At 45.7% G+C, this 144,179-nt stretch overlaps 2 protein-coding genes across 2 annotated transcripts in view; one reads left to right on the top strand and one right to left on the bottom strand.

Moving 5' to 3' along the window:
- Window positions 1-4,093, top strand: part of ANXA2 (annexin A2) — a 20,583-nt gene extending 16,490 nt beyond the window's left edge. Inside the window, exons 7-13 of the mRNA XM_044279863.1 lie at window positions 912-991; window positions 1,309-1,368; window positions 1,675-1,768; window positions 2,122-2,217; window positions 2,493-2,551; window positions 3,345-3,467; window positions 3,880-4,093. Of these exons, the coding sequence (XP_044135798.1) occupies window positions 912-991; window positions 1,309-1,368; window positions 1,675-1,768; window positions 2,122-2,217; window positions 2,493-2,551; window positions 3,345-3,467; window positions 3,880-3,939 (572 nt within the window). The 3' untranslated portion in view covers window positions 3,940-4,093. The remainder of the gene's footprint in view (window positions 1-911; window positions 992-1,308; window positions 1,369-1,674; window positions 1,769-2,121; window positions 2,218-2,492; window positions 2,552-3,344; window positions 3,468-3,879) is intronic.
- A 27,689-nt stretch (window positions 4,094-31,782) lies between these two features.
- SIN3A (SIN3 transcription regulator family member A) lies at window positions 31,783-117,379 on the bottom strand. The gene is given in 22 exon segments (XM_044279859.1): window positions 31,783-32,515; window positions 32,518-32,611; window positions 38,512-38,710; window positions 38,996-39,090; window positions 65,227-65,319; window positions 66,979-67,152; window positions 70,221-70,390; window positions 70,736-71,318; window positions 71,979-72,162; window positions 72,303-72,541; window positions 86,891-87,007; window positions 89,647-89,857; window positions 90,328-90,446; window positions 90,621-90,710; window positions 90,913-91,071; window positions 91,279-91,431; window positions 94,270-94,536; window positions 96,505-96,784; window positions 98,398-98,504; window positions 98,624-98,800; window positions 100,273-100,484; window positions 117,323-117,379. Coding segments are annotated over 21 exon segments (3,825 nt in total). The 5' UTR covers window positions 100,453-100,484; window positions 117,323-117,379; the 3' UTR covers window positions 31,783-32,381.
- Between the last annotated feature and the right edge of the window lie 26,800 nt (window positions 117,380-144,179).

Below are 144,179 nucleotides of genomic sequence, written 5' to 3'. Positions count from 1 at the left end.
CTTCTCTGCCCAAGCTTCCAATCTATTCAGATCCATCTGTAGCAGTATACTGTCCTCTTCTGTGTTAATTACTTTGCACAAATTGGTATGGCTTGCAAAAAATATTTTACTTTGCAAGCCTTCTACAAGATAATTTAATGAATATCTCACTGAGCCTGTTACTTACCCACATACACACATTTCCCTAGTCCAAGCATTCTCATTTTATGTACCAACCTGTGGCCCAGTATTAAATGCTTTGGAAAAATCAAGACATGTCATCTAATGACTCGGTCCAGTCTAGAAATTACCTCCTCATAGAAACTGATTAGATTACTTTAAACAGGACCGATCCCTCATAAACCAATGCTGATACAGCATTATATACTTATTTTCATTGAGATATGCCATTTTCACACAAAAGATATTAAACTTCCAGGCTTATACAGGGCTCCAGATGGCGACCAAAACTTTTTAGTCTTGTCGCCATTTGCGACTGTACCGCCGCGATCCTGTGCAGCCTATGTTCTCGTAGCACAGTCAGTGGAGAAGGAAGGAGTCCCTCCCTCTCCACTGTGACGCGGCCGCCACTACCACCAATGGGCAGATAGCAGGGAGGAGGAGGGGAGGAGCTGTCGCCACTGCGCTACCAATGAATGTAAACACAGCTTTTTAGCAGAAAAAAAGTCCTGCATGCAGGACTTTTTTTTTTTGCCCACTCTTTTTAGTGGGATCTGAACAGATGTGGACATGCCTTAAAAGTAAAGTATTCAATCTTCCAGCCACTTTCCATCTACTTTTTATGCCCGGATTTAGATATGTGTTGCCTGTACTTCATACATGAGAATGGTGATGGATGTAGAGAGTACACGTTGGATAGTTTGTGTCCATTGTATCTTACAGTTCTCTTACTCAGTATATTTCTTCTTCAGTATACAAGACAGAATTAGAAAAAGACATTGTGTCAGACACATCAGGAGACTTCAGAAAGTTATTAGTCGCTCTTGCTAAGGTAAGTAAATGGGACAAATTATTATTTTAGAAGAAAACAAATGTAAGTCAGCAATGCATTATGTAACCACAACATTAGTTGAACTTGATTTTTGAGCTGTTGATGTATTAGTGATAACTTCAGCACTGCTACATCTGTTCAGGATTTCCTTCTAAAAGCAGATGTTATATTCAGAAAAGAACATATTGTAAGCTGGTTTCATGAGGTTAATAGTTCAGTATTGATTATTTCCTTCTGTATTAGACTTTGTATGCTCTTCCTGTAAGAGCTGCTGCTTTACTGTTCCTCCACTTCACCTTTACTGTTTATGCCTGCAGGGAAAAAGACCGGAGGAGTCTTCTGTAGTAGATTATGAAAAGATTGACCAGGACGCTAGAGTAAGTACATATGCCCTTTACATACAACAATCACCCTAGATTTGTTACTGTGTTACAAATTCTGCCTACAATCACAACTGTATTACATCACAACCTGAGGGTTTATGAAGTACTTATATCCTATACACATAAAGCAAGTGTTTGAGAGTTGCCATCTGTTTTCTCAGCAACTTCTTCTCCTGCCTTTAGGGAGCTTTCACCTAGTTCATTTCCCTTCCACGTTTTATGTAAAAATGGCCAAAATAAGATTGAAAGCGTTTTTATGTAAGTATAATGGATGCTAATACCACACTTCATGTACCATAGGAGCTGTATGAGGCTGGAGTAAAGAGGAAAGGAACAGATGTTGGCAAGTGGATTACAATCATGACTGAGAGGAGCATTCCACATCTACAGAAAGGTATGAGGGTTTAATGTAAAGCTGCATTTACATCTCCGGTGAATGTTTCTGGCAAACTGTTCCAGCAAAGAACAGTCTGCTGGATTCAACAGATCCTTATTGACTAGAACGGGATCCGGCTGCTTTCTAGCATAAATGCCAGGTGAAGTCCGGATAAATACCGCGGCATGCAGTGTTTTTTGTCCGGCCAACAGCCTGCATTTATTCCGGATCATCTTTAACAGAAATGTGAACGCAGCCTAACTGGTTAAGTTACAACCCCGGACTTGGAAACATGAACATTTGATTTGTAAAACTGCCTATAGCAGAGAATATTACAAGTCCTGAAAAATGTCTTGTATTCTGTGTTTCAGTCTTTGAAAGGTACAAGAGCTACAGCCCATATGACATGCAGGAGAGCATCAAGAAGGAAGTGAAGGGAGACTTGGAGAATGCCTTCCTGCATCTGGGTGAGTAATATGTAATGGATTACACTATATGCTGTTGCTTAGGAGGCCTTATGCACCCCATAGAAACCATGTATGACATCTGCTATATATGTTCATTGCATGCAACTCTTTATATTGTGCAGTTAATCTGGTTTCATTTCTAGAATAAATCTACCTTCTTTGTTGATTGCTTATCTTTACCCTTTCCTGACATATCATTGTGTAGCATTATATAAAAGCATTGCTTTGATCAGCACAACAATGTAATTATATTATTTGGTATGTTCCTATTTCAGTGCAGTGTATTCAGAACAAGCCACTGTATTTTGCTGACAGGCTGTACGAATCCATGAAGGTAAAATTTTTAATTTTTTTCTAATGACAGATCAAAGACTTTGAACATCTTAACATATGTGAAAGTTTCAATTAATTTCAGTAAAGTGTACGCTGAATGCTGTATTGCAGAGCATATTTCATTACAGTGCACTAGGAGTACATCTAATATAAGTCAGTCATACTTTATGATCGCTCAGCCCCATAGTACATGATGTTGCACTTTTTGTGAGTGTAAGGGTGACTCACATCACGTTTTTCCCATCCGTGTAACATATGCAAAAAAAACGTATACGTTAACGGATGTCATACATTGGCATCCATTCACCTTAGAGTACCGTTGTAAAAAAAAAAGTATACGATAATGTATACTTTTTTTTAATTTATTTTTATCAGACTCTGCAGGGTGTGCTATGCTTTTTGTATTTTTTTTTTATTATGATTATATGATTTTATTATTATTTTTTTTACAATGTATATATCAAATGGATGGCAAAAAATGTGTGGTGACCCCATCCCAACAAACAATAAGTGTTGTAGATTGCTGAGGAAGGTGAAATAACCCAAAACTGTGTCAACATGAATTTAAACTAATGCTTCCTGGTGTCATGAGTGTTCTGTGTAATTTTGTTATTATTGAGTTACACACTACTCTGGGGGGTGTTTTTTATTTTATTTTTACCTATAAATGTTTTTTCCCAATGGCGGCGATTAGGGGATGAAGGGTGTCAAACTTGATGCCAGTGATGCATTTGGGGGGTTTCTAATATTTACCAATAATATATATATATTTTTTTTTTTACATTTCATCTCAGGGCAAAGGAACAAAGGATAAAATATTGATCCGGAATATGGTTTCCCGCAGCGAAGTGGACATGCTGAAAATCAGAGCAGAGTTCAAGAAGAAATATGGCAAATCTCTGTCTTATTTCATTAGTGTAAGTATGATGATACATCTTTGGTTTACTGTAAATAATTGGTAGACCTGTCTCATTCAGGTTGGAGGGCCAGAAATATCCATTACCTTTCATTTTAAGTGTATACATTTCATTCAGTCATGGGAACATCAAAAGAAACATTTATTCTTATGGATAGTAATCAGATCATGGCTGCAAGACCTGTCTCTAACACTACTATAGAAGGAGAAGGACTTGGGGCAGGAAGAGGGAGACTTTTGGGCTCCTCTTAAGGCGCCCACATCTTCAGTAGCTGACGGCTATCTCTCTGGACTCCCCCCTTTTAGACTTAAGAACTACAATACGTAGAGGGATTTATACTAATTAATGTATATGCATGTAATTAATCTATTCCATGTAATACCAGATATTTTTTTTAATTCTTATGTTACAGCAAGACACCAAAGGAGACTATCAGCGTGCCTTGCTAAACCTATGTGGTGGTGATGACTGAGCTCTCAGAAGTCCTCCCTCCTGCCTTACTGCTTGTCCCGACTCAAAAGTCTGCACAGAGCTTCAAATGATCTGTAATCGCTAAGTTCGCCGCCTGTTCCTTTCCAGTGCAATGACCAATACAACTCGTCTAAATATATATATTTTTTTCTGTACTTTGTCTCAAGTGGATTTTATTTTCTTAATCCTGCTGCCTACAGGTGTATTGTATAAGCCATGTGATATTTTAGAAAGAAGCCAATTTTGTGTTTGCCAAGCTGTGTACTTTAAACTTGATGCTGAGCTACATGCCCATAAGAGCTTGGGTAAATAGGAAATTATTCTAATCTGTTCAAATGGATTTAATATGCTACGAGCCAATGCATGACGAGGTTTACTGCATCCGGTTATTTGGTCAGCATAGAAACTAGATCTGTCAAACACTTCATAAACATTAAAGGGTACTTATCGTGTGTTTCAGTATCCGGTACAGAAGAGAACTGCCAGCGAACCTCTTTCCTGTACTGTGTTAAGATACTTAAAGGGAACCTGTCATGTGGATATTTGATTATAATCTAACTAATTATATACAATCATTAACTACTAAAAGTGCCTTAGATGTATTCACTTACTGGTGTGACAGATGGTTACCTCATAATATACACACAAAGATGCCTCATGCTAATGAGCTGATTGGAGTCCAGTGTGATGTCATTGAGTCCAGCGTATATTTAATTCAGAGCTATAGCCACTCCCCTGCCAACCTGCTGCTGATTCCTATGGAAACAAACTGTCACTCAGCAGCAGGTGGGCGGGGAGAGTCAGGAGCTCATGAATATTCAGGACTCATCATTATCAGCTGGAGCTTTTCAATACAAGATGTTGGCAGATTGACTGGGTCAATTAAAGAAAGTGACCCAGCATTTTGCTAAGAGAATCAGTCACTTATTTATGTTGCCCTTAGTTAGGACACCATAACACTGGTGACAGGTTCCCTTTAAGTGCAGGGTGCAGAGCGAGACTTTAGAAGCCAGGACAGGTGTGTTCAGGTTTACACTAATCAATGTCAAAGTGCGGCAGTTGTAGAGCAAGATGAGCCTCTAGGTGTAATGGCAACGCCCCTGTTGCTCCTAGAACCTCATTTGCATATATTAAAACATCCTTTTATCTCAGCAATATGGGCACATATACGAACATGGGACCAACACGGATGTCTTCAGCTGCCAAGTGCACATGCAACAGGTCAGCCAGTTTCATAACTACAAATCTGCTGATGACACCCTTTAAAGAGGTTGTCTGGTACTTAATTTTGATGACCTATCCTCTGGATAGGTCATCCATATCAGAATGGCAAGGAGCCCTGCCAATCAGCTGTTAGAGGAGGCTGGCGCTCCATGCGCACTGCAACCTTCTCTTAGGCCATGTGATGTCACCGTACATCTGTCACATGGCCTAGTTGCAGCTTATCCCCATTGAAGTGAATGGGGCTGAGCTGCAATACCAATCACGTAATTACATCTTCCTCTCTGTTCACTTGAACGGGACAAGCAGTTGTGATTACACTGCCCCACCCCTGCGAGCAAGACTATGCCCAGTGTAATCTTGAAGAGGAAGCAGCACAAGCACCACCTGTTCAAGTAGCTAATTTGTCAGAGGTGGCAGGAGACGGACTACGGATAAGTCATCAACAGGTACCCACTCCACAACCCCTTTTAAGTTAAATCATGTATTTACGGTAAATATATTTTTAAATAATTTTTAGTGGTTATTTTTAATTTTAAGGTAAAAAAAAAATTAAATAAATAACTCCTGCAGTTTTCACACCAGTCACTAAGACTAATAGTAGGCACCATTTCTTGATCTGTACAAATCAGCTTGATTCTAATGTCTGTTAAGTGATGCAGAATATAGCAGCACTATATATATAAGTGCATAATATAAGGCTGTCCCTCATAATCATGTTCAAGAAATTGAATTAAAAAAAGAATCTACAATCAGAAAATAATTGTTCTAATTTGATTTTGTGTGTCACTATCTAGTGACAGCTCCTATTCAAGTGAAGTTGTCCAGCTCTCAAACTCAGAATAGGTTATCAGTATTAGATCAGGGAGGGTTTGACTCTGGACACCCTTGTTGATCAGCTGTTTTAGGCTAGATTCACACGACTGTATGAATGAGTCTGCATCCGTTCCGCAATTTTGCAGAACAGGTGCGGACCCATTCATTTCTATGGGGCTGCAAAAGATGCGGACAGCACAACGTGTGCTGTCCGCATCCATTTCTCCGTATCGCGGCTCCGCAAAAAAAATAACATGCTATTCTTGCCCGCAATTGCGAAACGCACACGGGCCGGGGTCTGTGTTTTGCGGATCTGCAAAACACCAGGTTCGTGTAGCCTTAAATGGGCAAAGTTGCAGAAAAGCTAACGCAGCACTATGACTGTAGCCCGTTCCAACAACTGATCGAGGGGGCTCTTCGATCAGATATTGATGACCTACCTATCCTGAGAATAAAGCTATCTCTTCATACTATACATAGCATCCCATATCAGACCTAGAGGCTACTTTCTATCTTCCACACCATAGCCACTGAATGGTTATAGCAGACACCCAGCATAATATACAGGTGAAACTCGAAAAATTAGAACATCGTGCAAAGTTCATTTATTTTAGTAATGCAACTTAAAAGGTGAAACTAATATATGAGATGGACTCATTACATGCAAAGTGAGATATTTCACACCTTTATTTGGTATAATTTGGATGATTATGGCTTACAGCTTATGAAACCCCAAAGTCACAATCTCAGGTGCCCTTTACTCAGGGGATATGGATTAATTAGCTGACTAGAGTGTGACACTTTGAGCCTAGAATAGTGAACCTTTTCACAAAATTCTAATTTTAAGCTGCATTAATGCAATACCTTTTAATTTGCATTACTGAAATAAATAGACTTTTGCCCGATATTCTAATTTTTCGAGTTTCACCTGTATAAGATGTCTTGATACTATATATAGGGCTACATGTTAGAGCTAGAGGGTACTTTCTATCTTGCACATCATGAGTTGGTTATAGTATGCCTTGTCTTTCTTATTTTTTTGGGAGCTGCCTTGTGAATTTATGGAACACTCACATAAATCACTTTCTCATTGAATGCTTCGGGAGACACATTACCATGGTTATAGGTTCTGACACTAGGAATAAAAAAAAAGTGTTGGCTCTACCCAGGTGGGTTATACTGTCTCCACAGACACTAGGCTAATAATTTGGTACCGATAACAGTAGGAGAGAGGCAATAAAATCCAACATGACCTGAATTCAGAAGAGAACCAAGAACAAAAGCCCAGGAACACAAGAAAAACAGAGGGTAGGATCGGTGTCCCCTAATTAATTCAATGAGAAAGGGAAATCATGGTAAGTGCAAAAATTCTATTTACTTGTTAATATCAATATGGGACACAGCAACAAGAGACATCTGAGAGCAGTTCAAGAAGTTAGGATAAGAGTAGCCATGTGATCTGCCTAGCTGGTACACAAACTTACACCCAAACTGGCATCAGCAAAGACCATAGAATAGACCTGGTAGATATGAAAATGGGAAAAAGGACTGTATGGATCAAAGATCAGGTAGTGGGTCCAAAGAATTTTAGATGATCACAAGCTGACGGAGCAGCGATTAGGGAAGGAAAGCGCTTCAGAATTTCAGGTCAAGGATGGGAGAATCTATCAAAATCCTTATTGCAGAAGTGCACATATAATACATGGCGACCGGTGGAAGCTGCATGTAAGATCCATATTGCAGCAGCACATGTAGTAACATGGTTTGTAAGGGTGAAAAAAGACATATGTCCATCCAGTTCAGCCGGTTATCCTGCAAGTTGATCCAGAGGAAGGCAACTCCTCTCCCCCATGAAGTAGAAGACAATTTTCCTCATTTAAGGGGAAAATTCCTTCCCGACTCCAATCAGGCTATCAGAATAACTGCCTGGATCAAAAGGGAGTTAATAAAAACACATGGTAAATGTTGGACAAGTAGAGGTTGGTTACATGTGGTGATGAATCTGGCAATGGGGGTGGAGGAAAAAAAGAATGAGCAGTCCAGAGGCTTAGCCTACCAGGTTCCTGGCTGTATCCCATGAATGCTGCCAAGGCTGCTCTTTGTGGGAGTAGGAGAGAACCAGGAGCAAACTGCAGCTGGAGAGACCACAGAGGACTATTTGTAGCAGGAGATGCCACAACAGGCAGAGGCATAATGGAATATGGAGGGCGGGGGAGGAACCCTACTCATAAGTGAAAACCCACACTAAAAAGAGATTGACCAGTAAGAGGAGTGAGCACTTCAGGAAAAGCCTGGTAGGCAGGGCATGCTGCCACCTAGGTCTGGCAATAGTTGCAGCCTAAAGTAGTGACTGAGGTTAGAGATGAAATAACTAGTGCGGAGCAGGAGAAAAGGAGCTGCCGTGGGGCAAAAGGAGAATGGAGAGGAGCCCCAACAAGGAGCTGGTGGAGGAAAGAAAACTCTGGAACTGCTGCAGAGACAGGCAAAGAACAGTGAGAAGGTGGCATTACCACGACAGGAGGGACCCCAAGGAAATCCTACAAGCAGGAAAGAAGAATACTCATCTGGTATCTGTGAGCTCTGCGTGGTCATCTATTTGGGTACCTCACAAAGTGTGGGGTTAATGACAATCCGTCTGTGGGTACAGCAAATTGAGACTGGCTGACCAGAGAAGTATTTCTCCCGAAAGAGAACAGGACCATGTTGGCAGTCCATGATGAAGGTCCCCTGCATGTCATGTTTAGATGAAAACTAAAAACTCAAAATCACATCATAAATGGGTTGTGTCTGCCTCCTATGAACACTAGGCAGTGATTAGCCTAGTGTCAGCAGGGAGGGTATAGCCTACCTGGCCAGAACCAACACTTTCTTTATTCTTAGTGTCAGCCTCCTAGTGGTAGATCCTATGCCCAGTATTAACGAGAAAAGCATATTAAGGCACTGTACAACCTCCAAGTTGAAGGAATCCATAGTGACTCTTTGGAGCAATACGCACCTCCGATTTCAGAAACCTTTAGTCCTTTTCCCCGAGAATCACCGAAAACCCATTTAGTGTATTACAATAAACAGAAGACATGGTGGGGGGATTGTTTAAGAGCACACAGGACAGATCTTACATCAGACCAGCAGGCATAGAGAGCGGAAATCAGCAAAAGGAAGAGAAAGGCCAAAAATATTCAGGCCAGACAGCCTTTCTGGCTATAGCTGTAGCCGAATAAATGCGATTGTATTTTTTTAATGATTTTTTTTACTTTTTTGAAATAATGGCAGCAGACCGTTAAGTTTAATAGCGTTTTTTTTTTTTATTATGTGAGCCTGAACATGTACATGCATGGTGCCATGCTATCTTTCCATATTATTTCATTTTTAGTCATAATCCAGTGTAACAGATGTCTCCTGCTGTGTCCCGGCTGCACTGGTCTGTGTGACCAATTCTTCTATTTTCTGGGCACATTTAGCAGGAACAATGAAACAGCCCTCTGTAAAAAGGTGATCTAAGGCATTTAATTTTTATCTGCAAATTTGCTGAGATTTGATGTCTGTGATGGTTCATAGACATGCAATCATCAGATTACAATTTGCAGGGATGCTTAATCTGTGGCCCTCCAGCTGTTGTAAAACTACAACTCCCACCGTGCCTTGCTGTAGGCTGTCTGGGCATGCTGGGAGTTGTAGTTTTGCAATAGGTGGAGGGCCCCAGGTTGTGCATCCCTGGTATAGAGTAATAGAATTTTCTCCATTCTCCTATACAGAAATAGCTATATTAAAATTCAGTGCTGCTGTCTGCTGGCCTGAATTGTAATATACAAGTAATGAGCCTGGATCATTACTTACATAGAACACCTTCCCTGATCTCCCCCATTACTCCTGCCCGCGAGATGCCATGGTCACATTTGAAAATGGCAGCTGAGGGGTTAAATGTATGCAATCAGCATTACTGCCAAGCGCTGATATTAGCCGTGGTTGTCTGCTTATGAAACCCCAGGCACCCGGTAAGGCCTTGTTCACACATCAGTTATTTCCATCAGTGATTCAGTGAGCCAAAACCAGCTGTGTATCAAAAACACAGAACAGGAGCAGATCTTTCCCTTATACCTCATCTCTGTGTAGTCTCCACTCCTTGGCTCACAAAAACTGATGGAAATAATTGATCAAATAACGTGAACATGTGTGAACAAGGCCTATCTATGTCGCTTGCTCAGCTCCAGAGCAGGCGACATCTTTAACCGCCTCCGGACCGCCTAATGCAGATGTGCGGTCCGGAGGCGGCAGCTCTGCGCAGAGTGACGCATATACGCGTCATCTCGCGAGAGCCGTGACTTCCTGTGAACGCGTGCACACAGGCGCGCGCGTTCACAGGAACGGAAGGTAAGAGACAGGATCTCCAGCCTGCCAGCGGCAATCGTTTGCTGGCAGGCTGGAGATGCGATTTTTTTTAACCCCTAACAGGTATATTAGACGCTGTTTTGATAACAGCGTCTAATATACCTGCTACCTGGTCCTCTGGTGGTCCCTTTTTTTTTGGATCGACCACCAGAGGACACAGGTAGCTCTGTAAAGTAGCACCAAACACCACTACACTACACTACACCCCCCCCTGTCACTTATTAACCCCCTATGAACCCCTGATCACCCCCCTGTCATTGATCACCCCCCTGTCAGGCTCCATTCAGACGTCCGTATGATTTTTACGGATCCACGGATACGTGGATCGGATCCGCAAAACATATACGGACGTCTGAATGGAGCCTTACAGGGGGGTGATCAATGACAGGGGGGTGATCACCTCATATACACTCCCTGATCACCCCCTGTCATTGATCACCCCCCTGTCAGGCTCCGTTCAGACGTCCGTATGATTTTTACGGATCAATACATGGATCGGATCCGCAAAACACATACGGACGTCTGAATGGAGCCTTACAGGGGGGTGATCAATGACAGGGGGGTGATCACCTCATATACACTCCCTGATCACCCCCTGTCATTGATCACCCCCATGTAATGCTCCATTCAGACGTCCGTATGATTTTTACAAATACATGGATCGGATCCGCCAAACACATACGGACGTCTGAATGGAGCCTTACAGGGGGGTGATCAATGACAGGGGGGTGATCACCCCATACAGACTCCCTGATCACCTCCCTGTCATTGATCACCCCCCTGTAAGGCTCCATTTAGACTTTTTTTTGGGCACAAGTTAGCGGAAATAGATATTTTATTTTAATTTTATTTTTCTTACAAAGTCTCATATTCCACTAACTTGTGTCAAAAAATAAATCTTACATGAACTCACCATACCCCTCACGGAATCCAAATGCATAACATTTTTTAGACATTTATATTCCAGACTTCTTCTCACGCTTTCGGGCCCCTAAAATGCCAGGGCAGTATAAATACCCCACATGTGACCCCATTTCGGAACGAAGACACCCCAAGGTATTCCGTGAGGGGCATATTGAGTCCACGAAAGATTGAAATTTTTGTCCCAAGTTAGCGGAAAGGGAGACTTTGTGAGAAAAAAAAAAATAAAAAAATCAATTTCCGCTAACTTGTGCCTAAATTTTTTTTTTATATGAACTCGCCAGGCCCATCATTGAATACCTTGGGGTGTCTTCTTTCCAAAGTGGGGTCACATGTGGGGTATTTATACTGCCCTGGCTTTTTAGGGGCCCGAAAGCGTGAGAAGAAGTCTGGGATCCAAATGTCTAAAAATGCCCTCCTAAAAAGAATTTGGGCCGCTTTGCGCATCTAGGCTGCAAAAAAGTGTCACACATGTGGTATCGCTGTACTCAGGAGAAGTTGGGCAATGTGTTTTGGGGTGTCATTTTACATATACCCATGCTGGGTGAGATAAATATCTTGGTCAAATGCCAACTTTGTATAAAAAAAATGGGAAAAGTTGTGTTATGTAAAATGACACCCCAAAACACATTCCCCAACTTCTCCTCAGTACGGCGATACCAGATGTGTGACACTTTTTTGCCGCCTAGGTGGGCAAAGGGGCACACATTCCAAAGAGCACCTTTCGTATTTCACCGATCATTTTTTACAGATTTTGATTGCAAACTACTTCTCACGTATATGGGCCCCTAAAATGCCAGGGCAGTACAACTACCCCACAAGTGACCCCATTTTGGAAAGAAGACACCTCAGGGTATTCCGTGAGGGGCATGGCGAGTTCCTAGAATTTTTCATTTTTTGTCACAAGTTAGTGGAATATGAGACTTTGTAAGAAAAAAATAAAATAAAAAATAAATCATTTTCCGCTAACTTGTGACAAAAAATAAAAAGTTCTATGAACTCACTATGCCCATCAGTGAATACCTTAGGGTGTCTACTTTCCGAAATGGGGTCATTTGTGGGGTGTTTGTACTGTCTGGGCATTGTAGAACCTCAGGAAACATGACAGGTGCTCAGAAAGTCAGAGCTGTTTCAAAAAGCGGAAATTCACATTTTTGTACCATAGTTTGTAAACGCTTTAACTTTTACCCAAACATTTTTTTTATCAAAGACATGTAGAACAATAAATTTAGCAAAAAATTTATATATGGATGTCGTTTTTTTGCAAAATTTTACAACTGAAAGTGAAAAATTTCATTTTTTTTACAAAAAATCTTTAAATTTCGATTAATAACAAAAAAAGTAAAAATGTCAGCAGCAATGAAATACCACCAAATGAAAGCTCTATTAGTGAGAAGAAAAGGAGGTAAAATTAATTTGGGTGGTAAGTTGCATGACCGAGCAATAAACGGTAGTAGTGTAGTGCAGAAGTGTAAAAAGTGGCCTGGTCATTAAGGGTGTTTTAGCTAGCGGGGTTGAAGTGGTTAAAGAACCCAATATCCGCCGTACATATATGGCGGATGTTAGGAAGGGGTTAATTCTGCTAGAAATGCCTCCTGCAAGTGCCCAGGAGGTAAAGCTTCACTGTGAAGTACTCTTTGCTTTTTTTGAGCTGATTCACTGCTCCTCTCCTCTGAGTGACAGCTGTAGTGGTCTCCTGGTTGGATGCTAGAGCCGTCACTCGGAGCTGAGGGAAAGGCTCTGAAGCAGCTCAATGCAGAGAGCACTTCACAATGAAGCCCTGTGCACTTGTAAGAGCAGAATAAAAGGCTACTTTCATCAGGCAGGGCTCAGAAAAAACGCTTCCGTTACTGATAATACAACCGTCTGCATCTGTTATGAACGGATCCAGTTGTATTATATTTAATATTGCCAAGACGGATCAGTCATGAACTCTATTGAAAGTCAATGGGGGGTGGATCAGTTTTCTATTGTGTCAGAGTAAACGGATCCGTCCCCATTGACTTGCATTGTGGGTCATGCCAGATAAGTCTTGCTCCACATCCCAGGACGAAGAGAAAACCGCAGCATGCTCCGGTCTGGGAACGCAACCAAACAGAATGAAATGCATTTTGGAGCACTCCGTTCTGTTCAGTTCAGTTTTGTCCCCATTGGCAATGAATGGGAACAAAACGTAAGCGTTTTTTCCGGTATTGAGCCCCTATGAGGAATCTCAAACCGGAAAATTTAAACACTAGTGTGAAAGTAGCCTAAAAGTTCATATTCACACTACTCCGAATGAGAAAAGCCCACAAAGAATATATTTATTGCTGTCCCCCAGCCCCTACCTACGTCTGTTAATCGTTTACTGTGGACAACTCTCTCTGCCTTCCTTATATGAGTGTATACAGACTGCCCACTGGACTCCCAAGCATAGAAAGAATTGGGTGCAATTGACTCATTTCATTAAACCGGGGTGTTCAAATTAATAGCAATGTGGAGCTTAACTAGTGAGGTCATTGATTCTGTGAAGAAACAGGTGTCAATTATGGCCCTTATTTAAAGAAGAGCAGCTAAAATGATCTCCAATGCTTTAAAATGGCAAACAAAACCCAAAACACATCATCATAGAAAAAGAAATACTACCATCCGTGTAGATCATAGAGTAACAAGAATGGCAAAGAATAATCCAATGATCAGCTCCAGGGAAGATCCTCAGTTACCTGTGAGTACTGCAACAAACAGAAGCCAAACTATTTGTAAGAAACCCTCGTAAAGTACCATTGCTAAGAAAAACACGTGTTGAAAAGGTTACGGTTTGCCAGGGCCGGAACGAGGTATTTCGGCGCCCCTAGGCAGAGCAGGCAAATTGTACCACCCCGTTTCCTGAAGCAATTTAAAGTGACACTCCTTCCTAATAAAGAGATTAAAACACATTTAAAAAAAGCAGTCAGGGGCAGATCCAGTTACTTACAGCTGACGTCTCCACGGATTTCAGTTCTTCACTTTACTTTTCCTCTCCATTTGGTCCAGAGTATCTCCGTGCAGATGACTTCAGCCCCCTCTGCCACATAAGAAGACACCAGCATATCAATATGGTAGATGGGGGACTGTTAGAGTCTGAAAACCAGCCCCCAAATGTATACAGACCACTGTCATTCTGCTGCTACTCCCAATACTGTGTCCGCTGTGCTCTCTCATGCCCACAAACACTATGCAGATATAACAGTGCAATATAGATAGCCGCCCCCCGCCCCCTCCATAGTAATAGTGCCCCCAATAGTGATAATACTCCCCAGGAGTGCCCCATTAATAGCAATGCCCTCCATAATATGCCACTAATAATAATAATGCCCCTATAGTACACCTAGTAGTATTAATATAACCATAATGCCCCTCCTGCAATACCCCATTTAGCTCTAATACCCCCTTGTAGTTATAACTTCCCTGTAGCACCAAGAGCTATATATATATATATATATATATATATATATATATATATATACATATACATACATACATATACACACACACACACAGTACAGACCAAAAGTTTGGACACACCTTCTCATTCAAAGAGTTTTCTTTATTTTCATGACTATGAAAATTGTAGATTCACACTGAAGGCATCAAAACTATGAATTAACACGTGTGGAATTATATACATAACAAAAAAGTGTGAAACAACTGAAAATATGTCATCTTCTAGGTTCTTCAAAGTAGCCACCTTTTGCTTTGATTACTGCTTTGCACACTCTTGGCATTCTCTTGATGAGTTTCAAGAGGTAGTCACCTGAAATGGTTTTCACTTCACAGGTGTGCCCTGTCAGGTTTAATAAGTGGGATTTCTTGCCTTATAAATGGGGTTGGGACCATCAGTTGCGTTGTGGAGAAGTCAGGTGGATTCCCAGCTGATAGTCCTATTGAATAAACGGTTAGAATTTGTATTATGGCAAGAAAAAAGCAGCTAAGTAAAGAAAAACGAGTGGCCATCATTACTGTAAGAAATGAAGGTCAGTCAGTCCGAAAAATTTGGAAAACTTTGAAAGTGTCCCCAAGTGCAGTCACAAAAACCATCAAGCGCTACAAAGAAACTGGCTCACATGCGGACCGCCCCAGGAAAGGAAGACCAAGAGTCACCTCTGCGGAGGATAAGTTCATCCGAGTCACCAGCCTCAGAAATCGCAGGTTAACAGCAGCTCAGATTAGAGACCAGGTCAATGCCACACAGAGTTCTAGCAGCAGACATCTCTAGAACAACTGTTAAGAGGAGACTGTGTGAATCAGGCCTTCATGGTAGAATATCTGCTAGGAAACCACTGCTAAGGACAGGTAACAAGCAGAAGAGACTTGTTTGGGCTAAAGAACACAAGGAATGAACATTAGACCAGTGGAAATCTGTGCTTTGGTCTGAGTCCAAATTTGAGATCTTTGGTTCCAACCACTGTGTCTTTGTGCGACGCAGAAAAGGTGAACAGATGGACTCTACATGCCTGGTTCCCACCGTGAAGCATGGAGGAGGTGTGATGGTGTGGGGGTGCTTTGCTGGTGACACTGTTGGGGATTTATTCAAAATTGAAGGCATACTGAACCAGCATCGCTACCACAGCATCTTGCAGCGGCATGCTATTCCATCCGGTTTGCGTTTAGTTGGACCATCATTTATTTTTCAACAGGACAATGACCCCAAACACACCTCCAGGCTGTGTAAGGGCTATTTGACCATGAAGGAGAGTGAAAGGGTGCTGCGCCAGATGACCTGGCCTCCACAGTCACCGGACCTGAACCCAATCGAGATGGTTTGGGGTGAGCTGGACCGCAGAGTGAAGGCAAAAGGGCCTACAAGTGCTAAGCATCTCTAGGAACTCCTTCAAGACTGTTGGAAGACCATTTCAGGTGACTACCTCTTGAAGCTCATCAAGAGAATGCCAAGAGTGTGCAAAGCAGTTATCAAACCAAAAGGTAGCTACTTTGAAGAACCTAGAATATGACATTTTCAGTTGTTTCACACTTTTTTGTTATGTATATAATTCCACATGTGTTAATTCATAGTTTTGATGCCTTCAGTGTGAATCTACAATTTTCATAGTCATGAAAATAAAGAAAACTCTTTGAATCAGAAGATGTGTCCAAACCTTTGTCTGTACTGTATTTATGCCCCCTGTAGTGCCAGTATAAAATACTCAGCCATGGTGCCAGTATATAATGCTCTCCCCCCCTAGTGCCAGTATGTAATACTCCCCCATAGTGCCAATATATAATGCTGACAAAAAGTGCCGGTATATAATGCTCTCTCCCTTAGTGCCAGTATATCATTACCCCCCCCCCCCCTTTAGTGCCAGTATACAATGGCCCCCCCTTAGTGCCAATATATAATGCTGCTCCCCCCTTAGTGCCAGTATATAATGCTCCTCCGCCCCCTATTGTATCAGTACATAATGCTGCCCCCCTAGTGCCAGTATAAAATACTCCTCCCATGTGCCAATAGATAATGCTGACAAAAAGTGCCGGTATATAATGCTCTCTCCCTTAGTGCCAGTATATCATTCCCCCCCCCCCCCCCTTTAGTGCCAGTATACAATGCCCCCCCCACCTTAGTGCCAATATATAATGTTGCTCCCCCAGTGCCGGTATATGATGCTCCCCCCTTAGTGCCAGTATATAATGCTGCCCCCCCCCTCCCCCGAGTACCAGTCTCCCCCCAGTGGCAGTACATAATGCCCCCTTTACACCGTGTTCTAATTTATTATGCAAATTATACTTTTCTCAGATTTTTCTAAATGGTGGATGCAAATGACAGCATCATTTTCAAGTCATCAACAGGGTAAAAATCTAATTTTATTGAACACACCTCCCAATTATAAAACAGTATTTTTTTCACAAATTAAAAAACTCGAAGTGCACTTTTCCAAATTATTATGCACAACAGTTTCAAAACATTTTATAGGTGGGAAAGAACTGAAAATGATAATTTGTTAAATTTGCAGCATTAAGGGGTCACATTACCTGAAATCAAAAACATCTTAACAGGCCAAGTTACATGTTAATATAGGACCCCTTCTTTGATCTCACCTTCACAATTCTTGCATCCATTGAACCTGTGAGTTTTTGTAAAGTTTTTGCTTGAATTTCTTTGCAGGATCTCGGAACTGTCTCCCACCCTCATCTTTTACTTGAGGATACTCCAATGATTCTCCATAGGGTTGAGGTCAGGGGAGGTGGTGGCCACACTATGAGTTTCTCTCCAGTTATGACCATAGAGGACCATAGCAGCCAATGACTCAGAGTTCTTCTTTGCAGCATGAGATGCTGCATTGTCATGCATAAAGATTAATTTGTTACAGAAGGCACAGTTATTATTTTTCTACCATGGAAGAAAGTGGTCAGTCAGAAACTCTATATACTTTGCCAAGGTCATTTTCACACCTTCAGGGATCCCCCATGATTGTGGCCAAAAACATGACTCCACCACTCCTTGCTGACGTTGCAGCCTTGTTGGGACATGGTGGCCATCCACCAACCATCCACTACTCCATCCATCTGGACCATCCAGGGTTGCACGGCACTCATCAGTAAACAAGACAGAGAATTAGGGCCCGTTCACACGACCGTATGGCTTTTTCAGTGTTTTGCAGGCCGTTTTTTTAACCGTATGGCATATACAGTAATTACATAGAAAAAATTGGGCTGGGTATAACATTTTTAATAGATGGCTCCGCAAAAACGGAACGGATATGGAAGACATATGGAGTACATTCCGTATGCGTTTCTTTTTTTTTTTTGCGGACCCATTAACTTGAACGGAGCCACGGAACGTGATTTGCGGCAATAATAGGACATGTTCCATCTTTGAACGGAACGGAAATACGGAAACGGAATGCATACGGAGTACATTCCGTTTGTTTTTAGGAACCATTGAAATGAATGGTTTTGTATACGGAACTCAAAAAACGTTTGTGTGAACGAGCCCTTAGTCTTCATGTATGTTTGGTTAGTGGTGGCCAAATAGTAGGCTTATGCACAACTGCAAGCCTCTGGAGGATCCTACACCTTGAGGTCTGCGGGACTCCAGAGGCACCGGCAGCTTCAAATACCTGTTTGCTGCTTGCTGTAATGGCATTTTAGCAGCTTCTCTCTTAGGCTACATGCACACAACCATATTTTGTTTCCATGTCCGTTCCGTTTTTTCTTTTGCGGATAGGAAGCAGACCCATTAATTTCAATGGGCCCGCAAAAAATGCAGACAGCACACGGTGTCAGTATGTCCGTTCCGGAGCCCCGCAAATAAAATAGAACATGTCCTATTCTTGTCCATTTTAGGCATTGTTACAATGGATCCACAAATAAAAACTGCATGTGTTTTGCGGACCGCAAAACACATGCGGTCGTGTGCATGGACACGTACGTAAGGGCTCCGTGCTGCGGATTGCAAATTACGGTCCGCAATGCATGGGTACATACCTTGGGGCAGCCACAGCAGTCATGGACGGATCCGTTTGTATTATCTGTAACATTGCCAAGACGGATCCGTCTTGAACACTATTGAAAGTCAATGGAGGACGGATCCGTTTTCTATTGTGCCAGATTGTGTCATAGAAAACGGATCAGTCCTCACTGACTTACATTGTGTGCCATGACGGATCCGTTTGGCTCAGTTTCGTCAGAGGGACACCAAAACACTGCAAGCAGCATTTTGGTGTCCGCCGCCAAAGCGGAATGGAGACGGAACGGAGGCAAACTGATGCATTCTGAGAGGATCATTCAGAATGCATTAGGGCAAAACTGATCTGTTTTGGACCGCTTGTGAGAGCCCTGAACGGATCTCACAAACGGAAAGCCAAAACGCCAGTGTGAAAGTAGCCTTAAAATCATCATTACCGTACAGCACTGGCTTGTCAGCACTGTACAGTGTGCAGATTTCTGCTGCTGTGGAGAACTCAGGAGGAGAGCACAGATCGCTGTCTTGCCTGCGCTCCCCCCAAGCTAATTCTGGCAAAGCACATCAGTACCCTGTGCCCTGTACGGATATGCTCTGCCGGGATTTAGCTGATCGGAACAAGCTCCTGCTTGTGCCCGCACTGCTCTCAGCTCAAGGCTCTCGTACCGATGTGGTATAGAGAGCCTTGAGCAGTGAGGAGTGCGGGCACAGGCAGGTTATTTTTTTTATTTGTTGGTACTACTGAGGGCACAATGGGGGCATTATTTCTATGGGGTCACTGTGTGGGGGCTAATATATATACTGAGGGCCAATATATAATGGTGGCATAACCATGTGCCAACATACTGTATATACTGGGAGCACTACAAAGGGGCATTATATATATACTGAGGGCACTGCTGTAAAGAAGGCAATAAAATACATCAATTTTTAATGCCATTTTTCACCTTAAGGACCAGACCGTTATTTGCAAATCTGACATGTGTCACTTTATGTTGTGATAACTTAAAGAGGACCTTTCACTTGTATAAACTATGTGAACTGAGTATGCTGCCATATAGAGCGGCGCCCGGGGATCTCACTGCACTTACTATTATCCCCGGGCGCCGCTCCGTTCTCCCGTTATAGGCTCCGGTACCTTTGCTCCTTAAGTTATAGTAGGCGGGTCTTCCCTTGTCCTGTGGGCGTCTCCTTCTCCTAGGCTGCAGCGCTGGCCAATCGCAGCGCACAGCTCACAGCCTGGGAGATTTCCAAAACCCAATTTTTGAGGACCAGTTCAGGTCTGAAGTCTCTTTGTGAGGCTTACATAATAGAAACCACCCATAAATGGCTCCATTTTAGAAACTACACCCCTCAAGGTATTCAATCAAAACTGATTTTCTATTTTAATCCATTTTTTTCCAGTAACAAAGCAAGGGTTAACAGCCAAACAAAACTCAACATTTATTAACCTAATTCTGTAGTTTACAGAAACACCCCCTATGTGGTCGTAAACTGCTGTACGGGCACACGGCAGGGCGCAGATGGAAAGGAACGCCATATGGTTTTTGGAGGGCAGATTTAACTGGGATAATTTTAAGTTGCCATGTCGCATTTAAAGACCCCCCTGATGCACCCCTAGAGTAGAAACTCCAAAAAAGTTACCCCATTTTGAAACCTATGTGATAAGGTGGCAGTTTTGTTGGTACTATTTTAGGGTACGTATGATTTTTGGTTGCTCTATATTACAATTTGTGTGAGGTAAGGTAACAAAAGTAGCTGTTTTGGCCGTTTTTATTTTTTACAATGTTCATCTGACAGGTTAGATCATGTGGTATTTTTATAGAGCAGGTTGTTGCAGACACGACAATACCAAATATGACTCCTTTTTTTTGGTTGTTTGTTTCAGTTTTACATAATAAAGCATTTTTGAAAAAATTATTTATTAGTGTCTCCATATTCTGAAAGACAGTTTTATTATTTTATTTTTTTGGCAACGGTCTTATGTAGGGGCTCATTTTTTTGGGGTATCAGATGACGGTTTGATTGGTACTATTTTAGGGTGCATATGATTTTTTGACCGCTTGGTATTACACTTTGTGATATAAAGGTGACAAATTTTTTCTTTTTTACACAGTTTAATTTTTTTTTACGGTGTTCACCTGAGGGGTTAGGTCATGTGATTTTTTTTTTTATACAGCCCGTTGTTACAGATGCAGAAATACCCAATATGTCAACTTTATTTACTTAAGTTTTACACAATAAATGCATTTTTGAATGGTACTTCACTTTTTGTGATGTAAGGTGACAAAAAAATAGCTTTTTTGACACTTTTTATTTTATTTTTTTATGGTGTTCACCTTAGGGGTTAGGTCATGTGATATTTTAATAGACGTTGTTACAGACACGGCAATACCTAATATGTCTACTTTTATTTTTTTTACTTTTAACACAATATTAAAAAAAAAAAAAACACGTTTTAGTGTCTCCATATTCTGAGAGCCATAGTTTTTAAATATTTTTGGGGGCAATTGTCTTAGGTAGGGGCTAAGTGGGATGAGGTGAAGGTTTGATTGGTACTATTTTGGGGGGCATACGCCTTTTTGATCACTTAGTGTTGCACTTTTTGTAATGTAAGGTGACAAAAAAATAGTTTTAGCACAGTTTTTATTTTATTTTTTTCTACGGCGTTCAGGTGAGGGGGTTGATCATGTGATATTTTTATAGAGCTGGTCATTATGGACGCGGCATTACCCAATATGTCTTTCTTTTTTCACAATTTTATGTGTTTTAATTTTGGGGATATTTTTTATTTTAAACTTTTTTTTTTATTATGAAAAACCCTTTTTTTGACTTTTTATTTTTGTCCCACTATGGGACTTCAACTTCTGTGGTCTGATCCCCTCTGCAATGCATTACAATACAACCTGTATTGTAATGCATTGACTGTCAGCTTTTATGCTGACGGGCTGGATCTCACAGGCTTCAGTAGGAGGCAAGCCCCAATGCCTATGGAAGGCATCAGGCTTGCCTTCTCTGCCATCGGGTCCCCACCACTGCAGTGTGGTCAGCTTTGACTGCGGCATACAAGGGGTTAATACCCCGGCATCGGTATCTTCACCCGGCAGTGACTGCCGGGTCTGTGCTGCTGATCGGGCGGGCGCAGCTCCTGCAACAGCCTGCCATACATGTATGTCGCTGGTCCTTAAGTCAAGTCCAGCTGTAACGTACATGTGCGTAAAGGGTCCTTAAGGGGTTAAAATACAAAATGGATGCACACACTGATGCAAAATGGCTATGAAAACTGAGTTTATCAGTTTTTAATGAATTTTCTTTTATACGAATGTACCCTAAAATCCAACCAATCAACATGGTCATTTGTCTGGTAATGAGCCTTATCAGCTTTCTAGTAGCTCCTCTTTACAGTACAGTGTCATACTACATGTCCACACCAAAATTACTCCGTAAAGCCCGCTGTGTGAACGTCCCCTTAGAGTTAACCTGCTATGGCCAGGTTCTAGAACAGCACAGTGATAAATTGCACAAGTGCACTCCGATCACAGTGCAATATCAGATAGGTATACACTTGATATTTTTGATAACTAAATCACCGGCATTTTTTGCCCCCATGTTAAAATTGCTATATAATTTTGACGACATTCTCAAAGAAGGCTTTACCCCTATATTGCAGAAAATCAGAAGTATGTGATGTGTGTAGCTCCACTACATACTTTTCTTATGAAAAATCTCATTGCATCACAACATGGGATACATGTAAGACGCCCTTACATTGAGAAGCGTTTTCACAAATACAGTGTAGTTAGTAGGGTCAGTGTGTAACGGCGGCTATACGCCTCCAATAGCTAATGGCCCAATGTTCATTAGGCCGACATCTATTTCTTCCAAACCCCCCTTCATACAAATACAAGATTGGCATCTGTTGGGTGAAAAGTATCCGCATTTTTGCTGATAGCACACGGACCCATACGTTTCTATGGTGCCATGCACACATCCATATTGTTTATCAATCCATGTGGCCATTCAGCAGATTAAAGAACATGTCCTATTCTGGTCTGCATTACGTCATTGGACGATACAGTAGACCATGGATATATCTGCTGCCACTAGGAGGCGACACAAAGTGAAAAAAAAGAAGAAAAGGCTCCTCCCACCAGCTACACCCCTCTTGCAGATAGTGAGCTAATCAGTTTTAGCTTAGTGTCTGTAGGAGGAAGACATGCCTGTTTACAGGTTTACTGTTATTTTAATTTTTTTTAACCTTATTTTTTTTTTGTGGGAATACAGGAGGCAGAAACCCCATTACCTCAGGGGTGAGGAGGAAGACCAGCAGGTCCCCAAACCACCAGAAAGCAAGAAGGTACGGCAGACCACAAAATGTGCCCTAACCCACCAGCGCATGAGTCACTCTTCCCGATTCCTTTTCTCAACAAGGAGCAGCATGCTAAACAGGGTGACCCACCTAAAGGTATACATTCCACCTGCTCCTCTCCTACCCCAGCCTATTTAACTAATTAAGGCCTTCAACTGTTTTCTTTCCTGGAATGAGTTTGCTGTCCAGGATAGGGGACTGCTTTTACTCCCTTGCTCCTCCTTTTGCATTTATTTTGCTCCAGACTGCTCCACACCAACCCCTGCCCAGCCTAGTGCACTAACTCATGCCACAGTTTTTGTAGCCTAGCAAGCTGCAGTTCAGCAGCCCCTTCCACCGCTGTTTTCTTTCTGGACTGAGTTTCTGAGGGCTCCTCCAGCTAACTTAGGCCACATGTTCAGTGGCCCCTCTGTGGCGTCCAGTCAGGTGCTGGAGCTAGACAAAGCCCAGATCTCAATCCAATAGAAATCTGTGGTCAGACTTAAAGATTGCTGTTCACAAGCGCAAACCATCCAACTTGAAGGAGCTGGAGCAGTTTTGCAAGGAGGAATGGGCAAAAATCCCAGTGGTAAGATGTGGCAAGCTCATAGAGACTTATCCAAAGCGACTTGGAGCTGTGATTGCTGCAAAAGGTGGCTCTACAAAGTATTGACTTTAGGGGGGTGAATAGTTATGCACATTGGCCTTTTCTGCTATTTTGTCCTATTTGTTGTTTGCTTCACAATAAAACAAAAAACATTCAAAGTTGTGGGCATGTTCTGTAACTTAAATTATGCAAATCCTCAAACAATCCATGTTAATTCCAGGTTGCGAGGCACCAAGATACGAAAAAAGTCAAGGGGGGGTAAATACTTTTGCAAGGCACTGTATACCAGACATCCACGTTACCCCCCTCTATGGGTGGAGTAATTACCTTATCACTAGGTGCCATACCTGACCAGCCTATCCAGTACTAAGCATCAGCATGCCGTTGCTAAATTCTGACCGTGTCTTGGCTACGTAGTTTTGAGGTGCACCAGACATCCTTTCCCATAACAAGTGGAGTAATTGCATAATCTCTCAATGCCATATCTGACCAGCCTATCCACTACTACCATGCATCAGGAAAGTAATGGTGCTGTCGCTAAATGCTGTATGCAACAGGCATACATAGTTCTGAGGTGCACCAGACATCTGCATTACCCCCCTCAAGGGTTGGGGTAACTTCTCTCTAGGTGTCATATATGACCAGCCTATGCAGTACTACTGTTCCTCAGGATTACCCTCTTCAATGTCGAAGTAATGATGCGGTCACTAAAGGTTGTATGCAACAGGCCTACGTAGTTCTGAGGTGCACCAGTAATTACGCTATCACTAGATGCCATGTTTGCACTTTCACTGGGTATTGTATGTGACAAGCCTATTCAGTACAACAGTGGGCACGAGCCTTACCTCCTTCAAAACCAGAGCCGCCAAGCATAGCTTGCATTTGACAAATCTACATAGTTCTCAAGTGCATTAGCCAACTCCATTGCCCCTTTCATTGAGCGGAGTAATTGCAATATCATTAGATACCGTGGTAGACAAGCCTACTTCATACAGGCAATGACTTACTAATGGAGATGTCACTAGATGTTGTATGGGACAGGTCTACGCCTTTGCGTCAATCAACCGCATAGGCACCAGACAGCTTCGTCACCCCCTTCAATAGGTGGAGTAATTGCGCTTTCAACCATACTCCACGAAAATCTGCGGTTCCGATATAAACTAGGCAGATTCATATCTCCTGTCAAGAGATGGAGTGCTATAGCTGGTTGTGGAATTGGACATCCTACGAAGTTCTGATGAGTTCCAGGGGGCTGCATTACTACTTTTACAGCATGGAATAATTGTCCTATGGCTGGTTGCTGTATTTATCAAGCCTGTGTTCTGATGTGCACCAGAGGCTTTATTTCCTTCAAAGACAGTGTGAAGTACTCGCATGAGCATCCGATTCTTTGTCAGGCCTGAGCAATACTGGTTTTTACCAGGCAGCCACATTGCCCCCCTTTGATAGTAGATTAATTGCACTATTGCTAGATGCTGTATCCAACAGAGCCATGTAGTTCTGTCATGCACCAGGCATCCATATTTATCCCCTCAATATGTGGAGTATTTGCACTACCTCTGACAACACAATTCTGTTGTTTTCCAGGAGGATGCACTTCTCTTCAGTTGGCAGTGATTGCACTATTGCTAGATAATCTCTGTCAAACCTGCATCACTCCGATATTTCCCAGACAGTTGTATTTCTGTCCTTATTAGGCGGAATTCTTACACTACCACTAGACGCTGTGTCTGGCAGTTTTACACAGTCCTTGCAGCAGACAACTATATTATCCGCTTAACTGAAGGAGCAATGTGACCAGTTTATGAGGATTTGGCATGCGCTTGACCAGGTCTGTTGAGTATACGCTCTCTTGTTCACATCTAATGGCGGCATTATCCCGTTTCATAAGCACGGTCTTGGTGAGGTCACTAGATGCTGCAGCCAATATACTCTGTCTCCGATGTGCACTAGACAGTTGTGTGACCTCGACATTAGACATAACGATTGGCTTGTTGCCTCTTTCTATATGATTAGTTCTCCAGTCCTCTGATCGCAGTACAGTAATTAGATCATGACTGGATGATTTGTGCCATGGCAGTGCACATAGGCCGGGTGCTAGGACTAGCAATAACCGCTGTGTCTGTCATTGCTTCACAGCTGTTACATACTCCAGGCTGGACAATATCTTTGGCATGACTACACTCATTGCTTGCACCTGTCACCCCTCCTTTCCCTCTTCCTTATGCAAGGTAATGGTGTGGACACTCATGTATTGCATATCATCAGTATTCAATATTATTGCTTCATATGGTGCTGTAATTATCCTGTTGCAGTGTATTTTCAGTTCCTAGGCAATATACTTGATCATTACCACCTAGACCCAAAATGCCATTCAGGCACCCCCCTGATCCCGTTTGCCTCTTTGGAATCAGTCTGAATACAATTGGTTTTGCCTGCAGAGTCAACCTTTTGGGAATGGGTGTTTTCCCTCTCTTCTGGCTGATGGCGCACGGTGGTGTCCTGCACCTGGTCGCAGATGTATGTATCCCATCCTACTAATTTATGGTCTGTTCTCGCCTCATAGGTAATTAAAGAGGCACATTAAAAGAAAAAAAAAACCTGCTAAATGTATTTCCCGTTTCAAAAAGTTGCCAGATGGGTATCCTAAAAAGATCTGCAAGGACTGTATTTCTAACGTTGTCCGGGAGGAACGGGTTTCTCTAAGGGAAGAGTTCCGTTCCATGATTCAGGAGTAAATTAAGGCTTCTGTGTCCCAAATGTGTGGGGCTGATCCGGGTCCATTACCCCCTAAACGGCAAAGAATTATACCAGAGATTTCGGAAGGAAGTTAAAAAAGTTTTATTTAGCGGCAGATGAAATGCCTGACCTATTAAAAGCAGTGAGAGCCACCATGGGGGGTAGAAGAGGTTCAAAAAGCGCATTCCATTCAGGAGGAGATGTTTGGGGGCTTAAGAGTTAAAAGAGCCAGTGTTTCCCATTAACGAAAATATCTGTGATATGATCCTTGAAGAATGGTCAGACCCAGAAGAGGCTAGGAGTCTCTAGAGATTTCAGGATGCTCGAGTTACCCTAAAGGGGGTAGGGGTAAAGGGTTTCTCCTTAATCCCCAGAACAAGCCTGGAGATAAAACTAGGAGTAGTTGTTCAGGTTCCAGTTCCAGACCAGGGCCAGGGATTTTATTCCAGTCTCTTCCTAGTCAAAAAGAAAGGTTCCTTCTGTAGGATTATAAATCTAAAAATTCCTCAACAAGTACATAACTTACAGGAAGTTCAGGATTGAATCCCTGGGGTCCTTAATCCCCCTGATATAAAAGAATGCTCTAATGTGCACAGTGGACTTAAAAGATACATACTATCAAAATCCCGATCCACAATCCTCAAAAATTCCTAAGATTCGCCATAAAAGATCAACTAGGAAACATTCACCATTTTCAGATTACAGCATTTCCATTTGGGATTTCCTCGTCTCCCAGAGTATTCACCAAGCTAGTGGTCGAGATGGTAGCGTATTTGAGACAAAAAGAGCTAGTTGTTGTCCCATACCTAGACGATTTCTTACTGGTGGGAGATACGATAGATCGTTTGTTACCCGATCTAAACATTTTATCCATTCTAAAAAGGAGCTATGCTGGATTATCGATCAAGATAAATCCTTTCTACAACAATCAACCAATGTACGTTTTCTGGGAGTCATCCTGGACCCTTGAGCTCAGACCACCTTTCTACCTCTAGACAAAATCCAGTCCTCAAAAGGAGAAGGTCAAATTCTTCCAGAGAAGGAAGACCTGTTCTATAAGAGAAGCTTTGAGTTTGTTGGGGACGTTAACGGCATGCATTCCCTCAGTAACCTGGAGTCAATTTTATTTCCGTGCCATTCAATCCTGGATTTTGGAGATCTGGGACAAGCAGCAAAAAAATCCCTAAATCGGAAGGTTCCCATTCCAGGTTCTGTGAAGACTTTTCTGTGCTGGTGGAAGATAGACAGGAACCTCTCACAAAGGGTAGCCTAGAGAAGGTCACCTTATATCCATAACAACAGTTTAAAAACTGTCTAACCACACAACTTGGAAACTCTAAGGTCTCTAGCTCACCAGGGAGTCCTTCCTCTGACTGATCTAGTTCCCACAGCATCTATTCCTCTGACCTTTTCCTGGCGCTCCACCACCCTCCTTTTTCTTTTTTTTTTCAACGAATTCCATAACAAGATGGACACAAGCCTGTGGGGCTGGGGAGCGAAAATTGGGGACTTTTATTACCAAGGCTCCTGGCCCCTATCGGTGAGCAGCCAGTCCTCAAACTTAAGGGAACTGAGTGCGGTGTGGCAGTCCTTAAATATGGCGAGATTAATTTTTCGGCAGGATCACCACCTAAGAATCCTTTCAGACAACACAACAAGAGTGGCTTACTTCTCACATCAAGGAGGAATTAAATCAAATAAGGTTCTAGGCCTATCAAGCAAACATTTTCTACTGGGCAGAAAAAAAAAAAAAAGAAAAATCTATCTCGGCGACCAATCTCAAAGGATCGCTAAATCAGGAAGCGGACTATCTAAGCAGACGCACAATAGACCAAACAGAACGGTGTCTAAATCTGGAGGTCTTCAATATGATAGCATTGGGGACTCCAGACATAGACTTGTTTGCTTCAAAATACAACTGGAAGGTGAACAGATTCTGTTCCTGGATCCCAGGTGCAATCCTTGGGCAATAGACGCATTTGCCCCAACATGGGACTGGAGTCTGTGTTATGCGTTTACTCCAATACCAATAATTACGAGGGCGATTCAGAAAATCCAACAAGAGCGCTCGACAGTCATCCTGATAACCCCCTTGTGGCCGAAGAGGAGTTGGTTCTCCTCCCTCAAAAGACTTTCAACCTCCAGCCCTTGGACCCTTTCACTCAGGAGACCTTCTACATCAAGACCCCATTCTACACCCTCACCCAGAATTCTTAAGACTAACAGCTTGGATCCTGAGGTCGACATTCTGAGGCACCAAGACCTTTCAGAAAAGGTTATATCTAATCTCAAGTCCAGTAGGAAAAAAGTGACGTCCACCATCTACTTGAAAATTTGGAAGAGGTTCTGCTCTTGGTTGGGGGAACCGTCTCTGAACCTCGAGAAGCCAAAAATACTAAAGATTTTAGAATTTCTGCAACAAGGGCTTGATCTAGGCCTCAGAGCCTCTACACTGAAGATACAAGTATCGGCACTCAGCTGTTTTTTTTATTCTGACTTAGCCAATCGTAAATGGATCAGGAGGTTCATAAGAGCAGCATCTAGACTGAGGCCCACGTTGAAAACACGAGACCCTTCCTGGAACCTTAACACCATATTAAATGGCCTAACAATGAGCTAGTTTGAACCCTTGGAAGACTGCCCGCTCAAATTTCTATCTTTTAACACAGCCTTTCTAATTGCGATCACGTCCGTAAGAAGGCTGGGTGAAATCCAGGCCATTTCGATTAGAGAACCCTATCTTAGAAGATAGGATAGTGCTTAGACTGGAACCAGGGTACCTTCCCAAGGTGGTGTCAAATTTTCACAGAGACCAAGAGATTATTCTCCCATCCCTTCTGTAATAACCCAAAAAATAGTGGGGAATCAACCTTTTATTCTCTAGATGTCAGACGTATGGTTTTAAAATACCTACAGGTTACTAAGAGTTTGAGGAAGTCCGATAGTCTTCTTATACAGTTCTCGGCGAAAAACAAAGGTGAAAAAGTATCTAGGTACTCCATTGCTAGATGGATAAAGAATACCATTATCTATTGTTATAGTATTCAGTTTTTTTTTTTTTTGTTCCGCTAACCTAAAAGCTCACTCAACTAAAGCTATGTCCTATTCACAAGTGGGTGCCTCGTTAGAAGATATTTGTAGAGCAGCTACCTGATCCAGTATGCATACTTTCATAAAGCACTACCTTTTAGATTTCTCCAATGCTTCTGAATTGTCTTTTGGATGAAAGTTGCAACCCCCCCCCCCCCCCCCCGATTTCCATGAGATCACCAGGACGGCCCATTAATCCCTCCCAATTTTTTTTAATTTTACTTAGATTCTAGGATGGTTTGAATTAATACCTTCCGGTTCTATACTATTATGTTACTATAATTTAATCTCCACAATCTCTCTCTTTAGTAATTTTGGAAGCACTGGTATATGGTGGTTAGGGGTCAATCTCCTTGTGTGGCCATCATGGTGATCTCATGGAAACAGAATTACCAGTAAATCTAATTCAGATTTTCCTATCTGCTCCAATTTCAGCACCCCCTTTGCTACAGGAATTTCCCTGACTATGCATCTCTATTCTGTGTCTGGGCTTGATAAAGCTCTTACCAGAATATCTCACGAAGTACAGGTCCAGGCTTGCAGGACATAGTGTTATTTCATTTGTCTTTCCTGTCCTTCTGTGGCGCTTTGCCACAGATATGGCAATTCTCTGTTCTCCCTGGACCATTCTTTTTCTTATTCTAATCTCCTGTTTTTAATGTGCCCATAGCTATTCAATCCGAGTCATCCAGCAACCCACCAGCGTGCCCTCCTTTCAGCAATCCTATGGAACCATTTTTGGAGACACTATCTACAGCATTCCCTTCCGTGGTGGTCAACTGGGTGACTGTCAAGGAGGGACTCTGGTTCCATGTAGAATCCATTCTGCCTGTGATCCCTAGTAGATACTCCTTTCCGTCGTGTCAGTTCAGCCTCATGTTTATCATGCTAGAGCATGGCGATCTCTCACTCCTGTTCCAGGTTTATAGAATTTCTCCAGTGGGGGCTAGACCTTGGGTTTTTGCAGAGAGCTTTACCCCAGGCAAGTGGATACTTCCCTTCAGGCCAAACCAGCTGTGGTCACCCCACTACTTTTTGGTGCTTCTTGTGGTGGCATGTTTATTTGGTCTCTTAAATTCGACAGTCACCTGTGGAGCAGTCTGTTTTACTCTCATTCTCGTTCTCTGCCCAGACCTCTCGGTCTCTCAGCTGGTCTGACTCTACTTTGCCCCTGCCACGTTCACAGCTGCCATACTGATATGTCAGACCATTGTATGTCCATTTTTATGTTTTATTCTCCCTCTTGGCATCTGTAGATGCATTTCTGTTGCAGAGTTCTGCAAACCACTTTACCGGTTGCACTATACTTTTTTGTCCCCCACCCCACCTGGAACTGCTTTGAAACTTCCCATGGTCTTCTGTGTCTTGCTTTTTTATCACCTTGTATCACAATAAGTGTATGCAAGAAAATAGGATTTTTGTCACTCGCCTGTAAAATCCTTATGTCCGTGGTTCTGACCCATGAAACGTTCTCTCTGGTGTAATGTTTAATCTGCTGTTGTCTTCTCCTGAATCTACTACTACTTGCATACAAACTGATTAGCTCACTACTGCAGGAGGGGTGTCACCTCCTAATGGCAGTAACTATACCCATGATCCTTTGTGTCAAAATTATACCCATGATCCTTTGTGTCAAAAATCCCATTTTCTATCAGTGGGATTAAGAAAAATGCAGAATGCATAGGGAAGGTCTGCAGCCCGAAATATGTACGGTGTCTTGTGGATGAAGCCTTTAGGCTAATACACAGCTAATGTCTATGGCCAACCTAAAGGGGTTGTGCAAGAAAAGGGGGTAGCGGTAGAGAGCCGCCACGCACCACACCACTTTACCAGATCTGTAAGGGGACGATTCCTTAACTGCTCCCTGCTCCTTCTCTTCCCGAACTGTGATGCTCCACTGGGCTCCCTCAAGGTAAACATCCGGTTTGACATCACCACAGCAATCACTGGCATTGCACCATGTGACCATCTGTCATGACGTAAGGGGAGCCAGTCACCTTCTTGACCAGTGATCGGCTGCCGTTATGTAAAAACAGATGTTTACAGCAAGGGAGCCCAGCAGAGAAGGAACGGGGAGACAGTATCGGGAAACAGGTAAGTGGGGGGAGGGGTTGCCAAACCACCTCCCCCCCATTCTGTTTCTTATTGCAATCCTTACCACTATTGTGCAGCAATATAAAAATAATTTCTTATGTTTAATGTTCCTAAAGTAACAGCAGGTCCAGTATATGTTAGTCACCTGTCTTGTAAGTAGAAAGCACCTGAATTATTATTGCATCTTCTTCCATCAGAAACATAGTCATACCAAACCTTTTCTTTATTTACACAGTGTTTAAAAAAAAGGGGGCAGAAGAAAGGACAGAAGAGTAAAAGATAAAATATAACACTCACACTGACGAGATACAGCAGAGAGGGGCTCGGGGTAGTTTTCTGACAGGTATACTTTAGTTCTATATATAAACCACACTCTCGAGACTCCCTTTGGTAGAAACAGTAATAAAGGAGGCTGTGGTTTCCAGATGTTCCACCCAATCGCTATGTTACAAAGATGGGTAACAGAAGGTTAAACTAAGACGGTGCTCGCTATAAAATAATGGAGGGGACAGGAGATGAAGGGGAGAATTTTCTTAATGGTATTTACACACTTGTATTTACATACCACGGGTGAGAGTAGGTCTGCTAAGACTAACTGGTAGGGAGATTGGCAGGAGATTCTCAGTAACACTAAACCCCATTTTCTACCAGAGGGGTTTGCGGCAACTCTTCTGGCAACAAGAAAGCTTCTTAAGCCCTCCACGTGAGGGCCACAGCTTCTGTAAAATTATCCTGCTGGTTTAGACAAAAGATCTTAGGCGTCAAACAAGTCACTCTAAAAAGGAATGGCTGCGTCTCATCTTTTTAAGGGGTTTTAAAGGCTGGTCCATATTTTACTCGGTACTTGTTTATATCCACAAAATGTAGGGTCTCCGAGTCCCGGGTAGTGACACAGGGCACCATGCCATCCACCCCCTCTCCCATCAGCCATTTCTGTTATCAGCTGCCATCTCCCGGCTCACATGTTCCATATTCCATTTGCTCAGCAATGTTTGGAAGCGCTGGTGCAGTCGTTTGCTGACTCGCTCATGGGACTAGAGGAAACAAGATGACACAGATTCAATGTTAAATCTTAACATGTCTAAATAAACACCAAATATATAAAATACACAAAAAATAGTCCTATTCAAACCAATTTCTTTTCCACACTAAAGGTGGTCAAACAACTATTCAGACGACAGATATTCCTTCAACCCTTAATACATATGTGCACTTGGCCAAGTATGCATGTGTTTTCAATAGAGGGGGAGGGTATTAAAGGGAACCCGTCATCAACTTTATGCTGCCCATACGGCAGGAAAAAGTAGAGACAGGCGAGTTGATTTCAGTGGTCTGCAATTTAAAAGTTAAAAGTAAGTGGTTGCCGAGAACCAACATCACAATCATTGCAGACTGGGCCTGGAAAAGAGTCACGGCCACCTGAGAAGAGTCCTGGTTATCCATGAATTCCTGCTCTCCTGCCCACCTGCTGATGGACTGACAGTCTTCTACCTAGTTTTCTCCCTTTCTCTCTAGGAGAGAACTGCCAATCATCAGCAGATGGACGGGGAGAGAGCAGGAGAATAGGAATAACCAGGACTCTTCTCAGGTAGATCTGACTCTTCAAGGCCTGGGCTGCAATGATTATGATGCTGGTTCTCAGCAACCACTTACTTTTAGCTCATGAGTGACACACCGCTGACATCAGCATTTCATGTCACTATTTTATGCTGCCCTCAGTGAGGTCTGCATAAAGCTGATGACAGGTTCTCTTCAAGCTACTGCCAGACCCAAAGAAAATGGCTCAGCTCCCGTGAGGACAAAGGATTGTAGCAAGCTGAAATCCAACATGTCCACTGACATATGCCACTGGGAAAAAGTCGCGACACCCCCGTAGACAGTACATGGTCAGTTGGACATGTGCATTCAAAAATTTAGAGGTCACAATAAGTTCACATGTAAAGGTTAGAGTGCATTTTAGATTGATCCAGAAATTTCACAGACAAGCCAAATATCCTCAACATGTGAGCAGTATATTATAAAAAATACACACATCGTATTTTTCACTTTATAAGACACACTCTTCTGGCAAGCTTGAAAAAGGCTCTTGTATGAGCTGAAACATTGCCATCCACATGGGTGAATAAACACCACTACTTTTAGGCTACTTTCACACTTGCGCTTGATCGGATCCGTTCTGAACTGATCCGATCATATTAATGCAGACGGAGGCTCCGTTCAGTACGGATCCGTCTGCATTAATAACTTCGAAAAATTTCTAAGTGCGAAAGTAGCCTGAGCGGATCCGTTCAGACTTTCAATGTAAAGTCAATGGGGGACGGATCCGCTTGAAGATTGAGCCATATGGTGTCATCTTCAAGCAGATCCGTTCCCATTGACTTACATTGTAAGTCTGGACGGATCCGCACGCCTCCGCACGGCCAGGCAGACAGCTGAACGCTGCAAGCAGCGTTCAGCTGTCCGCCTGGCCGTGCGGAGGCGAGCGGAGCGGAGGCTGAACGCCGCCAGACTGATGCAGTCTGAGCGGATCCGCATCCATTCAGACTGCATCAGGGCTGGACAGAAGCGTTCTGCTCCGCTCGTGAGCCCCTTCAAACGGAGCTCACGAGCGGACAGCAGAACGCTAGTGTGAAAGTAGCCTTACTTGGAGTGCTGTCCGTCTTTCATCATACATACATACATACATACATATACACACACACATATACACACTACACACACACACACACACACACACACACACACAGTACAGACCAAAAGTTTGGACACGCCTTCTCATTCAAAGAGTTTTCTTTATTTTCATGACTATGAAAATTGTAGATTCACACTGAAGGCATCAAAACTATGAATTAACACATGTGAAATTATATACATAACAAAAAAGTGTGAAACAACTGAAAATATATCATATTCTAGGTCAGTGATGGCTAACCTTGGCACTCCAGCTGTGGTAAAACTACAACTCCCAAGATGCCCCGCTTGCTTGGCTGCTCTCAGAACTCTATAGAAATAAATGGAGCATGCTGGGAGTCGTAGTTTCACCACAGCTGGAGTGCCGAGGTTAGCCATCACTGTTCTAGGTTCTTCAAAGTAGCCAACTTTTGCTTTGATTACTGCTTTGCACTCTTGGCATTCTCTTGATGAGCTTCAAGAGGTAGTCACCTGAAATGGTTTTCACTTCACAGGTGTGCCCTGTCAGGTTTAATAAGTGGGATTTCTTGCCTTATAAATGGGGTTGGGACCATCAGTTGCGTTGTGGAGAAGTCAGGTGGATACACAGCTGATAGTCCTACTGAATAGACTGTTAGAATTTGTATTATGGCAAAAAAGCAGCTAAGTAAAGAAAAACGAGTGGCCATCATTACTGTAAGAAATGAAGGTCAGTCAGTCCGAAAAATTGGGAAAACTTTGAAAGTGTCCCCAAGTGCAGTCACAAAAACCAGCAATCGCTAAAAAGAAACTGGCTCACATGCGGACCGCCCCAGGAAAGGAAGACCAAGAGTCACCTCTGCTGCGGAGGATAAGTTCATCCGAGTCACCAGCCTCAGAAATCACAGGTTAACAGCAGCTCAGATTAGAGACAAGTTCAATGCCACACAGAGTTCTAGCAGCAGACACATCTCTAGAACAACTGTTAAGAGGAGACTGTGTGAAACCACTGCTAAGGACAGGCAACAAGCAGAAGAGACTTGTTTGGGTTAAAGAACACAAGGAATGGACATTAGACCAGTGGAAATCTGTGCTTTGGTCTGAGTCCAAATTTGAGATCTTGGGTTCCAACCACCGTGTCTTTGTGCGACGCAGAAAAGGTGAACTCTACATGCCTGGTTCCCACCGTGAAGCATGAAGGAGGAGGTGTGATGGTGTGGGGGTGCTTTGCTGGTGACACTGTTGGGGATTTATTCAAAATTGAAGGCATACTGAACCAGCATGGCTACCACAGCATCTTGCAGCGGCATGCTATTCCAATCCGGTTTGCGTTTAGTTGGACCATCATTTATTTTTCAACAGGACAATGACCCCAAACACACCTCCAGGCTGTGTAAGGGCTATTTGACCATGAAGGAGAGTGATGGGGTGCTGCGCCAGATGACCTGGCCTCCACAGTCACCGGACCTGAACCCAATCGAGATGGTTTGGGGTGAGCTGGACCGCAGAGTGAAGGCAAAAGGGCCAAGTGCTAAGCATCTCTGGGAACTCCTTCAAGACTGTTGGAAGACCATTTCAGGTGACTACCTCTTGAAGCTCATCAAGAGAATGCCAAGAGTGTGCAAAGCAGTAATCAAAGCAAAAGGTAGCTACTTCGAAGAACCTAGAATATGACATATTTTCTGTTGTTTCACACTTTTTTGTTATGTATATAATTCCACATGTGTTAATTCATAGTTTTGATGCCTTCAGTGTGAATCTACAATTTTCATAGTCATGAAAATAAAGAAAACTCTTTGAATGAGAAGGTGTGTCCAAACTTTTGGTCTGTACTGTATATAATAAAAATAATATACATATATATACACACATACACAAATCATCCTCCTTTCCCCAAAAATCTAAATAAATAATGAATTAATTAAATAAATAAAAAAACACATCAGGGCATCACTGCATGCAAAATCACCCGTACTGTTAAAATAAATAAATATATATATATATATATATACACACACACACATATAATATATAAATATATATATTATCCAATACGGTGAGTGGCATAACGGAGAAGAAAAAAAGAATGGCTGATTTGTCATTTTTTTCCCATCACTTTATCTCCCAAAACATTTAATAAAAGTGAACTAAAACTCATACACACCCCTAAATGGTATCAAAAACTACATATTGTCCCACAAATAATTAGCCCCCATACATCTCCGTAGACATAACTATAAAAACAAATTAATTATGGGGATCAGAATATGGCGATGGAAAAAAAATTAATAAAAATCAGACGTTTTTGTTTTCAGTATTAAAACACAAGAAAAACTATACATATGTGGTATCGCCGGATTTGTTCTGAACTGGTGAATGAAGAAAACAAGTCAGTTTTACCGCATAGTGAATGCCACAAAAAAAAAAAAAAAAAAAAAAGTGGCAGAAGTGAATGGGACAGTTTAGGTGTAATTACACTGCTCACTACTGTGATGTAGACGGCAAAAAGATAAGCAATGAAGAGAAGTCAGCGTTGGCACAGCGCGCGTCTTCTCTGCAACCAGCTGGTCGGCATGGGTGCCGGGTGTCAGACACCCGCTGATTTGATACTGATGACAGGTTATCAATAAAAAAACAAACAAAAAAAAAAAAAAAAACTTGGAGAACCCATTTAAAGACGCAAAACACTGAGCTGTGAATGTGGCCTAGGGCTGTGTTCAGCCCTTGCCATTTACGTCCTTATATTTACCTTGATAACAAAACTATCTGGGATTAGACAAAGCCAGATCCTACGGACTGCAGTAGGATTGTAATTTTTTATTTTTTTTTTAAATGCTTCAATCCAAGTGATGACGGTAAGGTGATACACATTCAGTTCAGAGATCACCATGACTGAGAGAATGCTACAATACAGGATTATTACTGCTGTCTGTGAATGGCCTATAGCTAATACTTCTTATGGCTATGGGAAACAAAATGAAAAATAAACTAAATATTTAAAAGGTTGGGGACAGAAGAGTACAGTAACTCATTTTTTCTAAAAACCTTCCTTTAAAATGTTCTAAATAGCCCAAACCTATTTTTGAAATTTACTTTCTTCTTCAAATCAATAATACAGTTCTCCTACTTAAATTAGCACCCAAAGTCCTGGGTGCGAGTCAGTTTTAAAAATCATTATTCTAGTACAGCGTTGACATAGTCCTGTGCACCCCTCAAGCTTGGGTAAATTCTGGCACAGCGCATCAGTACCCTGTGCAGATGTGCTATGCCAGGATTTGGCTAAGCCTGAATCCCCTCTGCTCGGCTCATGGCTCTCTACAGCACTGCAGTACAGGAGTACCAATCTACTATAGAGAGCCTTGAGCTGAGCGGGCATAGACAGGAGCCCGCTGAGGTCAGCTAAACCCTGGCATAGCACATCTGCACAGGGTATCGATGTGCTGTGCCACAGTTGAGCTAAGCTCGAGGGGCGCACAGGAGGGAGCTGCAATCAGGTGTTCTGGCCTGTGCAGTGATCATGGAGGCCCCCAGAAAAATCTGTACACCAGTACAGAGCAGACATGTCAGCATTGTACAAGAATAATCATTTTAAGACGCAACAGCACCCAGGTGTTTTGGCGCCTATTTGAGTAGGAGAACTGTATTATTGATTAATAAAGTCTATTACAAAAACATTTTTTAGGCTATTTAGAACTTTTTAAAAGGAAAGTTTTAAAAAGGTTACTCTTTAAATAATTTCTCCATCTGTCCATATGAGACACATGATATTTCTGCCCTTCACTACTGATAACGCGAGAGACAGAGTGATCAAAGACTTACTAGGTGGCCCCCAACCTGTCCATGCCCCCTGCAGAGCGTTTAGTGAAACATGACATATTGGGATGATCGGCTAAGGCCAGTTTGGACAAGGTTGGCCTACCTTACCAGGGCGGGTGCTCCGTGGTTAGGCTTACAGGGTCAGTTTAATACCCGCCTGTAGGGTTTACTAGAGTCAGATTTGGTTGACCCTATAAAGATCCCGCCAGAGTGATCAGGACATCCCATGTACATAAAGAGTACAGTAGGAACAAACAGTTCTTTATACTTTTTCTGCTCACTGGCTGCCGAGTACCCTGAGCAAATGGCATCAGTTTTTTTGTCTCTTGGGTATCATAATAGAGTCTGACACCATTGAGGCCAATCTCTATATTTTTATACTGCTCCCGAGTACGTATTTTAATTGAGTATCATTAAAGGTTATGTTTTAGCATAGCTTTGACCCCAGTGAGTTTCCACGTATACACACCTGCTGTGCCCTCAATAAGGCAGTGCGACGGTACATGTAGTCCTCAGATTTGATGACGTATACCATCTTGTAAGAGTTCAGCTTGAATTTGCACTGCAGTTTGTCCAGACTCTCTAGATTCTCCAGCGTTCGCTTTCCATTCCCTTCCCTCTCCTGTTGTTCGCGGCCTCGCTGGCACTTCCGGATTCTGCGCAGGTTCCTGCGTAATAATAAGGGACTGGTTAGGCTGACGTCTATACGCGAAGAAACTTGATCTGCGGGGGGAAAAAGCTCTCAAAAGTTAGGTGAAATCAATTCATACAATAGAAAGCTCAAAAGTGGAGTGGTCAGACTAAATGTGAAGATAGGAATACTGGAATAGCTTCCCAACAGAGGTGGTAGAGACTAAACCAAGGAAAAAACCCTACAGGAAAAAAGGCAAATGTGATTACTGACTAAGTCCAGGGATAGTGTCGTCGGCACAGGTATCAGATGATGAGCTCACCTGGGTAAGAAAACAGGTTTCTGTGCGAGATGCTCTCTCAGCTCTGGGGAAGTAGAGTCACAGTTCATGTATCTTTCCACATAGTCCGACCAGCGCTTAAAGAAAGAAGACAATTTGTGCAGAATTAGTCCCGCAGCCCAGAATGCCAAGACCCATAACAGGAAAGCAGACAACAAGAGAAGAACTGCGGAGCTGCAAGAAGTCTACGAAGCTCACAATTAGGGCTCGTGTGCTGCCCGTTGCCGTATTGCGGACCTGCAATACACGGACACCGTTTAGTGTGTATTCCGCATCACAGATGCAGACCCATTCAGTTCAATGGGTCCGCAAATCCGGAGATGCGGAACGGCAGCACGGAACGGAACACTACGGAGTGCTTTCTGGGGTTCCGTTCCGTGCCTCCGCACCGCAAAAAGATAGAACATGCTCTATCTTTTTGCGGAACGGAGGGATCGCGGACCCATTCAAGTGAATGGGTCCACGATCCCCATGCGGCTGGGCCACGGTCGGTGCCTGTGCATTGCGGACCACAATTTGCAGTCCACAGCACGGGCACGGGCTTCACATGGTCGTGTGAACGAGCCCTTAGGCTCAGTTTGGACTGTGTCTTGCTGTGGTTTTAAAGCTGTGTTTTTTGCAGCTTAAAAACTGCAGCGTCCATGTGAATAATGCAAAAAATAAATAAAAAAAATAATAAAAAAAAGTGTCTAACAATAATCATTTATGGCAAAAAGGAAGTATGGCCAGCTTAACACGTGCACAATATAGGCTAATTTTTTGCAAGTCCTGGCCTCGTTGTATGTTTAAAGGGCATCTGTCAGCAGATTTGTACCTATGACACTGGCTGACCTGTGACATGTGCACTTGGCAGCTGAAGGCATCTGTGTTGGTCCCATGTTCATATGTGTCCGCATTGATAAGGAAAATGATGTCTGAATATATGCAAATGAGCCTCTAGGAGCAACGGGGGTGTTACCATTACACCTAGAGGGCTTTAATGGACCGGGCCAAGCAGTGTAAAATGTCATCACGCCTGCCTCGCCATCAGAATGAAGAGGACGCGACAGTTGCAAAGAGTGCAGAGCCTCTAGGTGTAAAGGTAATGCCCTCACTGCTCCTAGAGGCTCATTTGCATATATTAAAACATCAATTTCTCAGCAATGCGGGCACATGTGAACATGGCACTACAGTTTGGTCATTATTGTTGAGCCAAGGCCTGTAGGGCTTAGTGTCATTAGATGAGCTGCGGGCCATGGTAGGAATGCTCCCATACTGCTGCTGTGTGAAACCATCTTAAAGGGATGTCTCACTTCAGCAATTGGCATTTATCATGCAGAGAAAGTTAATACACGGCACTTACTAATGTATTGTGATTGTCCATGTTGCCTCCTTTACTGGCTGGATTTATTTTTCCATCACATTATACACCGCTCGTTACCATGGTTACAACCACCCTGCAGGCCACTGTCCCGGCCACCAGAAGGGTCAGCACTTTTTCCTATACTGTGCAAGCACGGCCAACGCTGATTGCAGGGTGGTCGTAAATATGGAAACAAGCAGCGTATACTGTGATAGAAAAATGAATCCAGCCAACAAAGGAGACAATATGGACAATTACAGTACATTAGTAAGTGCCTTGTATTAACTTTCTCTACAGGATAAATGCCATTTGCTAAAGTGATGAGTGAACTTGCGATTTGTAAGTTCGGTGTTTGGGTTATTTAAGATTCCCGTTATGGATTCCTAATATGACGGAATGCCTCTTATAGGCTTCCGTGGTGCGTGCAGTCATAGAATTCCATTATGGTCCGCGGTAACGGAATCCATTATGGAATTCTGAGATAACCCGAACGTCCATATCACAAGTTCGCTCGACACTAGACACAACCCCTTTAAGGCCGGTTTCATAAGGGATTGACATCCGGCAGAAAAATTCTTGCGGATTTTGCTGCATTTCCGCACTACGAACTGCAACGAGACCGCATGTATGACATGTGGTTTTTACTGTGGAAGAGCCCTCGGCTTTAACCCTCTCCATTCCAGAGGGTGAAATCCAATGTATAAATTGACATGCTGCACCTTTTATGTATGCACTTTGCTGGTACTGTACCACACTGTGGCCTCCGGATGACATTTACACACCCTACAACTTGGAAGACATCTGGGACAATACAATACTCCCTTATACCCTCTTACTCTGACTCCCATCCCATGCAGAGGATGCACTATGTTATCCAATTCCAGTGCTGTTACCGCTGATTTCACAGCAGCCATCACTACGCAGTATGGCGCCATCCAGCTGTCTCTACCACACCACACATGGCCTCTAGAGGAACGGCTTCTCTGGTCTGTGTTTTATACCATTGGCTAAAAGTTTAACCCCTTATGACTGAAGCCTAGTTTGGCACATGAGGCTTGCAAATTTTTTTCATTATTTTGATCTCCACAATTCAAAAATCAGTTTTTTTACATTTTTTCCATTTTGGGGTACATCAGATGAATTCTACAACAATTTGTTCTTCCTGTATTCATTAAGTGGCAATAATGACACTTTACCTTTATTCCACGGGAGAGTTAGGATTATGGTGGTCAAAGGATTTGGCCAGATTAGAATTTTAGCTGCAAATGTGCTGGTAATAATAATTACCGATGTCCGATAGTGTAATAGGAATAATTCACGTTTACACGTATGTCCCCTGACCTGCGTGCCAGCGCTGAGCTCAAAACATGTCAGCCGATGAAGGACCCAGTCCATCCTGCACATGCGCCAGGTGCCCTGTCCGTCTCCAGTATAAGTGAATGCTGATGGACTCATTACACTATTGGACAGCAAGGCTGACAGTTTAAAGATACTTCTTACTCGCTGCATGTGATGTTACATCGGCAGCTAGTAATAGTCAAAAATTATGCCACTGTATTTTGACACTTTACTTTTTTCTTTTTCTTCTTTGCAGTGCAAGTTATGGTTTTTATGGATAGCATTTTGGGATACAATGAACCTGTTCACCATTTTTTTAAATTAATTTTTTTGAACAAAAACCGCTGGAGCAGTATTTACGGTAATCTGGCAGAATGTCAGAAACCCAGCGTGCCCTGTTCTAGTGAATGGAATCTGTCAGGGCCAGCAGTGTGCAGCATGTGCTCAAGCTATATGGTATTTTGACCCTATGCTGGAATGGAACATAATACCAGATTTTGAAACTTTGATGTGAACCTAGCCTTACACTGTCAGCACAATCTTGCAGCTCTTCTCAAAGTGTTTGATAAAAAAAATTCTTATGGATTTTTTTTTGGGTGGCCATAACTCATGTGTGAAGGGGGCCTTACTAAACTAACAGAACAGACCAATGTAGTATGGAAACAAGAACTAGGTACAAGTCTAATGATAGGACATCTAACTTATGCTCAATCTGGATGTTGTCCCTTGGAAGGGGAGGAAGAGCACAAATCTCAGAGTGAACAATGGCACAAAATTACTATTCTATAGTACTGAAGCCCCGTGCGGCCAATCTCTATGAAGAAATTCAGAGTATTAATGCTGCAATTCTTATTTTGTCCACCTGATGGCAGGCCAACATAAGAAATCAGCTAAATGCTATATGCTTATAGGTCAAAATGAAAAATTCAAAAACATAATTTATAAAAAGATCATTTATGGGCCTTAAAATTATGATTTAAAAAAATAAAAATATACAAAAAATAAAAAAGTTTTAAAGGGACACTGACAGGCCCAATAACCATAATTAGCTGTACATATGCATGCACAGGTCTTCTAATGTACATTAAAAACATAAGTATCCCCCCTGTCCACATTATGAATACAGTAAACTCATGTTTTATAACCTGAAGTAATCGCTTTTCTTTCTGCCCAAGGGGCGGAGTTTCAGCTCCACTTGCACCCAGCCAGCCTCAGCCCAACCGCCGCTTTGAAGCGCCGCCCAGTTCATCAATATTCACTTCGTTGGGCGGCTTCTGCTGTCCCCGACCTTCCGAGATCCGACGCATGCCCAATAGAAAGCTATGGGCATCGGACTCACTTTCAGCTTCTGCGCATGCGCCCGGCACCCATAGCTTTCTATTGGGCATGCGCCCAAGCGAAGTGAATATTGATGAGCTGGGCGGCGCTTCAAAACGGCGGCTGGCTGGGCGCAAGTGGAGGGGAAACTCCGCCCCTTAGGCAGAAAGAAAAGCGATTACTTAAGGTTATTAAACATGAGTTAACTGTATTCATAATGTGGACAGGGGGTAGACTTATATATGTTTTTAATGCACATTAGAAGACCTGTGCATGCATATATACAGCTAATTATGGTTATTGGGCCTGTCAGTGTCCCTTTAAATCACCTCCCTTTCCATATTATTAAAATACCTAAATAACAATAAAATATAAACAACCTGGGTATCACCGCAACCAAAAACGCCCATAATATAAAATAAAAAAAAAAAGAAGAAAGAAAATGTGATCCAAAAGTCAATAAAAACTATGAATTGTGCTGCAAAAAATGAGCCCCGAAACAGCTCAGTAGACAAAAAATAAATAAATAAATAAATAAAAAATGTACTAATGGGGTATCGTTGTAATCTTACTGACCCAGACAAAACCCGTAAAACGGTGGTGGGATTGTGGTTTTTTTCCAATTCCACCCCATTTGGAATTTTTTCCCCGCTTCCAACTAGATTTTATGCCATAATTAATGGTGGTATTAGAAAGTACAACTTGTAGATCTGGCTCACGGAAAATAGGGAATAAAAATGAAAACGCAAAAACCTCCGGTATCCTAAGGGTTAATGTACACGGTCTGTAATGTTAAGATCATTAAATCTGTCCCTGTGTGTCTGTCTACATGTGATGGCTGTGGGGACCACACTACGGTTTTTACAATATCCTGCCCATCTCATTCACAGCCAAATCCGCATTTGGGGGAGATTTATTAATCTTTTTAAGACACAATAGCAACATTAAAAAAAAAAGTTGCAGATTATGGTACATGTCATATTTGTGACCTTTTGAGCTTTTTTTTTTTTTTTTAAGTCACAGGAGAGGGTAGGGACTTGGCAAAATGAGACAGTGCCTCCCGTGGCCTACCAAATTTACCATAATCTATGCCAGAAACGGGTGTAAATTATAGCCGACATCTACACTAGCTGATAGCTAGCGAAGATTTCAATTTCTAGAGCATGTAAAAACAGGAGGTGCGCCAAATTTATTAAGAGGCCTGTGCTTCAATACATTTGCCACGTCTTACTCCAGTGGACTTCTTAACGCGACTGGTGTAGTAATCCCCCCAATAGATTCATAGAAAATCATGGCTATTTCATAATTTACAGGCTGGAAACTTAAGTTGGCTTGCAACATACAGTTAGGGTCCATTCACACGTCCGCAAGCGTTTTGCGGACCGCACCTGGCCGACACTATGATACAAATGCCTATTCTTGTCCGTGGCTGCGGAAAAGAACAGGACATTTGCTATCTTTGTTGCGGGTCCGTGGAATGGAACTACGGATGCGGACAGCACACAGTGTGCAGTCCACATCTTTTGTGGCCCCATTGAAATCAGTGGGTCTGCACCCATTCATACGGACGTGTGAATGGGCCTTAAAGGGCTTCTGTCGCCCCACTAAACTCTTTTTTGGGGAGTACTTATAATCCCTATCCTGCGATATATCTATACATTATGTTATTAATCATTTTCGTTCTGTAGCTATGTCAAAAGATGTACTTTTATAATATGCTAATTACCTGTCTACCAGGAAGTAGGGCAGCTACTTGCCGGTAGCAGCCGCAAAAAAACGCCCCCTCCTCCTGTTGATTGACAGGGCCAGCCGCGATCTCCTCCTCCGGCTGGCCCTGTCTGCATTTCAAAAATCGTGCGCCTGTGTTGATTCGGCGCAGGTGCTCTGAGAGAAGGAGGCTCGCTTCCTCAGCACTCCCTCAGTGCGCCTGCGCCGATGACGTCTTCTCTTTCGGTGACGTCATCGGCGCAGGCGCACTGAGGAGGCGAGCCTCCTCCTCTCAGAGCACCTGCGCCGACTCAACACAGGCGCGCGATTTTTGAAATGCAGACAGGGCCAGCCGGAGGAGGAGATCGCGGCTGGCCCTGTCAATCAACAAGAGGAGGGGGGCGTTTTTTTTGCGGCTGCTACCAGCAAGTAGACGCCCTACTTGCTGGTACACAGGTAATTAGCATATTATAAAAGTATGTTTTTTGACATATCTACAGAACGAAAATGATTAATAACATAATGTATAGATATATCGCAGTATAGGGATTATAAGTACCCCAAAAAAAATATATGAGTTTAGTGGGGTGACAGAAGCCCTTTAATGGATGTTCTGCATTGTAAGCATGAATGACGCATTACTAAATCACTACAATTAGGGCGTATGGAAGTCACAGAGGGGGGCCCTTACTGTACACCAACGTGTTCATCAGTAAAAGGGAAACCAGTCACTGCACACAGTAAAATGCCAGAAGAACCATTGTTGGGTAGGTCTGATAAGTGTGTGATGTATACACAAATCATGTATCAGAAAGGACTCCTATTACAGTGAATCAACTTTTCAAAAACCTCATTCGCCCTTTCAGAAAATATAAGAAAAATAAATTTTCTTTTCTACAGGAAAAATACAGAGTAGGCGTGAGGTTGAAAGAGGATGTTCAAGGGGCAATCATACCAATTTCACATCAAAACATTGATACTAATGTGCAAGGTCCCATTCACACGACTATTGTCAATCCACATTTGATCTTCATTTTTTGTGGATCAGATGTGGATCCATTTATTTCAATGGTGCCGCAAAAGTTGCGGATAGCACATCGCGTATTCCGTTCCACGGCTCGACAAAAAATATATGTCACATTAATGGCGACAAGAATAGGCATTTATAACATGGTGCGGAATGCGCGCGGCCGGTAGCCACAATTTGTGGACTGCAAAACTGATATGGTCGTGTGAATGGGTCCTATGTCTCCCATCAAAGACCATTCCTTTCAGCTGATTGCCCTGGCACCAGTGACAGATGGCAGGGGAAACTACAGTCAACCACTAATGCATGGCTGGCCATGTAAATACACCGTTTGCTCGAGTCCACCAGAACTAGAGACACTTCTACAGGGGTCCCCCCCTTTATGATGTCCATATGTTATGACATGGTAAACGAGGACATAAACAGGGGTTGTCTACATGCCTCATTGTAAAAGGGGTTAGAACCTTTACTTTTTATTTTTCTCTTAAAGAGGTCGTCCAAGAGTTTAATACTGACAACCTGCCCTCAGAATAGGTCATCAGTGTTCTAGTGAAGGCCGCAGCCCCGTCGCAGCTTACCAAGAACAGTGCCGTCCATTGGATAGTGGCTGCGCTTGGTATTTCACCCAGCTCCATTCCCTTGAATGATGAATAGAAACATATAGAAACATAGAATGTGTCGGCAGATGAGAACCATTTGGCCCATCTAGTCTGCCCAATAAATACTATGGATAGCCCTTGGCCCCATCTTATATGAAGGATGGCCTTATGCCTATCCCATGCATGCTTAAACTCCTTCACTGTATTTGCAGCTACCACTTCTGCAGGAAGGCTATTCCATGCATCCACTACTCTCTCAGTAAAGTAATACTTCCTGATATTACTTTTACACCTTTGCCCCTCTAATTTAAAACCTCTTGTAGCAGTTTTTCTTCTTTTAAATATTCTCTCCTCTTTTACCTTGTTGATTCCCTTTATGTATTTAAAAGTTTCTATCATAAGTTTTATCCTGCAATCCATGTACCAGTTTAGTAGCTCTTCTCTGAACTCTCTCCAAAGTATCAATATCCTTCTGGAGATATGGTCTCCAGTACTGAGCACAATACTCCAAATGAGGTCTCACTAGTGCTCTGTAGAGCGGCCTGAGCACCTCCCTCTTTCTACTGGTAATGCCTCTCCCTATACACCCAAGCATTCTGCTAGCATTTCCTGCTGCTCTATGACATTGTCTGCCTACCTTTAAGTCTTCTGAAATAATGATCCCTAAATCACTTTCCTCAGATACTGAGGTTAGGACTGTATCACTGATTTTATATTCTGCTCTTGGGTTTTTACGCCCGAGGTGCATTATTTTGCACTTATCCACATAAAATTTTAGGTTAGTTTCACACTTGAGGCAGGACGGATCCGACAGGCTGTTCACCATGTCGGATCCGTCCTGCGGCTATTTCGCCGTGCCCGCGGCTCTGTCCCCATTGACTATAATGGGGACGGGGGCGGAGCTCCGGCGCAGCACAGCGGTGCACAGAGAAAGCCGCCGGACTAAAAAGCCTGACATGCAGTAATTTTAGTCCGGCGGCCTTTCTCCGTGCACCGCCGGAGCTCCGCCCCCGTCCCCATTATAGTCAATGGGGACGAAGCGGTGGTCTGGCGAAATAGCCGCAGGACGGATCCGACATGGTGAACAGCCTGTCGGATCCGTCCTGCCGCAAGTGTGAAAGTACCCTTAGTTGCCAGATTTTTGACCATTCCTCTAGTTTTCCTAAATCCTTTTCCATGTGGTGTATCCCTCCAGGAACATCAACCCTGTTACAAATCTTTGTGTCATCAGCAAAAAGACACACCTTACCATCGAGGCCTTCTGCAATTTCGCTGATAAAGATATTAAACAATATGGGTCCCAGAACAGATCCCTGATGTACCCCACTGGTAACAAGACCTTGGTCTGAATATACTCCATTGACTACAACCCTCTGTCCCTCAGCCACTGCCTAATCCATTCAACAATATGGGAGTCCAAGCCCAAAGACTGCAATTTATTGATAAGCCTTCTGTGTGGGACAGTATCGAAAGCCTTACTGAAGTCTAGATAAGCGATGTCTACTGCACCTCCGCCATCTATTATTTTAGTCACCCAATCAAAAAAATCAATAAGATTAGTTTGACATGATCTCCCTGAAGTAAACCCATGCTGTTTTTCATGTTTCAATACATGGGATTTTAGATGTTCCACAATCCTCTACTTAAGTATGGTTTCCATTAATTTCCCCACTATTGATGTCAGGCTTACTGGCCTATAGTTGCCCGATTCCTCCCTACTACCTTTCTTGTGAATCGGCACAACATTTGCTAATTTCCAATCTTCTGGGATGACTCCTGTTGCCAGTGATTGGTTAAATAAATCTATTAATGGTTTTGCTAGTTCACCGCTGAGCTCTTTTAATAGCTTTGGGTGTATCCCATCAGGCCCCTGTGACTTATTTGTATTGATTTTAGACAGCTGACTTAGAACCTCTTCCTCTGTAAAGACACATGCATCAAAAGATTCATTAGTCTTCTTTCCTAACTGAGGTCCTTTTCCTTCATTTTCCTTCGTAAAGACTGAACAGAAGTATTCATTGAGGCAGTCAGCTAGTTCTTTATCTTCTTCCATATACCTTCCTTCTTTTGTTTTTAATTTTGTAATTCCTTGTTTTAGTTTCCTTTTTTCATTTATGCATCTGAAGAATGCATTATCGCCTTTTTTCCCTGACTGAGCTAATTTCTCTTCTGCCTGTGCTTTAGAAGCTCTTATAACTTGTTTGGCCTCTCTGCCTAATCTTGTAAATTAGCCTGTCATCCTCGTTTTTTTTTTTTTTTTTTTTAATTCTTGAATTGCTATCTTTTTGTTTTTAATGATTTTGGCCACTTCTGCTGAGTACCACAGTGGTCTTTTCCTTTTTTTGCTTTTACTGACAAGCCTAAGGCTGGGTTCACACTTGAGCGTTGCGCAAACGCGCGTTTTACGCGCGTTTTTGACGCGCATTTTTATGCGCGTTTTTGTAATAGTAAACGCGCGTTTGACGCGCGTTTGTGTGATTCACTACAGTGTCCTATGGCCACAAACGCCCCAAAAGTCGCTCATGTACTTTTTGGAGCGTCGGGCGTTTTACAGCGCGATCGTACGCGCTGTAAAACGCCCAAGTGTGAACCATTCCCATAGGGAATCATTGGTTTCTCCTTGTTGAGCGTTTTACAGCGCGTAGGAACGCGCTGTAAAACGCTCAGGTGTGAACCCAGCCTAATGCAATTTTCTGTTGCCTTCAATAGTGCCACTTAAGTAGTCCCATTTCTCCTGGACTCCAATTAAACTGTTCCAATCTGATAGGGACTCGTATACCACTAATCTAATTTTAGAAAAGTCAGTTTTTCTAAAATCTAAAACTTTTGTTTTTGTGTGGTGTGACTCGGTCACTGTACTTATAGTAAACCACACTGACTGGTGATCACTAGATCCCAAGCTTTCCCCTACAGTAATATCATATACCAAATTCCCATTTGTGAATACTAAATCTAAAATGGCCTCCTTCCGGGTTGGCTCCTCAACTACTTGCTGTAGAGATAATCCCAATAGGGAATTTAGAATATCTGTAATCCTGGCAGAACTAGCTATTTTGGTTTTCCAGTTTACATCAGGAAGATTGAAGTCTCCCATAATGATAACTTCCCCCTTCAATGTCATTTTAGCCATTTCCTCAACTAGTAGATCATCTAATTGAGGTCACTGGCCTAGGAAGAGGCTGTGGGGCTCAGAGTGCTGCGGTTTCTTCAAACAGCTGATGGTTGGGGTGCTACGAATTGGACCCCCATCCATCAGATACTGATGACCTCTCTTATTAAATACCGAACAACCCCTCTAAAAATCAGCAACAAGTCGCCTGCTAAATGTTTCCATGTATGTATTAGCATATCTAGTGCTGAGGACTGGAGAAAGTCACACACCGGTCTCTGGACAGAGTTGGGTAAAATAATAGCATCAATTATTTAGGTCCCATAGGACGGGAGGAAAGTCTTTATTTCAAAGTTCCTTTTTATCAAATGACTAGGCAGCCTTTTAGAGCCCAGCTTAAGAAATGTTCACCTCCTTCAGGACCAACACATTTTCATTTTTTTTTTCTCTCCCCAAAAACTTTACTTTTCCGATCACATAGCCATTTGAGGTTCTCTCACCACTTAATTTATCATATCATGTATTGGAAACAATTATTTTTGCTCTAAAATTAGGGGGGGGGGGGGGGGAGAAACAATTATGCCATAGTCTTTTGGGTTTTGTTTACTTTGCGCTAAAAACTACATGACATTCTGCAGATCAGTACGATTATGGTAATACCAATTAAACAGGTTTTATTATGTTTTACTACTTAAAATAAAATGTAATTTTATCTGCATCGCCATATTCTTATTCACATGACCTTTTTTCGATTTCTGTGTGTGGGGTTCTTTCTTGCAGGACAAACTATAATTTTTATCGGTACCATTCTGGGGTAAGGCTACTTTCACACTCGCGTTTGGTGCAGATCCGTTCAGATAATATAACCGTCTGCATCCGTTCAGGACGGATCGTTGTTATTATCTTTAACATAGCCAAAACGGATCCGTCTTGAACACCACTGAAAGTCAATGGAAGACAGATCCGTTTTCTATTGACTTACATTGTGCGTCAGGACTGATCCGTTTGGCTCAGTTTCGTCAGATGGACACCAAAATGCTGCAGGCAGGGTTGTGGTGTCCGCCTCCAAAGCGGAATGGAGACGGAATTGATGCATTCTGGATGGAAAAGGATCCACTCAAAATGCATTAGGGCAAAACTGATCTGTTTTGGACCGCTTGAGAGAGCCCTGAACGGATCTCACAAAACGCCAGTGTGAAAGTAGCCTAAATATGACTTTATGATCACTTTCTACTCCTTTTTGTTTCTAGAATGGAGTGATGGTGCGCATGTGTGACCATTCACTTCTACACCAATCCAGCACTCACAGCAGCTCTGAAGAAGTGAACAGAACAGCGATCACGCATGCTTAACACCACTCTGTTCTCATGGAGTAGAAAAAGGTCATCCCAAGAGAAGCTAGCCCAGTGATGGCGAACCTTTTAGAGACCGAGTGCCCAAACTGCAATCTAAACCCACTTATTTATCACAAAGTGCCAACACGGCAATTTAATCTGAATACCAATATAGTGTATCTTCAATTTACTTTATCATTTAGCTATAATAACTGCCTGTGCCGTTCATAGCATGCCCTTCGCTGATGAATGGCAGGTAAAGTCTAAGGCTTATTGGTACACCATTGACTTTTTCCAGGATGCGGGTGCCCAAAGAGAGGGCTCTGAGTGCCGCCTCTGGCACCCGTGCCATAGGTTCGCCATCACTGAGCTAGCCCTTACATATAGCTGCTGGAAGCGGAAAAAGGAGATTTTTGTGAAACTCACCTGTAAAATCTTTTTCTCGTCTTTTCCATTGGGGGACACAGACCATGGGTATAGCTTAGAGGTATTAGTAGGAGGGACACTATGCAAATGAAAGAGCTCCTCCTCCTCGGGCTATACCCCCAGACTCCACCAGGAGGAACTCAGGCGTTGCACAAGCAGTAGGAGAAGGAGCAAGAAAAAATCATGGAAACCATCGGACCAAGCCATAAGGTCCAACCAGAAACAGAAAAACTGAACTAAAGACCCCTCCTGCAACAGGAATAATGGGTGGGAGCTGTGTCCCCCAATGGAAAAGACGAGAAAAAGATTTTACAGGTGAGTTTCACAAAAATCTCCTTTTCTCGTGCTTTTTTCCATTGGGGGACACAGACCATGGGACGTCCAAAAGCAGTCCATGGGGTGGGAAAAAATATCAGCACTGCCAGGAGGAACGCCCCAACGGTCAAACAGGAACCACAGCCTGCAAAACCCTGCGGCCAAAGCCGCATCAGCCGAAGCCAGTGAATGCAACTGACAAAAATTTGCAAAGGTATGCAAGGACGACCAGGTGGCCGCCGTACACAGCTGAGACGCAGAGGCACGACTGCGTCTTGCCCAGGAAGCCCCCTCCGCCCCAATGGAGTGAGCGGCAATTCTAGCCGGGGGAACTCCACCACAAGCGTGACAAGCCGCGGAAATAGCCAAGCAGATCCAGAGCGCCAAGAACGGCGGACGGAAGCAGTAGCCGCGAGACACACCTTCAGGACCCGTACAACATCCAGGGAATGCAGAGTGCGTTCCCTGGGGTTAGCTGGAGAAGGACAAAAGGAAGGCAGGACAAGATCCTCATCAAGGCGGAAGGGAGAGACCACCCTGGGCAAAAAGAAGGGGACTGGACGGAGCACAACTTAATCCTGGAGGAAAACCATTAAGGCTCCTGACAGGAAAGAGCGGCCAGCTTCGACACCAGTCTGACCTAAAAGCTCGTGATGGGACGTGAACTCACAGCCACTGCATAATAGCCCAGAACTTTAATCACTACGCTATGTAGCTGTATCAGAAGCTATGGTCACAAGGAAGTCCAGATGAGAACAGTCAGAGAGACCCTCCTCAAAGGCTCGAAGGGAGCCGACTGCAGAGCGCGCAGAACCAAATTGAGATCCCAAGGAGACAAAGGGGGAACATACGGGGAACCGAATGCGCCACCCCCGAAGAAAGGTCACCACCGGACCCTTAAGAGCAAGGGACCTCTGACGGCCCGCGCCGAAACCTGACCTTACAGGGAACTAAGCGACAGTCCCTGCACAAGCCCCGACTGAAGAAAAGACAGTACCATCAAGATGGAAAACCGAAGGGGAGGGAACCCCGAACCCTCAAAAAAGGATAGGAAGGCCATCCAGGTACGATAGTAAATCCGGGAGGAAGAAGACTTCCCCGGACTGATCATGGTCCTAACCACTGAATCCGAGAACCCCATCTTTATCAGGATGGCGGTTTCAACAGTCACGCCGGTAAACGAAGAGACCGCAAATTCCGGTGGAAGAACGGGCCCTGAGACAGTAAGTCCTGTCCGTCGGGAAGAGGCCATGGGGCGTCCGCCAGCAACCGAGCCACGTCCGAAAAACCACGCGCGGCGAGGCCACTCTGGGGTGATGAGAACGGTCGGAGTCCCTTCCGCCTCGAACTGGCGTAGACCCTTTGGCAGGAGAGGAAAACAGAGGAGGCTGAAGTCCTGCCACGGAGACACCTGCGCATCCATCCGTACGCCTCCGGATCTCGGGCGCGAGCCAGGACCACTGGGATCTTGTTGTTGAACCCGGACGCCATTAAGTCCACATCCGGACGGTCCCATCTGTGGCAGATTTCTTCGAACCCTTCTGGATGCAGAGACCACTCGCTTGGATCCACCGTGTTGTGGCTTAGAAAGTCCGCTGTCCAGTTGTCCATTCCTGGAATGCAAACTGCTGACAACACCGGAACGTGAGTCTCCGCCCACGTCAGAATTCACTTCACCTCCTGCATCACCATCCGGCTGCGGGTCCCGTCCTGATGGTCGATATAGGCCACGGCCGCGGCATTGCCCGTTTGAACCCGCACTGGGAGGCCCGCAAGGAGAGAGGTCCAATAGGAGAGAGAGAGCGGAAAAAATCGCCCTCAATTCCAGAAAGTTGATTGGAAGGCGAGACTCTGCCGCCGGCCAAATTCCTTGAACCGTGCGAGACTGGAAAACGCCCCCCCAACCCAGGATGCTGGCATCGGTGGCGGCGATCGTCCAGGAGAATGCGAGAAAGGAACTCCCCGACCTCAGGTTCTTTGGGAACAGCCACCAAGGGAGAACTGCCCGAACCCGCTGAAAGGTAAAGGATCTCCTGTTGCGCCAGGCGAGTGTGAAACTGGGCATATGGAAAGGCCTCGAAAGAGGCTACCATAAGACCCAGGACCTGCAAGTATTCCCGAATGGAGAGGCACGGGGAGCGCAGCAGATGCGACACTGCCCCCTGGACCTGGGAGGACCTGAAGGCTGGTAGAATACTTTGGCAGCCGAGGTGTCCAAAATCACCCTCCGGAAGGAGAGCCTCTGGGACGGGAAGAGGCAGGAGTTTGGGAAAGTTACCAGGCAGCCGAACCGTTCCAGGGTCTGAACAGTGATCCGGACGCTGTCCGTGGTCTGCGGTAGAGAGGGGGGCCTCTATCCGGATATCGTCCCGACAGGGCAGCAAAGGAATGCCCCTGGTACGAAGAAGCGCCATGAGCGGTCCAGGACCGTGGCAAGGACCCGCGGGGTGGTCGCCAACCCGAAGGAAGGGCGACAAACTGACAGTGTCGACCCATAATGGCGAAGCGCAGGAATCGATGGTGGGATTCCGCAATCGGGACATGTGATAGGCCTAGGAGCAGCAGGGCGGGCTGACTGGGCCCTCTAGTGCCGGGAAGGCTGGTGCAAAGGAAGGCCTCTTTGCGGGCGACCTGAGACCCCCGGCGGAGGAAGCAGGCGACGGCCTACCAGATGAGAAACGGCAAAAGGCATGCAGAGACGAACTCGTCCAGCTGATCCCCACAAGGCCTGGAAACCCCAAAGGGGAGATTAGCAAGGGAACGCTTGGTGGAGGCGTCAGCGTCCCACACCTTCAATCAGATCTCTTCGCGCTGAGTGACAGAGATGGCCAACCTGCGGGCAAAGAGGGAAACAATGTCCCTAGAAGCTTCGCAAAGAATGTTAGAAGCCTGAGACATCTGGAGAACCAACTCCAGTGTGTTAGTAGCCGCATCTCGTACCGCCAGTTCCTGGTGGTGGTGTTGTAACCACACCGAGAGAGCACTGGCTACCCCTGCTGAGTGAAAGGTAGGTCACAGGGACGCGCTGCCAGCGAAAAAAGGACCTGGAAGAGAGTCTATGCGTCTGTCTACAGCATCCTGGAAAGAGGAACTGACTAAGACAGGAAGGGCCACATAATTGGCTAATCCGGCCACCGGAGGATCCACCTTAGGGGGAGGAGACACCTCTCCTCGCCGTCAGCAGGGAAAGGAAAGTATATTCATGCGCTGGGTGGTCGAGAACCTTATTAAGACCACCCCAGGCCCTGGACATGACCGCGGAAAAATCCCTCATGGACCGGGAACATGGTAGTCTCCGACTGCCTGGACGGAAAAAGGGGGAACTCCTGACCAGTGGAAGGAGGAGAATCCCCTTGGAGAATAAAGGTGTCTCGGACAGTCACCACTAAGTCAGCCACCCTGGTGGAGAGCTTAGGCGAGGGGTCCCGCTCCATGACCTAATCAGAGCCGGAAATTCTCCTTCAGACTTGCGCTCCCTAAGGGAGGGGAGAGTCGCCCGAACGCGCCTCTAGACGAGGGGGGGGGGGGGGGGGGGGGGGGAGAGCCAGAGCCATCCGAGGAGGGATGCTGCTGCTCACGCTCCCTGTTAGTATTCGGCCGTCTTCTGTGGAAAACCACTTAGAGAGGTGGTTGGCGTCACAGGATTTGAAAATGCCCTATAGTCCAAAAAGGACGTGGCTCGTCCGAGCCGGATAATTCTCCTTCGGAGTACTCTCCCTAGGGAGGGGGAAGAGCAGTCCGCAAGCGCCACCGGCGAGGTGAGGGGGGTGGAGAGACAGAGACATCCGAGGTGGGATGCTGCCGCTCACGCTGCCTCTTCGTAGTCAGTCACCCACTGTGGGGACCACTGAGAGAGATGGAGTCGTTAGCGCCACAGGATTAAAGGACATGGTTGCCTTGGTGACTAAGACCAATTTAGCGGCCGCGCTGGACATGGCAGATGCCCAAGCGGGGACCGCAGGCCCTCAGGGACGTGGAGGAGGGGGGTAAGGCAGGGATGCAGGTAATACTTATCTGCTCCTGCAGAACTTCTCCCTCGACTCCAGGACCAGCAGGGATGCACCTCATCAGGCTTCTGACTCCTTGTCCAGGAGTGCAGTGTTCTGGTGGAGGGTGGCAGCGGGAGACCCAGTAGCTGGTGGGATACCGGAGCTGCAGGTCGAGCCCGGATCCACTTGTCTTCTTTGGGGGGCAATGGAGGCAGCCAGGCAGCGTCCAAGGACGGCAGCGGGCATTCCACGGGGGACCAGGAAGGCGCCATGCCGACCTGTGTCCCCATCTAGAATAATATAAACAATTTTTGAAGGCTGAAAGGGGCTTTGAACTCAGAAAGCCTGGACATGGGGCAACAGCAGCAGTACCACTGAGCTACCAGCTTGCCTGGCACAAAACGGAGTAGAGTGATGAGGAGCTGCACGGCCATGAGCAAACAGAGTCTCCGGTGTAAGGAGAGTCAGAGCGGCATGCCGAGGCTCCGCCTCCCCTAACGCGTCATTATGGCGCGAAAAAAAGCGCGCGAAAATAAGCGCGCGCACGAAAAATAAGCGCGCGCGCGAAAATATGCGCGCGCGCGAAAATATGCGCGCGCGCGAAAATATGCGCGAGCGCGAAAATATGCGCGAGCGCGAAAATATGCGCGAGCGCGAAAATATGCGCGAGCGCGAAAATATGCGCGAAAGTAAGCGCACCACGTGGAGGAGCGGCCTGCCGGCGGGCGCTGAGGGAGCGCAGCAGCCAAGGCCCGACGAGAGAAGCGCTGAAGCCCACAGTTTAAGGGGAAGAGATGCCAGTACTCCAGTGCCAAAATGAAGAAAGTGCCCCATCAGGATCCTTCTTCAAGCTCACCCAGGCAGCCACAGACAAATAGACACAGAGGGAGGGGGAGGGATTGGGCAACACTTATCTGCTCAGCATGCTCCCTCGATGTCCAGACCAGCAGGGATGCGCCTCTTCAGACTTCTGACTCCAATCCAGGAGAACAGTGCTCTGGAGGAGGGTAGGCAGCAGGCGTCCCAGCAGCTGGTGGGATGCCGGAGCTAACAGGTCGAGCCCGGATCCACTTATCTTCTTGGGGGGAAATGGAGGCAGCCAGGCAACGTCCCAAAGACGGCGGCGGGCACTCCACGGGAGACCAGGAAGGCGCCATGCCGACCTGTGTCCCCATCTAGAATAAAAATAACAAAAAGGAGTAGAATCAGAGAGTGTCAACCTCCTTCACCAGACACTAAGCAAAGACTGAGTTCCTCCTGGTGGAGTCTGGGGGTATAGCCCGAGGAGGAGGAGCTCTTTCATTTGCATAGTGTCCCTCCTACTAATACCTCTAAGCTATACCCATGGTCTGTGTCCCCCAATGGAAAAAAGCACGAGAAATCACTTGCTAGGATGAGGTCAGGAGTTACTTCAGGGTCCTGTAAAGCACACAGTGTACCAGAAAATTGTCATGATGTCACTGTCACCTGACATCCAAAGGATCAGCTCATCCTGGCACAGGACATGTGGTACCACACTGTACTGTAAAGAGGAGCTACTGGATAGCAGAAACAGGTATTACCAGAGAAATGGCCATGTCACTTGGCTGGATCTGAGTCTGAAGCATTGTATGTCGAGTCTGGTTTCAATTGAAATGCAATGTGTCACCAAAAATATTTAAAACCAGAGAGTGACACAGAGCCCGTTTCCTAATCTGCTTTTATTTTGTGACTGCAGATTTTTTTCATCCTATTTCCTGAACATGATTGTGGGGGAGCTGTTCTGATCAGCGTTTAGAGAGATACTTCACAGCAGCCACCATGGGCCATAGACACAACAGACAGGAAGGGATCTCACAGACTCTTATGGAAGTCTTCTGGGCACGCTCTGTGACCTGTGCAGAGGTCAGGACGGAGAAGATAAGCGGTGATAACACCTATTGTGAATGGTGGAGCCTGTCTTATCTATAGATAGAGATAATATTTGTCTAATCTTGCCTGTGATAATAAGCGGATAACTGCAGTAAAGACCAAGGCGCCTAATAGGCTTAGTGGCCAGTTCAAAAACTTCAGGATTTTAGGTTTTGTTTTTTATATAGATATTGACATAGAAAATTAAAAATAAGAGTGCCATTTTTGTTTCAATATATGTTTTACATAAAAAATATGACTTAAACAAAAAGGTCCTTTTCTGATGAGACATTCCCTTTAAGACCACAGTAAACGGAAAGTATTGTATCCTGAGGTCACTGTATACTGTAATGTTGACATCAATGAAGCTTGTTCTCAGACTGTATATTCCTAGCTTCCCGAGACTTCTCGCTACATTTTCCCTTTAGTTTTGCAGAAATCCAAGCAAATCTGTGACTAAGTGGCAAGAATTGAACAGTCTTCGGTAAAGGTAACACCTATAAACCCATGATTTGGCAGAGATGCGACCGTGAACCTTTGTTTAGTACAGTCATCTTCATAAACTGCACGGCATTCTGGTTCCTTAGGCTACTTTCACACTTGCGTTCAGAGCGGATCCGTCTGAGAAGGATTCGCTCATATAATGCAGACGGTGGATCCGTTCAGAACGGATCCGTCTGCATTATATTGTAAAAAAAAATTCTAAGTGTCAAAGTAGCTTCAGACGGATCCGTCCAGACTTTACATTGAAAGTCAATGGGGGACGGATCAGTTAGAAAATTGAGCCATAGTGTGTCATATTCAAACGGATCCGTCCCCATTGACTTACATTGTAAGTCTGGACGGATCCGCTTGCCTCCGCACGGCCGGCGGACACCCGAACGCTGCAAGTCTGGACGGATCCGCATCCACTCAGAATGCATTAGGGCTGGACGGAAGCGGTCGGGGCCACTTGTGAGAGCCTTTGAACGGAACTCACAAGCGGAGCCCCGAACGCTAGTGTGAAATATAGGATTACACTTACCGGTAATCATTTTTCCTTGAGCCTATGACAGCACCCGCCTAATTCATGGGTGCTGTCATAGGCGAGGGGGGAAAGTAGCCTAACATGGCGACTGATAGAGGTGGCATGTGACCCTACGTGTCCAGCCGTAGCCCCTATTGAAAATCACTGTGCGCGGTACACCACTAGAGCAGTGTTTTTCGATAAGGTCTGCTGTACAAAATGTGCCATTCTAAAAATCGGAGTTCATCCTTTGCACCGCATTTCTTAGGCTGGTTTCACACGGGCGTTGCGGGAAAAGGTGCGGGTGCCAATTTTTCTGTATTCAGAATGCTATTATTTTCCCTTATAACCATGTTATAAGGGAAAATAAAATGATTGGGTCTCTATCCCGATCGTCTCCTAGCAACCGTGCGTGAAAATCGCACCGCATCCGCACTTGCTTGCGGATGCTTGCGTTTTCACGCAGCCCCATTCACTTCTATGGGGCCTGCGTTGCGTGGAAAACGCACAATATAGAACATGCTGCGATTTTCACGCAACGCACAAGTGATGCGTGAAAATCACCACTCGTGTGCACAGACCCATAGAAATTAATGGGTCAGGATTCAGTGCGGGTGCTATGTGTTCACGTCACGCATTGCACTCGCGCGGAAAACTCGCTCGTGTGAAAGGGGCCTAACAGTTTTAGAGACTTTTCTGCAGGTTTTGTGAATCACCCGACAAGGGGTCACGGCTTAGAGAAGTCATGCTGTACATTTCTTGAGGAAAACCAGGCTAAAAAATAGGTGGAGAAAAGTGAGACTAGGCGGTCTATATGTGTGTGCCAGATTTGTCACGCAGCATCAGACACTTTGATAAGGCTACATTCACACGACTAGTGTTTTGCGGATCTGCAAAACACTGATAATGGCCCATGTGCAATCTGCAATTTGCAGAACGCACATGTCTGCCACTATTAGAGAAACTGCCTATTCTTGTCCGAGATTGCAGACAAGAATAGGACGTGCTCTATTTTTGTATAAATGAATGGGTCTACACCCATTCTGCAAAACTGCAGAACGGATGCGGACTCATACAGTCGTGTGAATGAGCTCTAAATCTGCCCAAGTTCAATACGCTCTATAGACAGCATTAGGAAATCTGCCCCACAGTCTACGTAAGACACCCCTATAACAGACCGAGTGCTATAGAAGGATTAACATTTGACACAACGATTGCACACTTGTTCCACTGCGCTGTACTAAACTGCACAAAGACGGAAGACGGCCAATACTGGAATGGGGACTGAGCACTTAATTAGGTTGGGATTCAGTCACCATGTTGAGACTTATGGAATACAGTTGATAAGTTACAAGAGCTTAAGGGACCATTCACAGATCCATAGTGCACAATACACCCGGCCGGTACCCCCATAGAAATGTCTATTCTTGTCCGCAATTACGGACAAGAATAGGACATGTCCTATTTTTATCCGAAGCCGCGGACCGGAAGATCGGCGGTGCGCTGCAGAAATGCGGATGCGGAGAGCACATAGTGTGCTCTCCGCATCCATTCCATCCCCATAGAGAATGAATGGGTCTGCACCCGTTCCGCAATTTGCAGAACGGATGCGGACTCATTATTGCGGAAGTGTGAACGGAGCCTAAGGTTGGAAAAGTTTATGAAAGGAGAGCTACTAAAAACACATGAAAATATAGGAAACCCTCATAATAAAACTAAAACAGTTATGCCTAGCGCAAGTCCTGAAAGATGCCTTCATATGACCCAGGGCATCAAAAAAACAAACAGAAGTTTAGCATCAGGCAACACCTCTCCGGGCATAAGAGTATCAGTTTTGTGCTGAGTGTTCCTCAAACAGGATACTTCAATGCTTTAAGGGGTTGTCCCACTCCAGCAAATGGCAATTATGTAGAGAAAGGTAATACAAGGCACTCACTAATGTTATTACCCATATTGTCTCCTTTGCTGGCTGGATTCATTTTCCATCACATTATACACTGCTCATATCCAGGGGTTACTACCACCCTGCAATCCAGCAGTGGTGGTCATGCTTGCATACTGTAGGAAAAAGTGCCAGCCTCTCTGGTGACCGGGACCATGGTAATGCGCATAGGCCGCCGCCTTTTCCTATAGCAGTGCTGGCGATCCTATGGCACGTGTACCAGAGGAGCACTATTACTAATGAGCTCTTCCACTGTGGTGCGCTCATTAGTACAGCCTTTGCCCCCCTCTTCTGCCAAATAAATCTCACCTCATCCATTTGATTGAGCCGCAAGGAACACTCGCTGCTCCCTGGATGCAGGACCTGTGACACGTCACCTCGCTGGAGCACAAGTCTTGTTTTAGGAGGTGAGTTTTACTTTATTGCACAAGAAGAGTTGGGAAGGGGGCATAAATAATACTGTGGCCTCTAATGTGGGCATTATTAATACTGGGGGCCACTAACTGAGCATTATTAATACTGGGGGTCCACTAATGGCAGCCTTATCAATACTGGATCCCGCTAAAGGGGGCCTTACGACCCACTAATGGGAGCATTATTAATACTGGGGCCCACTAAAGGGGGCATTATTAAAGGGATTCGGTCACCTCTTTTTACCCTATAGAGATGCGGACATGCACGGCTAGATCACCGCTAGCATGTCCGCAATATACCTGTCCCATATCACTGAGTGGTTTTATTGAGTGTAAAAATTATTATATATAATATCTCTATCAGCCTGGTAATAAGGAGCCCAAGGGGCTGCACTAACCGTTCTGGAGCCCAGCACCGCCTGTATCCAGGAATCTCCTCCTTGCTCACGAAGTCAGATCGCCGTAATCTTGCGGTGCGCGAGCTCGCGCAGTTCCTTCCCTGAGGCTGATGGCAGCACAGGGAACGAACACTATGCTGGCACTGCACATCGTGAGATTACGGCAATCTGACTTTGTGAGGAAGGAGATTCGTGGATACAGGCGGTGCTCGGCTCTTTCGCAGGGGGCGTGGCTGGGCTCCAGAACGGTTAGTACAGCCCAGTGGGCTCCTTACCAGGCCGATTTACACTCAATAAAACCACTCAGAGATATGGGACAGGTATATTGCGGACATGCTAACGGCGATCTAGCCGTGCATGTCCGCATCTCTATAGGGTAAAAAGAGGTGACAGAAACCCTTTAATACTGGGGGATACTAATGGGGCATTATTACTACTGGGACCTACTAATGGGGGCATTATTAATACTGGGGGCCACTAATGGGGCATTATTAATACTAGGACCTACTAATGGGGCATTATTATTACTGGGGGCCACTAATGGGATCCTTCTTAATACTGGGAACCACTAATGGGGCATTATTATTACTGGGGGCCACTAATGGTGGCATTATTAATACTGGGACCTACTAATGGGAGCATTATTAACACTAAGGCCTACTAATGGGAGCCTTATTAATACTAGGGCCTGCTAATGGGAGCCTTATTAACACTGGGGGCCACTAATAGGGCATTATTACAGGGGGCCAATAATGGGGGCATTATTATTACAGGGGCCTACTAATGGGAAGCCCCATTAATACTAGGATCTACAAATGGGAGCCTTATTAATACTGGGGGCTACTAATGGGCCATTAATATTACTGGGGTCACTAATGGTGGCATTATTAATACTGACGCCCACTAATGAGGGCCTTATTAATCCTGGGGGGCACTACTGGGGCATTTTTTTAATACTAGGAGGCGCCAATGGGGCATTCATTTTAATGGGGCCTCTGTTAAGCCAAGCCCCCGAAGCTTAACTTAGCCGGTATTTTTCAGTATTCAGGTTAAATTGCCGACTTGGCAATAAATAAGTGGGTTTTGGGTTGCACTTGGGGCACTCGTTCTCTAAAAGGTTTGCCATCACTGTCCTATAGTGTGCAAGCACGGCCACCACTTATGGATTGCAGGGTGGTCAATAACCCCTGGAAGCGAGCAGTGTATAATGTGAAAAATGACTCAATCCAGCAAAGCAGGCAATATGGGTAATAACAATACATTAGTAAGTGCCTTGTAGTAACTTTCTCTACATGATAAATGCCACTTGCTGAAGCGAGACAACCCCTTTAATATTGCAGGCCGACAACTGCAGCTCCTGTGCTCCTTATCCACCCGACAACAGTTCCTGCCTGCACTCTGGCCTTGCCACAAGGACACTGTGAAAGCAGAAAATCGCCCACATCAACTGCAAGTGTGTGATCAATTAGAACATTGGAAAAGAACTCTGGAGGGAATTTATCAAGCCCTGTACGCAGTAAAAAAATAAAATAAAAAGGCACTATTTGTGAAATTTTTTGCTTTGTGTGTTCTGTTACTTACGCCCCTCTGTAATATAAAAAAAATGGATTTTTGTACTTACCGTAAAATCCCTCTCGTTCACTTCATTGGAGGACACAGCACCATGGGTATACAGCCAGCTACCACTAGGAGGCAACACTAGAAATAAAATAAAAAATGTATGGCTCCGCCCAGATGGACATTACCATCTCCTCGACACTAGGCTAATCAGTTTGTACCAATAGCAGTAGGAGAGAGGGGGGGAAAAAAAAAAAAAAAAAAAAAAAAAAAAAAAAAAGAAAAAAAAAAAAAAAACACGTCCTGGACCAGAGAACAGCAGCAAGACCTGCAGCAGAAAAGCAGGTCATGTCTGCCTCCTACGGACAGTAGACTAATACTGATTAGCCTAGTGTCTGGAGAGGGTATAGCCTGGGCGGAGCCAAACTTTTTTTTTTAACATCTAGTGTCACCTCCTAGTGGTAGCTGGGCGTATACCCATGGTGCCGTGTACCCCCAATGTCATTAACAAGAACAAAGTATGGGGGAGGGGTGGTTAGGATAACTGGGGCGTGGCCTTCCATAGCCCAAGTTTTACTAAAATGTATGACAAACTTATAACTGAACAATTACGTGCATATGACTGCTAAAGATAGGCCTCTTAATAAATTTGGCAAACCTTTCTCCAGTTTTTTTTATTAATGCTACTTTCACATCTGAGCTTTCCCTTTCCGCTATTAAGATCTATCATCTCAATAGTGGGGTGAAAACGCTTCTGTTTTGTCCCCATTCATTGTCAATGGGGACAAAACTGAACTAAACGGAATGCACCAAAATGCATTCTGTTCCATTTGGCTGCATCCCCATCGCGGACAGAATAAAACTGCAAGCAGCGTTTTTCTGTCTGCGATGTGGTGCGGAGCAAGACAGATCCGGCATAACTCACAATGTAAAGTCAATGACGACGGATCAGTTATCTCTGACACAATAGAAAATGGATCCGTCCTCCATTGAAAGTCAATGGTGTTAATGACGGATCAGTCATGGCTATTTTAAAGATAATACAACCAGATCCCTACAGAACGGATGCAGGTGGTTGTATTATCATGACGGAAGCGTTTGTTGACACATGACGGATCCAGCAAAAACGTTGGTGTGAAAGTAGCCTAAGGGCTCATGCACACAACCGTATGCCCTCCAAGATATACGGTCCGTGAGCGGGCCATATGTCCTGGAGCAGCATACATCGTGCTCACGGGAGCGCACAGCAACATAGGCTATTGTCCCGCACTCATATGATAATATGACAATAGCCCCGCGGGCGGCCCGTTGTGCACGCAGAATTATTCTAACCGATGATGCTGTGCGCTCCCGTGCGCACGAGTTATGGCCCGCTCACGGACCGTATGTCTCAGGGGGATAACGGCCGTATATATGAGCCCTAAGAATAGCATGATTATCTGTCCTGAGAAATACTATACACGTTCATTGTGGTGGAATTAGAGGTTAAATGTAAATGAGCAGCACAACATGTAAATTTAAGACGAACTACCTCTGCTGGGTACAATATCTCTGGCTCTCACTATAGCTGCTCAGGTGTTCTATATAAATTAATCATCTAAAATTATACAAACCAAATATGTCAATTATTCAGGCATATTAAATATTCATATCTGCTATTCTTGCATACATTAAATTATTTTCTTTCGATACCAGTTAAAATCGACTTAAAGGGTTGAGCAACTTAAAGGAACAAAAAAATAAAATACCATTATTTTCCACCATGTAGTGCAGTGCACATCGCTGCCACAATTTTACTGACGTCCCCAATGACAGCCAGTCGAGCTGTAAATAGACAGGACAGCTAGATCTGATCAGTACAATATAAGTAATACCAAGTACTCACAAAGTTACTCAACTTTTTCTGTCGATTATGAACTGTAAGATGATACTTGAAGCCAAGTAGTAGGAACATGTGAAGGTTACTAACATAGACCATTGAACACTAGGGTCTGTAGAAAACATTAGATCAAGAACAGGGATTTTTTCTTCATTTGCTACATGAGTAGTAGAGGAGAGAAACGAGGAGAGAGGCAGAGGGGTTAGTGAGTCAGGAAGATGAAGAATGGCATTATGATGGAAAAGATTCAATGGGAGAAGCAGAGTGGAAAAAAAAAAAAAAAGAACAAATCACTACGTCACCCTGGATCGTTAAAACAAGTTTATTATATTACAATTTGATTCTGGTTCCAAAACATTTTAGATATTTTGGAATTTAGGTATTTTCTGGATTCTGTAACAAACCACAGATTGGCGACATTCTGTACAGGTATATAAAATTCAGATCGTACACACATTGCAGGTTTTGTTTGACCGGGGTGGGCTGTGATTTGATCTCAGAGGGCGATTTTCTAGTTGTTTTCACACATCCCCCCCTGTGACCCTTTCCCCAATAAGTCCTGGAGGTCGGGGTCCTGCCTATGGTGGCGGTAACCGAGAGCCCCTCAGGAACGAGTAGGGCTTACCTCGGTCTCCGCTGGGTCATCTGAGTTTTCTTCCTCAGTGTCCAGCAGTTCAATTGTTATTTGGACCTGTCCACAACTCTGGGAGAAGATCAACTGCACAAAGGAAAGAAAAAGAAACAGAAGTGAAAAGATCAAACATTTTAGGATTAAACGGGTCTTGCAATTATAACCCAAGGACAGTTATGCATCTCCCTTATGTACTATAATCCAATGTGGATAATCTGTCTGCAAATCCAGACCTAGAATCAGCGGCAATTCCATTACGTTTGGATAACCCTTAGGCTACATTCACACGACCGTATATATGTTTTGTGGTCCGCAAATTGCAGATCCACAAAACACGGATACCGGCCGTATGACAGGAATGCCTATTCTTGTCCTTAATTGTGGACAAGAATAGAACATGCTCTATCTATTTTTCAGGGCCACAGATCGGGACTATGGATGTGGACAGCACATGGTGTGTTGTCCGCATCTTTTGCGGCGCCATTGAAATGAATGAGTCCGCAAAATTGCGGAACGGATGCAGACCCAAAAATACGGTCGTGTGAATGCACCCTTATTCATCTAGTGGCCAATAAGGCTACTTAGCAGATTCGGACGCCAACAAGTAAGCTTACTACCACACTACTTTTGTGCATTGTTTCTTAGGCCAAGTTCACATCAGCGTTCAGCTTTTCCGATCTCCTGTTCCGTTATAGGAGCAGGAGAACGGAAAGGAAGGATTTGGCACATAACTGAGCCGAACTGAATCTAAAGACCCCATAAACTATAATGGGGTCTGTTAGGTTTACGCTCAGAAGATGATTTTGGAGCGGAGACAAAAGTTGTGCATGCAGGACAAAAACCTAACAGACCCCATTATAGTCTATGGGGTCTGTAGGCTCCGTTCGGCTCAGCTATGTGCCAAATCCGTCCTTTCCGTTCTCCTGCTCCTATAACGGAACAGGAGAACGGAAAGACTGACCGCTGATGTGAACTTAGCCTTAGATGCAACAATATTTTAGCATTACATACTATGAAGGACTTTACTGGAGATTTTATGAATAGTGATATTATATGGTTTATTCTTTTCCAACAAAGCTGGCCTTTTTTTTTTTTTTTTTATCAAGAAACCCACGCAGAGCAATGGCACTGTATAAATGACCCATTCTTTATCTCCACATTTCCTGCCATCCATCTTTATGTGGAGAAATGGGCTATACATAATAGCAAGGTCAGAAATCAGATACACATAACATACAAGTGTTTCCTACGAAGAATATACAGAAAGACCACATGGAGATTCTTTTGTAGTGAACAAGTTATTTCCGCAGTTTTAATTCCACTATTGAACAGGTTTTACACTGCAGATAAGAGAGCCGCCATGCTTTATAGGGGTTGTCATCCTTTAACCCCCTATAGTGACATTTACATTGGAAAATGCTAACACTTTTTCACTGTAGTTTCTGAATTTTAGGGCTAATGTCTAAGCCCATACAGGGACAGAAGGAAGATCTGTGAGCCTCCTCCTCTCCCTACATGCGGCCTCCCTTTCCTCCTCCACACAGGGTGAAGCTGTGACCAAGACCACCGCTCAAGCTGTAAAATAGCCTGAAAAACAGCCCTCAGTAGTCCCCCTCCCCAGTCCCCCTCCCCTATGTAGCTTGTTCTCTTGTTGTCCTTGTTTGTTTGCAATGACAGTTCAGGCTGATCAGTAAACAATGAAAGAGAGCAGTCAATCTGCTAGTGACGGGGTAATGTGCAACTCACCTTAAAACAGTTCTCATCAGCCATCAGCTGCTCTGCTTTTCGCTGGTAGTTGGCCTCACCCAGGCTGCGGGATGCTTGGGTAGCCAGGAGACCCCCTGTAGCACTGCAGCTGCCCTCGGAGAGGTAGAGATCAGTCACCTGCACACAGATTTCATCACTGACTATGTGTTGGAGCTAAGGATATAAAAGGGAGAAAAGAAAAAAGTCACATATAACAGAAACTAGAGCAGCAGAACAGAAGTCCCTATACACGTCTCACATCAGCAGTTCTATCTGTTGCAGTAAAAAGTGTGGGAAAAGGTCATTGAAAGCAGACTAGCCCAAAAATATATAAAAACATACCCATGAAAGTCTGGGCAGCTGATTTCTTTTGATTTGGATATAATGGAAAACTGCATGAGAAGGCGATAGAGATATATGCAGAAAATTGTGGCCAGCACTGTACTGTGCAGCATTTTGTACATACAGAGATCATAAATGGGGTATTCCAGCTATATGATATTGATGGCCTATTCTCAGGATAGGTCATTAATATGCGATCTGTGGGGGTCCGGTAACAGGTAGCCCACTGATCACTTGCTTTTGGCAGACACAAATAGAAGCTAAAACAGTGGATGGAGCCAGTAACAGAAATCTCTGTAAACTGTGTAGTGCAGGGCTGGCCAACCTGTGGCTCTCCAGCTGTTGCAAAACTACAACTCCCAGTATGCTTAGACTGCTTACAACCATCAGCCTACAGCAGGGCATGGTGGGAATTGTAGTTTTACAATAGCTGGAGAGCCGCAGGTTGGCCAGCCCTGGTGTAGTGGCCAGGCCAGCATACTGCAGCTCATGTCCAATTCAGGTGAACAGGGGCCGAACTGCAGTACACCACCAGGGGCACTACACAGCGGACGGAACCCTCAGCTCCGCCCACCGTTTAGTTTCCAGCGCCATCCAGACCGCACCAGTCCGACACGGATGACAAGTAATACTCGTCTTTACGTATGGCAGCCAATGCAATGCATCTCCTTTGAAGCTTTGGCCACCAGAAAATGGGAACAATCCATTCCACTGTCCAAAGCCGTATGGAGTGGTGGATGTAATGGAGAGTCGGATGGCAAATGGACAGACAACAGACCTTGCTTTTCATGTATGGTTTCTAGCCACGGTTTTTCACCACGAACAAAAATTCCCTTTCTAATGTATTTGTGTGAACAAAGTAGTATCAATATTTAAAACTATTCCCTACCTATCAATCTTGCTACATACCATACCTTCTAGTTTTTAGATATTGATGATCAGAATATATCAGTATCAGGTTGGGGTCTGTTGTCTGGCACCATCACCAATCGGCAGTTTTTGTCAGCCGCTAGAACAGGAAACAGCACAGTGGACGGAGCCAGAAGCAGTCAGTGTAGTATACAGCAGCTCAGCTCCCATTGAATTGATGGACCGCCACCAATCTGATATTAATGACCAATCCTGAGGATAGATCATCAATATCTAGGAACTGGAACACCCCTTTAAGGACACATCCAAATTTAATTTTTACATTTTCATTTTTTCTCTCCGCTTTTCAGGAGCAACATTTTAACTTTTCCATTTATATAACCATGAGGGCATATTATGTACAGGACAATTTGTATTTTTTTAATGGCACCATTTAACTTAACATATCTTGTACTGGAGAAAGAAAAAAAAAAATCTTTGTGTATTAAAATTGAAAAATAAAATTCTGCCATGTTTTTGAGTTTTGTTTGTACAGCTTTCACGATGTGCTAAAAATCCTGCCGCTAGTTCACATGTGCCCCCGGACTGCCGCTCCGTCTCTATTTACTATAATGGGGGTGGGGGCAGCGGCACAGCAGCGCACAGCGAGAGATAGCCAGGCTCAAAGTGCATGCAGTACTTATAGTCCGGCTGCCTCACGCTGTGCGCTGCCGGAGCTCCGCCCCCACCCCCACCCCCATTATAGTCAATGGGGACAGAGCGGCAGTCCAGGGGCACACGTGAACTAGTGGCAGGACTGATCGACAGGCTGTTCACTTGCCGGAAGAGCCTGCCAGAGTCCCCTGCCGCTACTGTGAAACTAGCCTTATTCTGCAGGTGGGTCAATAGGATTACCATGACACCAAATTTATATACTTACTATTATGTTTTCCTACACTAAAAAAAACAAACACTTGGAAACACATTGCCTGACAGTGATTTTATTTTTACATCTACAGAGCTGCGGGAGGGCTCATTGTTTTGCAGGATGATCTGTAGTTTTTATTGATATCATTTGAGGGTACATATGAGTTTTTGGTCACTTATAAAAAAAAAATTTTATGGGGCAACGTGACCCAAAAGAACAAAAACAAAACAAAAAAAATGCAAACTGGCTATTTTAATTTTTCCATCACAACGTTTACTGCCCAGGACAAATACTTTTAGATTTTATTAGTCTGGGTATATGCCAACACGGTGATACCAATGATGGTCATTTGGTTTTTATTGTTTATTTTTAGCTGCAAATTTGGAAAAAGGCTATAATTTGAATTTTTATACTATATTAAATAAATGTTTTCTCATTGTACTTTTCAGTCCCCTTAAGGGACTCTTACATGCAAACTTCTGTACCATAGAAGATATGGGATTTTGTCAGCAGTTCACTATGGCAGCCTTGGAAACCTTCACAAGGCCCAAGGCTGCCATGGCAACTAATCACAGCCCCGCAATTTCATTGCTGGGGCTTTAATTGAAGAACAGAAAGAACCCTCCCCTCAGTCTAAACCCAAAAGTGCCTTGGACACTACTGGCAGTGGCATCTTAGGGCCTAAATGACCAAGATCGCAGTAGTCCAATGCCAATGTTACTGTCAGCGGGTGTTTGCTGTATTATACAGCCGGCGCCCACGGCATAATGAGCGAGCTCAGTCCATGAACCCCGCTTAACGCACAGGATTAAACAAAAAATATTAAAAACAACTAGGTGGTACCGGTGATGCATATTGGCTTGATAGAAAAGCGGGGCCCTTCACACAGATGATATGTACATAAAGCAGTGGAAGAAATAATAAAGCTTCCCAAACTCTGGTTTGGAGGCTGTAAAACAGGTGCTCAAGCGCATGTCACCCTTGCCTTTAAAGGGAGCGAATAAACTGTTAAATTTGCCCTGCTTATTTTCTTTTTTTGCACTGCTCCGGAAAAGTCGGCTAGATTCAGTTACCAACGATACGCTAACCTGTCACAGAAACGCTACTGTGCGTCACAACTCACCTGCCTGACTATGCTCTGTATCAATTTGTCCATAGTGAAAGCAATAAAGGCATGGATGGTGAACATCTCCCTCAGGGAGTCTTCATACTGGTTCGAATCCATATTCCCGTCCAGCAGGTTACGAACCATGTCTAGGAATGCCGGATAATAATCCACAGCCTCTATATCCACTGCAACACAGATAAAGCAGACGTAAGTACAATCACTTGACTAATGTACTTATACAGGCTTTTTAAGAATAAGCTTTGATATCGGACAAAATGGCACAGGAGTCAAATAAATAAGAAAGTGGAAAAGACATAAGGGGACATTTATCAAAACTGGTGTAAAGGAGAAATGGCTTAGTTGCCCATAGCAACCAATCAGATTCCACCTTTTATTTTTCAGAGCTCCTTTGTAAAATGAAAGGTGGAATATTATTGGTTGTTAGTACACCAGTTTGGATAAATCTCCTCCATAGTATAGACATAAAAGTAAATTCCAGCGCCCCTGAAGAGGTATTCCATTACACTTACTTGGCTCTTTGAGCCGAAGCTGGATGGCTGGACTGTCATTCTTGTCCCTCTTTAGGCCCAGCACCTCTCTTTCCCATTCCCTTTCCCTCAGCTCCTCCTCCACTTGTTTCTCCGCTTGGTTGTAAATGCGTAGGAGGCGGGAGCAGAGTATCTGGTGCAATCGCAGGAAAATGTACCAGTTATTGTTAACATAGAATAAGTTGTAGGCATCCTCCATGCCCCTGAACTTCTGCGCTGCAGTGTTTGCAAACATCAGCTTAGTTTTTGGTGGGGTACTAGCCCCTCCACCCCCCACCCCATTGTGTTTCTTGTTAACCCCATCTTCTGCTTCTGCAGTGTCCTCCTCCTCTTCCTCCTCCACATCAGACAACTCCCCTCGTTGGGAGAAAAGCAGATCTGGGATGAAATGGTAAATGATTTGTTTTATCTTGTACTTGTCCTCCTTCTGTATACCAGTCTGTCGCTTCACGTGATGGATAATGAGCGAGGCAGCATCCTCTAGAATTTGCTTGTCCTCGTATGTCAGGGTGAGATGAGGTCCTGTGGGGACGCCAGAATTGTCTTCTGACGCTTGCTCTTGTCTCTGTGTAAAACATACAGACATTGGATTAAACGTTTTAGAAGTTTTTCCACAGCCATGTAATAATCTAAAATTACAAAATGGCATGGAGGCTGTAAACTTCATTAAAAATGGTTATGCTGAGGTTGACCCATCGTCAGGATAGGTCTTCAATATCTGATCAGTGGGGTACCCCGCTGATTAGCTGTATGAAGAGGAAGCACAGCTCCATGCGAGCAGCATTTTCTCATCATTACACTGCACGTCGTCTTGGAAGTGCAGTGTAAAGACAAGTACTCGTCCCATTGAATTGAATGCAGTGAGTACTCGTAATTACACCACGCCGCCGCTCCACAGGAGAGGAAGTGTAGTGTAATGACAAGGAAGTAGCGCTGCCTCCTCGTAAAACAGCTGATCGGTGGGGGTGCCGGGTGTCGGACCCCCACCAATCTGATATTGATCACCTTCTGAAGTCGGTCAAAAATTATCCGATTGTGGGCGTACCAGATCCTAAATCGATCTTATATTGATTACCTATCCCGAGGATAGATCATCAATAGAGACTAGAAGAGTGCTTTAACTTCAAACCTTCGACTGTAAAAATGCTCGATACAGAAAAGGCTGGAGAAACGTTCTTAGACATTTGTCAGTGACGTTATCTGCAGATGTCGGCAGGATACTAACCTCATCATAGATGCTCTCAATTTCATTAAGAAGGCTCTTGGAGCGCAGGACCTTTGTATCTATTTGCTTATAATTTATACCCTGGTGGTCTAGCGATTTCAGGTAGTACTTCTCATTCTGTTCTCTCCAAATCTTATTGAAGCCTCGCTGGGCTTCCCTCCATTCTTCTTCCTTCATTTTCAACCTGGATGAAATTGATACATGAGCATCAGCAAGAAACATGCTAGGCGAATAGCACTTTTATAATAAGAATAACACAACACAGCAGTAGGTATATGTGCAACCTACAGGAAGTATTAAGCAGAGCTTTGATACAACACGCACCTTTTCAACACAATCGGGACGGCAACAGCTGGATTTTTCTTCAGGCCATCTATTATATCAGCAGCCTTGTCAGCATATATCCTTTGCAGGGCCTTGCGGTGGATGACTTCTGATGTTCCCCCTAAAGTGTTGTCCAAACGAAACTTGGCCTGGTCCTCTGCAGATAATCGTGAAAGCTTCTTTTGAATTGCCTCCAGAACACGGATGGTAGCCAAATTGGTCTCCAGCACCACATCCAGCTGTAGCAAATTAAACACAAAATTCACTGAGGCAAGGTTTACTGCATTTATGGGAAAACAAGAAAATGATCACATGCAAATGATAAACCATCACCCTTAAAGGGGTTGTATCCTTAGAGCAGGTCATCAATATCAGATTGGCCAGGTCTGACTCCCAGCACCCCTGGTGATCAGCTGTTTAAAGAGAAAGCAGCACTCGCCATTGATAATGCAGCGGCTGTGGCGTGTCATTACAGCTACACCATACCATTCACGTGAATGGGACGGAGTGTAACTACAACTGCTCGGTCACATTTACTTGAGCTGTAATAAAGGTCCGTTTACAGGGGACAATACTACAGCAGACTGTAGGGAAGGAACGCTAGCGAAGGAGACCACTCCATTTACATGCAACAATCTCCTCCAGAGTATGGGGAGGAGCGATGGCTAATGCCATCGCTCTTCCCCATAAGGAGATTGTGTTTACACAGTACGATCTGCTGCCAGTAAACAATCATTTTTTTTATGCGCACAAACGACCGGGATTACCCGATGAACAAGCTTTTTGCTCAGCGAAACATTTACACCGCCCGATCGTTGCTAACAAGCGTTACTATGAACGCTTGTTAGAGATAATCTGTGCAATTCTCGGCCCGTGTAAAGGGCCCTTTACACTGCACAGCTGCTGCAATGTCAACGTGCTGTGTTCTCTTCTAACAGTCAGAGTCTGATTCCACCGATCTGATATTGACAAGCTATCCTGAGGATAGGTTATCAATATCAGTAACCAGACAACCTTTTTAATATATATGTGCAGTTTACCTGCAAAATTGTGTAATCAATAACAATCAATTTGAAAAGCATGTAGATTTGCAGTAAAAAGGAGATTTTTGTATAACTTACCAGTTAAATCTCTTTCTCGCTCTTCCTTGGGGGACACAGACCTTGGGTATAGCTCAGCTCCCTAGGAGGCGTGACACTAAGTAAAACTGTTAAGCCCCTCCTCCATCAGCTATACCCTCAGCCTGGAGATAGAGGCTACCAGTTGCGTGTCCAAGTAGTGAAAGGATAACAACCAATAACGGAAACAACCAGCCAGCAACCCAACGGGGCGCCAGACCATAACCCTGTAACCAAACACAGAAGGGTGGGTGCTGTGTCCCCCAAGGAAGAGCGAGAAAGAGATTTAACTGGTAAGTTATACAAAAATCTCCTTTTCTCGCCCATTTTCCTTGGGGGACACAGACCTTGGGACGTTCAAGAGCAGTCCAAGAAGGGAGGGACCACAAACCCAAGGCGGAACACCACCAGAGCATCAGGAAACCGCTGCCTGCAAAACCAGGCGGCCCAAAGCAGCATCTGCTGATGCATGCGTATGCACCCTATAGAACTTTGTGAAAGTGTGCAGAGAGGACCAAGTGGCTGCTTTGCACAACTGTTCAGCCGAGGCCCGATGCCTCTGCGCCCAGGAAGCTCCGACTGCTCTGGTGGAATGAGCAGTGACGCCGAAAGGCGGAGGTCTGCCCTTGGCTCGATAAGCCTCAGACACCGCCAGTTTAATGAAACGGGCAATAGCCACCTTGGAGACCGCCAACCCTTTGCGCGAACCCTCCGGAACCACAAACAGGGAGTCCGTGCGCCGAAAGGACCCGGTGACCTCCAAGTAAATCCTCAACGCCCTGACCACATCCAGACGGTGCAGTTCCCGTTCTCTGGGGTGGGAAGGAGAGGGACAGAGCGACGGAAGGACGATGTCCTCATTGATGTGAAAGGCGGAGACCACCTTTGGCAGGAAAGTCGGGACAGGCCGAAGCACAACCTTATCCTGGTGGAAGATCAGGAAAGGTTCGGAGCAAGAAAGAGCCGCTAACTCCGACACCCGTCGGAGAGACGTGACGGCCACAAGAAAGATGACCTTGCAGGACAGAAGGCGAAGGGAGACCTCCCGTAAAGGCTCGAAGGGGGCTGATTGGAGCGACGAGAGCACCACATTCAGGTCCCAGGAAGGAACTGGAGGGCGGTACGGTGGAACAGAGTGAGCCACCCCTTGTAAAAAGGTCTTAATTGGCCCCAGAGGGGCCAGGGGACGCTGGAGAAGAATAGACAGCGCCGAAATTTGACCCTTCAGAGAACTGAGGCACAGCCCCAGGTCCAGACCCGACTAGAGGAAGGACAGGATTGTGGGAAGAGAAAACCGGAGAGGTGGGATGCTGCGGGACTCACAGAACCCCAGATAGGACCTCCAAACCCGATAGTAGATCCTAGAGGATACGGGCTTACGAGCCCGGATCATGGTGCGGACTACGTCCGCGGAGAAACCCCGTCGCGTTAAGACGGCGGTCTCAATAGCCACGCCGTCAAACGTAGCGAGCCTAAATGCTCGTGGAAGATCGGTCCCTGAGAGAGAAGGTCTTCCCTGGAGGGCAGTGGCCACGGTGCGTCTGCCAACAGCAACATTAGGTCGGCGTACCAAGACCGGCGGGGCCAATCCGGGGCGATTAGAATCGCGGGGACGCCCTCTGCCGCGATCCTCCGAAGAACCCGTGGCAGGAGGGGAAAAGGAGGAAAGACGTACAGAAGGGAGAATTCGCGCCACGGAAGGACGAGCGCGTCGGCGCCGTATGCCTTCGGGTCCCGTGCCCTGGCCAGGTATAGGGGGACCTTGTGGTTGAATTTGGAGGCCATGAGGTCCACGTCGGGGCGACCCCAGCGAAGACAAAGGGCTTCGAACACCTCTGGGTGCAGGGACCATTCTCCCGGGGTCGATGGTGGACCGGCTGAGGAAATCCGCCGCCCAGTTGTCCACCCCCGGGATGTAAATCGCAGATAAGGCCGGCACGTGCGTCTCCGCCCAGAGGAGAATGAGGGTCACCTCTTGCATCGCTGCGAGTGCCTCCCTGATGGTTTATGTATGCCACAGCCGTGGCATTGTCCGATTGGATCCGAACAGGGTGGCCCCTCAGCAGATGGGTCCAGTGTCTGAGGGACAGAAGAATCGCCCTCAGTTCCAGAATATTGATTGGAAGTCTGGACTCCGATAGAGACCAAACGCCCTGGACGGACCGGGGAGGGAAAACCCCCCCCCCACCCCCGTAAGCTGGCATCTGTGGTAATCACTAGCCAGTTCAGTGGAAGGAAGGACTTCCTCCTTAGAGGGATATGCAACCACCAGCCGAGGGAAGCCCGAGCCAGGGGAGGCAGAAGAAAGGTCCTGTCCAGACTCCTCGGTGATTTGTCCCAGGCCGACAGAATTGCCCTCTGAAAGGTGCGGGATCGGAATTGTGCGAACGGCACCGCTTCGAAACAGGCAACCATCTTTCCCAACAACCGCATGCTGGATCTGAGGGAAGGGCGGTGATGACGGAGGAGACTGCGAACCGACCCGCGAAGGGCCAGACGCTTGTCCGACGGAAGGCGGACCTCCGCCAACTCTGTATCCAGGAGCATCCCCAGGAAGATCAGCCGTCTGGAGGGGGTAAGGGAAGATTTGGGGTGGTTGATAATCCAACCGAACCGCGTCAGGGTCTCCAGAGTGAGTTCCACACTGCGGGATGTCTGAGAGAAGGAGGGTGCCTTGACCAGGATGTCGTCCAAGTATGGGAGAAGAAAAACACTTCTTGAACGTAGAAGGGCCAAGACAGGGGCCAGGACCTTGGTGAACACTCGAGGAGCCGTCGCCAGACCAAAGGGAAGGGCGACGAATTGGAAGTGATCGTCCCCCACCGCGAAGCGCAGGAAGCGGTGATGACATGGAGCAACCGGAACGTGGAGGTATGCATCCTGAATGTCGATTGAGGCCATGAAATCCCCTCTTTCCAGGGAGGCCACTGCGGACCTGAGAGACTCCATCCGGAATCTCTGCAGTCGGAGAAAACGGTTCAGGCGTTTTAGGTCCAAGATCGGACGCACTGAGCCTTCCTTCTTGGGAACCACAAAGAGGTTCGAGTAGAACCCCCTGAACCTTTCCGTCGGAGGCACGGGGGCGACGACACCCTTGTCCATTAGAGAGTGAATGGCCGCGAAGAAGGCGGCCACTCGTACGGGATCTCGCGGAGGACGGGATCGGAAGAAACGGTCTGGCGGAATGGACGCAATTCGATTTTGTATCCGCAAGATACAATCTCGAGCGCCCATGCGTCTGAGATGTGGGCCCGCCATACGTTCCTGAATAGGAGAAGGCGGCCCCCCACCCGGGTGGGTGGGGGCGCACCTTCAGGCAGAGGGCTGCTGGCCTGTGGGAGCCCGTGCAGGCTGGGACTTGCGCCAGGTAGGTTGCGTCCGAAAAAACGGCTTCTTGCGTCTATCCTGGGCTGGGCCAGAGGAAGAAGAACTGGCCGCGGGTCTAGACCCGGTGGGCTTGCGAAAGGACCGAAAACGGGACGAACCAGCGCGACCACGGGGGGCGCCCATTGGCCTGGACTGGGGGAGGTGAGTACTCTTCCCACCCGTGGCCTCTGATATAAGTTCGTCCAGACGGGTTCCGAACAGGCGGGAACCCGTGAATGGTAGGCCGGCCAAAGAGCGTTTGGAAGCGGCGTCCGCCGCCCAAACCTTCAGCCAGAGTTCCCTCCTGACAGAAACTGCCAGGGCAGAGGAACGGGCAATGAGGGCACCCGCATCAAGGGAGGCCTCACAGACGAATTTTCCGGCCTGAACAATTAGTTGGGCTAAGGAACGGAGGTCCTGAACAGGGACGTCCGACCCTAACTCCCGTTCCAGTTGCAAACCCCATTCAGAGACCGCTTTGCCAACCCAGGCGGAGGCAAAGACCGGTCTAAGGGCCGAACCAGAGGCAGTAAATATGGCCTTGGAGAGGGATTCCGTACGACGGTCCTCAACAGACTGGAGGGAAGATCCGTCCTGTACAGGAATAGTAGTGCTTTTGGACAGGCGAGCCACGGGAGGATCAACCTTAGGCGGGGATGTCCACGTGGTCACAGAATCCGCTGGAAAGGGATAACAAATGTCCAGCTTTTTGGGTGTAATAAAGCGGACGTTAGGCCGAGTCCAAGCCTTGGATACCACAGAAGAAAAATCTGCGTGTATGGGAAAAACCTTGGAGGCCTGTTTGGGGCGGAGAAAGGACACGCCGGCCTGTTCAGAGCTGGGGGGGTCATCGTGTAGCTGAAAGGTATCACGGATGCTAGTGACAAGATGCCCCACCGCGGACGCCAATTTGGACGGAAGCTCTGAGTCCATGTCCACGTCCGAATCCGCCAGTTCTCCCTCAGAAAGCGTATCCCTTTGAGAGGATAGACTTGACTGAGCTCGCACGCATGGCGGAGAGAGCGAAGCATCTGGAGAAGATGTGCGCTCAACCCTTGAACGTTTCTGAGTATGCCGGGCCCTGGAAGATTCGCTGGGAGGCAGGGAACCAGTGGGGGCGGCAGAAACGGTAGTCCCAGCGGGTGCGACAGGGATTGTGGCAGCCTGCGGGAGAGGCGGTCTATCCACGAGACGGCCCACTACGTGTGTAAGGCTTTCCACCGCCTGAGACAGAGACCTAGCCCAGTCAGGGGGTTCAGAGGCACCGGGGGGCGCAGCGGGAAGCGGGCCCTGCACCGGGGCCTGACATGCAAGGCAATGCGGCTCAGATTGCCCACGCGGAAAAAGTTCCTTACAGGCGGTACAGGCATGGTACCAGGGTTTGGGGGCACCTGTGGGATCTGACATGCTGAAGTGTGGTTGTACTCTAATATAGAGACCACAAAGGGTTATAGCAGCTATGACCAGGAGGGTTAGGAGAGGGTTAACTGTCCTACCAGTGCCTCAGAAGAACGTCAGGAGATGGCCCAGATCAGCAGCAGCAGAGAAGCAGTGAACAGCAGTGAGCAGCAGAGAGCGCCCACAGAAGCCGAGCGATGTACACAGGAGGTTAGAGTCCCCCACCGTGTCCCAGCTTCCTGTCAGGAGTGAGGAAGCGCGGGAAACCTCAGCAGAAAGCACGGGGAACAAGCTCCGCCCCCTCCAGCGCTTGAAATGTCTCCTGTGAAGGAGAACGTAGCTCCGCCCCCAAAATGACGCGCGCATAAGCCCCGCCCCCTGCCGGGACCGCTAAGCCCCGCCCCCCGTTCTCGGCGGGAAGGGGGAGAGAGAGAAGAGAAAAATGGAGTCAGCCCCGAATGAGGGGGAGGGGGGGGAGAAAGATAGCAGCGTGGGGGGGAACGGCGTGGGGGTGCTGAGGATGCTGCTGTGCTGCATTGTCCTGCAGATGAGCGCTCAGAATGAGCGACCACGGGTGCCCCCCTTACCCAGAGGGGTAGATGCTGCAGATAGGGACGGGGTATGGGCTGGAATAGCCATCTCACCGTCCGACGTCTTCACCCTCAGTCCTTTCCAGCAGGGTCGCCCCTTCAGCCACTGGCACCGCAGTGGCAGGAAGCTGGAAGAGGGGCTTGGCGTGCGGGCGACCCCCTAGCTGGCGGGATGTAGGGGAGCCATTGCTGCCCAGATCCTCCTATTGCTTCTGTGGGGGAGGCAGCAGTGCAGATAAGTTGGCACTGGCGCAGCTCAACCCCGGGAGAGCAGAGAGGTCTAATGCGTCTCTGGTATCCCTAGGAAAAAATAAAATAACAAAATTAGAAGAAAAAGTAAAAATATCAAGGAGAAAACAGCCCTGCAGTAGCAGGGAGTGTCTTGCCTCCTTGGACACTAAGCTAAAACTGGTAGCCTCTATCTCCAGGCTGAGGGTATAGCTGATGGAGGAGGGGCTTAACAGTTTTACTTAGTGTCACGCCTCCTAGGGAGCTGAGCTATACCCAAGGTCTGTGTCCCCCAAGGAAAATGGGCGAGAAACTACATGTTTGTGTGTTTTTTGCCACATTGTGGCGCAATCTGTACCCACACTAAAAATAGTGAGTACAATCAAACCTACTAAACAGCCTCCCTGGGGTGTGTAAATGGAAAGCAGCACGGCACTGTGTACTGTACTAGACCCTGAAGAAGATCCTGCCCCTCTACACAAAAGTGATTTACAGCCTTAAGGGGCTTTCTTTTATATGTAATTTACCTGTAGTAGTTATCTGTTCATTTTTGTTTGCTCTTCCTTTTTACCTATTTTAGCATGAAATTTTTGTGTTTCAGAACCAATTATTATTATTTTTAAGTGCGTCATTTAATTTATTATATTGTGTAGGGACCAGTGATATAAAGTGTTTTTTAAAATACTTTAACAGGGAATTCTTTGACATTTTATTAGAAAACAGTCTCTAAAGTGTTGCTAAGGAAATCCCATTGTCAGCAAGTAGAAGCTGAAGAGGCATGCTTCTCATCTTGCCTCTGGTCTCCCTGGCGCACGTGACCAATTTATTTTACAAAAAACGAGATTTTTGTATTACTTACCAGTAAAATCTCTTTCTCGCTCTTTCCTTGGGGGACACAGAAGACCTTGGGTATAGCTCATCTCCATAGGAGGCGTGACACTAAGTGAAGACTGTTAAGCCCCTCCTCCACAGCTATACCCTCAGCCTGGAGAGAGAGACTGCCAGTTGCGTGTCCAAGCAGTGAGAAAAGGCAAAGTCCAACAAGGAACCAACAAGCCAACAACCCGACGGGTAACAAAAAACTCGGAAACCGTACAGAGAAAAAACAATGAATGGGTGGGTGCTGTGTCCCCCAAGGAAAGAGCGAGAAAAAGATTTTACTGGTAAGTAATACAAAAATCTCGTTTTCTCGCCCAGTTTCCTTGGGGGACACAGAAGACCTTGGGACGTTCAAAAGCAGTCCAAAAGGGGGAGGGACCACAGCCCAAGGTGAAGCACCCGAAAGGCATCAATGAACCGCCGCCCGCAACCCCAGGCGGGGCAAGGCAGCATCTGCCAAAGTCAGAGTATGCACCCTGTAGAACACGGCAAGGCGCAAGGTAGACCCGTGGCCGCCTTGCCCAAATGCATGGCCGAAGCCCAATGCCTCCGGCCCAGGAGGCACCAACCGCTCTGGCGAAATGAACGGTGACACCAAAGACAGAATCCTGCCCTCGGTGCGGTAACCTCAGCAATAGCCAAACTGATCAAGCGGAGGAAAACCACCCTGGAGGCAGTCAACCCCATGCACAGACCTCCTGGAAACCCAAGAGGCCGAACGGCTACAAGAGTCGGAGATCCCCCAAATAAAAGCGGCAAGGCCCAAACAGGTGAGGCGTTGAAGCGAAAGGCAAACACCACCTTCAGAAGGAAGGAAGGAAGAAACTGAACGTAGAACAGCCCTGTCCTGGAAAAGACAGAAGGCTTGGAACAAAAAAAGGACCATTCCGGCACCCGTCAGAGACACGACTGATACGGAACACAACCGTACAAGACAGAAGGGGTAGAGAGAACTTCTGTAACGGCTCCAAGGACAAGATTGGAGCACCGAGAGCTCAGTATAAAGTCCCCAGGGCGATACCGAAGGACAGCACAGAGGAACCAAAGAGCCACTCCGAGGAAGAAGGTCTTGGCAGGCCCAGGGGGCCGAGAACGCTGGAAGAGGAAGAACAGCGCCGACACTTGACACCTCAAGTAAAAGACCGAACCATGGGGAGAGAAATTCAGAGTGGGGAATGCACAGCTTCCCACAGAACCCCAGACAAAAAAACCTAAGCCCTACGACAGATCCTGGACGAAACACTGCCAGGAGTGGACAGTAGCGAACCCGCTAGAGTCGCCTGGCAAGCGGGCGAAAACCCAATGTGATCAGGCGCAGACCAGCAGCACAGGCAGAAGGGTTGACAAAAATAGCCCCATCGGCCCTCGAACAACGTTATCCCGTATCCACCCGAATGGGGAAGCAGAAGGACAGATGGAAAGAACCCAAACGATCCGCCAGATGCCAGGAGAAGACAGGCTAAAATCCATGCTGACGTAACCACGTCGTACCGTCCCGGTGTGGGAGATCAGGAGAATCTGGAATGAAAAGGTAGTCCCCCCAAGTTATCGAGAAGGTAAGTCTACAGCAGGACCATCGTCTTAGAATGGGCCACGCAATCTGCACTCAGCGAGAGAACAGAACGCGGTAGACTCGGTAAATAGGCACACAGCTAATACAGCCAGTGTGAACAAGGGAGACAGTACGAGGCCAAAAGGAACACCGGAACCACCCACATGAACAACCATGCTCTCCCCAGAAGGGAGGACAACGAAGAACAGCCTCTGAAGACAGGCGGGAAGCCACATTGGAGCGATCTGTACCGAGCGGGAGCCAAACAAGGCCGGCGAGATAAGGCAGTCGAGACAGAGGCCGGCATAACACCCTCCCACCGAAAGGAGGAGGAGTGGGCAACAGGGAAGCCATAGGACAGCTCAAAGCAGAACCCACTATACTGTGAGACGCCCGGTCCACCGCCTCGCAGAAGGCGAATACCGTGAAGAACCCAAGGCGGAGGTCCTCCGGACCCGGGTAATCGAGCACCCAAGAGAAGTCGGGTGACCTTCCGAGAAGAGCAGCCCGAACCTGGTAGCAGATCAGACCGAAGCGTAGAGGCGCCAAGAGGAAGGACTCATACCACACTGCATCCGAAGAGGAGGAAATTGCAGCAGGCAAGGGAACCGCAGTCCTGCCAGAGCCAACGAAGAATTCGAGAGGCGCTGCAGACAACAGCACTCTCGACCATGTGACCACCAGCGCAGGGAAGCAATGCCGCAGAAGGACGAATGGGCATGCATCTAGGACCCACGAACACTCCCTGGAATGAAAAGCCAACGAAATAAATGAGCACCACCCAGCTCGGTGCAGCAGAGAGCAATAGAACCTGTTCGGTCAGGAGGACAGAATGAACTCCTTAGGGACGAGTGCAAGGCTTGCGGCAAGCATCGCATCCCAAGAAATAAAGGTATGCCGCAGGAAGCAGGTGAGGCATACGTACGAGCAGCCCCGTAAGCAGCGGGAAGGCCCGCCCCAGAGTGCCACAGCATGTACGGAATTGCAAGTGCAACCTGAAAGGGAGTTATGCACAAACCTAGCATAGCATGCGATGGAACGCAACCAGTCCACCCCGAAAGGGGGAAATGTACCAGGTCAACAGCAGTCGGTAAGAGTGCAAAGGCCCGTCCCAAAAGGAAGTGATGCCTAAGGCCGTACCTACTTCAGAGAAGCAGGACATACCCTATAAACCAGCAGGAACGCAGGAGGTCCACCTAGCGAAAGGGGAACATGCACAGGGTATCCCAGCATTAAGTGAGTGTGCCACAACACTGAACTCAGCGAGAGTGCAACTACTCTGCCAACGAAGGGGGACATGTACAAGTCCAGCACAGCCATATAAGGACAGCCGTGAATCTCATGAGCGTGCCAAATTCTGCCCTTGAAATGAGAGGTGGTCACGCACAAGGCCAGCACCGTATCCAATGGAAGTGCAAGCGTTCCACCCCTGTTAGAGGGCCATTCACATGGCCAGCAATGTATCCGGTGAGAGTGTAGCATGCCGCCCAGAAAAAAAGGGGGGTAAAGCACATGGCCAGCATCTCATCCAGGGAGAGTGCGAGCACACCGCCATGCATGGGAGTCATACACATGGCCAGCAATGTACTGGCGAGATACAAACACAGTCACTAAGAATGTGGGCATGTCGCCTGAGGAAGGAAGGCAAGCCCCTGGCTGGCAGCGAATCCAGCAAGAGTGCGTACACCGCCACGGAAGAGGGGTCATGCATATGGCCGACAGCGGATCCAGCGAGAGTGCAAGCACCCTGCCATGTATTGGGCACACGCACATGGTCAGTGACGTACCTGCGAGGAAACAACCACAGACAGAGGGATGTATGTAAGCTGCCTGAGGGAAGGAGGCATACCCAAGGCCGGCAGGGAATCCAATGAGAGTGCAGCATACCGCCTAAGAAATGGCCGGCAGCGAAACCAGTGAGAGTGCAGCATAATAACATAGTACCTAAGTACAACATAGCACATCAGTGAGAGTGCAGCCTTCCGCCTATAGAAGGGGGTCGTGCACATAGCCAGTACCGTATCCGGTGAGAGTGCAGTATTCCGCCTAAAAAAGGGGGTCATGCACATGATCGGCAACAGATCCAGTGAGAGTGCTGCGTTCCGCCCAGGAAGGGGGGTCACGCACATGGCCGGCTCACGCACACGGCCGGCAGCGAATCCAGTGAGTGCGCGTTCCGCCCACGGAAGGGGGTCACGCACATGGCCGGCAGCAAAACCAGAGAGTGCAGCGTTCCGCTTATGGAAGGGGGTCGTGCACATGGCCAGCACCGTATCCGGTGAAGATGCAGTATTCCGCCTAAGAAGGGGGTCATGCACATGGCCAGTCAGGGAGAGTGCAGTAGCCCGCCTAGGAGGGGGGGGAATGCACATGGCAGGCACCATAACTGGAGAGACGATGAATGCTGCCTACAGAAGGGCCGAACGCACTTGGCCAGCGCCGTACCTGGAAGAGGCAAGAAAACCGCCTAAAAGGGGAAAATGCCCTAGCAGCGACGCAGGCTGGGAGCGCAACACCATGCCGCCCGTGGAAAGAGGTCATGCCGACATGCAGCATTACTGATGAGGCTGCAGCGTCCTGCGCAGTCTAATAGAAATCATGATCTATTATTATTTAATTCATATATATATATTTTTTTTTTTTTTTTTTAATTTATTTATTTATTGAAACACAGCCTCTGAGGCTAAAGGGGAGCCACCATATAGGGGCACCTGAGAGGCAGGAGAAAAAAGGGGGCCAACTAAACAGACCCATTTTTTGGGGGCCGGCCTGTACCCAAAGGGTTAACAGGAATCCGGCCTGGAGGGCGGCGTGCGATCCCCTGGGGGCGGAGGAACCTCCAGGCGGGAAAAATTCGCGCCCGGAGAAGTTCCCGCCCCCTCCACCAGAGACCGGAATATTGCGGCCTAGTAGGCCGCGAAGCCGGGGGCTAAACTGCGGCGCCCGGCCCGTTATACCGCCGGGACCTGAGGCGGAATGCTGCAGCGACCTGCCGCTTTAAACCGGCCGCGGGAGCCCACCCCGCGGGCCGGTCGGAAATGCGGCCCAGCAGGCCGCGAAGCATGGGACCAAATTTGCGGAGCCCCGCCGACCGGCACCCGCTGGGGCATAGTCAAGCCCAATGCCGGCCGCAGGAGCCCACGCCGGCCGGAAGAGACAGGGACCCGGAATGGCGTTTTCCGGCCGCGGGAGCCCACCCCGCCGCCGGACAAGACAGGGACCCGGAATGGCGTTTTCCGGCCGCGGGAGCCCACCCCGCCGCCGGACGAGACCGGGACCCGGAATGGCGTTTTCCGGCCGCGGGAGCCCACCCCGCCGCCGGACGAGACCGGGACCCGGAATGGCGTTTTCCGGCCGCGGGAGCCCACCCCGCCGCCGGACGAGACAGGGGCCGGAATGACGTTTTGCCGGCCGCGGGAGCCCACCCCGCCGCCGGACGAGACAGGGGCCGGAATGGCGGCTTGCTGGCCGCGGAGCCTAATTTTCGCGGCGCCCGGCCGCACCGGAATATTAGTGCTGGCCGGAGGGGAGGCCTTACTCCACTGCAGCGTCCTGCACACTCCGGTAAGGCCCAATGTGATCAGGCGAGATGGGGACGTGACCCAGAGACGGGATGCCCGTGAGGAGAAGGCAGGCGACGGCCGACAGCCACTAGCTGCATCGCCGTATCCTGGTCCTATGAAGGCCAGGAAAAAAAGGCAGGGAGCAGATTGCCGCACTGCGGCACCCCAGGGGCCAGCTTAGGTCCAGCAGGGGAAGGGTCCAGAGGCCCAGTATGGGGGGGTCAGGCACGCAGGAGACCATTGGGTGGGGGGTGGGGGACGTAGGGCTGGAGAAGCCACTCTCTTACCACAGCCGTCTTCACCCTCGGTCCACTCCAGCAGGGTCGCCCCTTCAGCTACTGGCACCGTAGTGGCAGGACGCTGGAAGAGGGACTTGGCGTGCGGGCGACCCTTGCGCTGGCGGGATGCAGGGGAGCTGGGCTGCCCTGGTCCACCTTGCCTTCTGTGGGGGAGGCAGCAGTGCGGATGACCGGCACTGGCGCAGCTCAACCCCGGGAGAAACAGAGAGGTCTAGTGCGACTCTGTTGTCCCTGATGTTCTGGAACAAAAAGAAAAGAAAAAAGTAAAAATCAAAAATTTAAACAAGGAGAAAAGAGCCCTGCAGAGCAGGGAGTGTCTTGCCTCCTTGGACACTAAGCAAAAACTGGCAGTCTCTCTCTCCAGGCTGAGGGTATAGCTGTGGAGGAGGGGCTTAACAGTCTTCACTTAGTGTCACGCCTCCTATGGAGATGAGCTATACCCAAGGTCTTCTGTGTCCCCCAAGGAAACTGGGCGAGAAAAACAAGTTACGTGGTTGTAAGTTGTTGCTGTTCTCTTTCTTTTGTGTCAATAAAAGAGTTTGAAAAAAAAAAAGTTACAAGCTTCCATACTGTATCTAGCTTCCATCTGATGCCAGTGCCGATAGCTGGCATGAGAACTGCCCTCAATCTTCCCAACATATCTGAAGTTAACACTGCTCCGATAATCAGCACCCAGAGCAGGTAACACAGGAGGATACACTGTCAGCTCTGATTGCTGCAGCCCTGCTCCTCTCCCTTTGTCCCTAGCACTAACCAGAGAGTTGGTTTTAGATGGTTTTAGCAATCAGTTGTGATAGCCGATGAGCAGATCGTTTACTTGTGAAATAAATTAGACATGCAAAGCAGGGCATTCGTGGGGGTCAGATCAGAGGACAGTCTCTGTCTAAGGCTACTTTCACACTCGCGTTTGGTGCGTATCAGTCATGGATCTGCACAAACGCATCAGTTCAGATAATACAACTGTATGCATCCGTTCAGAACGGATCCGTTTGTATTATCTTTAACACAGCCGTTTTCCATTGTGCCAGTGAAAACAGATTCGTCCCCATTGACTTATATTGTGTCAGGACGGATCCATTTGACTCAGTTTCGTCAGACGGACGCCAAAACGCTACAAGCAGAGTTTTGGTGTCCGCCTCCAAAGTGTAATTGAAACTGATCGGAGGCAAACTGATGCATTCTGAGCGGATCCTTATCCATTCAGAATGTATTAGGGCAAAACTGATCTGTTTTGGACCGCGTGTGAGATTCATGAACGGATCTCACAAAACGGAAACCAAAACACCAGTGTGAATGTAGCCCAACATATCAGATGCCCCAGTCGCTGTTGTCTGTGGCATTTGAAGGGATAAACTCCCAAGATCAGAGTGACTATTAACTACCTGCGCCCCGTGATGTAATAGTACGTCACTGAGCAGGAACTTGACAGAAATCTGTCTCTAAAGAAAGAACGGAAGAAGTAGAGAATATACATGTCATCTGCTAGGGAAGGAGATTCTATTACTATAAAATTGTTGGCCACGTCTACAAAGAAAGATCTGTAATGAGCCGCGTACATCTCACATTATAAGGACATGTTAATGGCGTACACTTACCTCAAACCGCTCATCTTCACAACGATAAATGTGTTCCTCATACTGAGTCTTTTTAGAACTGACAAAAGTGGAATCTTCTGACCAGGAAGGAAAGGAAACCCAGGTGTCATTTAGGACCTGTGGAGTAAGGCAAGTACAGATTAGCTCATTACAACGGATATCAATATATTGTGTCAAAGCCCAAGTTCAGTGACAAAATAACATTTGATTTCTGTGACAGATATGAGACCCAAGTCACATGATTACCCCTTTCTGTGCCAGTCTACCTTGGAAGCATCTGAATAATTAGATTGAATGGATTTGTCAGGCTTTATTATATAATAAAAACTTGTGCCGTCAGTGTTGCATATAAAGAGGTCACAATGTATAGTCTATTAAAGGGGTTGTCTGAGACTCGGGCTAGCCCTAAAATAAAAAATGTTATACTCTTTCCCCCCTCCCCCAACCTACATTGTCCATTGGAAAGTTACAGCAGAAAATGCCTCTAGAAAAAAAGCTTAAACATTAACTTTTAATTTAGGGCTCCAGTTGAGTTTTGAAATGTCCAATTAATGCTAAAGTATTCTGTCCATGTCTGTACTAAAGATAACCCGCTTTACATAAAGGGTACAAAATAACTATACTGAAACCTACTGTAAATGTGACTAAATTAATTTTTGTAATATACTTTATTACAAAAGTCACCTAAAGTTCAGGTGCCTATTGTGCTTTAGAATTCACACTCTATACATTGCTGTCTATGGAGTATGGATTCACTGAGGCTGTGCTGAGCGTCGTACAGGCAGGAAAATCACTCCTCCCGTCTGTACCGGCATAGCTGGAGTTTCATTGCACATGGCTGCCTAAGGCCTATTGCACACGGCCGTTTTTTTTTTCCGTTTACTGGCCGTTTTTTGGCGTTCCGTATACGGTCCGTATACGGAACCATTCATTTCAATGGTTCCGCAAAAAAAACGGAATGTACTCCGTATGCATTCCGTTTCCGTATTTCCGTTTTTCCGTTCCGTTTTAACATAGAACATGTCCTATTATTGCCCGCAAATCACAGTCCATGGCTCCATTCAAGTCAATGGATCCGCAAAAAAAACGGAACACATACGGAAATGCATCCGTATGTCTTCCGTTTCCGTTCCGTTTTTTCCTGAACCATCTATTGAAAATGTTATGCCCAGCCCAATTTTATCTATGTAATTACTGTATACTGTATATGCCATACGGAAAAACGGAACGGAAAAACGGAACAGAAACGGAAACACAACGGAAACAAAAAACGGAACAACGGATCCATGAAAAACGGACCGCAAAACACTGAAAAAGCCATACGGTCGTGTGCAATAGGCCTAAAGCACAACAAGCACCTGAACTTTAGATGACTATTTCACTAAGAAAAGTAAAAAAATAAATAAAGTTTATTACAAAAACTCATTTGGTCACATTTAGAGAAGGATTTAATAAAAGTTAATTTGTAAGTTTAGGTACACTTTTTATCACGCCCCCTTCCGGCTTCTCCGGACCACGGTGCGTGCGCTCCAGGTGACGCGGAGACGTGCTGACGTCATGTGATGCGGCGCCTAGACGGGAAAGTAAGGGACGGCCAGTATACATTTAAGTCACCGACTCAACGCGGCCCACAGGTAACGCTATAAACAATATTCCTAAGCCGGGGCACTGCAACCAGATAGTGTCCCCACTTCGTGATGAGGCCAGGGTTGTTATACGTACGCTGCCATCCCCGATACAGGTTAGGGATCCTGACCATGTCCCTCCTGTAAGTCTCTGTGCTGGGCCACTTATATCTCCCCTTCGCTTTTTTCATCAGGGATTTGTGGCATTTGCTATTATACGCATGTTTTGCAATGTTCCCAGCACTGCAGCCCTATGCAATGCTTACTTTTGTATAGGATATTTCAGCTCGTGTCCCCTGATAAATCTGGGGCGAAATTTTGATGAAACGCGTTGGCAACTTTTCTCTTGTACACATTTTGTATTTTTCTTTTTTTGTTTTCTGCACATTTTTTGTGCGTTGTATTTCTTTGATTTTTTTGTGGCACTCCCCTACAGCATAATAGATCTTTGAAAAGTGGTAGGGCTGTATGGGGCCTTTATGTAGGGAAAGTTTCCGGACGGGGCCGCTCTTTTCAGGGCGATGACTCCGTATTAGAAGGTCATTAGGGACTGACATACTAAGATCGGCATAGGTTTAAAAAAAAAAAAAAAAAAAAAAACACATGTCTACAGTATCTGCAGCCTGTCCCTGAGCTACGCCCGTATTCTGCCAAATCCATGGACTGATGCAACAGTATACGATAAAGAGTGTCCATGGCATCAACAGGACAGAGCCACTGCATAACTATCCTGATCTAAAGCCACTCTATACATACTACCCAGGGTCGTTTGTTTAATGTACTTGTGGTCTGTTTCTGGTCCATGTGGCCTTTTTTATTTAGAACTGGGGGGTTTGATTTTTCAGGGGATCGTGTATTTCATTCCCCATTACTTTTACTACCAGTATATTAAAAGTTAAGTTTTACTAGTCACTACTGCTCCCTCTCAATTTGCATGCTTCCTTTTATTGCGGTAGACCGTCGGAGGTACAAATGTTACCCCCTCAGATGGGCATATTTTGCAGTTTTGTAAACACTTTAAAGAAGATAACGGAAGTCTGTTGGCCTGTGACAGAGGATAGAACATTAATCACTGCTTTTGCAATTAACCGGCTAAATCAAAGTTAGAGGTCCATGAGTGCACCTTTTTACCTCTTTGCAAAGCGGGGTTCGTCCTGTGCATTTGGGCTGCTGGAAGCTTTTGGGTAGTGCTCTGTAGCTGGAGCCCAAGCGTTTACATGAAGCATAATCAATTTCCATGGCAATGCCTTCTGTACTCCTTTCTTTTGGGAAGCTTTCCATATGTGAGGACTCCTTGTAACCCAGAAAGTTCTTGAACCAGGTGAACAGCTCAGGAAACTTGCTGTTTATAAAGTGAATAAAAAAAAAAGAGGTTAGAGGATTCAGGACAAGCTTGTTGTCGGTCAATAAAAACATCTTGGTATTAAACCATGGCCACCATTTTAACCTTTTAGGGTTGTTGCACACGAGCGAGTCCATTGCAGGAATCTCGCTCCATGTGAGAGGGCGACCCTCCATTCTGGACTTGCAGGAGCGCAGGACATTATCATCATGATTTATAATACTATGTGCCTCTGCTTGACCTTACTTCTACAGGATCATACTGACAGCTTTATGTCAGTATGATCCTGTAGAAGTAAGGTCAAGCAGAGACACACAGCATTATAAATCAGGATAATGCTGTGTGCTCCTGCAAGTCCAGAATGGAGGATCACGCTCACATATGGAGTGTGATTGCTGCAATGGGCTCGCACTTCAAATGTAAAACTATTTGAGAAATTTCTAGCAATGCCTTGGAAGTAAGCCACTCACGCAAGAAAAGGGGACACCAACTGTACTAGTTCCGATCGAGAGATGACTTCCTGATTAAAGATGACCAGACATCGTAAGAAGTTGTCATATGCCTCCGTACTTCTCAGAGCTTTACGGACCTATGAAAGGCATGAAAAAAAAAAGAAAAAGAATGACGATCATAATCCTCACCACCACTGTCCTCTGCTCTTTCCACTGTGTGCAATGTATAACTACTGAAAAAATTCAATGACAGGTTCCATGTGTTACTGTACATGTTTAACAGAAAGAAGTAACTTAATAGTCATAGTCACCTTATCAAAGAATTGAGACTCTGCCCCTGCTCCATGTTTGTTTGCATCAGTCAAGGACTGGTCCTTTGGAATAAGTATTTTCGGTTTCTTCTATTAAAAGAGAATAAAGTTAGCGAGAAACAACGAGGGCACAATTTAAATACGGATCTTAAATGGTAAGTGATTTTTCACTTATTAAAAGACATTTAAGCCTCTTGAAAACTAACGATGTTACACAAATACAATGCACAATGTTTCAGGTTTATTAATCAATCGAATGGTTTTTCCTCATCTGAATATGCTTTACACTCACCTTAACAGGAGGAGTGACGCCGGGTCCTGAATGTCGACGTATCTGGCAACCATTTTGGCTGGGCCTCTGTTGTTTATTGTTCATCTGAGGTTTTTTCACAGTGCCGCCGTGGTCATTCCTCACAGACTCAACCTTTTCTGCTGTGGTTTTGCTCAAAAGCTAAAAGACACAAAAAATTCCAGGTAAGACTAGAAAGGTTCCTGAAAAATCATGATGTTTCGCGACAAAGTGCCAGAGGAGATCTTCTCTTAGCCAGGCTTTAGCATAAAAAAATAAAAATAAAAAACTGCTTTTCTAACAACATACAAATGAAGCAGGCAACCTGCAAATATTACACCAACTCCTCACAAGGATCTGATAACTTACCACTGAGCTATTGGCATCGGGCAGGAACTGTCCAAATTCTGACAAAAGATCTTCCTGGTTCTTGAAAAGTCGTGCAACCTGGGCATAGACCTCTTGCTCGGTCAGAGCAGGGGTGTAGTTCCCCCCTGCTTCCTTGGCATTACGCTGTTCCTTCTATGAAGAGAAGAAGCATTTACATATTGCAGGTAGAATGGAGCCAACACAAATAGTATACCTTTAAGATATCAATGCATATGGCCATCATTGCTATTAAAGCAATTTTGTAAAATATCGGGGGGGGGGGGGGGGGGAATAAAATTATACTGCTCTTGTGCAGAACTATGCTCAACAGCAAACCCTATGAAGTGGAATCCTGTAGCCGTAAACCAGGGGTCCCTGCTCAACCTGCGTCCCTCCAGCTGTTGCAAAACTACAACTCCCACTATGCCCTGCTGTAGTTTGATAGCTGTAGGTTGTCCGGTCATGCTGGGAGTTGTAGTTTTGCAACAGCTGGAGGGCCGCAGGTTGAGCATCATTGCCCTAAACTATTTCACTTATCCCTTACTTCTTGCTGAAGGCCTCTTTACGCTGACAGATGAAGCTGAAGATTGTCGAGAAGGAAGTGTTCCTCCCTGACAAACCCTTGCTCGTCAATGGAGGAGAAAGTTTCATTTGCATGCAGCGATCTCCTCCACAGTATGGGAAAAATCAATCGCTGATGCCACCGCCCGTCCCGATACAGCATTATTTTTTGCTGGCAGAAGGGTGCCGATTACATGGCACGATCTGCTGACGGCAGATGATTTAGGTGTCTGCACCAACAATCCTATTACCTTGCATTTTTTTTTTCGTTCATCAGGTAATTGGTGGCACCTTTACACTGGCAGACAGTGATGGCCAGTTCACAGTGTTCGCCCGCGAACACATGCAATCTGCCATCTTAACTGACAAGTCCAGCGAGGCACAGGTAAGTCCTTACCTGTGCACGAGCCGGTCTGAAATGACATTGTGTCTCCGGGAGCAGGCTCCCAGAGACCGCATTTCATTTCAGACCGGCTCACGCACAGACACAGGTAAGGACTTACCTGTGCCTCGCCGGACTTGTCAGTTAAGATGGTAGATCGCATGTGTTCGCTGGCGAACACTGCGAACTGGCCATCACTGCTTGCAGATCATCACTAACGAGCAATAATCTGCTAACATCAGGCACTGTAAAAGGCCTTTACCTACTAAGGCAGGCATCCTCAAACTGCGGACCTCCAGCTGTTGTAAAACTGCAACTCCCACAATGCCCTGCTGTAGGCTGTTCAGGCATGCTGGGAGTTGTAGTTTTGCAACAGCTGGAGGGCCGCAGGTTGAGGATGCCTTTACTAAGGGGACATATAGAAGAAAAGATGGCTCGGGGTTCAGACTACAGAGTTTGTCAGGGGCTTCAGACTTCATGCATGGAAGCAATGAAAGGTAGACATATACCTAGCATAATGTATAAGCAGAATCTTTTACATAGACAACACACTTAGGTCTTATTCTCAATGTACTGAAATACAGAATAGAACAAGGACAGCCTTATCCATGTTGACATTTTAGGCTCTATGTTGTGTCTTTTAGCCAGTGTTATCAGCTTAATAATAAAAAAAAAAAGAAGATTCATTTATGGGCTATAACAATTCCCCATTTTTCCCCCTCACAGGCACTACCGACTACCACTACAGTAATAAGGGACAACTATGTACTTTAGAACATGCTGCCCAATACATCTGTGTTCTGAGCTTTTCAGATATAACAGTGAAATGCAACCTTTTTAGACATAATTTCAGCAAGCAGATGAGCATCTGATCAGGAATATACACTTTCAGCACTAACGAAAGACATAATTACAAGCTATAGTATTCAGGCATAAAATAAAAATAAAAAACAGATTACAAATTATGACGAAGTCACCAAGTATTACTGAAGGAAGATTTGGGAGACCACATTAGGTTTTTGGCTTGGCCATGGGTGTCCGATTTGCCAGTAACCAGAATGTGTTGGAGAAGGGGACCAAACCTCTGCTTTGATATCATCTCTCCAGGGGACAGAGGCAGCTGCTGTACCTCTGATGTTTTATGCGTCTCTTCCACATAATACTTAAAGGGACACGGACAGGCCCAATAATCATATTTAGGTAGATATATATATATATATATACATACACACACACACACACACAGTACAGTTCTTCTAAAGTGTATTAAAATCGTATAAGTATCCCCCCTGTCCACCTTATAAATACAGTGAACTGAAGTTTTATAACCTGGGTGAAGCGTCTTCATTCTGCCCAAGGGGCGGCGTTTTATCTCCACTTGCGCCCAGCCAGCCGCCCCCAACTGCCGTTTTGAAGCGCCGCCCAGCTCATCAATATTCACTTCGCTGGGCGGCTACTATTGTCCCCGACTGCACAAGATCCGGCGCATGCCCAATACAACCCTACGGGCATTGGCCTCTAGCATTAACCCATTCTGAGGTGTAAGAGAGCAGCGCTCTGAAGCGCTGCTCTGAACAGTGCCCGGCGCATGCGCATACCGAAGAGGCTGAAGCGGCCTCGAAGATGCTGACTGAACGCAGGCGCGATGTGAGCCCGGCCAGTGAGGGTGCCGGGCGCATGCGCTGAAGATAAGATGGAGGCCGATGCCCATAGGATTGTATTGGGCATGCGCCGGATCTTGTGCAGTCGGGGACAATAGTAGCCGCCCAGCGAAGTGAATATTGATGAGCTGGGCGGCGCTTCAAAACGGCAGTTGGGGGCGGCTGGCTGGGCGCAAGTGGAGATGAAACGCCGCCCCTTGGGCAGAATGAAGACGCTTCACCCAGGTTATAAAACTTCAGTTTAATGTATTTATAAGGTGGACAGGGGGGATACTTATACGATTTTAATACACTTTAGAAGACCTGTACTGTCATATATATACCTAAATATGATTATTGGGCCTGTCCGTGTCCCTTTAAGAGAAAAATGAAACTGCGCAGTCTAACCTGGTATGTGTGCAGGATCTCAAGGAAGGCTTTGTATATGTCAGGCTGGCCCTGGAAGCGGTTCTTTATTTTGTTCACGTAATTGATGGCATGGTTGAACTCCACTGGCTGGTTATTTTGCATGGTTGGAGTAGCTGCAGTAGCCGTTGGTGTGGCATGTGCCAACGGCCCAGGTGTGTGTGGCTGTGCTGGTGGAGAACGAGGGGATGGGTACTGAATTGGTGTGCTCTGCTGATTTGTTGGTGTATGCGCCTGCGATGGCACCGGCTGAAAAAAAAAATAAAGAATTTAAATAAAAATTAATATTAAATATCACACGCAGAGCATGCAAAATAATGGCAGAATTAACAGAAATGTTAACATAATTTAGCGTTTGAATTCTGCCATCTTGAACCACAGGCTGTAAACATGGTCACTGCCAAGGACTTATGGTAAGTAATAAGACATATATAATCTTCAGAGAACCAAATGAAAAGTGTTACTTCCTGATTCTGTGCGTGTAAAGGATAGATAAAGCTGCAAGGGAAGAAGATAGATGACAGCTTTTTACAGCCATCTTTCCCCTGTACAGCTGTCAGATCTTTTCTTCATGCCGTCACCCCTTTTTTCTGTTTGTGCTCGACTGTAATACCTACTGTAGGTAATGGCGGTGGTGTATCCTTTACCCTTGTAAAGGAGTAAGAGCACGAAGACATAGCTGTAAGAGACATGTAGGAACCGCTGCACACCTTGAGCTCTGCTCGTTTCAGACTTAACCACCAACACGAATTCTTATGCCTTTTTTTTTTTTTAAATGCTATGCTTTAGATGCTAAACTAGGTGACGGCAGCAATGATTGTAAAGTGCTAGGTTTCATTTTTAGTAAAAGGCATCTACTTTCATAAAATGTATGATCGTTTAAAATGATTTTTCTGTATTTCATATGTTTCAGTTATACTGGTGCAAAGTGTGTAAATTGCCCTGCAAGTGAAAGGTTTCATGGTTTTTAAAAAACACAGCAACATTTATTTTTTCAAATGTAAATAATGTAAACTATTGAGACATCATAGAGAAGGGTCAGAAATTCTGATCAGAGGGTTGTTTAGGCACTTATGGGGGTCATTTATCAAACTGGTGTAAAGTAGAACTGGCTTAGTTGCCCACAGCAACCAATCAGATTATGCCTTTCATTTTGGACAGCTCCTTTGGAAAATGAAAAGTGAATTGTGATCGGTTGCTGTGGGCAACTAAGCCAGTTCTACTTTACACCAGTTTGATTAATGACCCCGTTAATCTCCCCAAGATCAGAGGTCAGTTGAAGTGACCTTGAATCTTTAGGACAGGGATGTCAAATTCATGGCCCTCCAGCTGTTGCAAAACTACAACTCCCAGCATGCCCCGATAGCTGCAGGCATCTAAGCATGACGGAAGTTGAAGTTTGACATATGTGCTCATGCTACACAGAATCATTTTTGTTGTAGACTTTAGCGCAGCATAGCCCTAGCCATAATGCAAACAATCTCATATGAGGAACTTTTAAAAGGGGTCAATCGATACATAAATTTGTAAAAAGCCAATAAACAGTAATGTTATACAATGTTTACAATGACATGTGGTACCCCAGACTTTGAAGATGAAGGTCCCTGGTATCAGTGGTCATGCTTCCATGGCTGTTCCTGGCCTACTTCACTACATACCAGACCCTACTCTTTGTATAGGCACACAAGTCGAATTACCATTCAGCGCTTGTGCAGTGGAGGAAGCAGTCATGTGAACAAGTTAGGATTTCAGATTGCTGTGTTAACATGGTAAAATTTCAAGGTAGCCCGGGGCCTTCAACGTCAAGTTGGGGTACAGTACACAATTAGAGATGAGTGAACTTCTGTTTTAAGTTCGGCGTCTAAAGTTCGGGTTTGGATTAGCGGAGAATCCCGATCTGGAACCGGATATGGATTCCGACTTCCGTTGTGGTCCGTGGTAGCGGAATCAATAATGGCCGATTATTGATTCCGCTACCACGGACCACAACGGAAGTCGGAATCCATATCCGGTTCCAGATCGGGATTCTCCGCTAATCCAAACCCGAACTTTAGACGCCGAACTTAAAACAGAAGTTCGCTCATCTCTATACACAATCACATGTATAAATCATTACAGTTTATGGGCTTTTTACAATTTTAGACAGACAGGTCAGCCACTCTAATCATACTACTAATAAGGTCACTCCACACTCCAATGACAACATATGACACTTACTTTACTAACTTTTGCTGGGGCTGGTGGAGGCGTTGGGTGTACTGGAGGAGGGGCAGTCTGCGTGGACGGCTGTGAAGGTGGAGGAACCTGTGGGACAGGGGGCTGAAGACCATGGGTTGTGATCTGGTGGACCTGTCCCGGTGTTGTGACATTTACCAAGTCATTTGTTTGCACCTCTATTTTATACCCCGGGGGTAAAAATGTGTTAAAACCCATTATAAGGTCCGGATGGCCTTTGAAAAGCTGGGAAACCCGACTGATGACCCCTGGAGTGTCAATACTGGAAAAGATGAAAAACAAAATATAATTTAACTTTAAGATTTTTGACAAATGTGTTTTAATTTATGTATTTATTAAAAAGAAAAAACTGAGGTCAAGCCTGGTCCAGTATAGACTGGAGACGTCTCACCACGGATTTACTGTTTTATATGGTACTTCTAAAGTCAGAAGCTCAGATTTTGGCTTAAATGCCAAAGAGCCTCAACTATTCAGTCTGCATTCTATTAAGCAGAAGAAGAAACATGTATAAAAGCAGGCATAAACGGGGATGTCTCACTTCAACAAATGGCATTATCACTTAGACAAAGTTAATAAAAGGCACTTGATTGTCCATATTGCCTCCTTTGCTGGCTGGATTCATTTTTCCATCACATTATACACGGCTCATATCCAGGGATTATGACCACCCTACAATCCAGCAGCAGTGGAAGTGTTTGCACACTATAGGAAGAGGATGGCCCCTCTAGTGACCAGCAACTTTTCCTATAGTGTGCAAGTACAACCACCACAACTGGATTGCAGGGTAGTCGTAACCCCCTGAAATGAGCATTGCATAATGTGATGGAAAAATGAATCCTGCCAGTAAAGGAGGCAATATGGACAATCACAACGCATTAGGAAGTGCCTTGTAGGACAACCCCTTTACCTACCAAAAATGTTGCTGCTGTGTTGTGATCCATTTTTTTTTTTAAAACTCGCTTTATTGAATAACAAGCAAGGTATGCAATAGATCATTCAGAAAATAATTCAGTTACATATCTGATAATACAGAATAAAATTCTTCAGATTATGACAAGAGCATAGACATATCAAAATATATAATATGCCAATAAACATCCATATCAACAGTCTTACATTGTGTTGTGACTCCTTTAAATAAGCACCTTCCCATATTCATTAAAACTATGCGGTAAGCTATACAGGGTTACTAAACCATAGAGTGTAAGTGGGCCGTCGTAGCAGTTAGTGGAGAAGCACACCACGGACCCCATATCTTTTGAAATTTCTCAGGGCATCCCCTGCGGGAATAGATAATCCTCTCATAGGGAATACCATTATTGACGAGGACTTTCCATTGGCCAACCGTAGGAGGCCTGTCCGCTATCCATCTGAGGGCAATAGCTTTCCTGGCTAGGAAAAGGGCCTCCCAGATGAAAGTGAGTGTGTAGTGTAAACGCAGATCTTCTTCTAGAATCCCCAGAAGACAAGCTTTGGGGCAAACCTCTAAAGTATCCAGGATCAAGGTGGATATGACATCAACTACAGCTCTCCAGTATGGTCGAATGTAACTACAGTCCCACATTAGATGCCAAAACTCTGCATTCAACTGTGCACATCTATTACATCCCGCATGGGGCCTTCTAGAAAAGTCTAGTCGGGGTGAGATAACATCTATGTAATATAAAAAGTTGTATCAGTCTATTAGTGAGGGATGGTGATACACCTACCGGAGCTTCCAGGGCCTCGCTCCATTCTACATCCGATAAAGTAGGTATATTCCCTCTCCATTTACCCTCCGCACCCAATGGGGATGCTGAGATTTTAAGATTGAGCAGGTGTGTATAAAGGGTAGATATCAATCCCCTCGGCCCCTGGGTGTTGTGATCCATTTACCTCTGAGATTTGAACTCCTTCATAATGTCAAGGAAATCATTGTAAACCTGGGGCTGGCTGCCAAACTGCAGTTTAACTTGATCCAGGTAAGAAAGTGCATCTTCCACCTGAAAGAAAATGACATTTGATCTTTTTTTAACTATACTCTTTCAGTGCAACTATCCATCGTATCCAAATTCAGCCAATGAAGGCCACAAAGTGAAGATACCATCTTTAATTCACATACCTTTAGCCTCTGGAACTGCTGACCCTGGGCAGGTGCAGCCGGAGGGGTTGAATGAGGATGACTTTGTACCCCAGGACCTCCATGGCCAGGCACAGGGTTGCTGTGATGATGAGCACCATGTACGGCTGCCAGAGGTGTTTGTCCATGGCTGCCAGAACTCTGAGGCACTGTTGAAACCTGGAAGAAAATTTAAATCAACAATTCAAATAGATAACAAACAAAAAAAATAAAATTATATATTAATAATAATAATAATAATAATAATAATAAGGTTGCCTCAGTTATTACCAGATATAATGGAAGCTTTAGTGTAAGAATAGTGGTAAGAGCTTCTGGTTATGACTTCCACAGCTTTTTTTTTTATCTGTTTTTATGGGGGGGGGGGGGGGGGGGTTCAGATTCTCTTTGTTATGTTTAAGCATTAATGTGTTTTGCCCATCAATCCAATGTTCAGTGCTTTTGGGCCATCATATCCAGGTTTCCTAAAACAACGGTGACGCAATAAATACCAACCTCTATATTGAGCGGCCCCATATCGGAGACTGCGCTCTTGACAGGAGCCGGGAACGCGTCCCGGTTGCCTGGCAACCATGTCAACAGGACCGTGTATACCATAGCAAGGCACGACGCGGTGACATCATCTTTGCCACTTGCGTCACCACGAAACGGAAACACTACTGAAACAAAAAAACGGATCTGTTTAAAACGGACCGCAAAACCATAGGGTTGTGAGCAGGAGGCCTTAGCTATACCATAGGCTTAGTGCTTTGACTATTATAGCAGGAATTTAAGCCACACCATAGGCTTGGTTTTTGCAGAATATAGGTGCATTAATAGAATCTTCTGCTCATCAGTACCTATTTTTGAATCTCTCATGTTACGCCCAGCTCCCTTAGGTTTCCCCTGATGAGTCTTTTAAGTGAAACATGCATGTAGGGATTAACTAGGATAGGGCGAACTAAGGCCAGTCTTTTTAGGGAAAGGTTCTGGGCGGGGTTGCCCTTGTCAGGACGGGTGCTCTGTGGATAGGCCATAAGGGCCAGTGTAGCACCACCATTAGGGACAAGTAGTCCCAGTCCTTGTTCTGTTTGCAACCATTCTTTCTTCTCTGCATGGACATTTTATCCTGCCTCCTGGAACTCTACGATTGAGTGGTAGGACAAATGATTTTTCAATTTGAAGTGCCGCCTTGCACTATAATTCCTACTACTTAAAAAGCTTTGTTTTGTGATTATATATTTTGACAGAAGGTTTTTGTTTTCACTTGTTCATTTATATAATTTAACTTGAGGGCCATTTATTTTATAAGAGATCATTAAAAGTTACATTTTATACACATTTAGTGAATTTTGGATCACTTCAGTATAACTTTTCCCCAATTATTGGTGATCTGCTGTATATGTATTCCCCCCTTTTTTCTTTTGTCTATGAGCTCCAGTACAGCGGAGGGAACCCAGCCTAGCAAATCATTTATATGCTGCACATATCAGCGCGCTGTAGTTTAGGCCCCAATTTTGTTGGGAGAGTTTGTTTTTATAACTGGGGGGGAGAACACATATAATCCTGATATTACTATTAATTTTTAAAGTATTGTATGTACATATTCCACACAAAAAAATAAAAATAACCCGAAAACAGAAATGTTTTACCTGATATCCAGGAGTCACAGAGTACTGGACGCCCGTTGTGGGCTGCATGGCATCAGACTGTGATTCATAAGAAGGAGGGGCTGGAGCGAGAACACGGTGCTGGTGGGCAAATGGTTCAGTGATCCGCCGTGGCTGGGGTGGGTAGGGTGCTGGCTCTGGGTCATCCAGTCTCCGCTTCATCCTGAAAACATAGTCGGGTGCCAGTGATGTCCCTGCAGGTAGGTAAGAAGATTGTCATTATCGGAGCTGCAAATGTTAAGTTTAAAGTCCAGCTTAACTGTAAACCTGAATGAGATGTGATGGCCATCAACCCCAATACCCCCCCACCATCACACGTCTTAAAAAGGAAAGCATCCAGGAAGGTTTGTTGGATCATTCTGTGTCAAATCCAAGACTCGGACCGGAAACTGACTATGTTTGCAGTAGGGCAGGACAATTCATCAAAGCAACTCGATTCATTCATCCTTTTAGTGTCTGACGTTGACATTTTTTTTAATGTCATATTAGAGCAGGCGGTGTAGTCTTTACAGCCCTTGCTGCCTGTGCCACAGCGTGGGCATAAACTGAAGCGACCCAGCACAGGCTGCACCGGTATAGTGCTGCTGATCACTGCGGCATACTCTGGGTGTGAGGACAGACCAGAAGCTGAAGTTAAGGGTGTCACCAGGGATGTGCCCGTACCTATGCCGTGTAAGCGGCTGCCATTTCCCTCAGAAGTCGGTAAGGAATGTGTACTGTTTACTGTCAGCAGGGTTTCCTCCATTAGGGTCCACTCACCTGTCCGCATCCGTTCCGCAATTTTGCACACAGTGTTCTGTCTGAATCGGTAGTTCCATTCTGTGGCCCCACAAAAAAAAGAGAGCAGGACCTATTCTTGTCTGCAATCACAGACAAGAATAGATATTTCCATCATAGGACCGGCCATGTGCGCAAAATGCGGAACGCACATGGCCTGTGTCTGTTTGCGGACACAGGAATGGATCCTTAATCTCAGGCTCAGATGTGTGACTGAAAAGTCTGGACCCGCGGGTACAGCCTGTGTGTATGTGGCCTCTGGTATGAGGATCACCACTTGATGTAGTGCCTACAGCAGTGGACATGACCCCTTTCACACTCGCTTTTTGGTTTCCGTTTGCGAGATCCGTTCAGGGATCTCACAAGCGGTCCAAAACGGATCAGTTTTTTCCCAAATGCATTCTGAATGGAAAAGGATCCGCTCAGAATGCATCAGTTTGCCTCCGTTCTGTCTCCATTCCGCTTTGGAGGCGGACAGTCTGACGAAATTGAGCCAAATGGATCCGTCCTGGCACACAATGTAAGTCAACAGGGACAGATCCGTTTTCTCTGACATAATCTGGCACAATGGAAAACAGATCCTTCTCCCATTGACTTTCAATGGAGTTCAGGACAGCTCCGGCTTGGATATGTTACAGATAATACAACCGGATCGGAGTGTGAAAGTAGCCTTATGTGCAGCCCAGGCCCACTCATGGGGGAATCGAAATCACCAAATTGTATTTTTTTTTTTTTTTTACATTCTTATGAGAAATGCAGAACTAATAAGCAGTGAACCCTCCTCCAAGTACAGCAACTTATTTTAGCCATCCCCACTGACTTCAAAGGGGGGCTGTTACGTTTCTTCAAAGTGTCAACCTCTTTTACCAATTGAAGAAGATGTATGACTGTGCATAATCTATATGCATGTATAGTCTCTGCACATCTTGAGCTTGTATTCTTAGGAGATGTTGAGGGCCTCAGGTTATGCTCGGGAGAGTCTGAGGCAACTAAAGGGATGGCCAACGTTATAATAACGGGGATATTCTAGCAATATGCCTCCTTTGTGAGATATGGAAATACCCCTTAAAAAAAAATTTTAAGAATTGTTTGCAATACCATATTATGACAGCCATAATTTTTGTTATACTTCCTTCTACAGAGCTATGTAAAAGTAATTTTTCTTTTACTTTTTAATCACTTTTATTAAATGTTTTGGTAGGTGAAATGGTCAACGAATAGCAATGTGGCAGTTTGATTCCCCCCACCCTATTATAGTGCTTACTGTAAGGGTTCATTCACACGTTCACATCCGTTCCGCAATTTTGCAGAACGGGTGTGAATCTATTCATTTTCAATGGGGCCGAAAAAGATGCGGACAGCACCCAGTGTGCTGTCCGCATCACCGTTCCGCAGCCCCTCAAAAAAAATAAAAAAATAGAACATGTCCTATTCTTGTCTGCAGCCATGGACAAGAAAAGGCATTTCTATTATAGTGCCAGCCATGTGCAGTCCGCAAAATGCGGAAAACACACCGCTGATGTCTGTGTAAACAGTTGCGGACGTGTGAATGGACCCTTACAGTTCCTGCATATTCTGCAATGAGGTTTATTTTTCAGAGATGACGCATTCCCTTTAAATAAATAATGGGTGCGTGCTGCAGTGTATACACCATATATCATGTCTGTATAGCAGAATGTATGGGTGCATGCAGGGGCATAACTACCATAGTGGCAGACCATGCAACTGCTATGGGGCCCAGTTGGGATCATCTCCTCTTCTACTGGAGGTGAAAACTTGGTCAGGGCTCTAACCTCTAAAGAAATTACTTTTAGCAATCGAGGAAGTGGACAAAATGGCCCAAGGGCCATTCAAAGGGGTTTAGGCAGAAACCCTTCTGTCCTGTGGGGGGCCTGGTTTGATCCTTGCTATGGGGCCCTTACCTCTCTATGTACGCCACTGGGTGGTGCATGGAGCCCTTGCTGCAGCTGTGGCGCCTGAAATCAGTTCTTGGGGACAGAACTTAGGAAATCAGAAGGCTGCACGTGCTCTATTATATGCGTTTTATTTACAGGAATGTGTACAGTTCCTTTAAGCCCAAGCCAGGGCTTTACAATGGAAAGCGTGGGAGTCTTCACAAGGCTCCTGGCTCCTACGTTTTGTCACTCAAATGCCATGGTTGCACTTTTACATAACAGACATGAACTCTGCCACCGGATATAGGCTTTGTAAAACAGCAGACAACTGCCGGCTATGGTGATGGCTCAGTTCCCAAGATGGCTGAAGGTTTATGGACCTGATAAGCGATGAAGTAGTTAATATGCCGCTGTCCTAAAGACAGAAAATGGAGTCTATATTCGTTATTAGGAGGTGTTAATTTCACCACTTTCTGTTCTTAGGCTAGTTTCTGTCATTTGGGAAGTTTAACTTATGAAAACCGTACATTGGACTCAAGAGCAGCAAGTACACCAGCCTCATCAGGTCTACGAGATTTATTTAAAAAGGAATTTTTAATGGCTTCTGACATTACATTATTAATACCTGGCACTGTATGGCACGTTTACTAGTCATATTGCTAATATTTCTACTGACCCGTTGCGGCGCTGTGTCCTCGTTCTGTTTTGCCACCCTGTATGCTTATTAATAGCATCAGTACAGAGAGAAGGAGACGGCCACGTTGCTCAGTGGGCAGCAAATGAGAACGGGGGCACTGCGCTGCAAAGGAAAAGCGTATCAGTAAATAAATTAGCAATATGACATCTAGTAAACATGCCCTACAGTGCCAGGTCTATATATTGTAATGTCAGAAACCGTGAAAGGTCCTCCTTAATAAGGTTTGTGTTGTAAATCTGGTGACAGATCCCATAAAGGGCTGTTCACACTGAAAATTTTGATCTGCTGTGGTTGGTTCACTTCAGATGCCACAATAGTTCTGTTGCCACAAGTGGCAGCTGTCCGCACAACACACCAAGAGGAGACTGCGGTCTCAGCTTCTAACAGCCAGGTTGCAACCTGAAGTACTTCCTCCAACTGAAAACAATGGGAGGCAGACACCACGTGGCTGCAGCCCAAATTCTGCCACTGCTTCTGCGCCAAAATCTGCCATGTGAATGACCCCCTTAACCCTCATTCACATGTCAGTGTTCCAAGTACATGTTCTTCTCGGACAGCACACGTACCCGTTCCTTTTAATGCGTGTATTCACACATCGGTTGTTTTTACCATGGTCTGTAGGTCTGTGATTCAAGCATGGAAGCGTGCTCTATTTTGTCCGTGTTTGCGCACCCATCACGCACATTATGGTCTATGGGATGCCATCTGTGTTTCGTGGATCATTAGGAAGAGATGCTTTGAAAATTATTTTTCAGCTGCATAATGTCCATGAAACACAGATGACAGCAACCAAAAAATGGACGCACGGGTCCTTCATGGACATCACTGACCACCTTTTCACGGATTTGAGCAAGCTGAGGCTTAACAAGAAATAACTGTCCGGTTAGACGACCATGCTGGGGAAAAAAAAATATATATATCTGAAAGGAATGAAAAGTGGACGAATCGGGTTTTTGTTTAGGGTTTTTTTTACTTTATGGCATATTCACAACTCTCTTCATTCACTCCTACCAGAAGTTCCTACCAGTAGATAAAGCACGGTTGCATATTTTTGTAACTAAAATCTATGTTATAAGGAAATATCAAAGGTTTTGATCATGGGGGGGTTCTGAGTGCTGAGACCACCGATTGCTAAGACAAGGAGAAAGAAGCGCTCGAACAGAGCACCTTGTCTGCACTGCTTAAGAAGGGCTTAGTAGAAAGTCTATTGCGAGATTTATCAAATCTGGTACAAAGAACTGCTGGCTTAGTTGCCCATAGCAACCAATCAGATTCCACCTTTCATGTTCCAGTGAGGCTGTGAAAGATGAAAGGTGGAACACGATTGGTTGCTATGGGCAACTAAGCCAGTTCTACTTTACACCAGTATTGAAAGTAGAGCATGTCCATAGAAAAGCCGGAATTAGACTTACCGGTAATTCAATTTCCACGAGATCACCACGACGGCTACAAGGAGATTGACCCCTGACCTCTGTAGGGGCAGGAACAGAGAGAGGGTTTAAATCCCCCCCTCCCACCACCAGCACCAGTGTGTCCAAAATTACAGAGACAGAAAAAGGTGGTGAGAACAAACATAATAAACCAAGAGGGTATTACTTCATAACCTCCCAGGTAAGGCTAAAGGAAGGGTAGGGAATATATGTGCCGTCGTGGTGATCTCGTGGAAATTGAATTACCGGTAAGTCTAATTCCGGCTTTCCACTTCATCACCACGACGGCTACAAGGAGATATAAAAAATTATAGCTTAGGGGGGGACGACCGCCTGAAGGACTTTTCGTCCAAAAGACAAGTCTGAGCTAGATAGGTCTAACCTATAGTGTTTTGTAAAGGTGTGGATGTTAGACCACGTAGCGGCTTTACAAATGTCTTCAAGGGAAGCTCCGGCCCGTTCTGCCTGGGAGGAGGACATAGCCCGGGTAGAGTGAGCTCTTAAATTTGAGGGGCAAGACAGGTCTTGGGACTCGTAAGAAATGGAAATGGAGTCTTTTATCCACCGTGCTAGAGAGGATCTGGAGGCTTTTAGACCCTTATTCTTCCCCGAGAAGAGGACAAACAGGTTATTGGATCTACGGAAACCTTTTGACACTTCAAGATACCGTAAGACAGAGCGTCTTAAGTCTAGAGAGTGGAAGTTAGATTCCCTATCGTTAGAGGGATTATTGCAAAAGGAGGGTAAGACTATCTCCTGGTTTCGGTGGAAGTCCGATACTACCTTAGGCAAGAAACCCGGATCCAATTTAAGAATAATCCTATCATCGGTGATACGGAGATAGGGTTCCTGTATCGATAATGCTTGGATCTCGCCTACCCTTCTTGCGGACGTGATGGCCACCAAGAAAGCAGTTTTAAACGACAGATGTTTGATGGAACAATCAAATAGGGGTTCAAATGGAGCGAGAGTTAAGCCAGTGAGTACCACGTTAAGGTCCCAGCTGGGGATCCTAGATTTTAGAGAGGGACGTAGACGGGAGGCAGCTTTCATGAATCTCCTGATCCAGTGATGACTGGCTATATCTCGATCAAAGAAGCAGGCTAGTGCCGAGACCTGTACCTTTAGGGTAGAGGGTCTGAGACCTAGTTCAAGTCCCTGCTGGAGGAAGTCCAAGATCTTCAAGAAATTGGGCGGCTCTAAGTTTGGGGCCGGGTTCCCCATCCATGTACAGAATCTCTTCCAAATTTTTAGATAAATTGAGAAGGTAACCTTCTTCCTACTCGCTTTAAGGGTAGTTATCACTTGGTCCGAGAGCCCCTGTGACCTCAACTTCTGGACCTCAGGATCCAAGCTGACAACTTGAGGAAGCTTGGGTCTGGATGTAGTATTGGGCCTTGGTGAAGCAGGTCCCTCCTGGCAGGAAGAGGCCATGGGTCCTCTACTGATAGATTCCTTAGAGCAGGAAACCAGCTCCTCTTCGGCCAATAGGGAGCTATCAGGATTAGTGTCGTATCTTCTAGGTAGAGTTTCTGGATTATCCTGGGAAGTAGAGGCAATGGTGGGAACGCATAGCTGAGATCCCAGTCCCAACGAATTGTGAGCGCATCCAACGCCCAGGGATTGTCCCGTGGGTTTAACGAACAGAACGTTGGTACCTTTGCGTTTCTTTTGGATGCGAACAGATCCACCTGTGGAGTGCCCCATCTTTCTGCCAGTAGCTGGAACACTTCTGGATTCAAGGACCACTCTGTCTGGTCTATCGACTGGCGACTGAGATAGTCCGCTTCCACGTTCAGTATCCCTTTTAAGTGGATTGCGGAGATGGAATTCACGTGGGATTCTGCCCAGTTGAAGATCTTCTTTGTAATAGACATCAGTTTCTCCGATCTCGTGCCTCCCTGGTGAGATAGGTACGCCACCGTCGTCGTGTTGTCTGAAAGAATCTTTACGTGTTGACCCCTCAGAAGTATCTCTGCGGTTTTCAGGGCTTTCCAGACCGCTTCTAGTTCCCTGAAATTGGAGGACTGAGAGCGGATAGTTGGGGTCCAGGAACCTTGAAACCAACGGTCTCCCACTGTCGCTCCCCATCCTTTCTCGCTTGCGTCTGTAAGTACCTGAATGTAGGGGATTTTCTCCCAAACGACCCCCAAGGACAGATTGCTTGTGTTTTTCCACCAATCTAGGGAGGTTTTTACTGCCAGAGGGATCAGGACCTTCTGATCCAAGGAGGCCTGCTGTCTGTTCCAAGCTCTGAGGATCCACGACTGGAGGGATCTGAAGTGGGACTGGCTCCATGGGACGGACGTGATGCAGGACGAGAGAAGACCCAGGAGGCTCATAGCTTCTCTTATAGGACAGGACCTCCTGTGCTGGAATCGTCGGACCTTTAATTGAAGGTTTCTGACCTTGTCTGGCGGAAGGAAGGTATGTTGTGTTCGGGAATCCAGGATAACACCCAGGAACTGGATAGTGCTGGAGGGCACCAGGTTTGATTTCTTCAAGTTCACCAACCAACCCAGATCCTGAACGAGAGACAGAAAGGTTTGTAGGTCTCTTCTGAGTTCTTTCTCTGAATTGCCAATTAGGAGGAAATCGTCCAGGTACGGTATGATCACCAGTCCCTTGTGTCTCAAGAAGGCCATCATTTCGACTACCAGCTTTGTAAACACTCTGGGTGCAGATGATATCCCAAAGGGAAGGGCCGTAAACTGGTAGTGACGGGTTACCCTCTTGTGGTCCTGGATGGCGAACCTCAAGAACCTTTGTGACTCTGGATGAATTGGGACGTGATAGTATGCGTCCTGAAGGTCTACTGAGCACATCAGGGCATTCCTCTTTATCAACGGAATCAGGGATTTCAGGGATTCCATCCTGAACTTTCGATAGATGACAAATTTGTTCAGGGCTTTCAGATTTATGATTGTACGGAAAGAGCCTTCTTTTTTCTCTACCAAAAACAGGTTTGAGTAGAAACCTTGTTTTTGCTGTGTTGGCGGGACTTGTACTATTACGTCCGTTGCCAGAAGGCTTTGAATTCCTTCCAGAATCTTTCCGCGTACTTTGGGGGAATGTGGGTTGGTAACAATGAAGCGGTTTGGGGGAGATGAAGAGAGTTCGATCCGGTACCCGGATCTTATGATGTCCCGGACCCAAGGGTTCGGGGTAATGGACTCCCAAGGAGTCAGAAAATTCTTCAATCTCCCCCCCACTCTGACGTCATTGTTTATCCGAGGGTTTACTCTGGGAGGAGGAGGGGTTATTCCTACCCCTGCCCCCTTTGGGGTAACTCCAGCGTCCTGACTTCCCTTTACCCTTAAAGGGATTGTTCTGGCTAGTGGGGGCCCGAAAGGGATATTTCCTTTTGTAGGGTCTCTCTTCTGGGAATCCCTTTTTCTTGTCAGCCGCTTTCTCCAGGATACGGTCTAGGACGGAGCCAAAGACGTATTCCCCTGAGAACGGGATGGAGCAAAGCTTCATCTTTGATGTGTTGTCGCCCGACCAGCTTTTCATCCATAGGGCGCGACGGGCCGCATTGGAGAGTCCCGCGTCCTTTGCAGCGAATCTGACCGATTCCGCTGAGGTGTCAGCCATAAATGCTGTGGCGGATTTTAACAGGGGGAGGGATCTCAAGATCTCATCCCTAGGAGTATTATCTCTGATACGAGATTCCAGTTCCTCTAGCCACAGTTTCATGGATCTTGCAACTGAGGTAGCTGCGATGTTTGTTTTTAAGATAAGCGTCGCTGCTTCCCATGATTTTTTTAAGAGGCTATCTGCCTTCCTGTCCATGGGATCACGCAGTTGAGAGGTGTCTTCAAAGGGCAAGGCAGTCTTTTTATTGACCTTTGCGACCTGAATATCGATTTTCGGTGTTTCACTGAAGATTTTAACTTCGTCCGTGTCAAACAACAGCCGGTTTTTAAAGGACCTGGACACCCCCAACCTCTTTTCTGGGTTGGACCACTCGTCCAACACCATATCCCGTATGTTCTCATTGATTGGGAACACCCGGGTTTTTTTAACCCTGAGTCTCCCAAACATCTCATCCTGGACTGAGTGTGCTTTAGGGGTTTCTTCGACCCCCATAGTGGCCCGGACTGCCCTTAGCAGGTCTGGCATCTCGTCCAAGGAGAAGCAGAATCTTTGATCTGATTCTGAAGTCTCAAGATCAGAGGAGACCGCCTCGTCCTCCCGTGTTCTGGAGGACGAGGCCTCCTCCTCTATAATCTCTGGATCAGATAGGGAAGGGGATGGGCCCCTATGTCTTTTTGAAGGGGGTGCATCCCTAGGTAAAGGTATCTGGGATAAGGAGGTTTTAACTTCCTCATGGATCATGGACCTTAGATCTTTAAGGAAAGAAGGCTGTTCCTCGGCGATCACATTAGATATGCAGTCCTTACAAAGCTTTTTACGGTAGTCGTCCGGTAGCCGTTTGAGGCAGGACACACATTTGGACTGTTTTTTGATCCTTTTCTGAGCCTCCTTAGTGACCTGGGGAGAACAACCCTTATTAGCTATGGTAAGTACACATGCTAACAGCAGGTTATAGCCCCAAGCCAGAGATGTGGAGGAGGAGGAACAAGCAACCTGGTACAGTGTATAGACAAGTACAGGGTAAAGGAAGAAGCGCTTCCCCACAGGGGACTTACTACAGGCGGCACAGAAGGGTCTCCAGGGGAGCGGGGTTCAGCCGACATGACTGCACGCTGGCTCCGATGTACGCCGGTACACTGAGACATTCGGCGCTGCTGCGCGCGAAAATTTGACTCGGAGACGCTTCTGAATGACGTCACTTCCTTCGGCACCCGGAAGTGACGACGGCCGTTATCCTGAAGCGCTTAGGCGCGCACCCGGCGATAGCCAAACAGGCCCGGCGGGAGATCGCGACCGGGAGCAGGCTCACATATAATAATGGAGCGAGGCCTCCCTCCTTCGCCCCTGCCCAGCGTTAGTACGGAGACCGCAGGAGGGCAGGGGGAACACCCGGTAGGTGTCAGGAAGTTCCGCTTTCATCTTCATCTCCCCGCAGGGAGACTCTCTCTGCCCCTGTCCTCTGTAGGGACAGGAAACACTGGTGCTGGTGGTGGGAGGGGGGGATTTAAACCCTCTCTCTGTTCCTGCCCCTACAGAGGTCAGGGGTCAATCTCCTTGTAGCCGTCGTGGTGATGAAGTGGAAACATACTGTGAGAGGGGTCTGCCGAGCTGCTCAGAACTGGCTTGAAACTTTGTTGCTAGCAGGAAGACGGAGAGGCAGCTTGGCAGCATTTGTAGGGTTAATCCCTTCTCAGCCATTTAGGGCTGCATAAAATGACCAGAGGTGGTCAGGACTATGGAAACAGGTGCTATGCTACTGCCGAAATTCCCACTTGTTTCTAGGAGACTTGCAGACATGGCGCAGAACAGCCAATTTGGCCCGTTCATTATCTTGTCCAGCTCTGGTCGCTGCATACAGATGGTGTCCTCTTCTCATAGGACTAACCCTTTAAAAGGGGTTTTCTGAGATTTTTACACCGACGACCTATCCTCTGTATAGGTCATCCAGCAGTATCTGATCGGTGGGTGTGGGGGCGCTGGCAGTAGTCTCATGGCCTTCTCTGCTTTTTCTATGCCAAGTGAGGGTGCAGATGGGCCTTCTCCGTGCTTACCAACAAGCGCCGTGCATTGGATCGCCCTCCGCTCCTTCAACTCGATGGGGCTGAGGGTGATAACACAGCCGCTATACTATGTACGGCGATGTGCTTGGTACGCACAGAAGGCTGCGGCTCTCACAGGAGCCCCTGTGACTTCCCAAACAGCTGAACGACCCACCTATTACATATTCCAAGAGGATAGGTCATGAGCAGTAAACCCGTTTAAGCCATGCTGCTCGCAGATTGGTTCATTAGTTGTTCTTCAGTCAGGAGGGAAAATATAAATTTATGGAGGTAATGTCCAGTGATTTCAATGGGTAATAGGTAAGGCACCATGTTGTTCAAGAAAAAACCTTAAATGCTTGAAGAGTTGGTCGCAGAGGTAAAGTCCTTCAGCTTGTAAAACAACCAGAATACCTTCTCTCCCACATGATTTTAAATATACAATGTAATAACGAGAAATGTGATCTGCGTACCTGGAGTATCTCCTGCCAGCCCCTGAGCAGTCCATTTTTTTCTTTGTGATCTGACCCCCTGTATGTACTGTGGTTTGCCAACAGGGTGGTAAGCCATCTTTACTCCAGAAGTAGTTTTCATGATCGCTCCGACGCTGTCCAATCATCTCAGACAATGTCAGAGTGGGGACCTTGCAGGATCTAATATACCTCGTGAGACCAGGCATTGTGAAGACTTCATTCCGGGCACCATCACCTGTGTCTCGTGAGATATGTTCGCTCTTGGAAGACCACGCTCACCCAGACAGAGTGAACAAGAAGATGCCACCTCTGGAGAAAAGATGCACCTGACACCATGTTGGCAAACCACATCTCAGGAACAAGGGGTCAGATCAGAAGACACAAGAACAATACTCAGAGACCAACAGGAAATATGTTGGGTACACAGCATACATTGTGATAGGACCTCCTTAAAGGGGTTGTCACACTTTAGCAAATAGCATTTATCATGTAGAGAAAGTTAACACAAGGCACTTACTAGTTACTAATGTATTGTGATTGTCCATATTGCTTACTGGATTAATTTTTCCATCACATTATACACTGCTTGTTTCCATGGTTACAGACCACCCTGCAATCCAGCATTGGTGGTCGTGCTTGCACAATATAGGAAAAAACACTAGCACATCATGGTCTAGGCCACCAGAGAGGCTGGCACTTTTTCCTATGTTCCACCACTGATGAATTGCAGGGTGGTCTGTAACCATGGAAACCAGCAGTGTATAATGTGATGGAAAAATGAACTCAGAAAGCCAAGGAAGCAATATGGACAAGCACAATACATTAGTAAGTGGCTTATATAAGCTTTCTCTACATGATAATAGTCACTTACTGAAGTAAGAGAACCCATTTAAGAAAGCAGCACGCAACCAGAGTGGCAAAGACAACCATGCCACCGTCTGGAAAAATCTTACAAAAATACTTAAAATCTTAGGTTGCTCCTGAGTAAGGGTACTTTCATACTAGTGTTATTCCTTTCCGATATTGGAGTTCTGTCCTAGAGGCTCAATACCGGGAAAAGACTGATCAGTTTTATCCTAATGCACTCGGAATGGAGAGAAATCCATCCAGGATGTCTTCAGTTCAGTCCCTCTTAAGTTTTTTGGCCAGAGAAAATACTGCAGCATGCTACAGTATTTTCTCCGTCCAAAATTCCGGAACACTTGCCGGAATGTCGGATCCGGCATTATTTCCCACTGAAATGTATTAATGCCGGATCTGGCACCAAGTGTTCCGGAAAAACGGATCCGGTTGCGCAGACCTTTGAAAATGTGAAAAAAAATAAAAAAAAATACTGGATCCATTTTTCCAGATGACACCACAGAGATGGATCCGGTATTGCAATGCATTTGTGAGACAGCTTCGCATCTGGATCCGTCTACAAATGATATCCATTTGCATATCGGATTTCCAGATCCGGCAGGCAGTTCCGGAACTGCCTGCCGGAATCCAATAATGCAAGTGTGAAAGTACCCTAACAGAAGTAAAATTTGCAGAGAAAAAAAACATATATATGTCCCATTCTGCACTACAGACAGACTGACATACAGCCTCTATAACATGGAAATCCAGCAGGACCACGCATGTACTGAAATAAATCAGATTTTTTCCCCTCTTGTATGATGTGTTAAAGCAGTTTTAGGACTTCTGACACTCCCAACAACCAGCCGACTGTTCACTAGGCACAGCGCCACACACCTAGTAGTGGCTATACCTGGTATTGCAGCTTAGTTCTAATCACTTGAAAGGGACTTATCTGGGCTGCCCGGCACGCCCACTACTAAAAGTACAGAGCTTTGCCTTGTAAACAATGACGGGGATGTACAGGAGGGCCTTCAACTAGCTGCGAGGTGGGAGTGCCCACCAATCTAAAAAGGATAAGCCTTCCATTTAGCAGGAGACAGTCCTTTAGTTTTTTTTAGTAGCCACATTACAAGAATTTCTATAGGTATTAACAGGAGCTAGCCAGAAACGTAGAAACCAGCGCCAAAGCACAGTAATGGCTAACCTCCGGCACTCCAGCTTTGGTGAAACTACCACTCCCAGCATGCTCCATTAATTTCTAAGGAGCCAAGCAAGTGTGCATTTTGGGAGTTGTAGTTTTACCACAGGGAGTGCTGGAGGTTAGCCATCACAGGTCTAGGCACATTGAGATGTTAAAGGGATTCTGTCACCTCTTTTTACCCTATAGAGCTGCGGACATGCACAGCTAGATCGCCGCGAGCATGTCCGCAATATACCTGTCCCATAAAGCTGTGTCCTAAAATGATTTTAGAGATATGTAAATTACCCTGGTAAGGAGCCCAAGATCTGTACTAACCTTCCTGGTGCCCAGCCACGCCCCGCTGCGTCCTCCGAATCTCCTCCTTGCTCAGTTAGATTGCCCTAATCTCACTATGCAGTGCCGGCATAGTGTTCGTTCCCTGTGCTGGCATCAGCCTCAGGGTAGGAACTGCGCATGCGTGAGCTCGGGCACAGCAAGATTACAGCGATCTGACTTTGTGAGCAAGGAGGAGATTGCTGGTTACAGGCGGTGCTGGGCTCCTTATCAGGGGTATGTGGCTGGGCACCAAGAAGGTTAGTGCAGCCCCTTGGGCTCCTTACCAGGGTCATTTACATATCTATAAAATCTTTTTTTTTTAAACACCATAAAAGGACACAACTTAATGGGACAGGTATATTGCGGACATGCTAGCGGCGATCTAGCCGTGCATGTTCGCAGCTCTATAAGCTAAAACGAGGTGACACCATCAACCAGAGTGGGGCGTCCATGTGCAGCCTGGTCTAGCCATGGCCTGTACCCGCACCAACACTTCAGGAAACAGGTTGTCTGGTAAGAGACACTATTTCTATTACAGAACATACTGGAGAGGGCAGTCCTTGCTCAAAATTCTCCTCTGAAACCCAGAATGGTTCTCCCGTTGGAAAGCCTGGCTCTTCCATGCATTGCATGGGCACTGGATGGGTCATTTCCCTACAGGAGACAAGTGGAGAGGATACAGGGGGAGCGTTAGCAAAGTGGTGTAAAGTAGAACTGGCTTAGTTGCCTACAGCAACCAATCAGATTCCACCTTTCAGTTTCCAAAGGAGCTGTCAAAAATGAAAGGTGGAATCTGATTGGTTGCTATGGGCAGTTCAACTTTACACCAGTTTGATAACTCTCCCCCACAGTGCCAAGAAAGACCGTCACTTTCCCTGACTTGTGGATTGGTTAAAGGGGTTGTCCCACAGAAAATATTCTAGTTTTCAAACCAGCGCCTGGATTTGAACACTTTTGTAATTGCATGTAATTAAACATTTAGCATAGCCACTGAGTTATTCAATGTATCTGTATAGCGCCACCTGCTGTTTGTTTTCTTATTTCTTTGTCCTGCTCATGGAGAAGGCCGCTCATGCTCCGTTTTATCCATCAGCTGCCTTCTGAGCTGTGATGAGAGCTGAGACACACCCCCTAAGCTGTGATAGGGAGAGCTGAGACACACCCCCTGAGCTGTTATAGGGAGAGCTGAGACACACCCCCTGAGCTGCAGCAGAAAAGACCCTCCCCTTGAGCTGCCAGCTTGTTATAAATCTAGCAGAGCAATGAATGTGGAGATCTCTGGATCCATGTGAGGTACACGGCTGGTTCTAGCTTTGTTAGAAAGAGGTTGTGATGTACATATGATGTCCGATTTAAATTTTTTACATTAGTCATGGGACAACCCCTTTAATTATACAGCGTGACAGCCCGATCCCCTGCATCACAGCTTAAGACCAGTTTCAGCCGAGCGAGTACACTGCTTGAAACTCTCTCCATGTGACAGCGTGAATTCCCATAGTGAGCTCTGCTGCTCTGACTGGACCGCATGGCATTATAGTGATTTATAATGCTGTGTGTCTCTGCCTGACCTCAACTCTAAGGCCCCTTTCACACGGGCGAGTATTCTTTGCGGGTGCAATGCGTGAGGTGAACGCATTGCACCCGCACTGAATCCGTACCCATTTATTTCAATGGGACTGTGCAGATGAGCAATGTTTTTCACACATCACTTGTGCTTTGCGTGAAAAAATAAAAATAAATCGCAGCATGTTCTATATTCTACGTTTTTCATGCAACGCAGGCCCCATATAAAAAGAATGAGACTGTGTGAAAAATCGCATCCACGAGCAAGTGCGGATGCGGTGCGATTTTCACGCATGGTTGCTAAGCAGACAAGGGATGTATGACCCAGGACCCCCATTCACTTTATTATTTTCCACTATAACATTGTTATATTGGAAAATAATAGCATTCTTTAATTCAGAATGCTAAGTATAATGTCAATGGAGGGTTAAAAAATTATAAAAAATAATAATAATTAACTCACCTTATCCACTTGATCGCACAGCCAGGATCCTCTTTCTTCTTCTTGAAGGACCTGCAAAAGGACCTTGGCTGATGCCATCGCTCTCACCACGTGGTGAGCATGGAGACGTCATCGCAGGTCCTGCTGAATGAAGATAGAAGGTCCTTCTAACTTCATTCAGCAGGACCTGCGCTGACATCACCACGCGATGACATCAAAAGGTCCTTTTGCAGGTCCTTCAAGAAGAAGGAAGAAGACGATGCCGGCTGCGCAATCAAGTGGATGAGGAGAGTTAATTTTTTAACCCCTCAATCCACATTTTACTAAGCATTCTGTAATAAGAATGCTATTATTTTCCCTTATAACCATATTATAAGGGAAAATAATGACATCTACACAACACCAAACCCAAACCCTTGGGTCTGGGTTCCACATTCAGTTTTTTATCACGTGCGTGAACAAAGCATTGCACTCGTGCGGAAACAACGGAACACAATCGCATACAAAACTGACAGAACTTGCTTGCAAAAATCGCGTGTTTTTAACTGAACGCATCCGGACGTAATCGTCACGCTTGTGTGAAAGAGGCCTAACACTGCAGTCTTCCCTTACTCACCAAGCGCAGCGCCGTCCATTGTAAAAAGGCTGTGCTTGGTATTGCAGCTAAGCCAGTCACTTTAATGGAGCCGAGTTGCGCTCAGGTCATGTGACCAATGAACGTGCCGCCACTTGACCTAGGAAAAGCTGCGAGAGCGCGGCACTACTGTAAGAGTCTGTGTTTTGTCAAACAGCTAATTGGCGTCGGGTGTCAGACCCTCATTGATTCAGGACAGGCCATCGGTATAAAGGTCTCCCCTTTAAACCAGGAATACTCCCTGATCCTGCTGATTAAAGAGGTTATCCAGGAACGGATAATGATGACCTATCCTCACCCTGCACCCCCCACAATGAGCTGTATCAGGGGGCCACGCTCAGCCCCATTCACTTCCATGGGGCTGAGCTGTGCCTAGGTCATGTGACCAATGTACGGTGACATCACATGACCTCGGAAGAGCAACATCAGCACCTGATCAGCAGGGGTCCCGGATAGGATAGGTCATCAATATTAATTACTAGATAACCCCTTTACGATGATACCCGTTTTGTGAAAATCAGAGGCAACATTCAATAGAAGAAAACGTAGGCATTATGCAAATTAGGTTCTTAGTGCACCAAGGGCGGGTCACAGCCCTCAGTGCACTGGAGCATAAAGAATAAAAATCTATTTTCCCCAGGAACACTGTAATAGATTTTCACAAGACAGGTATCATTTTAAATCAGCAGGATCGACCCTACCAGGCAGTATGTCTGCTTTAATAGGGCTGATCCTGCTGACAGACTGGAAGCAGCGCTGGTGCAGAACTGGCATCCACTGGTTTAACTCTTTAGGTGCCTGATGGCAATAGTCTCAGAGGTGAAGCTCAGGATCTGATCACAAGCAGTCCTCAGCATGGCTCTCCCCTGTACCCCATGCTCCCGGTGACCCCGGGGCAGTGCCACCACACGACACATCGGATCCATGTAGCTCTACCGCTACCGGACTGCCGCCACCACCATCATCATCATCATACAAAAACGCTGCGATTTCCCAGCGGCGCCGCTGCCCGACCCTCAGCAAGGAACAGGTCAGAAGTGACCCCTCTGCCAGGACCAGCCCTGTGTCCGGGCAGCTGCCCCGGGAGCGCTCCCTGCACAGCCTATACAGCTCTCCCCAGGATTACCCGCTCTGTTCCGGGCTCCGGTAAGCGTCCGCCCGTTCTTCTCTGTCACAGGGGGGAAATCCCGCCTCCGACCCCTCTTACTAGACGCGACAGCTGATTGGACCTTCACAAACGTCTATCACATAAAGCAACCAATAGCCTGCACGGGCAAAACCACTTTTGAGGTGATAAGGGCGGGGCCACAGGCCAGGCCCCTAAGACAAAGCACTACCGAGCATGCGCGAACGGAAAATGGCCGTCAATGGAATGAAAAGCAGAATCCCGCCCACCCTTATACGTCCATCACTAACATGGCCACGCCCCTTTCCAGAGCTATTGGTTGCTATGCACAGAGCTGGGGACGGAGCTCAGTAGTGTGCAAGTGAAACCCTGAGCACCACGCCCCCTCCACAAGACACACCTCCTTATGTCGTGTTTACATGGTAAAAAAGGGAGCCCGGGCCGGAGAGCGGCAGTGGGTGGCTGCAGTCTGACTGTACGCATGCCATCCGGGCTGATGCTGGGCACAGAGCCGGCCAGCGCGTGGAGTGCGATCTGTCTGAGCCGCTCGTCTCATGGCTATAGGACCCCCTCGGGCACGATCAGGGTGACTTGAGGGTCACCGGGGGGGAAATCCTCCTGGGACCCGGGGCCACAGACACGCGCCGGTCCGCGCTGACAGTAGAGGACAGGTCCGGGCTCACAGAGCTCGGGTCATGTCATCACATCCAGGCGGCCGATCAGTACACAGACCGCGGGTGGGGGAGGGTCGGCGTAAAATGACAAGCCCAGAGCGGGACCCACAGCACGGGCATTTCTAGGTACACGTCGGGCGGCGAGCATCGGGGCTGATGCCAGCTGTGGGGCACACCGTGCGGCATACGGAGGCTCCTCACCCCGGGGAGCAGCCTCCGTCTCCACATGCCCATGTGCCGGAGCGCGCACAGCTGTTCTGCGGCCTCCACCTCAGCACAGGGTCCGTGGTGGGATACTCTCGGTGCCCCCATCATCGCCCGCCCCTTCTGCTATCCTGATCCTACATCAGCCCGGCCACCAGCTCACGGCTCCTCTCCTCACTCCCCAGCGCCTCCGCCACCAGGGCATTTGCCACCTTGCAGACCCCCATGAGGGTGCCCACCACTCGTGCTAGACCCGCCCTTCACCCACTCTTCCCTCCTACCCTCGTCCCGCACAGTCCTCCTTACCTCACTGTACGACCAGCCGCTCGGTTCCGGTCTCCGGTAAACGTCCACCCGTTTCTCTCTGTCACGGGGGAAATCCCGCCTCCGACACCCAGCACAGGGCGCCACCGTGCGCGACAGCTTATTGGTTACCTTCCAACGCCCATCAAAACCAGAAACCAATGAGTTATCGAGGCAAAGCGCTCAGCGACTGTGGGTGGGGACCTAAGCATTAGCCCCGCCCCCGAGCCTGAGCGCTAATAAGCAGGCGCGAGCGGAAAATGGCCGTCAATGGAATGAACAGGCAAGCCCCGCCCATCGTTCTACGTCTTTCAGGCACCATACACCGCCCCCTTGTAGCGCTATTGGCTGCCTTTCGGAGAGGTGGGCGTGGAATGTTACCAAGAAGACGAGGAAAGCAGAGGACACGCCCTCTCCCAGGGAGACACGCCCTCTCCAAGGGAGACACACCCTCTCCAAGGGAGACACGCCTCCGGGTGGTGTTTACCTGCTATAAGAAAGGAGTACAGGGAGAGAGAGCAGAGAAGGCTTCTGCTGGTGGAGGAGTGGGGAGGGTTGTGGTTACTATGGAGGAGGGCGGTTTGTGGGGAGTTCCGAGCTCAGAGTGGTAGTATGCCACTGTATGTGAGGCGGGTGTTCTGGGCACACTAGAGCGGAGGAACCACATAGGGGAGGGCTCAGAGCCCAGTCAGGGTGCTCATTTTGTCCTCATCACTAAGGGAAGGGCTCAAAGCCCGGTGCTAGGTTTGTCCTCTCCACTTAGGGTCTCGGAGCCCAGTCAGGGTGCTGGTTTTGTCGTCCCCACGTAGGGGAGGGCTCAGAGTCCTCATGTCCTCATTACTAAGGGGAGGGTTCAGAGCCCAGTCAGGGTGCTCATTTTGTCGTCGTCTCGTCGTCGTCCCCCCCCCCCCCCCCATGTAGGGGGGCTCAGAGCCCAGTCAGAGTTCTCATCACTAAGGGGAGTGCTCAGAGCCCAGTCAGGGTGCTCATTTTGTCCCCCCCCCCCCCTTCCATGTAGGGGGGCTCAGAGTCCTCATCCCTAAGGGGAGGGCTCAGAGCTTGGTCAGGGTGCTAGTTTTGCCCTCTTCATGTAGGGGGTCGCAGAGACCAGTCAGGGTGCTCATTATGTCCTGTCGTCGTCGCCCCCCCCCCCCCCCCCCCCCAGTCAGGGTCCTCATCACTAAGGGGAGGGCTCAGAGCCCGGTCAGGGTACTCATTATGTCCTGCCCCCCCATGAAGGGGAGGGCTCAGAGCCCAGTCAGGGTGCTCATTATGTCACCCCTCTTCCCCATTTAGGTGAGGGCTCAGAGCCCAGTCAGGGTGCTCATTATGCCCCCCACATGTAGGGGAGGGCTCAGAGCCCAGTCAGGGTCCTCATTTTGTCCTCACCACGTAGGGGGGCTCAGAGCCCAGTCAGAGTGCTCATTTTTAGTGTTGAGCAGCATAGGCAATATTTGTTTTTGTGATATTTTGGGAATTTTTTGCATAATATTCGCAATAAATTCTAGAATTCGTGATCTCCAGTCATTATTTTCATGATTGCGCAAAATCGGCACTAATGCACATATTTTGTGCTCAATACATGCAACTTTACATTTTATCAGGTCTCAGTAGATATTACTGATTGGTGCACTAAGTATTGTTGTGACATCACAGCACTATGTCTGTAGCATGTATGTATGGACAGCAGAACCTATCCCACTACCTAACACCCTGCACTGGGACCTATCAGCTCCCTTATATCAGGATATAACCTACACTGACTATCTCCCACTTACTAGTTGTATTATATATACAGTATATCCTCTCCTGGATCACATCATACCTCACAGACCGGACATTTAGCATCTCCCACCTCCTCGTCTCATTCCCTCTCTGTTGGTGTCCCGCAAGGCTCTGTCCTTGGACCCCTGCTCTTCTCTATCTACACCTTCGGACTGGGACAGCTCATGGGGTCCCATGGATTTCAGTATCACTTTTATGCTGACGACGCACAAATCTACCTCTCTGGCCCAGACATCACCACCTTACTATCCAGAATCCCACAATGCCTTTCTTCCATATCCTTCTTCTTCTCCTCTCACGTTCTAAAACTTAACATAGATAAAACAGAATTTATCATCTTTCCCCTATCTTGCTCAACCCCCCCCCCCAACAGACCTATCTATCATGATCAATGGCTGCACACGCTCCCTGCTGCCTTGGAGCGACCTTGGATTCTGCCCTCTCCTTCCGACTGCACATCCAAGCCCTTTCCACCACCTGCCACCTCCAACTCAAAAACATCTCCCTCATCGGCAGTTTCCTCAACTTTGAGTCTGCGAAAATGCTTGTACATGCCCTTATCATCTCCCGCCTAGACTACTGTAACATCTTCCTATGTAGCCTCCCATCTAGCACTCTCACACCCCTCCAACCTACTCTAAATCTGGCGCTGTGCGGCGACCGCCGGCGCCGCAGCACCGCACCAATAGGCAGCGGGACCCAGCAGCCAAACAACACCCCTGCTGTCTGGCAAAGCCACCCTGACACTGGGCCCCACCAGCACAGTACCAGAGTAACAATGGCTGCTGCACAGCACCACACCATGTGAACAGTTGTCAGAGCTCACCTTATGCTCTCAGGAACTCCAACTAAGAGGTGGCAGTAATTTATACACCATTATGCAGTCTCCTGCTGATTAAAATCACCTGGGCCGAATAGGGAGGAGTGCTGCTACCAGAGGGGGTGTGGGGGCGCTGTTTGACTGCTGGTGCGGCGCCGGTGGTGGCCACGCATCGCTGTGCCAAATTTAAAGTAGGATCCTTTTCAAATAGGCAACCTTATCGTGGTGAGTGGGCCTATGCTTTTTGATCAAATTGTATACTAATGCCTTATGTACAGCATGCAACATAGGGGTAAGTTGACTATAAATTGCGCTGAGAGGCGATGTTTATTATGCTGAGAATCAGTTATTAGATAAATGCATAGTATTAAGGATGTGCGATCCAGTTTCATTCTTATATTTTACAAGAAAGGAGGTTACTGATGAAAAAAATCCGAAATATTTGCGATTACGAATATATAGCACTATATTCTACATCTTTGTGAAGTCTTGAAGTGCTGATATTCACAATAAAAATTTGCAACTAGAATATTCACGATCAACACTACTCATTTTGTCCTCCCCACTTAGGGGAGGGCTCAGAGCCCAGTCAGGGTACTCATTATGTCCTCCCCATGTAAGGGAGGGCTCAGACCCCAGTCAATGTGCTCATTTTGTCCTCATCACTAAGAGCTCAGAGCCCGGTCAGGGTGCTAGTTTTGTCCTCTTAACGTAGGGGTTCTCGGAGCCCAGTCAGGATGCTTATTTTGTTGTTCCCACATAGGTGAGGGCTCAGGGTGCTTATTACTCCCTCCTCATGTTGCGGAGAAGCTCAGGGTCCAGCCAGGGTGCTCATTTTAGCCTCTTCACATAGGGGAGGGCTCAGAGCCCAGTCAGGATGCTCATTATAGCCTCATCACTAAGGGGAGGGCTCAGAGCCCGATGCTAGTTTTGTCCTCTCCACGTAGAGTGTCTCAGAGCTCAGTCAGGGTGGTCATTTTGTCCTCCCCCATGTAGGGGGGCTCAGAGCCCAGTCAGGGACCTCATCACTAAGGGTAGGGCTCAGAGCCCAGTCAGGGTGCTAGTTTTGCCCTCTTCATGTAGGGAGTTTCAGAGTCCAGTCAGGGTTCTCATTGTCCTCCCTGGGTAGGGGGGCTCAGCCCAGTCAGGGTGCTCTTTTTGTCCTCATTACTAAAGGGAGGGCTCACAGCCCAGTCAGGGTGGTAATTATGTCCTTCTCATGTAGGGGAGGGCTCAGGGCCCGGTCAGGGTGCTAGTTTTGTCCTCCCCACGTATGGGAGGGTTCAGGTCCCAGCCAGGGTGCTCAATATGTCCTCCCTGCTTAGGGGAGGGCTCAGAGCCCAGTCAGGGTGCTCATTATGTCCTCCCCATGTAGGGGGGGCTCAGAGCCCAGTCAGGGTGCTCTGAGCCCCCCCTACATCAGGCCTGTCATTTGTAGCACTAGAAAAAATTGATAGACACTGGAGAGGTGGAAACCATATCGAGCGGATGTCTAGGGCAGAATCCAAACAAATATACAATTTTGGAAGTCTAATGCCAGGTGGTTTAAATGCAGAACTGGAAATTTTTGGATTCTTATAGATTAGGTGGTGTGCCCCTTATTCAAGTGGAGATCACATGTTTAGCCGTTTACCGGCTCTGTGGTCTCCTCTTGTTTGATGTGCACACCACCAATTTCGTTATTCTCCAACATTGATATGAATATTATAAGAAAGATAAAAAGAAAATCTATAGAGGATGAGGCCCTTGAGGATATAGATGCCTTTTATGAATGAATATTTGTCATAAATTACTATGTTGTCCTTAAATTATTTTTAAAAAAACATTGATCTCCTGGACTATACCTTATAGTATATGTATTTTTATATATTTTTTCATATCATTTTATATATTGAGCATTATTGTTGTGATTTTATATTTGTGAAGAACTGTGAGTTGATATATTTATACTAACAAATAGGTTGCGGTTTGAATGCCACAAAAAACGCATATGCGATTTTAAAACCGCACCAAAAATCGCACCAAAAAACCGCAATGGGAGGAAAAGCGATTCCAGTCCAGATTTTGTGGATTGCTGATGAAGATATAAAAGGAGGGGATTTAACAACAGGGATATAGCTACTGAGGAAGAGGACTGAAGTCCTCGAAACGCGTTTAGCGTTATATCCCTGCCAACAACAAGCTTTTTACAAGCTTTCTACATGATCGACGATATTTGAATTACCTTCTACAAGTGGAGCGCTCCATTTTTTACCTACTCTGCAGCTCTCATCAGATCTTCGGACTGAAACACTCAAATCCCGCGATAACTCCGGTACACCACGTGACAAACGCCGGAGAGCGGAGACGCCGAGAGCGAGCAGAAGCAGCACAAACAGACGGCCGGAGATTCGTCTGGGAGGGTAAGCTACAACATTTACCCTAGAAACCGATCATATATCTCAAATTGGAAGTGACAAGATTGTTATACGAACTGTGAAAGAGAAATATAAAGTGAGTGATACTACTCCCCAACAGCATTTCATACAGCTTCTGGGCTACATTTTGCATTTAAAGTGACGGCATTGGTATCAAATTGGACATTACTGCCCAAACAGGCAAAGAATTATTTATTCTCCAACAGAGACTTTATTCATTTTTGGTGCGGTTTATGATCCAATATAATAAGATACTTTGCATTTTATTATTTATTTTTTAGGGGATTTTTTAATTACCATTTTTATATTATATGTATTTCATTGTTATATTAACGGTATAGTGATTATAATAAATTGTTGTTTGATGTGAAACCACATAGTGAGTGCCAGCCGCCTTTTTTCATTTATTCTATTTTCTTGGACTGTTAGAGTGAGCAGTCTTTCGGCTAGAGCACCCCTACCTTACTGAGGAGGGTGGTGAGCTATCCACATACCTTTGCAATTTTCAGGGTGCTCATTTTGTTGTCTCCACGTAGGGGAGGGTTCAGGCCCCAGTCAGGGTACTCATTTTGTCCTCCCCACGTATAGGGGCTCAGAGCCCATTCAGGGTCCTCATCACTAAGGGGAGGGCTCAGAGACCGGTCAGGGTGCTAGTTTTGCCCTCTCCACATAGGGGGTCTCAGAGCGCAGTCAGGGTGCTCATTATGTCCTCCCTGTATAGGGGGGCTCAGCCCAGTCAGGGTGTTCATTTTGTCCTTATTACTAAGGGGAGGGCTCACAGCCCAGTCAGGGTGCTAATCATGTCCTCCCCACGTAGGGGAGGGCTCAGGGCCCGGTCAGGGTGCTAGTTTTGTCCTCTCCACGTAGGGTAGGGTTCAGGGCCCAGTCAGGGTGCTCATTATGTCCTCCCTGCTTAGGGGAGGGCTCAGAGCCCAGTCAGGGTGCTCATTATGTCCTCCCCATGTAGGGGGTCTCGGAGCCCAGTCAGGATGCTCATTTTGTTGTCTCCACACAGGGGAGGGCTCAGGCGGCAAAAAAGTGTCACACATGTGGTATCGCCCATGCTCACCCAGCATGGGTATATGTAAAATGACACCCCAAAACACATTCCACAACTTCTCCTGAGTACGGCGATACCAGATGTGTGACACTTTTTTGCAGCCTAGGTGGGCAAAGGGGCACACATTCCAAAGAGCACCTTTTGGATTTCACAGGCCATTCTTTACAGATTTTGATTTCAAACTACTTCCCACACATTTGGGCGCCCTAAAATGCCAGGGCAGTATAACTACCCCACAAGTGACCCCATTTTGGAAAGAAGACACCCCAAGGTATTTCATGATGGGCATAGTGAGTTCATGGAAGTTTTTATTTTTTGTCACAAGTTAGTGGAATATGAGACTTTGTAAGAAAAAAAAAAAAAAAGAATCATCATTTTCCTCTAACTTGTGACAAAAAATAAAAAGTTCTATGAACTCACTATGCCCATCAGTGAATACCTTAGGGTGTCTACTTTCCAAAATGGGGTCATTTGTGGGGGTTTTCTACTGTCTGGGCATTGTAGAACCTCAGGAAACATGACAGGTGCTCAGAAAGTCAGAGCTGCTTCAAAAAGCGGAAATTCAAATTTTTGTACCATAGTTTGTAAACGCTATAACTTTTACCCAAACCATTTTTTTTATTCAAACTTTTTTTTAATCAAAGATATGTAGAACAATAAATTTAGCGAAAAATTTATATATGGATGTCTTTTTGTCTGCAAAATTTTACAACTGAAAGTGAAAAATGTCATTTTTTTGCAAAAAAATCGTTAAATTTCGATTAATAACAAAAAAAGTAAAAATGTCAGCAGCAATGAAATACCACCAAATGAAAGCTCTATTAGTGAGAAGAAAAGGAGGTAAAATTCATTTGGGTGGTAAGTTGCATGACCGAGCAATAAACGGTGAAAGTAGTGTAGTGCAGAAGTGTAAAAAGTGGCCTGGTCATTAAGGGTGTTTCAGCTAGCGGGGTTGAAGTGGTTAAAGGGGTATTCCTATCTGAGACAATGGGGGAATATCGCAAGGATATGCCTCTATTATTTGATAGGTGCGGGTCCCAAGAACTGAGCATTTTTAAGGTTATTTTTAATTTTCCATGTCACTTTTTACATTTAAACTAAAACGCAAAATCCTGCAGTTTTCACACTGGCCACTATGTCTAGTAATTGGCATTGCTTGGTTTGTACAGATCACTTTACTGCAGTTATCTTTTTTATCCTGCCTGTAATTATATCATCTCTGTGTATCGATAAGACAGGATCCACCATTCACAATAGGTGATTGTCAGAGTTTATACAGGTATATTCTTTTCTTCAGGTGCGTACATAGAAATCTTGGGGGCCCCATAGCAAAACTCAGAATTGCTGCCCCCCCCCCCCCTCGCTCCCAATAAAAAGTACAATTATTAAAGCTGATTAGTGAGGCTGCGGGGTGTTGCAGTGATATTGATGAAGAAAATTGGAATAAAGGCTCATGCACACGACCGTATGAATTTTGCGGTCTGCAAAATGAGAATCCTCAAAAAATACGGATGACGTCTGTGTAACATTCGTATTTTTTGGGGGCGAACTATTGTAACAATGCCTATTCTTGTCCACAAAACAGTGCGGGGCTATGGAACAGACATCAAACATACGGATGCAGAGAGCACACGGTGTGCAGTTCGCATTTTTTTGCAGACCCATTGAAATAAATGGGTCAGCATTCTATCCACAAAAAAAAGGAATGGACAGGGAAACAAAATACATTTGTGTGCATGGTGTATGAGCCCTAATTGAAAAAAACATTTTTAGTGGATATTTTTTCTTTTTTTTTAAGCATTTTTAAAAATTTTATGTGTATTATATATTATGTTTGCAATTTTCAAACAGAGCATCGTAAGTGTTAGGCTACATGCACACGAACGCTGTTTGTTTCCGTGTCCGTTCTGTCTTTTTTGCGGATAGGATGCGGACCCATTCGTTTCAATGGGTCCGCAAAAAATGCCACCATGTGCTGTCCGCATCAGTATGTCCGTTCCGTAGCCCCACAATAAAAAAAGAACATGTCCTATTCTTGTCCGTTTTAGGCATTGTTACAATGGATCCGCAAAAAAAAAAAAAAAAACTATGGCATACGGATGTCACATACAGTCGTGTGCATGCAGCCTTAAAATGGTGTAATTGGAACTAGCTCAAGGCCTGACAGTTTAAGCACTGTGTTATACCAACAGCTGATCGCACAGGCTCAATTTTTGAGCCTTCGCCATCACAATGCTGTACATGTACAGTACATAGCAAAGCAGGAAGGTAAAAAAAAAATATACATATATATATATATATATATATATATATATATATATGTACACTCACCTAAAGAAATATTAGGAACACCTGTTCTATTTCTCATTAATGCGATTATCTAGTCAACCAATCACATGGCAGTTGCTTTAATGCATGTAGGGTTGTGGTCCTGGTCAAGACAATCTCCTGAACTCCAAACTGAATGTCAGAATGGGAAAGAAAGGGGATTTAAGCAATTTTGAGCGTGGCATGGTTGTTGGTGCCAGACGGGCCAGTCTGAGTATTTCACAATCTGCTCAGTTACTGGGATTTTCACGCACGACCATTTCTAGGGGTTACAAAGAATGGTGTGAAAAGGGAAAAACATCCAGTATGCGGCAGTCCTGTGGGCGAAAATGCCTTGTTGATGCTAGAGGTCAGAGGAGAATGGGCCGACTGATTCAAGCTGATAGAAGAGCAACGTTGACTGAAATAACTACTCGTTACAACCGAGGTATGCAGCAAAGCATTTGTGAAGCCGCAACACGCACAACCTTGAGGCGGATGGGCTAAAACAGCAGAAGACCCCACCGGGTACCACTCATCTCCACTACAAATAGGAAAAAGAGGCTACAATTTGCACGAGCTCACCAAAATTGGACTGTTGAAGACTGGAAAAATGTTGCCTGGTCTGATGAGTCTTGATTTCTGTTGAGACATTCAAATGGTAGAGTCCGAATTTGGCGTAAACAGAATGAGAACATGTATCCATCATGCCTTGTTACCACTGTGCAGGCTGGTGGTGATGGTGTGGGGGATGTTTTCTGTTCATACTTTAGGCCCCTTAGTGCCAATTGACCATCGGTTAAATGCCACAGGCTACCTGAGCATTGTTTCTGACCATGTCCATCCCTTCTTGACCACCATGTACCCATCCTCTGATGGCTACTTCCAGCAGGATAATGCACCATGTCACAAAACTCGAATCATTTTAAATTGGTTTCTTGAACATGACAATGAGTTCACTGTACTAAAATGGCCCCCACAGTCACCAGATCTCAACCCAATAAAGCATTTTTGGGATGTGGTGGAATGGGAGCTTCGTGCCCTGGATGTGCATCCCTCAAATCTCCATAAGCTGCAAGATGCTATCCTATCAATATGGGCCAACATTTCTAAAGAATGCTATCAGCACCTTGTTGAATCAATGCCACGTAGAATTAAGGCAGTTCTGAAGGCAAAAGGGGGTCCAACACTGTATTAGTATGGTGTTCCTAATAATTCTTTAGGTGAGTGTATATGTATATCTACATACATTGAGATATGTATGCTTCAAGTTCTCAGGGGGGGATCCAGCCATTTTTAAAATAGGGTATTTCTGAAAGGGCAATGAGAGGCAGGGAATAGATCGTCCCTCAGAACTTGAAGCATACATGGGTGGGGTGGGTTATATATCTATGGGGTTGCTGGGTCTATGAGAGAAGGGTTGTATGTCTATGGCAGAGATGCTGTGTGTCTTGCACTAGTGCAAGCCACAGAGACCTCCCCATATTCCTCCCTCAACATTGCAGGGCAGTTACTCACACAGGTGCCGACTGCCGGTTGAATCTGTCCATGCTCTCCAGTCTTTCCTGCAGGTCACTAGGGTTTAGGACCTCAGCCACGGGCTGCACAGAAGATGGATGGGCTGAGGGCTCTCACATTGCTCTCATTCCAAAGGCACTGGACTGTAACACCTCAGGCCGGCAGAGCACAGAGGAGAGGTCAGGTGTCAGCTGGCCAATAAGCAGCGCAGGCAGCACAGCATCTACCTGATTATTGGCCAGCTTTACTCACTGGGGAACCTCGGGTGTTTGGCACCTAGGGCGAGTCCTTTCTCCTAATACTTAAAGGGATTCTGTCACCTCCCCTCAGCCAAAAAACGATTTAAAAGCAGCCATGCAGCACAGCTTACCTGGATTAGGCTGTGCTCTTTTATCTTGAAATCCGTCCAGCAGTTACTTCAAAAAACGACTTTGATCAATAAGGAAATGCGTCCTGAAGGTGCCCAGAGGGGCGTTTTTTTCTTCCTAGTGAGCCCAGTACCGCCCCTCTTTCAGTGCCCAGCCCGCCTTCCTTGTATTTTCTAACCGCCGCCCCCAGCCTGCCACAGCCTCCCCTCCCTCTCCTCCCCCTCCCTCACGCCGAACGAAGTCTCGCACAGGCGCAGTACCCACTGAGGGCTGCGCCTGTGCGATCATCAGGAGACTGAGGGCGGCAGCTTCATCTTCGTCACTGGGCATGCGCCGAGCCCAGTGACGTCCGATGCTCGCTCTTCCCTGCTGACTGAGGGAAGAGCGAGCATCGGACGTCACTGGGCTCGGCGCATGCCCAGTGACGAAGATGAAGCTGCCGCCCTCAGTCTCCTGATGATCGCACAGGCGCAGCCCTCAGTGGGTACTGCGCCTGTGCGAGACTTCGTTCGGCGTGAGGGAGGGGGAGGAGAGGAGGGAAGCTGTGGCAGGCTGGGGGCGGCGGTTAGAAAATACAAGGAAGGCGGGCTGGGCACTGAAAGAGGGGCGGTACTGGGCTCACTAGGAAGAAAAAAACGCCCCTCTGGGCACCTTCAGGACGCATTTCCTCATTGATCAAAGTCGTTTTTTGAAGTAACTGCTGGACGGATTTCAAGATAAAAGAGCACAGCCTAATCCAGGTAAGCTGTGCTGCATGGCTGCTTTTAAATCGTTTTTTGGCTGAGGGGAGGTGACAGAATCCCTTAAAAAAAAATTGTACCCCCTCACAGCAGTATTGCCCTCATTGTACAACCTTCACAGTAGTTTTGTACAGATGTGTGCCCCCTCACAGTAGTTATGCCCACATTGTGCCCTCTCACAGTAGTTATGCCCACATTGTGTCCCCCTCACAGTAGTTATGCCCTCTCTGTGCCCCTTCACAGTTATAACCCCCATTGTGCCCCTTCACAGTTATAACCCCCATTGTGCCCCCTTTATAGTAATAATGCCCACTGTGCCCCCTTCATAGTAATAATGCCCATTGTGCCCCCTTAATAGTAGTAATGCCCACTGTGCTAGTAATGCCCTCTTTGCCCCCTCCATAGTAGAAATCCCCATTGTTTCCCACAGTAATAATGCCCACTGTGCCCCCTTAACAGTAATAATGCCCTCTGTGCCCCTTTTACAGTAGTAATGCCCTCTGTGTCCCCTTCATTGTAGTAATGCCCTCAGGCTCTGTGCCCCCTCCATAGTAGAAATGCCCATTGTGCCCCCTTCACATTAGTAATGCCCTCTGTGCCTCCTCCATAGTAATAAAGTTCTCTGTGCCCTCTCCATAGTAATAAAGTCTTCTGTGCCCCCTCCTTAGTAATAAAGTCTTCTATGCCCCCTCCATAGTAATAAAGTCCTCTGTGCCCCCTCTATAGTAATAAAGACCTCTCTGCCACCTCCATAGTAATAAATACCTTTGTGCCCCCTCCATAGTAATAAAGACCTCTGTGCCCCCTCAATAGTAATAAAGCCCTCTTTACTTCCTCTATATTAACCCCCCCCCCCCCCCCAAAGAACAAAAAACAGTAACTACTCACCTTGTCCCATTCCTGAAGCTCACATACCTCCCCTCCCTGCAGGCACAGATCATTCTGCAGCACGGTGTGGGCGGAGCTCCTGCAGACTGAATGGTGGAACGGGGAGAAGTCTCTCTTGCGCCGCTGGCCTGAAGGAGGGGAGGAGCACGGGGAGCTGAGCGGTCAGTGAGTGACAGGACCGCAGCTCCCAGTGCCCCAGCAATGAGGGCTTTTATCTGTATTGATGGAAGTGCTCATTGCTTCTGGCACCCCCCTGAGAGCCAGCACCCGGGGTGGACCGCCCCCCCCCCCCCCCTTAGTACACCACTGGCTGTACTTGACTTGTTCTGACAGACAGAGGGCAGGGGCCAATGCCATTCATCAGCAGAGGCAAGGAGGAGGGGAGTAATCAGGAGGAGGACATAGGACTTAGGCTGGTATTTATCGCTCTACTGTTACTGGTATGCAGAGTGTATTCAGGCCAGAAAGGGGGCGGAGCCATGCAGCCTGGCCGGGCACCCTAACCTCACGGGCCCCATAGCCAGTGCGTGGTCTGCATATATTGACAGTACGCCACTGCTTTCCTTGGTCACAGAACATGCTTAGAAAACTCTCCCATGTAAGTCAATATGATCCCTTCCTGTCCATTGGGTCTATGGCCCATGGGGCTGCCATAAAGCAATTTTTTTTACTACTGTGTAAATGCTGTTAAGAACAGCTCAGGCAAGATGGCCGCCTCCATAATCATGTTCAGGGGAAAAAAAAAATCTACAATCAGAAAATAAAAACAGATTAGAAAGAAAGGAGATGTGCTACTATCTGGTTTTAACTGGCAGTTAAAGATTTTGGTGACACATTTCTAGTCATTGTGCCTTTGCATGAACAACATAGGCCTAATTTTATCTTCAAGGATGACAATGCGCCAGCTTGTTGAGGTCGCATCGTTAGGGAACAGCTGAGGTAGACTGGGGTTCCTCAAATGGAGTGGCCTGCATTTTCTCCAGACCTGAATCCCATTGAAAACCTATGGGATCAGCTGAGTTGCCATGTAGAGGCTCATAACTCTGTACCCCAGAACCTCAATGACCTGAGGGTCGCCCTTCAAGAAGAGTGGGATGCCATGCCTCAGCAGACAATAGGTCAATTTGTGAACAGTATGAGACTTCATTGTCAAGCTGTAATTGATGATCAAGGCCACATGACAACATTTCGAGACACTGATATTTTTGTGGGGGTATACCCACCACTGCTTTTTGGGACGAGGAAATCACCATTGCATGCTTCTACTTAGATGCCCTACTTTCATGATATAATACCACTGTAGTGTAAACTTTTTATGTTTTCCATCAATTTCACCCGAAAGCCAAATATCCCTAACTTTTTATGAGTAGTGTCTATTTGGAGTGAGTGCAATGTGGCTTATACCTACATGTGTAAAAGTACACCAGGGGGTTGCTTGGCGAAGGTTGCAACTTTTGCAAAAGTCGCACATAGTAAATGTGCCATAATCCATTTCTAATCTCACTTTTAGCCCTTAAACATAGACCACTTTGAAAAGTCTCAAGAAACACCAAATGTCGCAAAAATTTACCAAATGTTGTAGAAAATGACGGGTTTGCCATGACGTGACTTTTTAAAAGTGGTTTTCTGAAGCTTTAATACTGATGACTAGAGATGAGGGAATAAAAGTTGACGATCTGAAATTCGATCCAAATTTCAGGAAAATGTTTATTCGTCCCGAAATCTAATTTCCTCGCGCTTAATAGTGACGAATCGCATTTTTTCTAAAATGGCTCCTGCACATGTTATAATGAGGAAGTAAGAAGCCTGGGAACGAGGGATCAACCACAATGCCATGCATGCAGCCATCTAGCCAATCAGCCGCTAGCCAGCCCCTGTGATGTCACAGCCCTATAAAAAGCCTCAGTCTGCTCGGTCTTCACCATTTTCCAGTGAACTTAGTGCATGGAGAGACATGACAGGCACTAGGGACAGTGACTAGGAAAGACTTTATTGTGGAAAAATAACTATTGAGCAGTTCAGGGAAAGATTATTGATAGTGTAGGGATATAATAGGGAGGTATTATCCACACTATAGGGAGAGAGCAGGGACCAATCGTACAGTGTAAAACCTGGGTAATAGGAGCTATTCTATTACACCTTGCTGCACTAATTGGGGTTACATACAGTGATCTAATACTTCAGATTTTAGTTTTTTTTTGCATTCCTTGATAGATCAGTAATTCCAGTAATCCTTGATTTTGTTATTGGGGTGAATTGCAGTCTGATACAAGGTGTTTGAGGTGTTTTCATTTTTTTAAACTCGAAAAATTAGAATATCGTGCAAAAGTTCATTTATTTCAGTAATGCAACTTACAGTAAAATTCGAATATTGTGAACAGGTTTAATATTCTAGGCTCAAAGTGTCACACTCTAGTCAGCTAATTACTCCATACCCCCTGAGCAAAGGGTACCTCAAAATTGTGACTTTGGGGGTTTCATAAGCTGTAAGCCATAATAACAAATAAAGGCTTGAAATATCTCGCTTTGCATGTAATGAGTCTATCTCATATATCCGTTTCACTTTTCAAGTTGCATTACTGAGATAAAAGAACTTTGCACAATATTCTAAAAAATGAAATTTAAAAGGTGAAATTGTGGTCTGATACAACCAGTTTTGGGGTGTATTTAGTTTATGTATAAGTACATCCGTTCATCCTTGATTCTGGGGTAGAATTGCGGTCTGATACAACAAGTTTTGGGGGCCTATTTAAGTTTATGTATAAGTACATCCGGTCATCCTTGATTCTGGGGTGAAATTGTGGCCTAATACTACAGATTCTAGGGTGCTCAAATTATATTAAACATAAATATATCAGTTAGTCCCTAGTTGTGGAGTTTGTAAGAAATTGCAGACTGATACTATTGCTCTTTTACCCTTGCAGTTTCTTTTAATGTACAGTATGTTGGACAGACATGTGACAGGCCCTTCTAAAGGAACGGGCAGTGGCCAAAATGTTTCTGGAGCTGGCAGGACTTGCAGCAGAAGGGGTGATGGGGGTGGTAGGAGCAGTCGCAGTGACAGGCCAGAGCTGCCAGTGTAATCTAGCTGTCATATTTTGACCAGCAACCCAGCTGTCCTTGAATGGTTGACTCGGTCTTCTACTTCGTCGCAAGTGACAGCAGACACACCTAGCCAAGAGTCGTGGGTGGGTTCCTCTGACACCACTCTTAGTTGGCATGGCCTGGGAATAAGCTCTCTGCCCCCACCTGTCCTGAACCTGCCTCTGTTATTTTCTGTTCCTTCAGCTCGAGAAGTATTGTATGCCTTCGGCTCCACTTTTCAGTGAGGATGAGATTCTAGAGGACAGTCAGCAGCTACTGCCCAGCCAAGTTCGGGGCACTGTGTTGATTCCACATGCGGTTGCCACCTCACTACTCTGTGACTGGGCCATTGTGTTGACTCCTCATGCAGTTGCCATCCTCCCCACTGTATGACGGGGCCACTATTGTCCCTGTTTGTCATTGTTGACATCACTATTTATTTTGCCCTTCTTCTGATCTGTCAGAAGGATGGAAAAATTAGAAACGCAACGGATTCTGTCTTTGGAGCATCCATAAGGCCTGTATCACACAGTCCCTATTTTGCATGAGGATACACTCATGATTTGGAAGCCAAAAGCAGGAGTGGGTACAAAACACAGAAGACATCCAAATATTCCATTCACGTGTCATCTCTATGCGGGCTGCCATCTTTAGTAAGGTAGACTCACCCGTCCGGCGATGCACAGGTAAACCCTTACATGTGCCGGGAGCCAAATGCAGTCACAGGGAGCAGGCAGTTCCGAGAACAGCCCGATGAAGGCCCTCGGCAGCTGTTCTCGGAACTGCCTGCTCCCGGTGACTGCATTTGATTTCAGACCAGCGCAGGCACAGGTAAGGGCTTACCTGTGCATTGCCGGACGGGTGAGTCTACCTTACTAAAGATGGCAGCCTGCATGTGTTCGCTGGCGAACACTGCGAACTGACCATCACTGCTTAGCAATACTAATGGATTGAAATGCTGACTGTGTGAAGGCAGATGCTCTAAAGACAGGATCCTTTTTTGGGGTTGTTCATATGACGGATGAAAGAAGGGCAAAATAAACTGTGATGTCTACACAAACTTACTGCTGACACCCTCTCCACTCGGTCAGGGGGGCACTACCTGTTTCAGCGTGTAACAGAACAGGTTCTGTAGAAATCTATGTGGAATCAGCTGACGGCGGTGTAAAAGGAGTGCGCACTTTCACTCTATAGTAGAATCTTGGGCCACTGCACGGTTCTTTATACCTGACACTAACATTGACCTCTAAAGCTGAGTTCACACTTGAGTTATTTCATCAGTTTTGGCCCCGTAACTGACTAAATAAGTGAAGTATGAAGCGATTCTAAGAGTGACGCCTGTCATCTGCCAGTCATACAGACGCAAAGTAACTATTTCACTACCACAGTGGACTACCTATGCATGTTTCTGCAATGTACAGTGTTCTACACCAATATACAGGCTCTCTACAACCGGAAAATAGCTGTTTCTTAACGTACTTCGTCACAAATAAATTTGTATCGAATGGAATCTTTGTTGGGGGGGAAAAAATCGGCGAACCGCCGAATCAAATTTTTTAAACGTTCACTCGTCTCTACTGATGACCTATCCTCTGGATAGGTCAACAATATCTGATCGGTGGAGGTCCGATACCCAGGACCCTTGCTGATCAGCTGTTTGAGAAGGCAGCGGCGCTCGCAGTAATACCTCGGCCTTCAGCTTTTCCTAGGCCATGTGACGACATGTTCATCAGTCACGTGGCCTAGAAGCTGGGAATGGTGCTGAGCTGCGATACCAAGCACAACCTCTATACAATGTATGACACTGTGCTTGGCGAGCAGATAGAAGGCCTCAGCGCTCAGAGGATAAGTCATCAGTATTAAAGGGGTTTGTTACAACCAGAGGCTGTGGATCCTCTGTGTAAGCTGATAGAGGACTGGAATTAGTCCAATATTGCTGACTGCTGACTCTCAGAGACAGGACCCTGGTGTCTGCACCTGTTACCTTGAATGCAGCTACCTGCAGTAGTGTGAACAGAGTCCAACAAAGGCAGAATAAAGGAACAGATGGTCTTTACTGGCAGACAGTATTCAAAAGTCACTTGACAGATACAGGCAACACAAAGTTCAGAGCAATATAGCATGCAGATATAAGCAGTCTCATAGGCAGCGCAGGGTCTGGATCCAGGCAGACTTACAGAAGGAGATGGACAGATGCGTAATCAGGCAGTGCAGATATAAGCGGTCTCGTTGTCAGGCAGTGCAGAGGTCTATAATCCAGGTGGTCCAATAAACAGACAGCAGGCAGATGTGTAGTCAAATGAAGCGGAGGTCAGAATCCAGGAAATCCAATAAACGGACACAGTGGAATGCTTCAGCGGGAGTCAAGAGGTACAACAACCACGCTTGGGCACTTCATGATGAGTGAAGCTGCCTTAAATACAAATAGTCCCGCCTCCGGGTGGGGATGGTAATCAGGAACCAGCTGCCTACTCCTATAAGAAAGGGAGAGGTGCGCGTGCGCGTGTGCTATAGCTCATCAGATGACACCTGGCAAAAAAGACGGATGCGGCGGTATGCTGGCGGGCACCTGCGTCTCCTACAAGGTAAGCCAGTACTGGGACCCATAGTGCCGCAATTTGTAGACAGCGAACTACCACCCTGATGTGGAGACGCAGATCCCATACTGACAGGGTTGTCCACTTTATTTATATTGATGATGTATTCTCAGGATAGGTTATCAATCTAACTAATGCAGACAACACCTTTAAAGTTGCTGAAAACCCTTTTAAGCCACAAAACTGACATATCTGATTTGATAAATGTTCCACTATGTTTTTATGTTAAACATATTGTTTTAAAATTTTTGGGGAATTTTTGCCGGGCCACTAGGTCTAATAATAGGTTATTGTTTCCTGTTCTCTACAGCTAATTTTTTTGTAGCTATCTTATCATCACAGGTAGAATTACAATAGGTGATGTTACAGCTTATCTTCTCCCTCCTGACCTCTGCATATGTCACAGAGCATGCCTAAAAACTCTTCCATAGAATCACTGGGGTCCCCTCCTGTCCATTGTGTCTATGGCCCATGTAGCTGCTCTCAAAGGACAGGACGACTTAACATATTTTAGGCCTAGTGGCCAATGTGAAAACTGCATGATTTTAGGATTTATTTTTTAAAATATAAACAGTGATGTCGAAAATTTTTAAAAAATCACTAAAACTGTAAAAAAAAAAGTTCATATTGCTTCCCCCCTCGAGGATTACTAACTCCTGGCATTGAACATGGGTACCCTGTACCCATGTACTATGCCAAGATTAGCTGAGCAAAGTGAGCTGCTGCTTCGCTAAGAGAACTGCTTGTTAGCTCTTAGCGGAGCAGGCAGAAGCAGGAGCCCGCTCCGCTCAGCTAATCCTGGCATAGTACATGGGTACAGGGTACCCATGTGCTATGCCAGGAGATGGTAATCCTCCATGGAGCATGGGCAGGAGCAGCGATATGCGCTCCTGCCCGTACTTACAGCGCTGCTGTGGCCACATTCATAAAATGTGTACTCCGTACATTGCTGAGCAGTCAGAGCTTGAGAGTTTCAAGCACACAGTAAATGGTGCACTTTAGGGAAGTAAAAGTATAATAAAAATACAAAATTGATAGTTTTTATTAGGGACAACAAAGTTTATATAAAGGTTTAGTTACTCTTTAAATTTATTTTATTGGGATTTTATGTGATAGACCAGCACAAAATAGCAAGTATGTGTGACATGAAAATGATACATAGTTTTCAAAAATTTTAATAAATAAAAATCTAAAATTCCGCCCCTTTCTTACTGTGGAAAAAACACAAAAACTCTTATTGTCACTCTGTGTCACTCCTATCTCCTCATAGATTGTAAGCTCTCGTGAGCAGGGCCCTCATTCCTCTTATTTTAATTGCTCAATTGTTTGCTGCTATCTTATTTTTGACTCTGTACGCCGTGGAATATGTTGGCGCTATATAAATAAATATTAACATGTATATAGGTCATCAAACCATGCACACATGGTGGTCAAAAATCACGCCCTTCGTCAGATATTTTCAGACTACCATCTCTAGAATTGGTGGATTTTTCCATGCTAATATTACGTTCACCTAAGTGAAATACAGCCTGGTATTCCAGATATTTTGGCATTCTAGTGATGTCAGCACTCAGGATAGGACATTGCAGTGACATCACAGGAGGGCATAGGAAGCCTTGAGAGGCTAGGGAAGGGGACAGACAGCGGAAAAAGGCGGCGGGCTTGGGCATTTTAAAAAGGAAAGCCTGCCCAGCTGGGCACTTGGGAGCTGTTTTTCATAGGAATAAAAGTGCTTTTCCTGGACATGGAATAAACACCTAGATGACGTAAAGGTATGGTTATAATGATTTTCCAACCTTCTGATAGCCATTGCTGGTAGTTATAGTAGTGAAATTTACATGACATACTCCCTTTTATATCTCGCACCAAGGTTCAACAGTTTCGTAGCCACACCACAATCCTCTTCATCCAGTGGAGGAATATTTTTCCTGTACTGTATAGATACACTGTTCTTCTCCCACCAACAACCAATCTATTCTTGCCCATAGTACTAGTAAGAATTTGCCTGCTACAGCAAAAGAAGAAAACATTTGCCATTTCAACGTACAAGAAGCATGTACCATCAAGCACAGAAAAGTGAATTTAACAACATGAATGTAGGCCTTCAAAACGAATATATAATGTTAAACAATTCAGCCTCCTCCATCACCTTTTATTTTGCCATTCTAGAAACGGTGCATTTTTCACACCAATCTTTGTTTTCACCCAGGGTAAAGATAGAAAATTCCTAATGGGCCAGAAATTCCCACAGTTTGACATGCTACTGCCATTAATTCAAGATCCAACAGGTTTGTGGTCTCTTCATGATCTTCTCATTCACTACAGGCACATTCTTAATGGTACCATTACTCTTCTGCCCCCAAGAACTAAACAGTTCTTGCCCACAATGCCAGCAAGAATTTGGGATGCAGCAAAGTTGAAAATATTAACTTTCTCAATGCACAATAAACATGTAGATATTCTGGATCATCAGGCTGAGGAAAGCTAATTTAGTGACATTTATATAGGCCTTTAAACCATGCACAAACGGGGGGAGATTTATCATCTCCCTACACCAGTTTGCTGGCAAAAAAAGGCACAAATCCTGTGGTTTCTGGTGTAAATGCTACAAGCTGCCACAGACTCAGTTTAGGCATACTGGGGGAGATTTATCAAACTGGTGTAAAGTAGAACTGGCTTAGTTGCCCATAGCAACCGATCAGATTCCACTTTTCATTTTCCAAAGGAGCTGTCAAAAATTAAAGGTGGAATCTGATTAGTGGTGTTAACAGATACCCTACTGTGTTGCATTACGTTCCAACAGGTGTGCAGCCTTTTCATGATCCTTTTCATCCATTGGAGGCAGATTCTTCCAGTTACCATGTAGGTACATTATTCCTCTTCTTCTTCCAAGAAACACCCTATTCTTGCCAACAGTGTGAGTATCAATTTGGGATGTAACACCATTATAAAGTGGATAATATTTGCCTTATCAGCAGGCACCAAAAGTTGCAGTATTCTGGACCATCAGGCTGAAGTAAATTAATTTATCAACATGCATATAGGCCTTCCGATACACAGTTAGTGTGGACCACTGTGTGGCTGATTTGGCTTGTGGCTATTCCAAAATGCATTATCTAAGTGGCCCTCTTGGTCTTCACCCTTTAACCCTTGTACAGGGATATGGACTTCACTGCAGTGAAACCACCAGGCTGCTACCTCTCAGAGTAATCTCTGTTCAAGTGACTGCTGACCCACTGGCTCAAGAGACATCAGTGCGGAACACTGAGGGATCAGACAAGGTAGTCAGGGACGGGCCGAGGTCAGGACAGGCAGCTCAGGGTCAGTATGGTTTTTCAGGCAGTGAAGGATCAAATCAGGAAAACAGGCGGACGTCACAAGCAGACAATTGTAGAATAGCACACCTTTACAAGAAACTATCAGACTTGTATCAGTCAGGCACCCTCCCATAGCGGAATGTGCCCTAAATACCCCAAGGTGGCCATGGGCCATTTAGGAGCTGGAAGGGGAGCTCATGTGGGGGAGAGAGGCCTAGCCAGCAAGAAGCAAGACACTGCTTGTGTGGAGAGATAGAGCTACTCCGGTGACTGGGTCCACTGAAGGAAAAGGCCTAAAGGCCTATGTCACTAGAGCAGTTAGAAGATGACACAGCCATGCCTAGAAAACCAGCAGTGGGCATGGACTGCCAACATAACATCTTTAAACCATGCACACATGGTATTGAAACAGTCTGGCCTCCTACAACCCCTTTTATATGGCCATTCCATCTCCAAAATGGGTTCATTATTCACAACAATCTTTGCTTTCACCTACAGTTGTGTTCAAAATTATTCAACCCCCACTGAAATTGAGTGTTTTGGCCAGTTTGACATTGATTTTGATCATTTCAGTCATCTTGTTTACAATTAAATCAAAGAGGCACTTGTAAGTCAGACAAATATAACATAACATTTATAATGAAATAACCACAAATGTCTTTTCTGTGCTCACATCATTATCAGTTTTATTCAACCCCCAAGTGACATTCAATCTTAGTGCAACATCCTTTTCCAGTTATAACAGCTTTTAAACATGAAGCATAGCTTGACACAAGTGTCTTGCAGCGATCTACGGGTATCTTCGCCCATTCTTCATGGGCAAAAGCCTCCAGTTCAGTCACATTCTTAGGCTTGCGCGCTGCAACTGCTTTCTTTAAGTCCCACCAGAGGTTCTCAATCGGATTTAAGTCTGGTGACTGCGATGGCCACTTAAAAATGTTCCAGCCTTTAATCTGCAACCATGCTCTAGTGGACTTGGAGGTATGCGTGGGATCATTGTCCTGTTGAAAGGTCCAACGTCTCCCAAGCCTCAGGTTTGTGACGGACTGCATCACATTTTCATCCAATATCTCCTGGTACTGAAGAGAATTCATGGTACCTTGCACACGCTGAAGCTTCCCTGTACCTGTAGAAGCAAAACAGCCCCAAAGCATAATTGACCCCCCGCCATGCTTCACAGTAGGAAAGGTGTTCTTTTCTTCATAGGCCTTGTTCTTCCTCCTCCAAACATAGCGTTGATCCATGGGCCCAAACTGTTCTAATTTTGTTTCATCAGTCCACAGAACACTATCCTAAAACTTTTGTGGTTTGTCCACATGTCTTTTGGCATACTGCAGTCGACTCTTCTTATTCTTTGGAGACAGCAAGGGGGTGCGGTGCGCCTGAAAGTTCTGGCATGGAGGCCTTCATTACGCAGTGTGCGCCTTATTGTCTGAGCTGAAACTTCAGTACCCACATCTGACAAATCTTTTTTCAGTTCCTCAGCAGTCACACGGGGACTTTTCTCCACTTTGCGCTTCATTCCGCTTCATCTTCTTTCTGCCACGACCAGGTAGCGTTTCAACAGTGCCCTTTGCCTTGAATTTGCGAATGATGCTTCCTATGGTGTCTCTTGGTATGTTTAACATCTTTGCAATCTTCTTATAGCCATTGCCCTTCCTGTGAAGAGAAATCACCTCTTCTCTTGTCTTCCTGGACCATTCTCTTGACTTCACCATGTTTGTAAACACACCAGTAAATGTCTAGAAGGAGCTGAGTATCACAGTCCATTTAAATCTGCCTAATTGGTGCTTATTATGCTTGATTGCTGCTCCTTGACATCCACAGGTGTTTTCAATACCTGATCGAAAACACTTGAAGAAATCACAAAAAAAAATGATGTCATTTTAGTTGCATTTGGTTCTTTAAAAAGTCCTTGTAAGATTTCATTCTGAACACAATTACAAATGTACACTAAATTCCCTAAAACCCTTTACAGCATTAGGGGTTGAATAATTTTGAACACAACTGTAGGTTAAAGATAGAAAGGCTATGCTATGACCAAGGGTGGTTGCTGACCAGAACCGCATAAGCAAAATTGATTTGACATTTTTCTAAATGTTTCAAGACTAAATAAAGTATGATGGATTATATTTGAGTGGTGAACAAATTTCTATTTTCCAAAGATAAAATAGCGCCTGATGGCCCAGAAATTCTGACAGTTGGGCATACTAGTGATATTGATAGTTACCTTCATGTGTCGCTCCATAATCCAGAGGGTGTGTATTCTCTTCATGATACTCTTTATCTATATCTTAAATATATATACCACAGTGTTAGGAAGAATTTGGGATGCAACACAAGATATTCATAGTCTCAACAACACAATGAGCGTGTACATAGTCTGGGCATGGTCATCTGATCCTCTTCAGCAAACCATTGGCTTCAGCGGTGATGTTTCGACAAGAAAAGAAATTACCATTCCCATGGTACTGAACTTTAGGATTTTTGGACCCCGGACCCGAACATTTCTGTAAAAGTTCGGGTTCGGTGTTCGGCTATTTCTTAGCGCTTTTTAAAAGGCTGCAGAGCAGCCAATCAACAAGCGTTTAACTGTGTGCCCTTAGAAGCCATCACAGCCATGCCTACTAATGGCATGGCTGAGATTGGCCAGTGCAGCATATGACCCAGCCTCTATATAAGCTGGAGTCACGTAGTGCAGCACGTCACTCTGCTGTTACCAGTGAGGGAGAGAATAGGACAGAATCTTTAATCATAACTCCAATTGAACTCAGCGATCTACATAGATTTTGTTATGTGGGTGCAGTACACAACCTTTTTACCCTGCCCTGAGCCCAGTGACAGAGAAAAATAACTTTTATCCGTCTGTTAGTTAGGTAGACGGCGGCGGCCATTTTATGTAAGCTCAGTGCACTAGCACATCATATGTGCTTTTGTGACATTCAAATCCAAGCTTGAAATACTGCAATAATAATCAAGGGTGAACTGATTACCTGGCGCAGATATATCGATGACTGCCTATTAGTCTGGAGAGGAGAGAGGCAAGGTTTGGAGGATTTTATTGCCAAACTAAATATCAATGACTGAAACCTTCATTTTCCCAGTACTTTTAGTGCCAGTACGGTAGATTATTTAGACCTGACTATTTTTGTGGAGGAGGGCAGGCTAAAAACAAAGACGTTTTTTAAAGTCACCGATGTAAATGTTTACATCGATATGTCAAGTTGCCATCATAACCCCTGGCTTAAAAATATCCCTAAAGGGCAGTGCAAGAGAATTTATCAGAACTGTACCGATGAAAAAGTGTTTCAAGAACAAAGTACTAATATTAAAGAAAGGTTTTTGGAGATGGGTTATACGAATGAAGATCTGACTAGGTGTATAGAAGAGATCGAGGTAAGTGGAAAGGAAAAGAGTGGTGCGAAAAAAGATAGGACCATAGACTATAGATTCAGTTTTATTACCCAGTTCAACACTAATGCAGGAAAAATAAAAAATGCGATGCACAAAAATTGAGGTATTCTCAAAAATGACCCCGTTCTAGGGGAAGTTCTCCCTGAACATCCTCTGGTTATTTTCAAAAAAGCCCCTAACCTACGCAACATCTGGTACATAGTGCCGAATGCAAACCAATAGATAAGCAAAAAACAAATGAGTTCTCCTGGTGCGGTTTTTGTCTTCCCTGCAAAAACAGAAGGAAGTCAGATAAGGGGAGGAATGTTCAGTCCATTTCAGAAAAAATCAACAGGACTTAAAAATCAAGGGGAGTATCAAATGCGAGAACATAGGAGTCATTTATGTGCTGGAATGCCCCTGTGGCCACCAGTACGTAGGGAGGACCACCATAAAATATAGATAAGGGTACAGGAGCATATTCACAACATAAAAAAAGGCCTGGAGACCCATAGTGTACCCCTACATTTCATTAAATGTCATCAAAAGAATCCCAAAGGATTAAGGTTCACTGGTGTAGAACTACTTAAAACACACTGGTGTAGGGGGGACTTCTGTGCCAAAATCAACAAAAAAGAGGTGGAATGGATGTACAATTTGTGCACTTTACAACCTCACAGACTGAACATCGAGTGCGATTTAAAACCTTGCATCATATAGTCCGTTCTATTGTACATCCTCCACTTCTCTTACCTGTGACCAGGTAGGACCTGTGATGGGAGGAGTTCTTCCTAACTGGGATAGGATGAGAGGTAGATTGAGGGTCTGACGAATATAGTCCGGGGCTGACTAGTCAAGTCATGTCAAGAATGAATGAGGTGATTGAGCAGAGCCGCTGTGACCAGCTAGAAGGGGCCAGCCTGAGATAGAAGTGTGGAGGGGTATTGTATATCTTCCACTTCTCTTACCTGTGACCAGGTAGGACCTGTGATGGGAGGAGTTTTTCCTAACTGGCATAGGATGAGAGGTGGATTGAAGGTCTGACTAGTCGAGTCATGTGATAGAATGAATGAGATGATTGAGCAGAGCCGCTGTGACCAGTTAGAAGGGGCCGGCCTGAGATAGTGTGGAGGGGTATTGAAAGAGGTGTGTTTAGATCTATTAGGAGCCAGTATTAGAAAGATGGTTTTGTTTTAAGTATTTTGATACTGTGAATCTGTTTATTCTTAATGAAAATATTTATACACTCCTTTTATGATAAATATTGATGTATTTTTATATTGTAACAAAGGAGGTGTGACCCTGAGTGGTGATGCAGGGAAAGGGTGTGCCTATTAATTGTATTTAAGATTGGTTTCTGATGCTAAGATGTTCGCTCCTGA

The sequence above is a fragment of the Bufo gargarizans genome, chromosome 2 (genome assembly GCF_014858855.1).
Source record: "Bufo gargarizans isolate SCDJY-AF-19 chromosome 2, ASM1485885v1, whole genome shotgun sequence".
NCBI classification, from domain to species: Eukaryota; Metazoa; Chordata; class Amphibia; order Anura; family Bufonidae; genus Bufo; species Bufo gargarizans.
This window is presented reverse-complemented; position numbering and strand designations above follow the sequence as displayed.